Below are 144,179 nucleotides of genomic sequence, written 5' to 3' on the forward strand. Positions count from 1 at the left end.
CATTTCCCTAAATCCAGAAGAGGAAAGAGACTCTATTTGCTGGCGCTGTCACCGGTGTGGTCTCACGGGCTGCACTTCTTCGGTAAATTACCCCAATAATTGTTCCGCCTTTGGGGGAAATTGGTCTTTTATAACATCTTCCTTTTATGAGTCTTCCTAACAGTAAAATTTCTTTCACACCCAGAGCTTGATTTTAAAAATGGTGCGTTTAAAAGCCTGGCTGAGGATGTATGTGGGGATACATACATAAGTTTACAATACCCAGGGGAAAAAAAGGATACAATCTGAGAATGTGATTTTTAAAGTGAATGCAGACCAGCTAGGAATCAGGATTTTTTTTTTAGCATCTTTAAAGAAAAGATGGTAATCAGTATTTAGAGTTACACTGTTGAAAAATAAGCACCAAATGGTGGCTTACTAGACAGTAGTCATATCAGAAGATGTGTTCATCTAAAACTTATTTGATATGATTTAATTTCTCTTGTAACAACTTTGTTACAGTGATAATATTAAATCATAAAAAGAGCATAATTGTACATCTGGCCTGAAGGATAAGAAATGGGGTACGTGCTAGCCTGCATTTCATGAAAACCAGCCACAAATCAGAGGAATACAAACAGAATTATTTTGAAACGACTTATAAATATTATATACATTACTGCTTTAGGGAAATAGCTTTCTTGTAAAAATGGCCAACAAGATTCCCTGATTGATTTATCCAGTGAGCATGACTGTCACACCTACCACTACCCAAGGATGAATAAACCGAAGCTGCTGACACCAAGCATTCACAGTCTGCCTGAGTAAACAGGTAATTACCGTCCAACCTGGGAAGTTCTTTAGCAGAGGCACACAATCAGAACTAGGGAGCAACAGGGCAGAAGCAAAAGTCTGAAACAGGCCAGCATCTTGCTCTGCCCAATTTAGCTGGGCGGGTGAAACCTGACTTTTAAGTTGACGGTTGAAGGGAGAGGAAGAGTTCAGAAGGGCAGATAAAGGGCATTCTAGGCTGAGAGGCAGTCTATGCAAAGGAAAGAACACAGAGAGCAGAGTGCCCCCTGGTATGAGGGGTTGGAGAGAAGGGAAGGACTAAAGGCAGTGCGGCAAAGGGAGGCAGGGCTTAGCTCACCAGGGTCTTATCCAGCTTGCTAAGGAGGTACGTGGTTACTCCATGGACTCCACCCCTCAGACTTTAATGTTCACAAGACTTACTGGGGAGCTCGTTAAAACAGATGCTGACTGGACGGGTTTGAGTGTCAGCTTTTCCAACAAGCACCAGGTGATGCTGCCGCTGCAGTATTTTTCAGGCCTCACTTGGGTAGCAAATAATCACCAATTCCAGTAGCTGGAATGGATCCCCTGTGTGCTAAGATATGCTACTGTTAATCCTTTGAGAAGGGTCTAGGGTAGGACCTGGGCCAACAGCCTGGTGGGTTACAGTCTACGGGATTGAAAAGAGTCGCACACGACTGAGCAACCAACACTGGGCAACAGAGCCTCTAGGATGTTGGATGCCCCCCAAAAGCTGCCTCCTGGGCTGACTGAGTGGCTTACAAACAAAATCTCTTATGTGTTCTATGATGTGAGGAAGGTGGAGAAATGGAGCCGGCACAAACAAGCAGGTCTCGCTGTAAGAACCGCAATCTGGTTTTCTACTGAGAAACCACAGTGTTGCAACAAATAACCCCAGTTACCCTCAGCGGCTGATACTGGTTGTTGGCATGGCCCCAGGGCCTTCTCTCCTCAAGCGTTAAGTGTCAGGAGATTGAAATTTGCTTCCAGTCCACCTCTGCAGCAGACAGGTCATCCAGCCTGTGGTGGTGTCTGCAACAGTCCCACTTTACCGAGCTCAAAGTTGCCACTACGCAGAGGTGGCAAAGGAGCAGCGGAAATGAGAAATTCAAGATCTTGTTCTATGACCTCCCAGTTACTATTGTTTAATTATTTCTATAAGTGATTTTAAGTCATCCCTTAGTCCTTTCTAAAAATATAACATAGATGATAAAACTGACCATTTTTTCTTATAAAATATCAATATTTCAATATAGTAACAAACATTGAGCCAGCCCCCACTTCCTCAATATTCTCAGGAATGAAATAGAAATATGGAAAATGAATACACCAGACTCTATCAAATAAAAGAAAACTCGGGTTTCTGCTGAGTAGATTGGTCGAGGTCGCCACCGTATATAAGCATGTGGGTATAAACATTCACACGGATGTGGCTGTATCTGCAGGTCCATTTCTAGCAGTTGGACACACGTGTTGCCTCTGCAGACGGCTGCTGCAGGATCGGGGTCAGCGTGTCACTGTGGTCTTGCTTAAAATTTTTCTGATATGATCGCTTGCCTTTAAAAAGAGTAGAGAAGACAGAGGTCACCATGGTCGAACTCATGATGACATTTGCCACACCCTTTAGTCTGCTGGTTTGGGCAGTAACAATCATCTGGTCTTAAAGCTCTTCTTGTTCTATGTGTTTCAGGGGCAAAAAAGAAAGTCGTCAGGTCTCCTGAAGCTAAGTTACCCGGGCCTGAGTAATTTATTAAGGAAATAAATCTTTGAAATAAATTCCCTGTTAAGTCAGAATTTTTTCCAACTGTGTCCTTGGTTGACAGTTTCTGCCTTCTCTTCAGACAACAGTGAAACAAAATCAAAATGAGACGTAAGTTTGCAAAAAAAAAAAAAAAAATGAACTGGAGGGAAAGGCATGTTTTCTTTTTTAAACACAGGCTAACTTTGTCATTGATGCCCTTCCTACCACTTTGTCTCCCCCACATATACTATCACACAACTCTGGGGCAAAGCACTTTCCAGGTAGATGCTACATTGTTAAAATTTAATGGATAATTTCCATTATGGTATTATATATTTATAAGCAGAGAAGAAGCTACTTCCACAGATACTATGAGTATTAAACATTCATAGACACTATGAGTATTAAACATGCAACAGTTATAATAACCCAGTTTGCAATCTCTGACTTAAATGAAATCTCCTTTTAGTGAATTGGAGTGAGCTCTCTGAAGCCATTTAGACACTAAAGTAAAGTTGGTACATGCCTGCTGTAGAAATAAAAGCTGGGATAATTCGGTCTGGAGCACTGTGTTCTGTAATCTGTGTTTCTTCTCCTTATAGGAGGTAGCACAATGTTTGAAAAAAAAAGAAACTTAGCCAGGCAGTACTTCCTAAAACTCATTTGTCTACTTACATATTAATAGGTCCTCCACTTAGAAATTCTTCCTGCATTTTTTGGTTTCATCTGTGAGTGACTGAGCTAAAACATTTCAATATAATAGCTAATATCGAGCCAAACCTCACTTCCTCAGTCTTTTCAATACAAACATCTTCCGTCTCCAGTGTTGGACATGTCTCCTACAGCTAGGTCTGACATAGAAAATCAAGAGCTACGAGTATCCTTTACCTGTATTTTTCCCTCTTCCAAATCTTCAGGCTTCTCAATACTGATGAACTTTCGGGTACGGGTGTGTGGGGCGGGGCAGGAGAGGGACACACGTGCGTTCTGACTGCCTCCTAAAGACCACTGCTTGGAGCTATTATTCAAGATACATACATTTATCAGTCTGAAGTCACCTTAACATCATCTACAATCCAGGTTAAAACGCCCTTTGAATTACTTAGTATAAACTCCTAAACCTGGCTTCTCATCAGAATTACCTGTGGTATTTAAAGATTCCTGTCCACCATAACCTTCTGAATGAAAAAGCTTTGGAGCTGAGCCTCACTCTGGTTCTTTAAAAGGGCAGCTCTGAATTTATCAATCCAAATTCTCAGTGAATCTCTAAAATATGAGAAAAAAATTCTGTATAACATAAACCATTATCACAGTTAACAAAATTAAAAACTTTAGGGTCACTAACACGACTGAGCGACTTCACTTTCACTTTCCACTTTCATGCATTGGAGAAGGAAATGGCAACCCACTCCAGTGTTCGTTTGTTTTTTTTTTTCCTTTGGGCTGCAGAGCTCCGTGCTTCCCCAGAGCAGAAAGCAGAGGAAGAGCCTAGAGCGTGGCCCCATGGTGCCCACGAAGCCACTCCCACCCACTGCAACTCCACTCGTGTTCTTGCCTGGAGAATTCCATGGACGGAGAAGCCTGGTAGGCTGCAGTCTATGGGGTCGCAGAGTCGGACACGACTGAAGCGACTTAGCAGCAGCAGCAGCAGTGTCACTAAATAACCTAGTTCATATCAAATTTTCCTAGTCCTCTCAAAAATGTCTTTTGAAAATTAGTTTGTTCAAATCAGGACCCAAACTCAAATTAGGTGCATGTGTTATCTCTCATTTCTCTTAACGGTCTACCTTATCACGTCCCCTCCATTTCTTCACGCCACTGCCTTCCTGAAGAACCCAGAGTCGTCCTCAGGATGCGGTACCTCTGACGTGGCTGTCTGCTTCCTCATGGTGCCATTTTACTTTCCCCATTTCAGGTCTAGCAGATTGAGTAGATCCAGCCTCGTCTTTGGCAAGGATGCTTTATTGCTAGTACAGAGTACCTCACAGGGCATCAGTCAGGAGGCTCTACTGCCTGGACCTATGTTCAGGGTCATAGCGGCGGCTGCGCGGCGCTGGAGCCACAAGTGGCTGAGAGGAGCTACCTCACATCCAAGGTAGGTGCAGTGGCTGCACTTCGCTGGAGCAGCCGTGAACAGATATCCCATGTCCAAGGTAAGAGAAACCCCAGTAAGGCAGTAGGCGCTGAGAGAGGGCATCAGAGGGCAGACAGACTGAAACCACAATCACAGAAAACTAGCCACTCTGATCACATGGACCACAGCCTTGTCTAATTCAATGAAACTAAGCCATGCCGTGTGGGGCCACCCAAGACGGACGGGTCATGGTGGAGAGGTCCGACAGAATGTGGTCCATTGGAGAAGGGAATGGCAAACCACTTCAGTACTGTTGCCTTGAGAACCCCATGAACAGTATGAAAAGGCAAAAAGATAGGACACTGAAAGATGAACTCCCCAGGTCGGTAGGTGCCCAATATGCTACTGGAGATCAGTGGAGAAATAACTCCACAAAGAATGAAGAGACGGAGCCAAAGCAAAAACAATGTCCAGTTGTGGATGTGACTGGTGATAGAAGCAAGGTCCGATGCTGTAAAGAGCAATATTGCATAGGAAACTGGAATGTTAGGTTCACAAATCAAGGCAAACTGGAAGTGGTCAAAGAGATGACAAGAGTGACCGTCGACATTCTAGGAATCAGCGAACTAAAATGGACTGGAATGGGTGAATTTAACTCAGATGACCATTATATCCACTACTGTGGGCAGGAATCCCTTAGAAGAAATGGAGTAGCCATCATGGTCAACAAGAGAGTCCAAAATGCAGTACTTGGATGCAATCGCAAAAACGACAGAATGATCTCTGTTCATTTCCAAGGCAAACCATTCAATATCACAGTAATCCAAGTCTATGCCCCAACCAGTAACGCTGAAGAAGCTGAAGTTGAACGGTTCTATGAAGACCTACTAAAAAGGAAATGGCAACCCACTCCAGTATTCTTGCCTGGAAAATCCCATGGACGGAGGAGCGTGGTAGGCTACAGTCCATGGGATCGCAAAGACCTTCTAGAACTAACAACCAAAAAAGATTTCCTTTTCATTATAGGGCCTAAGACGCTTCAGTCGTGTCCGACTCTGTGTGACCCCATAGACAGCAGCCCACCAGGCTCCTCTGTCCCTGGGATTCTCCAGACAAGAATACTGGAACGGGTTGCCATTTCCTTCTCCAATTATAGAGGACTGGAATGCAAAAGTAGGAAGTCAAGAAACACCTGGAGTAACAGGCAAATTTGGCCTTGGAGTACAGAAAGCAGCAGGGCAAAGGCTAATAGAGTTTTGCCAAGAGAATGCAAACACCCTCTTCCAACAACACAAGGGAAGACTCTACACATGGACATCACCAGATGGTCAACACCAAAATCAGACTGATTATATTCTTTGCAGCCAAAGATGGAGAAGCTCTATACAGTCAGCAAAAACAAGACTGGGAGCTGACTGTGGCTCAGATCATGAACTCCTTATTGCCAAATTCAGACTTAAATTGAAGAAAGTAGGGAAAATCACCAGACCATTCAGGTATGACCTAAATCTAATTCCTTATGATTATACAGTGGAAGTGAGAAATAGATTTATGGGACTAGATCTGATAGTCAGAGTTCCCGAAGAACTATGGGTTGGAGGTTCGTGACATTTGTACAGGAAACAGGGATCAAGACCATAGCCAAGAAAAAAAAAAAATGCAAAAAAGCAAAATGGCTGTCTGAGGAGGCCTTACAAATAGCTGTGAAAAGAAGAGAAGTGAAAAGCAAAGGAGAAAAGGAAAGATATACCTGTTTGAATGCAGAGTTCAAAAGAATAGCAAGGAGAGATAAGAAAGCCTTCTTCAGCGATCAATGCAAAGAAATAGAGGAAAACAACAGAATGGGAATGACTAGAGATCTCTTCAAGAAAATTAGAGATATCAAGGGAACATTCCATGCAAAGATGGGCTCGGTAAAGGACAGAAATGGTATGGACCTAACAGAAGCAGAAGATATTAAGAGGTGGCAAGAATACACAGAAGAACTGTACAAAAAGGTCTTCACGACCTGGATAATCACGATGGTGTGATCACTGACCTAGAGCCACACATCCTGGAATGTGAAGTCAAGTGGGCCTTAGGAAGCATCACTATGAACAAAGCTAGTGGAGGTGATGGAATTCCAGTTGAGCTCTTTCAAATCCTGAAAGATGATGCTGTAAAAGTGCTGCACTCAATATGCCAGCAAACTTGGAAAACTCAGCAGTGGCCACAGGACTGGAAAAGGTCAGTTTTCATCCCAATCCCAAAGAAAGGCAATGCCAAAGAATGTTCAAACTACCGCACAATTGCACTCATCTCACATGCTAGTAAAGTAATTCTCAAAATTCTCCAAGCCAGGCTTCAGCAATATGTGAACCGTGAACTTCCAGATGTTCAAGCTGGTTTTAGAAAAGGCAGAGGAACCAGATATTAAATTGCCAACACCCACTGAATCATGAAAAAAGTAAGAGTTTCAGAAAAACATCTATTTCTGATTTACTGACTATGCCAAAGCCTTTACTGTGTCCATCACAATAAACTGTGGAAAATTCCGAAAGAGATGGGAATACCAGACCACCTGATCTGCCTCTTGAGAAATTTGTATGAAGGTCAGAAAACAACAGTTAGAAGTAGACATGGAATAACAGACTGGTTCCAAATCAGGAAAGGAGTATGTCAAGGCTGTATATCGTCATCCTGCTTATTTAACTTATATGCAGAGTACATCATGTGAAATGCTGGGCTGGATGAAGCACTAGCTGGAATCAAGATTGCTGAGAGAAATATCAATCACCTCAGATATGCAGATGACACCACCCTTATGGCAGAAAGTGAAGAACTAAAGAGCCTCTTGATGAAAGTGAAAGAGGAGAGAGAAAGTTGGCTTAAAGCTCAATATTCAGAAAATGAAGATCATGGCATCCGGTCCCATCACTTCATGGCAAATAGATGTGGAAACAATGGAAACAGTGTCAGACTTTTATTTTTGGGGGCTCCAAAATCACTGCAGATGGTGACTGCAGACATGAAATTAAGAGACACTTGCTCCTTGGAAGAAAAGTTATGACCAACGTAGACAGCATATTAAAAAGCAGAGACATTACTTTGCCAACAAAGGTCCATCTAGTTAAGGCTATGGTTTTTCCAGTAGTCATGTATGGATGTGAGAGTTGGACTATAAAGAAAGCTGAGCACTGAAGAATTGATGCTTTTGAACTGTGGTGTTGAAGACTCGTGAGAGTCCCTTGGACTGCAAGATCCAACCAGTCCATCCTATAGGAGATCAGTCCTGGGTGTTGATTGGAAGGACTGATGTTGAAGCTGAAACTCCAATATTTGGCCACCTGATACGAAGAGCTGATCATTTGAAAAGACCCTGATGCTGGGAAAGATCAAAGGCAAGAGCAGAAGAGGACGACAGAGGATGAGATGAGTTTGAGTGAACTCCGGGAGTTGGTGATGGACAGGGAGGCCTGGTGTGCTGTGGTTCATGGGGTCGTGAAGAGTTGGATTCGACTGAGCGACTCAACTGAACTGATTACCCTTTTAGAGACGGCAGGACTGACCAGTGGACTCAAGTGCAGGAATTCTGAGCCTTCCATTTTATAGTTTCCATCAATTTTTCTCCTAATGGCTTCAGTATCCACTGATGATTTTTACCTAGAATCCATGAGAATTTTTTAAATAGTTCTTTTCAACCACCCCCCCACCCCCCACCCATCTCCCATCATTCCTTTTAAACTGAGACTTTTTCTGAAAAGAGGAACTTTCCCACATCAATTAGGATTTGTGTACTCTGAACATGCAGTTTGTTCAAGAACAGGCAATAGGAATGCTGACTTTAGAAATGGAGTCATATTCTAAAATCATAGTGTTTGTTTTCCTCTTTGACATTTTGCCGTCCAAACTGACCATAATCTAAAGGCAAGTTTAGCCACGCATGGCCAGCCTGTGGTCCTCTGATCAGTTCCTGCCTTCCAGCTGAGCTCACCTTCTCTGGGGCGGGAAGCTAACTGGTTCCATTCCAGCTTCATGCAGCTCTGACTTTGCAAAGTCCTTTATCTTTCTCATGTAGAGACTCCTTTATCAATCCATTATTCAAAAAATATTTTTGTTTTACATGTTTAAAGATTTGAGTGGTGCCAGTTCCTGGTGGAGCCAGACTGTGACAAACGAGGGGTACACACAAGGATTAACCCCCAATCCTCGCCTGCTCTCTGAAGCCAGCTCAAATAAACACGATAAACAGAGTGTTTGGCGACACGCAAATCAGCTTCAAGGAAGTCCTCTAGGCCTCACCTTCTTCCTGATGGCCACTCCCTAAGCCCACACCAAACACATTCTGGACTTGGCAATGAATCTAAACCTTATTCCACAGAACGGCTCTCAAGTACTTGCATGGGATACATATGGCCCATTTCTCGTCCCCCTGGAAAGCCTCATCTTCCCACTTGTAACCGTTTTGCTGTGTGGTCCTGTGAAACTGACCGAACAGAGCGCGGTGGTGTCAGCACCTCCTTCGTTTCAGCAGCCCTGCTTCTCCTGAAGGGATGCTTCAATAGGCAGGGGCTAACTGAGCAACCTGGTGGTGTTTTTGCCTTTGCGTTTCCTGTCCCACCAGAGGCACTCATTCACCTTGAGAGGTTTAGCATATTACAACGAAGAGAAAGGGAAGCAATCAACAACCTTAGAGTCTGCAGCAAAATAAAAATCATAAAGCCAGCCTCTGTCACTTGAGAAAGAATTTTCTAAATCAAACTCCAGTTAACATATCAAGGCGATGGTAGAGAGAAGTTGGGAAAGAAAGAAGTCCCTGCTACACACACATGAGAAATCGTGTTACTCTCAGCCCTGGGGAAGTGCAGAGGATGAGAGAGATGGAGTGGAGGTGTGTGGACGGTCTCCTAGCAGGGTCTAGGCAGGCGTGCAGGAAGAGAACAGAGGCTGGCACTCTGTCAGTGCTGCCCTTAGATCTGGGAAAGGAGGCCCCAGTGCAGCGCTCCCCGTAGGAGACTGCCGGGCCCCCTTTCTGGAGCATTCCCCCAGGGACCAGGGACAATGGGACTCCAACAGGAGCCCACTTCCAGGGCCTGCACGTGGCTCTCGCTGGACTGTGCTGCTAGTGTGTGCGCACCCTGGGGCCCAAGGTATGACGACGGAGCAGCTGCCTAGGGGAGCTGGAGGCGATATGAATCTTGTCACAAGCATAAGGGAGCCAGCCCTTCAAGGTGTGGGAGGGTGCCTACGTTGGGGAGAGGGCTGGCCATGGGCTGTGATCCCCGAGGAGGCCAAGATTTCTAGATTTCAGCACCTGTTTCAAGATGCTTGATAGGGTGACGTTGGTGGGTAAGGAGTCTGGACAGACGATGTGGGCAAAGATCACCTGGCTCAGACTGTGTGGAGTAACTCTGTGCTGGGATGGAAGAGGCACAGGGGCGCAGAGAAAGATCAAGTCTGGGGGTGGATGTGTCCAAGAGTCACCCCCTACACTCCCTCCAAGAAGAAAAGAAAGTGGATGCGTATTCTGCTGATATTTCTAACCATGGCAGGGAGCCAGGGCTGGCAAGCCAGGGGATGCCTTTTCCCTTTGTCTGCCTGTTCTGCTTCAAACGAGCAACAGTCATTGCCAAGGCATGGCCTGGAGTGGAAAGTGAAATTAATCGTGCTCTTAAGCTATTCACAATCATTCTGCATCACTTGCTGCCCAGCCCCTGATCTGTCATCAGGATGTATTTGTTAGTTTGAAAAATTAAAGTTGCTCAGTTGTGTCCGACTCTTTGTGACCCCATGGACTTCTCCAAGCCAGAATACTGGAGGCGGTAGCCTTTCCCTTCTCCAGAGGATCTTCCCAACCCAAGCATCAAACCCAGGTCTCCCACATTGCAGGCAGATTCTTTACCAGCTGAGCCACAATAGAATGTAATTCCCTCGCATGAATTCCAACTCTTAAAATATGTACACACATAGTTTATGTGCTGGCCCTGTGACCTGAAGTCCCAGGAGAAACAGTTTTCGCTTACCTCTACACCCAGGGTGGCTCAGGAACACTGACGTGGGACGGGATATATATACTAGATATATGAAATGAAGACCATGTTTCTGGAATAAAGACCCAGGAGTTTCTGCATAGGCCAAAGAGATGGCATGGTGTGTGTAGGGGACTTGTGGGTACAGAGAAGAGTCTCACTAAAATCAGGGATACTGGTGGTGGCCTGGGATTAGAGCAAAAAGGCCATAGCCATGGGACTGTGTAATCAGAAGCAAAGGGCAGAAACCCACCCGGAAAGGCCACACTAGACCAGGGGCAGACACCCAGTAGGCACCACATCAGGCCAGCAACCTACAAGAGTCCCCCACTCCCCGCCACAGACTGCCAGGGGGCACATACACACAGACAACAAGGAGCAGAAGGAAAAAACAAAACACAACACTGGTATCAGAAGAGTAGCTGACAAATGTAAATGGTCCTGCTCCTTAACCTCCTCTACCCTTTGACAGCCAAAGACGTGGGCAAATGAAGCCTGGGTCCATTTGAGAAAATTTGCATCTTCTTATCGCCACTGCACCTTCATTACATTTCAACCCTACTACCACAGACTAAGGTCATACTAACCTTTTTAGGGTGGGAGCAAAGATCACATTGTTGAATCACACTCGTCACCTAAAACTTTTTACAATTTAAATTTGCAAATAATTATGGGGTTCTTACTTTTTCCTCCTCCCAAGGTACTTTTTCTAAATCAGTGATTGGTTCTCAAGTTTCTAAGTGCACCAGAGCCACCTGGAGGGCTTTTAAGAGTTCTACAATTTTCTCCATACAGGATTTGGGCATTTTAAGTTTACAGATAGGTGGTTTCTGTTTGTTTTTCTGCAATCATTAAGAGGAATCTTCTCTTTAAGCACACCTTCTAACTAGTTTAGGTTTATATGTAAAGTTTTTTATTCTTTTTAGTAGACATTTTTCTAGAACTAAAATTACACATACAGAAAACTGCACAAGTCTTAAGTGTCCAGCTTGATATTCATAAAGTGAATGCACCGATGTGACCAGCGCCCAGAACACAGAACATCACCAGCACCACAGGCTCTGCCGTGCCGTGTACTCTTCCAGGCCCTGTGGGGCAAAAGAAACCAGATGGAAACTAACGTGTTGGTTATGACTCCACTCAGAGAAAGTTCAAAAACTGACGGTGATTTAAGTCATGACTGCTTACATTTGAGAAGTGAGGCGGTGACTAAACAAGGGCACTGATTTCTGACACCATTCATGATCAATTCTGCCCATCCTGAACTTCATCTAAATGGCATCAGAGCATGCACTCTATGCCTGGTGAAAGCTACTGATATTTACCTATTAGCTGTGTGCAACTGATACTTTACTAAGTTCTCATGGCTTTCCAACAAATTCCTTTAGGTTTTCCAGATACAAAATCAAACTTGCAAATAGTGTGCCTATACCTTTTCAGTTCACATTTATTTCATCTAATTTCATAGACTAAAACCTCCCAACACAAAATGAAGTAGTAGAGGAGGGGTAGGCCTTGTCCCTGACTTTAGTTGGAAAGCCTCTTGTATCAACAGCAACATGCTGGCTTCTATGGAGAAGTACAGTGTGAAATGAATTACTCAACAGGTTCTGCTTATTGAGTATACTTAACATAAATGAATGCTCAATTCTGTCAAATATCTTTTCTGCAAAGATGGAGATAATCATTATTTTCTCCTTAACTCTTTAACATAATGTACTAATATTATTCTTGCATTCCTATAATGAACCCAAATTAGTCATGACTTAATAGTGCTTTTTAATTATTTGCTAATGTTATCAGTGCAATACATGCACTGATATATTCATGTAAGAGCCATCCATAATTTTCTCTTTGGTACAATCTTTGTTAGGTTTTAAAAAACAACGCCATCATGTTCACTTTACAAAATGAATTTAGAAGTCTTTTTTTGTTTCTATTTTCTTACCCCTTTGGGGTTCAAGAGTCTCTTAATAGCCCCTGGAATTGTTTAAACAATATTAGGATTATTTCATGACAGTCTGGTAGAAATACCCTTGAAACAATCTGGGCCTGATACTGTTTTGGTAAAAAGCCCATTTGTTTTCAAATTTCTGTATCAACTAGGGTAATCTTGGCAATTGGCATTTTTCTAAGAAAAGCTATTATTTTCTAATTTATCACATAAAATTACGTTGTAATTTTGAAAAATTTCCTGGTTTATGGTTATTTCTCTTGCTACTGAAACTTATCCTTTTTCTGTTAGAAAGTCTGGCTGTTTGTCTTATCGCATCTTCCCCCTTCCCCATTTCTATTAATCCCTTCCTTCTACTTCCTTTGGGTTTGCTTTTTCCTCCAGCTTTTAAGACTTGATTATGTAATTCTTAGCTTTTCCCATTTTTATTGATCTTGTTCTGAAACTATACATTTCCTGTCGTAATAGTTTTTCATAGTCTCGTGGTCATGTCCTTCTGGAGTGCTTTCGCTGTCTGAGGGACGCTGGGCTCTCCTTCTATTCCTTAAGACAGTTTTAATAGGACTTGACAGTAATCCTTCTCAGGTTGTTTCTGGCAAAATGAGTTTTCCTGTACTCTTACGGGGGAGCGGTGCCCTAGGACGCCTCTTCTTTGTTCTCTGGCCCTATAAGCTCCTGTTTCACTTCCACAAAGTGATCACCCATGTCCACGTATCGTGTCTATGTATGCTGCCCTTTCTTTCTATGTATCTGGCCTCTCTCTTCCCTTGGTCCTGTGGTACCTATCTGGGCCACTTTGGATTCTAACTTGAGCAGGGCTTTGTCTCATTAGGTTTAAGATGCAAACAGGCCAGGGCCCAGGCTGCTCCCGCACAACGATCAGACCACACTATACTGATCTAACACTTAGGTGCACGTGGGGACCTGTGCGACCCCTTCCAGTTCCAGCTTTTGCTCTCAGACTGGCCCGCTGCACTTTCTAGTGAGAAAACTGTGGACGGTGTGATAGCTCTGTTCTCAAGGCCAACAGAAACCAGCTGCCTGCCTTTCACTTCCTCCCACACAGATGCTGAAACTACGCTGGTCAGTGGGTTGTCCAACACTGTATTTTGAAGTTCACAGGGACACCCTGTCACCTGGTTTTGTAGAATGGGGTCTGTGGTGATCCTAGTTACTCTAGGGTCGAATGGGAAGACTCAGAAACTACACTGCTGCCATCATCTTCCTAGAGTTTAAATTCTGTGGGATCTCTATTATAGAAAAGAGAGGTTTTAAAAACAATTTGAAGATGGTTATAACAGAAATTATAATTAGGAGTTCACTGTATTCAGGTAGTATGCTAAGTACTTAATATGTATTATCTCATCTGACCTTCTGGAGAAGGAAGTGGCAACCCACTCCAGTATTCTTGCCTGGAGAATCCCCTGGACAGAGGAGCCTGGCAGGCTACAGTCCAGGAGGGTCACAGAGTTGGACACGACTGAAGCGACTTAGCAATGCATGCATGTGACCTTCAGAAAACCTTGTGAGATCCCCTCACCTCACTTTATCAAAGGGGGAGCTAGGGTCCAGTATGACACTGGTGAACTGGCAGATGTGGGACTTAAACCCCAGTCATCTGACTCCAGAGTACCTCTTTACGATAATGACACTGAAATATTATCAGACCCAACAAACCACAGTTTCAAACGATGTACCCCGTTGGAAAAAATTTCTATTTGAGTTTAAATATTTATAAATGATTATTTAAAGATCTAATTAAAATGTACACATAGGTCAAGTCTAAAAGCACTTGTAGATGATAAATAGGTTGAATCGTGTTGTAACGACCTGATCAACCTTGTTTTCATGCAGATGTCCAAAACAAGGATTCTCCTACCACAGTTTAAAAAAATACCATACTGGAGGTGGGGAAAGAGCATAGGGAACAGATTGAGACTTCATAATCCACCTTCTCGTTCTATTACCACTGCTAAAGATCAAGTATACATATGAAACAGTGCTTATAATTTATTTTATTCATACTTTCCTGTAAGTAACTATTTAGAAAAAGTTCGGAATAGCTTCTCCACAATTCACAATGGCCTGGTGGTTTTTTTGGTCAATATGCTGTTGTGGAATTGAACATTCACTGGCCAACAGTTTCTTAAGAATGCCTCTCAAGAGCATGCTAATTAGAATCGCACTGACATATGTAATCTTATGCAATTAAATTACACAAGGAGTTAGAAAATATTTAGCAGTTTTATGAAATAATTTGACCTTGGAATTCTACATCTTACGAATACAGATACTAACTTTTTTACACTTTCAACCACTAATGGCAATTCAGAATAAAAAAAATCGGGGGCTTTTCATATAGTTCTGAAGCTATTACATATATGTCATTTTAACTCCTGATGTCTAAGAAATGTCTTAGTTTGAGATGCAGGTATCTTAATTTGTCAGGATTTAAACCAGTGCAAACTGGAAAAATTCATGGAAGGATGACACCTGTTGTCAGGTTTATTTTTTCCCCACCATCAGTTCTCTGATTTTATTTCTATTAAAAAAAAAAGAGTTGACTTTGGCAAATTGAGGTTTAAACTAAGCATGCGAATAATAAATGAATCATTTTGTCATGTATATACTAGGTTTTCCCTGGGATCATTATTTAAGGGTACTTTTTTTCACCACTAAAAAATAAAAATTTAGATATTACAATACCTAAACAGTGATACCAGTAATTTAGTTTTTATCCTGATACTTGTAAACCTAAAAATCCAACATTTATTTTCACCAAGATTTAAACTTAAACCTAGTCCCTCTGGTGAAATGATTTCCTTCTCCGTTTCAGAACTATTCTCGTAACTTTGTCACTGAGCAAATGGTGATGGGTGTGATTCATTGATAAACTGACTACTAATAAAGGGAAGTTTTTACACCACTCCTTATACAATTCAGGTAGGTCACAAAATGAAGAAAACAGACCAATGAAAAGCAAACCCCAGTCCTTAACCTCTAAGGGATACATTACCTTCCCACTTACCTGAAAATATTACAAAAATATGAATGACTGTGTATGGAGCTATACCATTAAGTTTAATTGAGAGGTGTTATTTTTTTTCACTTAAATGTTTACTTATTTAACTTCAAAAAATTAGAAAATCATCACTTTGAAATCAGAAAAGCTAAAACACTGGGAGCAAGAACAACAAAAAACCAAATGGCTAAAAATAACTCAGTTATAAAAATACAGTTTAAAATTTATCTCAGAAAAAGAAACAAAACCACTAAATGTTTTTCCCTCTAGGTAAGACGGCTTTCCCTGGAGAAAGGAGAAAAAAAAAAATGACTAATGATTCGAGATTAAAAGCAAACGTAACTGTTATTTACCCCAACAACATCTAAAATAGATGACCCACACAGCACGAAACTTTCCCATTCACAATCGCACACAGTTAAATTACTTTCTCCTCAGCTACATAAGAGTCTTTGTATAACAATCTCCCTTTAGGAAATTACTGTATTAGTTAAGCCTATTCATTCTTGCTATGAAGTTAATTTCATTTATATAGGCCACAAAAGTTTAATTGGCACATTTTACTTAAAAACAACACAAAATAAGTCATTCTTTTTTAAAAAATTATGGGATCATCTGTTTTCAAAGAATAACCCCAGATACTTAATTCATTAAAGCAATGTTCCACCATAAGCAGTCAAGCTTTTTAAATGATCACTAAGTGCTCACCCGAAGATTACCACTGCTATGTGAACTTCTTTTGAAGATTCGTGTCCATTTTATAATATGATACAATTCTGTACTCAAGTTTTTTTTTTTTTTAAGATAACCTACATACATACAGTTAATTTGCCTCAAAGAACTTAGAAATACAGTATAAACATTTAAGAACCACGACGAAGTCCACTGTGGTTCAAACTTCAACAAAGATTTTCTTGAAACCTAGTACAAAGGTTACTAGCTCAAGACCATATCCCAAAGTGACATCGGCACAAGATTCGATTGTAAGACTACCTCTTAAAAAAAGAGCACATGTGGTTATCCATGGCTTTTAACCTTGAGCTACAGTTAGGCTACAAACCCTCCCCGCCGCCCCCGGCTAAAGTTAGTCATGTGGAGATGTGCACATTCTCTGAGCACTGTTTAGAGTCCTTGGTTTTCCAGCTCTGATGGAGATCTCGAAGGCGCTCAGAAGTCCGTGTGCTTACGTTCAGGGCAGGATGAACCTTACAAATGCCGCTTTCCTCCATTAGTGACAGGCCACAAATTCCAAAGTATGCATGCAAAGCATCTGAAAATAAGACATTTTTTCATCACAACAGGCATTATTATTTGTACAAAATATTTAGCTACTTATCAGCCCATCACTACATTAAAAATAAATTTAGAAAAATACTAGTGTTGAAATATTTGCTTTCTCAGAGTCTCAAACCTCAAATTTTTAAAAACTAGATGATCAAAATCAGATGATATTCAAGAAAATATCACTAACAAGGAAAACAGTTCCTAGCTTAAGAAGTGAGTCCACCAACATCTTCTGTGACTGAAGAATAAACAGGAAGAGTACTAGCAAAGACTCCTCACTTTAATGGGTTTTCTCTTTTGCTGACAACAGAATATGGAAACAAAGATGTTTCTATTATAAAAGGAACTTTTCTTCTTAAAAATGAAAATAAATAAACCTCGGAATCTAAGTAGCACTGCATTCCCTGCTAAGTTTTAACTCTGACAACTCCTAAACCACACAATGCCAACTCTGTGTTAAATGAAAGAAGGCTGAGCAAAATAACTCACTCTGGAATCCTGTACTATATTTAATTTTCCTATTTGAAGTAATGTCAGTCACTCTAAAAATATCCAACCTGAAAGTAAAAACAAACTCAGACATTCTGTTTGGTTGTAATAATGTGACTGTTCACACCAGAACGATTCTGCACTGACCTCACTATAGTTTCCCATCTTTCGGGGGCAGTAACTTTCTTCCATTAAATGACCACTGAAATCACATGGCTGTTGCCTGCATGGCAGCCTTATATGGAGTCGTAAAAGTGCTCAGAGTTCTGCCGTTATGGGAACACTTACAAAAAATAGATTTTGTACTAGTCAAAATATTTTTCTATTTTTGAGTTGGTTATTATTTATAGCTTCATGGGCTATTAAGGTTCAAAACATCTTACCAAGTCAAAGTGTATCAAAAGAATGAAAGAGAAAGGTTGACTTAAATAAAGATCATTTAGTTTTCACAACAGGAATGACAGACAGTTGTACTTATTCAGTGTTATTTGTGAAAAAGTTATTTCACCAGTTAGGCCCATGTTAATCCCCTTTTATGTTTTTTTCAGAGAATGCTTATGACTTCTTCTAGCTCACTTTCCTCTAATTTTCACACCAAAAAAAAAAAAATTTGATTTTTCCTATTTTATTTTTCTTGCAGTTATGTTAAATTACAAAAGGCACAAAGCAACATTAAATTTTATTGTCTAGAAATGAGAAAACTTTTCTAGGAAAAAAATGCAACAGAAAATACACTCATAATAATGTAAAATAGGATCTTACACGTTCCAGGTAATGTAAAATTTTTATTCCTCAAAAGGATTTTTTATAAAAGCTAATGAAATAGAAGTTAAACATTTCAAACCTTAAAAATAAATAATAATCTCATCTGTAGGTGGTGATGTATTCGAGCACTTTAGATGTAGAAATATACATTTTCTTCATAGTAAAACTTAATTCCTTTAATCAATTTTTCCTGTTAATGTATATAAAATCTCTTTGTGTCAAAAGATTGATTTATTAGAACCAAGCATAAGCTAATTTTAAAAAATCCTATTAAAATAATTTTTATAACAGCTCTGGAAACAAATCTTTTCCACATAAATTCAATTTATCATACAACGATTTCTATGCTCTGTAATGTATAGAATCGGAAGACACTGCAACATTTCTATAAAGAATATCACAACCAAGCATTTACACAAATATTAAACTTAGCAATTGACCTCTCTACAAAAAAGCTCCAAGAATTTTCTTTTAAAAAAGCTATTGTAAAAAACCAAAATGTATCTCAATATGTTTACATAAGAAATGCTTTTCAAGAATGTCATTTCCCTATTCTCATTATTTGTTAAAAATAGTACCATGTACTGGTTGAAAACAATGGAATTGATACCAAAACAATTGTTTTCTTGAGGGACTTTTAAAACATATTTACAGCTATGGGTTACAGATGCCAAAATTTCTAAATATTCCCAGATGGTGCTAGTAGTAAAGAATCCACCTGCCAACGCAGGAGATGCAAGAGACATGGGTTTGATCCCTGGCTTGAGACGATCCCCTGGAGTAGGAAATGGCAACCCACTCCAGTATTCTTGCCTGGAAAATCCCATGGACAGAGAAGCCTGATGGGCTACACAGTCCATGGGGTCACAAAAAGTTGGATGTGACTGAGCAACTAACACTTTCTAACACGTAGAAATAAAAAGCATTGCACTTTTTTTTTTTTTAAAGAAGCATATTTTGCATGAAAAAAACAAGTAAATATGGATATAAGGTTCCTGCTTTCTTCAGGTACAAAAATATGATTTCATGAGCCCTTTATTTGTATTTCAATTCAGGTACATATTCTGACTGTAACAGTTCTATGACAAGAGATGAGGTAAAGAGGTTCTAGGCTAACAATAAAAACCATGATATTATTGCAATGCTGCAAAAGCAATCATTTCTTGAATCTAGTTTCATGTATTTATAGCTAATACTTTGTCATTCTGCTTATCAAAAGTGTCAGAGTTCTGACTTATTTTTAACAAACTCTTGAATTGAGATTATGGAGGCTGTAAATATATCATTTACTGGAGGTGAAACCTAAGAGGGAGGAGGAAGTAGCTTGGAGAATGACTTCTGAAAAGAGTAAGAATTAGTTCTCTTTTGGATTTAAGAGTAATTTATTCTACACATAGCTCAAGTGACAGCTAATACTCCTAAAGATTTTGGATGAACCAAATTATTCTATAAAAACCTGGGACCATTTGAACCAAATTATTCTATAAAAACCTGGGACCATTTGAACTGGGACCATTCAGACCACCTGTCTTATTGTCTGCAATAACATAATACATTGCTAAGTGAAATATTTGGGAAAAAAGGCAAACTATACCAGTATCTTGATAATCAAACCCTTCCTTTATACCCTGAATATCCTAAATCTACTGTAAACTGAAACAATTTACCTTCTTAAAAACCTTACTTAAAGTTAAGTTTATAACTGTGGCTATATTTTCTATCACATACCCTTTCTGACAAACGCTTAAAGATTATTCAATAAATAAAACAAAGGTTGCTCTGGATTTACACAAAAAATAAACTACCTGGATGACTATCCGGCCACTTGGCAAATCCCCCAACGAGGCGATCTTGAGTTGATAAGATGTAATTTCTATTTTTCTCAAAGTTAGTATACTGGAAAATTTTCAGAAGCTGAAACGACAGTAACAAATATAAATTTATTGACATAAAACTTTCATATCAACCTGTGGCTCAATTTTCAGATATATATAATTTTAAAATGCTTTTCTCTAGTTAAGGCTCTCAAAGCAAGCCTAAGGGATTTGAACATTTAAAATTATCAACCACATTAACTTTTTAAAAATCATCTACTCTCATTTTCGTGACCCATTCACTATTTCTTTCTTTTGAAACAGATCCAAATGACTTCTCTGCAACATATTCAAAACACAACTTGCCAATGTGTTCAACTTCACCAGTTATTTTTACAAGGGCAATTTTATTTACCCATATTCTAACTCTTATAATAGATTTCTGAACTGTTATGAACTATAGTAATGATAAGTAAAAATACTTCAAAAAAAAGGACAATAAAAATTATTAACCACACGCTAAAGACAATTTTGAGAATAGTAAAAAATTAAAGCTCTTTAATTAAGAAAGATAAAAGGTGAGACAAATACAATTTTAGCATAAAAGATTAAGTAACTTAAAGATTCAGGACATGTATTGTTCTTTTCCCCAAGATCCTATTAAATAGAAAAAACAAAGGATAAATCAAATTGTGAAGAGAACAGGGTCAGGGGATGGTGGAAAGCTCAAGTGTCACAAAGCAGCTGAAGGTGTGCTAATAATATGAATCAGAGAGCCACAGAAAGTATTAAAGACTAACAAAGCAGCATCATGTCTCAAAAAGCAAAATAAAACCAATTAGAAAGTTACGGTACTAATAAGAAGCAAACTTATTCATTCATTTTTATTTAACTAATAGAATATAAGCAGAGACTCTTTAGACTCCTGATACTAGAAATGCTTTCTAGTATCAAGTGGCACATGGGTCATTACATAGAGAAGAAACTATAATCGTACTTGGTTAAGCAATAAAGAATATTTACACAATTCTAGTAAGTGATTATTAGTTTTCAAATTTTAAAATCAACCTATAGGCAAAGCATAAAATATTTGACCATTGTTACTGAGCAAAATATGAATGTTACCTAACTTGACGTTATACAAAAAAGGCAAACTGACAGATTTAGAAGGAAGAGGAAGAGAAAAGGTTCAGAACTTAAGGAAAAAAAAAAAAAAAAAAAAACCCAGTAACAATTTGCTGGAAAAAAGGGAGACCAAATTTTCATTTTTCACAACTGGGAATCAAAGATAATGTCTAAATGAGTCAACTCAAGCAATCAGCATGTTTAAAGTTATTTAAAGTTATCTATAAGAATTAAAAATTTTAAAAGTTGCCTCTAGAAAGTTGTCAAAGGCCACCAAAATCATACAAAGAGACTCAAGAACGAACTTGAAGGGGCTTGTACTGGTCAGAGATGGGACAATCTGAGCATTAACAAGAACAATGTAATGGACTAAAACAGATAAAACATTAAAATCTATGGGTTCACAATGGCACTCAAAGGGTAAAAAAGAAAAAAAACCCTAAAATCCAATTATTTTATTGGAAAACTGTAGAGGATGCTAGAGAACCAACTCAATGGATGGAATGAACATTATTAAAGTTAAAATAAATAATCATCTGTCTTTCTCTGTATAACCACATCTTAAGTTAAAGTGAACTTCTTTACAAAAGGATACTAGTTAGTAAATTTACAGGGAATGGTAGAATATCACCATTTAACAACCCCCAATGACATAATGGATTTAAGAAATGATCGTCAATAGCTGCTAAAACCATTCTGTAAGAAGATGATAAAGCTTTTACACACCAGCAACAAACAATCCAAAAGGAAACTAAGAAAGCAATTCTACTTATAATGGCTTCTAAAAGAAGCCACTAAATACTTGAGAATACATTTATCCAAGGAGGTAAAAGCTTTGTACGCAAAATACTATAAAACACTGGTGAACGAGATTAAAGATCTAAATAAATGGAAAAGCATCCCATCATCATGGATAGGAAAACACTGTTAAGATGTCAACACTACCCAAGCAATCTGTAAATTCAATGCAATCTCCATACAAATGTGAACAGCCTTTTTCCTAAGAAATGGGAAAGCCAATCCTAAAATTCGTGTGAAATTGCAAAAACAATCTTTAAAAAGGAAAATGTTGAGGACTCATACTGCTTGATAACGATACTTAAAATGCTACAATAATTAAAATAGTAAGGACCAATGCTTACTATGGAGAGCACAGAAATAAACTCTCACATACAACATCAGATGACTTTCAACAAAGGTGCCAAGACCACTTAATGGGTAAAGAACTGTCTTTACAATAAATAGTACTAGGAAAGCTGGATATCCACATGTAAAAAGATGAAGCTGAAGTCCTTGATTTACACCATTATAAAAATTAACTCAAAGTGGATCAAAGACCTAAACTTAAGAGTTAAAACTAAAAACTGCTGTAATAAAACACTGGGGAAAATCTTCATAATATTGGATTTGGCAATGATTTCATGGAACAACAACCAAAAGCCCCAGCAACAAAAGAAAAAACAGATAAATCAGACATTTCTCCAAAGAAGATATACAGATGGTCAATAAGCACATCAAAAGATGCTTGATATCGCTCATTGTTCAGTTCAGTTCAGTTGCTCAGTCGTGTCCGACTCTTTGCGACCCCATGGACTGCAGCATGCCAGGCTTCCCTGCCCTTCACCATCTCCCAGAACTTGCTCAAATTCATGTCCATACCCATCAGGATGGCTATTATAAAAAAATGGAAGAAACAAGCATTGGTGAAGATGTGGAGAAACTGGAGCCCTTATACATCACCAGGGGGGATGTAAAATGGTGCAGCCTTTGTGAAAAACAGTTTGTTGGTGCCTCAAAAGGTTGAACACATAACTACCATATAATCCAGCAATTCCACTCCTAGTTAATTACCTGGAAAAAATGAAAGCAGGGACTTGAACAGATATTTTATACCAATGCTCATAACCACCTTATTCATAATAGCCAAAAGGTGGAACCAATCCAAGTGTCCACCAGCAGATGAACAGATAAACATAATGTGGTATATACCTACAGTAGAGTATTACTCAATCATAAAAAGGAATAAAATTGTGATATATATGACAATATTGATGGATCTTGAGAAATATAAGCCAGACACAGGACACATATTACATAATTCTACCTATATGATGGACCTAGAATAAGCAAATTCAGAGAGACAGGAAGCAGGAAAGAGGTTACCAGGGGCTGGAGGAATGGGAGAAAGGGTGCTATTGTTTAATGAGCAGAGTTTATGTTTAGGGTGATGGAAATGTTTGGGGTATAGATAATGGTAATGATTATACAACACTGATCCATACACTTACAAACAGTTAAACTGATAAATATTACATTACATATATTTTACCACCATAAAAAAAGGTGAAGAAAAACAGGTTGATGGGGAATTTTATAATGGATAAATCAGCTTTGACAACTCTGGAGCCCTGAGATCAAAAAGCAGAGACAACCAGAGACTGATTATATTATATTCCTCTTGATGTGATGCAATAGGAAATATACATCATCCTGATTTAATATTTAATGATAATAAGGAGTTATGGCTGAATTTTTAGAAGACAGAATATTACATCTCCATTCTTTAAAAAGCTATCTTTGTTTAATGACTGTACTGAAGAATTTCCAGATAAAGTAAAAAGGGGTTATCTAGGAATTGCTTTAAAATAATACAGTGAGGAGGAAAGTGAGCAGCTGTATGAATGAATGAAGGCTGGCTTTGAGATGAGAACTGTTGAAATTGGCTACTGAACATATTAAGTGTTCATTATACAGCATTTTCTCTTTTCACTATGTTTGAAATTTTCCATAATTAAAAAAATTAAAATGGTGCACCAGATAAATGGTACTAGAAGTGAGGAGAATAGAAAAAACATTCTATTTTCTTTATTTACTTCAACCACATGTATAAATTTTAAGAGAAAAAAATTAACATGTTATATAGATGATGAATATACTTTTGTTAGATTCCAGAATATCAGGCCTAGGTGATACTTGCAATTTTAGGATATAGAAAACTTGTGGGTACTCAATGGCTAATAATCTTATGGATTTACACAAATCAAAAGGTAGCAGAGATGGGGAAAATGTATGATCATATAAATGAATACATTTCAGAAGGCTTACACAAATAAATGAATAAAAAACAGAAAACTTTAAATGGTTTTTAAAGGAATTACCCCGTGGTTTATCTTTTAAGGTATTTTCCCATAAATCCTTTACTGGTATGTTCAGACATGTTCCATCTAGGTGGACTACTGGTAAGTTTCAGTTACGAGCTTTTTATAGCACTACACCTAGTTTCTTATATAGGTTCTGGACACTAGAGTCCTATAAGAATAAAAATTTTTAAGTAGTAGAACAGGTAACTGAATTCTGTGGAAAAACCATACAGAAACTGCCAGGAGCCGGCAAGAGACATTCCACTCGTGACAAAGGTCATGAGGAAGGAGGCTCGGCATACGCAAAGGCGGGATCGAGCCTCAGGAGTCCCCCTGGATAAATAAATCACCTAAACCATTTGTATACGATAAATTTGCAGGAAAGAAACCCTGGTTTTTGATAAGGATCAAAGACTGCTGACTTTGCATCCCCTATTATCCTCTATGTGTAACTTAGGGTATAAAAGCCCCTGTTGAAAATAAAGCTACGGGCCTTGCTCACCAACGCTTGGTCTCCCCATGTCATTTTTCCCCTCAATTTCCAGCTGAGTCTCCATCTGGAGCGCGGATATCCTCTGCAACCATTTATTTGCCTGGGCTTCTAAGACCCACTCGAGAACGTGTCTAAGGTGGGGCACCTTCCGCTATTCAAGAGGGCGCCTGCGGCCTCCGTGGTCAGAACTAACCTGGTGTCATGGGTTATATTGATTTTCTGTGTAAACCAAGCTACTCAGCTTCTTTTCTCCACTGAATTTTCCTACTGAGCTATCCTCATTCTATTACTCTTTATATCTTTGATAAATATGTAAATAGTCGCCGACACCGTCTCCCCTTCGAATACCCTGGATCAGCCGGGGCTGGACCTCCGCAAGAAACCAGCTTTGCCAGAGCAACAGGAAAACCTTTTTGGCTTTAACCTAACAATATTTAATGAACACTAAAAGACCAAACCCTTTAAGCACAGTTTTTTATTAACAAAGAGTAAAAGTTTCTCATTTTTATTATTTCTCTTACCTTTAGAGTTGCTCCCACCCAAAAAGAGTAACAGGTGTCAACAGGCTTATTAGGCCTTCCATGATAACCGTTCTGTTGTCTCATTATGCACCACCTTTTTATCCGGTTCAGTTCTTTTTCTGAAAAAACTTCTTCTAGTTTACCCATCAGGCACAGTGATGCAATGCCACAAAAAGTTGATCCTCCTGTTAATTAAAACCACACAGTACTTTAAACTTATTACATGTCTAGGGAAGTAATATGAAATGATTGAAGAAAAAAAAATGGTTAAGTAATTCTAGAAAGCAGTGAAAGAAAGGTAAAATTAAAAGAAATATAATTTTACTTTTATATTACTATTTTATTTACTTAAATCTCACTATTTAAAATAACCACTAGGCACTGAGGTCTTCAATATGCACTTAAGAAACAGAAAAAAGTTTAAAATAATTTAAAAGTATAAGAATCATTTTTTTAAATGAAAAACATAAGATTTATAAAGTAGTTCAAAATTTTATGGCTAATGGGAGGGCTGAAACTAAAGTCTAGGACTACTGTTTCCTGTATACCACTCTTAAACACCTGAGTCTGATTTTAATTCCCTTAAAAATGACAGTGTACTGTTTATAACTAAGGTCCCATCTGCCTAAGCTACAGGCTAATTTTTACATATAACATAAACTAGAGGCTTATATGCACTCAGCTTCAGAAATTTAAGGAAGAAAAAGTGAAAGTGAAAGTCGCTCAGTCCTGTTCGACTCTGCAACCCCATGGACTATATATAGCTCATGAAATTCTCTAGGCCAGAATACCAGAGTGGGTAGCCTTTCCCTTCTCCAGGGGATCTTCCCAACCCAGGGATCAAACCCAGGTCTCCCACATTGCAGGTGTGTTTTCTTTAGCAAAAGTTATCTTAAGGAAGAAAAGTTCCTTAAACAAAGGAATAGGAAAGGGAAAGAGTATATGTGTGTTGGGGGTGGAGAAGAAAACTATCTGGAAGTAGATGCACAATACGTATCGATGCTCACTATGCTAGATTGAAAAATGCCCCACCCCACCCCACCTTCCACCACTGCCCAGTGATACCCAGGTCCTAATCCCTGGAACATGGGCATGTTTTCTTATATGGCAAAATGGACTATGAAAACGTGATGGAAGTTAAGGATTTGAGATGGGGAGATTATCCTGGGTGGGAGACACCCTAAATGCAACCTCAAGTGTCCCTGTAAGAGAGGGACAGAGAGAGACTAAACTACAATCAAAAAGGAGGCAATGGAAGCAGAGACTCAAGTGATGTGACGGCAAACCAAAGAACGTCAGCAGTCCCCAGAAGCTGAAAGAGGCAAAGGGACAGACCTCCTGGAACCTCCAGAAAGAACCCACCCTGCTGACATCTTGATCTGAAGCCCTGTAAGATGCAGTTTGGACTTCTGGCCTCTGGAGCTATGAGAACAAATTTGCATTGTCTTACACCCCTAAGTTTATTAAAATGTTATAGCATCAAAGGAACCAATACAGTCACAAAGGTAACTACTTTCCTCAGGAAATGAAAAGTCAGTATTTTTCCACATAGGAAAAAACAAACAAAAAAATTCCACCACTTTCCATTGGCACTATCTGTTGTCAACTCCAAACAATCTGAAAATACTCCATATTTCCAATTTATTACAACTTCAATTACAGATTTTTATTAGTTCTAGCTCTTTAAATAGATTGTTCCTAATATGCCTCATTTTGCAATTCTCCTTTTGGTGTTACAAATCTTGGTTATATTCTCTGGCAAAGGAAAAGTGAGCATTCGCTCTAGGAAATGTAAGGCAGCTATCACACTAAAATGGTCACTGTCAAAAAATAAAAACAAACAAATAAATAAAGAGTCACTGTAAGAACTATTTAGTCTTCAGATTTTTTTTCCCAATGGAAAAAAAAAAGAGGAAGATCTATGTTAGCAATAAGTATATTAAAACAAAAGTAAAACAAATATATCATAACCTTTTAGATTAATTTCTATTCAGCAACTATCAATCTTATTCCTCCTTCAATGACCTACTAGTTTCAATTTCTCTTTTATGAAGCTGCCCATGACTTCAAGTATTATAGATCATTAAATATAAAGCCTCTAACAAAAAGTACATAATTTTTAAAACTAACTGCACCAAGAAATAAAGAGGTATTTAATTGCTACTCTCCAAAATAATTGTTGGAATTTTTTAAAGCAAGCCAGAACAATTCAAAATAAAAATACTCTTTACTTTGCCCAAACAACCAGATTTTGAAAATAACAACTTCTGAAGTAAGCTTGGACTCTGAAGAGCCAAACAGTTATTACAAAGTCTATGCTTTAAGCTAAAACTCACTTATCAACATTTATTCCTAAGAGGTTCCTATCTAAACAATTCTAAAAAACCAGTTCTTAAAATTGGATTAAAAGTAGCATGGTAGAAGAGTGTAAGAGGCAGACATAAAAACAGCAAAAGACAGGTAACATTCTGACAGCGTAGTACATTAAAAAACATTACTAACAGAGCAGGCACGAGAACTCAACTACAATATGCTTTTAAGGCTAAATATTAATAGGATTAGGTCAATGATTTCTACAAGCATCAAAAAATTTCGAGAACATCCCATCATTATATTAAATTACAATTTAAGAACTGCTTCTCATAATAATGATCCAAATTCTAATCTTTGTTCATTATGCCTCAGTTGAAGAAGGTTATGTAAATAAATGACCTTCTTTATCGAAGGCAGTAAGAGAATATTAAGGCACATACAAGTAAGAGGAAGGTTTCCAGATAGAGAATGGGATATGTATATATGGTTGGTTTCCAATTCTAAAAATGAGCTGTGTTTGTCGTTAGTTTGCAATTTTAAATAGGGGGCTTATCCAAAAATATCATTTGAGCCAATACCTGGAGGATGTGAAGATTGGGTGGCAATAGCAACTGTGTCACTGGTCATCAGCACTTAGTAAGTGGAATACACTTACAGCTGCACAAAGAGGAAATCTGGCACCTGTAAGAATGTCTGAGAAGATGGGGTCTGAGCTCACTATTGTAAAGAATGTTAGCGGGCACCCTGGGTGAGGAGATACTGAGCAGTGCAGGAGACTTGTGGAACAGACACCAGAAAATGAGACTATGTTCTCTGGGATGTGAAGGAGAGCTGCTGCTAAGTCGCTTTAGTCGTGTCCGACTCTGTGCGACCCCATAGATGGCAGCCCACCAGGCTCCCCCGTCTCTGGGATTCTCCAGGCAAGAACACTGGAGTGGGTTGCCATTTCCCAGGGCCGCTCAAATCTGATCCTTGCTGATGGAAAGAAAGGAGAACAAACACGACGACTTCACAGACTGCCCGAACTGCAGTGCTCGTGTTTAGAAAGAGGTCTCTCTTGCCAGTGCAGACAGGGGTAAGACAAAGAAGGGAGCCTATACCAAAGCCTTCCAGAACAGTACTTCTCAGCCTGTCTAACCTCACAGCACACAAGAACATTAACACATCTGACATTTGTAGGACACTCAGTGGTGCCAAGGAGCTCTAGACACCCAGGTCTTGGCTGCCCCAAAAGCTGAGTGAGCAAGGAGCAAGTGAGCAATAGCTTGGCAGGCCTATAACCCTTCTGCAGCGTATCCTGTACCTTGGCACCCTGAGAAGGAAGCCCTCCCCTCTACAGCTTTAGTCCTGAAACCTACCAACCCAAAAAGAGAGGTAAAAAGAATATGTAAGCTTTTCGGCATGAACCACAGTCCATCAATGATGGTCTTGTTGGGTAAGAGCCTACTTGAGTCAAATGGACTCAAAATCACTACTTGTGTGACTCAGCAAGACTTTTTTTTTTTTCCCATCAAAGAGTATCAGCTTTGAGCAGCCCTCTCTGCTTCACATCCTAGAGAACGTAATACCATTTTCTGCTGTCTGTTCCACAAGTCTCCTGCACTGCTAAGTATCTCTCAGCCAGGGTGCTACTAACATCCTTTAGTAGAGAGCTCAGACCCCGTCTCCTCAGACATTTTTACAGATGCCAGATTTCCTCTCTGTGCAACTGTGAGCATATTCCTCCTTACCAAGGGGTGATGACCAGTGACATGATCGCTATTGCCACCCCAGTCTCATAGAGACTCAGGCACACACAAGAATTAAGATGTCCTCATTACAGGATGGCTTCAGAGGAAAATCCCAGACAGTGTTCTCTATGCCCCTCAGTGGCACACGCTCTACGAACACCACTGAAGGAGGGCGTGAGAGCATGAGAGAGGAGGAGTGACTGAAGAGGCCGGGCCCTAGGGGAAGCACAAGCATTACGTTCAAAAAACTTTCATACCTGTCCTGCGGTTTACAAACCAGTTTCCCTCATATCTCTAACAAAGAAAGAAGAACGCCTCTGAGCGACTCAGTGAGGAGCCTAAGCTGCACAGCGAGTGTTAGGGCTGAGACCTGAATACGAATGTGTTCCGTCCACTCCCTCGTGCTAGCAGGGGGATGGACACGCCAAGGGAGCACAAAAACACGGCTGTCAGAAAGAGGAAATACGGGGTTCATTCAGAAAGCCTCCCTGATCTCTTTTTTTTTTTTAAGGAGCATGGAAGTATATTTTCTTCTACATGAAAATTTTCCACGTGAAGAGTTCAGGCTATTGATACGCTGACAGACTGACTATTGCTCACTCTTCTGGTTCTCCCAAAATTGAGGGAAAATGTGAGAGAGACTTGTATTAGTGTGTGTAGTGAACATATGCCATACACAAAAATGTTTTATCACTATGACTTAGTACAATTACATTAAAGAAGGTAAAAAAAATTTTTTTCTTCACAAATTCATTGATTCATGTTCATTATTCTGTATCTAGCTTTTTAGTATTACACCAAAAAACAAAACTTGCTCTTTTCTAACAATTTCTTAAATCCTCCCAAGATGCTTTCATGCAGCTAACAGCTGAAAAGATTACTAGAAAATACTGTTTGAACATTCTGGTCTGAATAATCTCTGAATGATTACTGACCTAGAAGAGGCTCAAGTTGGCACAACAGTGTCAACAGGGAGAAGTAGGAAAGAAGATAATCAGGCTGCATCAAGAGTTGAGACAAACTTCTGAGGTCCTACATGTTGAAGATACCATGATGTTATTTAAAGACAAAAGAAACCACACATCCACTTATTTAAGATGCCTTACCATGAGATTCAAGTCCTGCTCCCTGTGCCAACCCATTGTCATAGGACTGAAAAAGAAAAACATATTCAGTTAATACTGAAATAATAATAAATAAATATGGTGTCATGATGCAATTTTTCTTCTTGATATAATTTTATCTCTCCCTTTTATCTTTCAAAATATGTATTTTTTCCCACAATAAAATACATCTAGGCATTTTCAAATACCTGATCTTGTCTTATTCACCAAGCTGAATCAGTAAATGTATACACTAGGCACATTCTGAGAATAGATTGTTCAAAGATGGCACTTTACATATTTAATCTTCACCCAATAAAAAGCCTCAACCTTTATTCCTCTCCCACTTGCAAGAGGTATGATTTTAAGGAAAACGTAAGGATTTCATACTCATATATAACACATTATAAATATAAAACAAATCTGTTTTGAGGCTTGTGGTTAGCTGAGGATAATGGTGTCCTACCTAAAATTTGAATTTCCCCACATATCCCACAAAATCAAAACAGGATAAGAATAATACAACTAAGCAATTATCCTTCAATTAAAAATAAATAAGTATTTTTAAAAAAGAATAATACAACTACATAGAACTTAAACTCTATCAAAGCTAGAAGACATGCTGAAGCTTCAAATTATCTGTCTACAGAAAAAGAAACATCAAATCTCACACTCCTGATACACTTTTGCAGAGAGTAAGGGCAATTCATGAAAAATCGTGAGGAAGAGAGAGGAGGGGGGCTGTCTAAGATTACCTAAAATTACTGTCTCAAAAGGAAAGGCCTCCTTAAGTGTGAAATTATAGGAAATCCTTGTTTTGCACTCTTCCAATATACACTAATTCCAATAACACAGTATGCCTCACATTTCAGTAATAACAGTATAGTAACCATGAGCAACTGCAAGAAGTGCAAACTTGCTGCTAGTTCCTCAGTCCACAAACGACTACATAAATAACAGATGTGTATCATGAGCTATGAACATTCACATCACCTTTTTCATAGTCTGTCTGTAACTGGTCACTGCACGTTATTCAGCACAGCAACGTATGTGGTTGTGCTATTTCTTTGTATTTTAATGAATAACCAACGTGATGTTTGCAAAAAGCCAAAACCAAGGAAGAGACTGGCCACCAAAGATAAAAGTGCAGTAAAGAAATGAAAAGCAGTAGCACTGAAAGTGAAACTGAGATCAAACAGAGTAATAGAAGAGATAGTTATCATGATAGTGATGGCTGTTTGAGACTAGATATGAAGTCAGAAAAATTAAGGGAAGGTGAAATATCTACATGAATGAAGAAAGTGGCTATCATGAAAAGGAAGAAGATGTTCTAGAGAAGTGATGTTGGCAAAAACTTCACATAAAAGGAATTCTCAGGTATTTCACAACAATGACAATGCAAAGGACAAAATGATGGAAGTTGATACAAACTTAGAAAAGAGTATAATCATTTACCAAGACAGAAAAGATGCCTGTTCCATACCGTAAGTTATATAATGAGAAGACAAAGAATGCTGTTCAAACTACTCCTTATGAATTTTCTAAACTTTTTCAATATTGCTAATGTTTTAAATTACAGTGTACTAACAAATATTGGTTTACCATTAAAATTTCTCTATACATTTATAACTGACAGTAACATTAATAGTTTTAAATGTTCTGGCAAAAAATTTATAAAAGTCACAGAACAAGTGTCATTTTTCCCACTGGTGATTAAGATCATTTTGTATGGTTTCAGCCAGCACAACCATCATTATAGTCTGGGGCTACCAGTTAAAGCAAGGATGCCTATAGTGAGCACTGACCACAGGAAAGGGACTGAGGAGGGCATGCAAGTCAAGGTGGCAGCGTTCAAAGGGCATAACTCTGGTGAAGACAGAAGAAGAAGAAAAAGGAAGAAAGAAGCGCCCTTTGAAGATCAGATAATAAAGGAAAACTCCAAGGAGCAAACTTTAAAAACCCAGGAAACAAAAAAGAACTCTCTCCTAGCAGAAAATCATAGAACTCACTACCCTTCCCCAATCACTAACTACACAAACAAAAACACAATCTAAATTTAAAAAATCATACTTTGTTTCTCTGTACTGAAAAGATGGCACTCTTACTAAACTAGGAATTCTTGTAAGAAAAAACAAATCCACTAATGACTAAACATAAAAAGACAGATCTACAAAAGGAACTCTGAGTCTCTGAGATGGAAACACGGCGATCAGGATGAAAATATCTCCATATAGGAAAATCTGCCTTCACCTCCAAAGTATGGTGAAAGCAAAAGAAAACTGCAGTAAAGCACCCCAAACTCAATTGTATACCCTCAAATAGCACTTGGGAAGTGAAAAGAGATTTAAAGTTAAAAAATGAAAAGGATAAACAGTAGGAAGAAATAAAGAAAATTAAATGATTTCAGGAAAAGACACTAAGGAGCATGTAAGAAAGGCTGAAAACAACCAACAGAATAAAAATGAGATAAAGAAGTAAGTAAAAGGAGTTGAAGAGAAAGTGGTTGAAATGAAAGATGAGCAAAGAAAGAAAATTACACAAAATTGCAATATCTAAAGGAAAAGGAAAAACAATGGACTACAAGTAGGGGTCAGCAATCTGGAGCCTGCAGGCTAAATCTGGCCTGAGGCTGGTTTTCTGTAGCCCTGAAGTTAAGAAAACAGTCGATCTCAATCCTAATAAAATAAATGCAAATTTGGAAACACACCAAGGTATCATTTTTCACCCACCAGATTGGTAAAAATAAAAATACTGCAACAACATTCTATTGGTGAGTCTGTGTAGACAGAGGCACGCTCACACACTGGTGGGAATACACACTGGTTCCTATTTTTGGAGTGAAAATGAAAATTTATGTCTGCATTTACTATTTGATCAAGCAATTCCACGTCTAGGAATTTATTTTGAAAATATATTCCCAACAATACATAAGCATACATGCAGAAAGGATTAGTTTCAACACTGTTCGCCTTAGGAAAATACATACCCTATATACAGAATAGTTGGAAAAAACCATGATGTGCACATAATGGAGTACTACAAAACTGCAAAAAAAGAAAATCAAAGAATGAGGAAAATTTTTTGACCTGTATACAGGGTGGTTTTCAAGCTATACTGTTAAGTGAAAAAAGCAAAATGCAAAAAAGTCCCCTCGAGTGAGAGAGGTGGGTGAACCAGAAACTAAAGAGAACATTTACCTACAGAGTGAATGGGAACATGGCGGCAAACACGGGAGTTAGGCAGAGGAAGGAGACCGAAGATAAGGGAGGCCCTTGTGAGTTACACAGTTTTGAACCTAAAATTCTGACTTTCAGAAGCAAGTTAATATATAACATATTAAGGAAATAAAATCAACAAAGTTGGGGGGGGGCGGTGATCCTAAAGTAGAATCCAAACAAACAACTCTATTTCAAATAAATGACATAAACACACTAAAGGTTGGGGGTAAGGTGGTGGTGGAGGGAATAAAAAAAAAAACCCAAGTGTTTTTTAAATATAACATTCTGACACTATACCTGTGGGCTCTAAGCAACAAGAACCAATGCATTCTGGATAATAGGAGTCAGGTTTGTCACCGTCCAAGAAGGAAGTTACAAATGAAAAGAGGAAGATTAAAATGAACTGAATGGAGTTAAAACAACAAAGATCATGGCATCCGGTCCATTACTTCATGGCAAATAGAAGGGGGAAAAGTGAAAGCTGTGACAGATTTTCTTTTTTGGGGGCCCACAAGAATCACTGAGGATGGTTACTGCAGCCACAAAATTAAAACACGCTTCCTCCTTGGAAGAAAAGCTAATGACAAACCTAGATAAGTATGTAAAAAAGCAGAGACATCACTTTGCCTACAAAGGTCTGTATCATCAAAGCTATGCTTTTTCCAGGAGTCATGTAAGGATGTGAGAGCTGGACCATAAACAAGGCCGAGTGCCAAGGAATTGATGCTTTTGAACTGTGGTGCTGGAGAAGACTGTTGAGAGTCCCTCAGAATGCAAGGAGATCAAACCAGTCAATCCCAAAGGAAATCAACCCTGAATATTTGTTGGACTCATGCTGAAGCTGAAGCTCCATTATTTTGGCCACCTGATGAGAAAAGCAGACTCACTGGAAAAGATTCTGATGCTGGGAAAGACTGAAGGCAAAAGAAGAGGGCAGCAGAGAATGAGATGGTTAGACAGCATCAGTGGCTCAATGGATATGAATTTGAGCAAACTCTGGGTGATACCGGAGGACAGAGGAACCTGGCACGTACAGTCCATGGGTTGCAAAGAGTCAGCGACTGAACCAATGGTGTTGGATTAAAATTAGTATGAACTCGGGCTTCCTTGGTGGCTCAGATGGTCAAGAATCTGCCTGCAATGCAGGGGACCCGGGTTCAAGTCCTGGGTGGGGAAGATCTCCTGGAGAAGGGAATGGGTACCTACTCCTGTATTCTTGCCTGGAGAATTCCATGGACAGAGGAGCCTGGCAGGCTACAGCCCATGGGATCAGAAAGAGTCAGACATGACTAAGCGCTTTCATCGTTCCATTAGCATGAATTCATGGTTTTTGGTAAATAGATATAAACGTGTGGATGTGTATAAGGGAATGTCTGTGTATACATATATACATTTCCTACCTCTAAGAGAGGGGCTAGAAGCAATGACATCCTAGTACCAATGAGCACATTTTGTGCCCAAATCCTGGTTTCTAAACACCAGCCTTCAAAAAGAAGAACCAGAACTTCTTGAAGAAATGACCAATTTTAGAACTGAGGCTGGGAAATTAAACTATGAACCCAGAATATTTTGTGCCAGAGAGCAAGGACGTGCTCAAAAATGAACGGGACACGTCAAAAGGGCATAAGAGCCTGCATGAAGGGGTTTTTGCTGGCTCAATCTGGGACAGTATCAAAATAAATGATCAGTTCAGTTCAGTTCAGTCGCTCAGTCGTGTCCGACTCTTTGCGACCCCATGAACCGAAGCACGCCCGGCCTCCCTGTCCATCACCAACTCCCGGAGTCCGTCCAAACCCAAGTCCATTGAGTCAGTGATGCAATCCAACCATCTCATCCTCTGTCGTCCCCTTCTCCTCCTGCCCTCAGTCTTTCCCAGCATCAGGGTCTTTTTAAATGAGTGATAGTTACAGATAATAACCCATTGAATCAAACAAGAATCTAGAGTTCCTGTTGAAATTAAATAAATAAATATATAAAGGTAAAAGGAAAGCTTTTTGTAGCAGCAGAATTTTAACTGATAATTATAGAATGAATGGTAGAGCTGGAAAATCATCAATGCATGCTAACACTAGAAGATAAAAGTTTGATGAGGGACAGGAAATTTACATAGTCTCCAAGTATCTCACCATGAGATAATAAATATAATCACAAAGGGAAAAAATGCTAACTTTACAGAGAAACATCTGGCATACACCACCTTAACCAAGTGATCGAAGTTAACATCACCAATAATAAGGCGTATCAACAAGTTGTACCTCCAAATACAATGCACTAAGAAGAACATGATATTATTTCTGCAATAATCATGCCTATCACAATACTTATCACTGTTAGGGAAATAGGGGAAAGTCTTGTTCAGGCTTCAGAAGCAGGAGAGCAGCCCTCTGACCTGCTCTGACCTGCGTGGACACTGCCTGGATTCCACGCCTGCTGGCGAGCACAGCAAGTCAGGCAGCACTTCAGATTAGAAAGGGAGTTCATCTTGAAATTCTTGAGCCCCTGATGGTCTGGGCAACCCCTGCCCCATCTCCGGAGGGTTTAACGAAACTCATAAGGTGAAACAAATCTTTCCATGTTGTAGAAAGATTAAAGTAAAACCATACCCGCATTTTTGCACACAAACTGATAATGATATCAGCTTGTGGCCTAGGATTATGAGCAGGAGCCCCTGAAACTGCGATTCGAAGTCTTACTGGTGGGTGGACGCACCTCCCCTGGACCCTTCTCAATTGAGCCTCCAGACTGCTGTTAATAAGGGACTTCCTAGCGCTGTGAAAGTCTGGATGTAGCTCAGCCCAATTTGGTGACGTATACACTGTTACTTCTATTTTTTATATATTTATATTTCTTTTCAAATTATATTTCTTCTATAAAAAATTGAAATTGTTTATGTGTGTAACAATGGTTTCTTTGGCTAACGAATCCTTTGAATGGAAAACAAAAGTAAAACTTTTGGCAAAACAATCACCCATCTTTGTCTATAACATCAAACTCCTTTTGTCTTAAAACTTCTTTAAAGGTTTGTTCTTTCTGCCTCCCGAGGCTTTTAAAAATTTGTACTATTGTACAAAATCACTACAGATGGTGACTGCAGCCATGAAATTAAAAGACGCTTACCCCTTGGAAGGAAAGTTATGACCAACCTAGATAGCATATTCAATAGCAGAGACATTACTTTGCCAACAGAGGTCCGTCTAGTCAAGGCCATGGTTTTTCCTGTGGTCATGTATGGATGTGAGAGTTGGACTGTGAAGAAGGCTAAATGCCGAAGAATTGATGCTTTTGAAGTGTGGTGTTGGAGAAGACTCTTGAGATTCCCTCGGACTGCAAGGAGATCCAACCAGTCCATTCTGAAGGAGATCAGCCCTGGGTTTTCTTTGGAAGGAATGATGCTAAAGCTGAAACTCCAGTACTTTGGCCACCTCATGCGAAGAGCTGACTCATTGGAAAAGACTCTGATGCTGGGAGGGATTGGGGGCAGGAGGAGAAGGGGACGACAGAGGATGAGGTGGCTGGATGGCATCACTGACTCGATGGACGTGAGTCTGAGTGAACTCCGGGAGTTGGTGATGGACAGGGAGGCCTGGAGTGCTGTGATTCATGCGGTTGCAAAGAGTCGGACAGCGACTGATCTGATCTGATCTGATCTGATATTCTGTAAATTCTGATTTATATATTTAATTAAAAATAACTCTATTCCTCTAGGAACTTACATTTCTGCTCTGAAATATGGACTAGTAAAAGCTGAACTAACAGCCTAAAATATTTTAATCTATAAAATAAAAATTTCATATTTAGTAAGTAAAATAAACCTGGGAAGCAGCACTTCTATTACTCTGATTTTATACAAAAGACTAAAAAGTAGAGCAAATGATATTTCCGGCTAAGACTAAAATTTCCTTACTATTGTTGATAAAAAAAAAAAAGACTATATTGTGTGAAAGAATAACATTTCTACTTGATACTCTCCTTAAACCTTAGATTAAAAAAAAAAAAGAAAAAACAACCCACACATAAAACTATTTAGAAACCAAAAATGATCCAAAAATCTATTGTCAGCCCAATCTTGCTACTTAAAACGGCTTAAGGAACATCTCACACCCAATATATAGGAATAACCTCACCAAGGGCACCACAATTCTCCTTTAAGTTTGGCTGTGACTTCTCAAGGAGCCTTACTACGATAGGCTATCAACATTTACTTTGAGATTTTACTGTTTTTTGCTTCCAAGGCTGACCAATTTCTTTCCACTAAAGACACTGTCTCTTTGGATACAATCCGATTATATTTAAAATTTAATGGCTAAAGAGTCAATCTGTCCTTGAAGACTATTTTTACATGGCTATTCTGATATCTGATGTACCTAGAAAGCAATCTTATTACCCTATTTCCAAATTACTGCTATTAATAGAAGAGATGAGGCATGCCCCAGCTCTCATCAGTCGTGTCCGACTCTTTGCGACCCCATGGACTGCAGCATGCCAGGCTTCCCTGTCCATCACCAACTCCTGATGCATGTTCAAACTCATGTCCATCGAGTCAGTGATGCCATCCAACCACCTCATCCTCTGTTGGCCCATTCTCCTCCCAGCTCTCCTATTTCAGCAATAATAACTAAAGGAGAGAGTCACTATCAACATAACTCACCATACTTCTTCTAATATAGTTGATAGCCTTTTTCATATCCATGCCAGACCAGTTGTTGAGCATATAGCAGATACAGGAAGCACAGTATACAAATCGCATGTCATTTTCACTGCCTTCAGGTACTGCACAAAAACTGGAAGTAAGAACAATATGATTTACTGTACTGTAATTCACTTGTACAGGGGGTTGTTTAGAGACAGCCACTTCATGTTTTCACTCACAGAAGAACCTAGCACTAATAATGGGTTTAAAAATCATATACTACTTGTATTATTCAGTAGAGAATAGGACTATTAACTTGAATGATATAAAACTACCCCTAAATCATCACTCTGCTCCAAAGTTCTGGTGTCTGGGTAGCTTAACCCACGATTGCAGCTACTCCTCTCAAGACGCCAACACTCCCGAGTAAGTTCGTCTACTCTCAGCCATGGAAAGCTGTGGCACAGTGGTCTGAGAATTCATGAGAGAAACAGGACCAGGTGAAACCTGGGAACTGTTGGTTTTGCCTATGTAAAATTTCTTCTCAATGTATATATAGATAACCAATATGATAACTGATCACATTGTTTTAATTTTTACCCATAATTAGTTTTAGAGTCAGAGAAGGCAATGGCAACCCACTCCAGTACTCTTGCCTGGAAAATCCCATGGACAGAGGAGCCTGGTAGGCTGCTGTCTATGGGGTCAGATAGAGTCAGACACAACTGAGCGACTTCACTTTCACTTTTCATTTTTCATGCATTGGAGAAGGAAATGGCAACCCACTCCAGTGTTCTTGCCTGGAGAATCCCAGGAAGGGCAGAGCCTGTTGGCTGCCATCTATGGGGTCGCACAGAGTCGGACACGACTGAAGCGACTTAGCAACAGTTTTAGAGAAGTATATAATAGTGTTTCATTTCTTTTATTTATAAACAAGGGTAAGATAGCAGTAACCAAAGACTATAGTGAAATACTGAGAAATTAGTGACATGTACTTGCTGCGTTAAGTATTTAGTTTTATAGTATTTCTGCTGCTGCTGCTGCTAAGTCGCTTCAGTTGTGTCCAACTCTGTGCAACCCCATAGACAGCAGCCCACCAGGCTCTGCTGTCCCTGGGATTCTCCAGGCAACAACAATGGAGTGGGTTGCCATTTCCTTTTCCATTGCGTGAAAGTGAAAAGTGAAAGTGAAGTCGCTCAGTCGCGACTGACTCGTGGCGACCCCGTGGACTGTAGCCCACCAGGCTCCTCCATCCATGGGATTTTCCAGGCAAGAGTACTGGAGTGGGGTGCCATCACCTTCTCCATTATAGTATTTCTAATCAATGTCAATTTATCTCGCATGTTTCCATTAATTTTCCCCTCATCAAGAGCAGTGTTTTTAAAATAATGATAGGAAAACACAGACAAGAGTAGACGGAACACAGATATAACATGGCAGGATTTGTCTGCCAAGTTTCCTCTTGAGACAGAATCATTACTGCTTTATTACTTCCAAGACTTAAAAAAATGCTTCACCTTAAAACTCTTTTTTGTTAGACCCATGAGTCAGATCATCAAATATTAATGAACTAACTTCTTTTTCTAGCCTTTAAAAATATCACAGAAACTACCTAAACTAGAATATTCAACATTCATCCCTTTTTCCTCCTATAACTATCTTAAGGCATAAAAGTTTAGATCAAATAAACTTCTAAAACATTGAGACTAAATGTATGTCTACTTCAAAATGTTAATCTTTTACCCAGAAGGTAAATTAAAGTAGATTCTAATCCTGAAACTATTAAACCACTTATTTATGGATCACTTACTGTCCTCTTAAAAAAAAATGAAATAAAAATGGAGTTCTATTATTGTGATTACTTTCATTTTCATTCACATAAGAAATATTTCATTGATTAGGCATTTCAACCATATTATACAGTGAACTTTTAGGTGGTTGGAATAAGAATTTATGACAAATTCTATAGGTCTACTATATTCATTTTTAGTTTCAAAAGATTTTTCTTTAAAAAAAAAAAAAAAAACAACAACAACAGAAGAGAGAGAGACAAGTAACAGAAAATGACCTGTACCTTCCATCTTCTAGCTGAAGGGCTCTCAAGCCTGCTAAGCAAGCTTCTTTATTTACCCGACTTAGGTCATCTCCAAGAATAACTAGGCATGAAAGGCCAGTGTAGGTCATTGCTATGTGGCCACTGTCGTAAGGATGAGCAGTTCCGGGATTCTAGATTCAAAAGTAATATAACGTTAATTAGAAAACTGAATGAAATCTTACTCCATTATACAATTTGACAAGAAGTTTCAGTAAACAGTAAAATCAAATGTTGTTTTTACTGACTTGTATAGACATCTGGTAGAGAAAAATAAAACTCAGTTTCATGTATGTCTCAACATAAGTATTACTGCATACTATCCAGGCACGTAATTTTAAAATTTATCCTCAAGTTTTATGGAAGTAGATCTGATATTCAAATAAACCAAATTATTTAAACTTTCTATTTGATCAACCACATCAATTATTTAGAAAAGCATGTAGAAATAATTATTTTATGCCATACAAATTCAAATTAAGTACCACAGTAGTAATTACCATTTAAAAATAATACAAAACAATATAGTTGAAAAATCTTTTCCTATTCTCATACAGTTGAATTATCTGACTTTCTAATAACATTAACACTTAGAATAGCAAATAACAAAAAAATGCAAAGGCTTAAGATACTAACATTGAAAAATTCTTTGGAATAAAATAATCTAACTTTTAAAGTTTAGATCCCAAATGAGTACTGACTGTAAAGTATTTTGTGAAGACTGTTAGACTAGTAATTGACCAGGCAGAGCTGGGGAGTCAAACTACGAAACTCATATTACCAAAATACTTACTGAATTAGTTTCACTGATTTGACGGTTCCAACAAAACTACAAAAAGTTATCAAAAATCTCTTAAGGTTTATAAAATATGTGACTCCTTGTAGGAAACCCTGTAGACTCCAGTTGGCACAGACACAGATAAAATTAACTTAAAAACTTTTTAAAATAAAAGTAAAAATGTAACACCAAGTAACTTAAGACTGCACAATACACAAAGCACTTAAAATTTTATAATTATTTTCAAATAGCCAATCCTATTAACTAGTTATTTTAAAAAGCTAATTTCACTTAAAAAAATTTTACATTGTACTAATTTATCTGTTAAGAAAGTTTTGATTTTGACAGACTAAGAGCACATTTTAAATTCATCTTTCTCACAGGCTTTCCTTCTGTTTTAGTTGGGCTCATCAATAACTACTTCAATACCTGAATAACTGCTCAAAATATTACAAAGTTAAAATGAATCTTATACAAAGATTTTGGTTAAAATAGACTCCATTGCTTTCTACAATAAATGTTAACCTCTACACTACTAAAAGGCATCAAATCCTGGCTCTATTACACATTGGCTTGCTCATTCTGAAAAATGGAGATATTAGTGTCCACTTCACAGGCTTACTGTGAAGATTAAATAAAGTTACTGTCTATACAGATGCTAGTTATCTTACTGATGATAATGCAAGTGCAAGGCAAGTATCCAAAGGGCCACTACTTCTTTGGAGTCATGACCCAAGGGTCTTAGAACCACCAGTGACTTAATCAGAATACTTATCTGCTCACTGACCTTCCGTAGTTCTTTACAAAATGTGTTTGTAAGGTGTTCAAATTTCCTCTAAATATGAACTCGCCCCACCTATCCAGTTTTACATATACAACTCCTTATATGGTCTCACAAATATGACAAGCAACTCTTCATTGTGGTATCTCTTTCATTCTGAGTTTCTCCTTAGAACTTAAGCTCTGATATGCCTGGATACTCTACTCCACATTTATAACTGACTTCTTAGAATTCTTTTTTGGTTGTTGTTGTTGTTCAGCTGCCAAGTCATGTCTGACTCTCTGAGACCCCACGAACTGCAGAATGCCAGGCTTCCCTGTCCTTCACCATCTCCTGGAGTTTGCTCAAACTCATGCCCACAAGTCAGTGATGCCATCTCATCCCGTCGCCCCCTTCTCCTCTTGCTCTCAATCTTTCCCAGCATCAGGGTCTTTTCCAATGAACCAGCTCTTCACATCAGTTGGCCAAAGTATTGTAGCTTACTTAAACTAAGTACCTGCTACGTTAAAAGCACTGTGGCATATCCAAACATAAATCAAACGTGTACCTTAATCGTGAAGGTAGAAGAGAAGTCTATTTAAGTACAGTACAAATCAGGATGCAGTAAGTGTCATGATGGAAATACAATAATGCATGGATAAAGATTTTTTTCTGAAGGATGAGAGAAGCTTGGTTAGGTACAGATGAAAAGGGGGCTTTAGGTAGGAGGAAAAGTAAAAGTAAAGCAGAGAAGGAAAAATCCTGGCTATGCAGTATGTGTTAAGGATAGCACATAGTTTCAAAGAGAATACGGGATTTGTTGGAAGAAAAACAGTGAGAAAAGGGGGTTGAGAGGATCCATCAGTGTTTCTCAAAACGTGTTCTATGGCCACTAGCGGCCCTGAGCATTTTTCAGTTAAGTCAATGGCCTACAGGTGGTTTTAGAAGAAAAACTGACGATGTTATTTTATTTACATACTATATTAGACAGTCTTATTGCTCCCTCAGGTTCTCGTGGTTTCACCCCTCTCCTGGATTCTCAGCCACCACCCTAACAGACAACTCCTCGTGGGCCCGTATGATTCCACCAGAGCCTCTAGCTCCTTCTATCATTCAACATTCAGATTAATGCAACACAGAATGGAGTGGGACCCAGCTTCCCCAGTAAATGCCTAGGTCTCGATGAATTAGGGCCACAAATGGGTTTTAGGAGACTCTGTGAACCAAAGGCAAAAAAGGTTTCTTCCTAAACTTTATTCTTGTTATTTCAAATATGCTTTGGGAGAGGGGTGAGGGGAAAAAGGAAGCTGTTTCCATAAAGTGATGTTATCAAAGAACTGTTTTACTCCAACAAGTGTAGGTATACATCTGTACAGGGTATAGTCTGTATAACGGTCATTATTATCAGGGTCATGACTTACAGATATCCTGTCCATTATGACTAAATGCAGAGCTATCTCTAATTAGCACTGGCTTAAGTTGCAAAGTATTTTATGCATCAGATAAAAAGAACAATTTTTACGGATTTTTCTAGATTCTCTAATAAAAGCAATGGGCATACGTGATTGGAGATACTTTAGCAAAGTCATATGACTCACACAGGCACGCTTGTCTACAGCTTAAGGCAAAGGAAGAAAGCTGAAGTGGTGCCTCTGTCAAATCATGTCACTTCCTCCAAAATCACTGCTATTTATTCAAAAATTTTGAAGCAGAGTATGGAAAAACTGGTAGCATGCCATTTACCTTCAGTTTGGAACCAGATACAAATCTTGATGTACTCAGTGTAGCCAGATATTGGCTTGTAACCATTATATACGCAGGCCGATCCCATCTAGGAAAAAGTTTCTATTTTGTGAGGTCTTCTTCCACAAAATGATGACACTTTTCTCTGCTTTCTATTGTAGAAAAATACTTTGTACGCAGAAGAAACACCTACAAAAGGTTGTTTGGGGCCTCTTTGAAGAGGACAAAGCTCCTGTCAGGACCTACGGCTTTTCGGCACCTGCACGCACTAGCGCCACAGTCCTGCCTGAGCCTTGGTGACAACCTGCCTTTGCATGAAGGTCGTCACAATCCATCACTACTTGGCCTCGCACCAGTGCCTTGGCAAGAACGTTTTCTTTCATTCCTAAGAAATGTGAACCACATATAAAGTCCTACTGGAACACATGGAAGGTTTCTTAGGGAACAAACGTACTCGAGTACTTTATTCCCATTTTCTCCAGGAAATCACCTATAATTTGTACACACACACACACACACACACACACACACACCCAGGTGCAATAGCAACAAAAACATAATTTTTGTAACAATAGGAATTCCTGTGGGCTTATATATTGTGCATTATTTCAGGAAGTAAGGTGGGTACAGCTTTCCTTTAAAAAGTTACAGTTCATAAAACACCTTTATTTAGCTACACTAAAACTTGGAAACCTGGTTCTTTCTATATACTTTCTTGGTTTTCTTTCTTACTAAAAAGCTCTACACTCCCCCTCCTCTTTCCTCCTAATCCAAACAGAACTAACCTTTGATGGATTGAATGGAATACCCAGGTAGGAAGAGCCTCGGAAACCACAGCGATTTAGATTTGATCCTGGAAAATAAAAACATGTACTTTTAAAGTGTACCTTATTTTCACACAGATTCTAATGCAGTTCAATTATACAATCTCTCAGAAAAAGTGTATTTTAGTACCAAAGCTTTGTCACTATCTCCATTTTCATGCTACCTAATGCTGAATGTCTGCTCTAGGAGCTTTACGCGGATTCTTCATTTAATTTCCAAACCAGTCCAAACCAAAATATGACTTCCTACCAGATACTTTTAATTTCAGCCTATGTCACTGAGTCAAAAATGTTTTCCTACCTTTTCTAAATGACGATTTTTCATGTGATCAACATATTCAACCTCTCTTGCTATAGAACCGAAAGCAGATGCGCTGATAATAAGTGACATGTTCAAAGTAATAGCTGGTTAGCAACACAAATAGTCCCATCCAGTGTCTTTTAACTTTAACTCACAGCTTCTTTACAGAGGAGAAATGTTTAGGTATAAATTGTTCTACAGTTGCAGAAAATAAATGTACTTTATATTTTAGTATTAGATAGTCCTTCTTTCTAAGTACAATGCTTTGTACAAAAGAACACTTTAGTTAGAACCTGGTATCTGCTTATTCATAGCATGTTTAATCACAAGATTTTTTCCTACCTAAAATTTTTCATTTTTCAAGATATCAATGGAATATAACTGGGAACCTAAGAAAGGAAATAGCTACACCCATGAAAAGGAATTCTTGAGCACTACTGATGGGAATGTAAACTGTTGTAGCCACTCAAAAGAATTAAGACTAGAACCACCATGTGACCCAGCAATTTCACTTTTGGGTATATATATTAAAAAAAAAAATGGCATCATTATATCAAACATTATCTGTAGTCCCATGTTTACTGCACTATTCACAATACCCCAGACATGGAAACCACATAAGTGTCCAACTATGGAGGAAAGGATAGAAAACATGTGAAGTATCTATAAACATATATGTCTCACACACACACACACACACACACACACACACAAAGATATTATGACTCAGCCATCAAAACATGGAAATTATGCTTCTTGCAACAATATGGATGAACCTAAAGGGCATTCAGTTCAGTTCAGTTCAGTTGCTGAGTCATGTCTGGCTCTTTGCGACCCTGTGGACTGCAGCACGCCATGCCTCCCTGTCCATCACCAACTCCCAGAGTTTACTCAAACTCACGCCCATTGAGCCGGTGATGCCATCCAACCATCTCATGCTCTGTCGTCCCCTTCTCCTCCCGCCTTGAATCTTTCCCAGCATCGGAGTCTTTTCAAAGGAGTCAGCTCTTCACATCAGGTGGCCAAAGTATTGGAGTTTCAGCTTCAGCATCAGTCCTTTCAATGAATATTCAGGACTGATTTCCTTTAGGATGGACTGGTTGGATCTCCTTGCAGTCCAACGGACTCTCAAGAGTTTCTCCAACACCACACTTCAAAAGCATTCAATGCTCAGCTTTTTTTTTTTTTTTTAAACTTTACAAATTGTATTAGTTTTGCCAAATATCAAAATGGATCCGCCACAGGTATACAAGTGTTCTTTATAGTCCAACTCTCACATCCACACATGACCACTGGAAAAACCATAGCCTTGACTAGACGGACCCTGTTGGCAAAGTAATGCCTTGAGAACCCCATGGACAGTATGAAAAGGGCATCACACTAAGTGAAATAAACCAGACAGAGAAAGACACACAGTGCATGTTACTTACATGTCATAATCCAAACAAGCTGAACTCAGAGAGAGGAGAATATGAGTTGTCAGGGCAGGCAGGGAAGATGCTGGCCAAAGGGTACAAACTTTGAACTGTAAGGTGAATAGGATCTGGGGATCTAATGCATGTACAGCATGGTGACTGTACTGAACAATACTATACTGTATCCTTGCAAGTTAATAAGACCTTAAATAGCAGAACTTAAATTTTATCACCACACACACAAAAATGTAATTCTGTGAGGGGAATGGAGCTTTTAACTAACCTTATTGTGGTAATCATTTCACAGTATATATGTACATCAAATAATCATGCTGTATACCTTAAACTTACATACACGTCAGTAATATCTCCAGAATGTTGGAAAGAAATTCAAAAATATAAATGAAAAAAGTGGTCATACCCACATTAAAAAGATAAGTGTGGTTTTAAGAACTATTAGAAAATCAGCATGATAGAAATAGAAGGTAGGAATGTAGTACTAACAGACTGTATGTGTATTGTTATTTAAAAAAAAATCAAGCCAACACACTAGTACAACAGCTGGAACATGGAAGCAACCTAGATATCCATCATCAGATGAATGGATAAAGAAGCTGTGGTACGTATACAAAATGGAATAATACTCAGCCATAAAAAGGAACACATTTGAGTCAGTTCTAATGAGGTGGCTGAATCTGGAGTCTATTATAGAGAAAAACAAATATCGTGTATTAATGTATATGTATGGAGTCTAGAAAGATGGCACTGATGAACCTATTTACCGGGCAACAATGGAGATGCAGACACAGAGAAGAGACTCATGGACATGGGCTGGGGGGAGGAGGAGAGGGAGAAACGAATGGAGAGAATAACGTGGAAACACATACAGTACCACGTGTAAAGTAGATAACCAACGGGAATGTGCTGTATGACTCAGGGAACTCAAACCGGGGCTCTGTGACACTGGTGGGAAAGGGTGGGGAGGTGGGAGGAAGGTTCCAGAGGGAGGGGACACATGCATACCTATGGCTGATTCATGCTGATGTATGGCAGAAACCAACACAATATTGTGAAGCAATTTTCCTTCAATTAAAAATAAGTTAGTTTAAAAAAAAATAAGTTTCGGGAAAAAAATCAAGCTGACTTAAAAACTGGTTCTGAGGTGAGGACCTAGTTTCACACCCCTTCTGACTGGTGCACGAGTAATCATAATTGGTTTCAGGCACTAGACACTGTAACAGGGCTTCCCTTGTGGCTCAGCTGGTAAAGGATCCACCTACAGTGTAGGAGACCCCGGTCCCATTCCTGGGTTGGGAAGATCTGCTGGAGAAGGGATAGGCTGCCCACTTCAGTATTCTTGGGCTTCCCTTGTGGCTCAGAGGGTGAAGAATCCACCTGCAATGTGGGAGACCTGGGTTTGAAACCCTGGAGAAGGGAAAGGCTACCCACTCCAGTATTCTGGCCTGGAGAATTCCATGGACTATACAGTCCATGGGATCAAAAAGAGTCAAACACGACTGAGCGACTCTACCTTTCACACTATTCAGTTTTGTATCTCCTGAAATACTTAGAATAGTAGCTTATACATTAATTCTCTGAGTAATCTAGGAAACTTCTTCCCTAAACTTAAAACTCTGCATGAAGAATCTTCCCCCATTAACAACAAAAAAAATTACTTAAAAATGAATACTATCTAATGGTGATAATGATTTTGATGACCATGGTTCTCTTACTTTTGCTAAAGACTTTTAAATTGGTAAGGCTTCCCTTGTGGCTCAGCTGGTAAAGAATCCGCCTGCAATGAGGGAGACCTGGGTTTGATCACTGGGTTGGGAAGACCCCCTGGAGAATGGAAAGGCTACCCACCCCAGTATTCGGCCTTGGAGAATTCTATGGACAGTCCATGTGGACATGACTGAGCGATTTTCATTTTCACTTTAAATTGGTAAGCCATTTAAGACTTGCTAATACATTGTGACTGAAATTGAAGAAAGTAGGGAAAACTGCTAGACCATTCAGGTACGACCTAAATCAAATCCCTTATGATTATACAGTGGAAGTGAGAAATAGATTTAAGGGCCTAGATCTGATAGATAGAGTGCCTGATGAACTATGGAATGAAGTTCGTGACGCTGTACAGGAAACAGGGATCAAGACCATCCCCATGGAAGAGAAATGCAAAAAAGCAAAATGGCTGTCTGGGGAGGCCTTACAAATAGCTGTGAAAAGAAGAGAAGCGAAAAGCAAAGGAGAAAAGGAAAGACATAGGCATCTGAATGCAGAGTTCCAAAGAATAGCAAGAAGTGATAAGAAAGCCTTCCTCAGTGGTCAGTGCAAAGAAATAGAGGAAAAGAACAGGATGGGAAAGACTAGAGATCTCTTCAAGAAAATTAGAGATACCAACGGAACATTTCATGCAAAGATGGGTTGATAAAGGACAGAAATGGTAGGGACCTAACAGAACCAGAAGATATTAAGAAGAGATGGCAAGAATAAACAGCAGAACTGTACAAAAAAGATCTTCACAACCCAGATAATCACGATAGTGTAATCACTGACCTAGAGCCAGACATCCTGGAATGTGAAGTCAAGTGGGCCTTAGAAAGCATCACTATGAACAAAGCTAGTGGAGGTGATGGAATTCCAGTTGAGCGATTTCAAGTCCTGAAAGATGATGCTGTGAAAGTGCAGCCCTCAATACGCCAGCAAATTTGGAAAACTCTGCAGTGGCCAGAGGACTGGAAAAGGTCAGTTTTCATTCCAATCCCAAAGAAAGACAATGCCAAAGAATGCTCAAACTACTGCACAATTGCACTCATCTCACACGCTAGTAAAGTAATGCTCAAAATTCTCCAAGCCAGGCTTCAGCAATATGTGAACCATGAACTTCCTGATGTTCAAGCTGGTTTTAGAAAAGGCAGAGGAACCAGAGACCAAATTGCCAACATCTGCTAGATCATGGAAAAATCAACAGAGTTCCAGAAAAACATCTATTTCTGCTTTATTGACTATGCCAAAGTCTTTGACTGTGTGGATCACAATAAACTGTGGAAAATCCTGAAAGAGATGGGAATACCAGACCACCTGAACTGCCTCTTGAGAAATTTGTATGCAGGTCAGGAATCAACAGTTAGAACTGGACATGGAACAACAGACTGATTCCAAATAGGAAAAGGAGTACATCAAGGCTGTATATTGTCACCCTGCTTATTTAACTTATATGCAGAGTACATCATGAGAAACGCTGGGCTGGAAGAAGCACAAGCTGGAATCAAGATTGCCGGGAGAAATATCAATAACCTCAGTTATGCAGATGACACCACCCTTATGGCACAAAGTGAAGAGGAACTCAAAAGCCTCTTGATGAAGGTGAAAGAGGAGAGTGAAAAAGTTGGCTTAAAACTCAACATTCATAAAACAAAGATCACGGCATCTGGTCCCATCACTTCATGGCAAATAGATGGGGAAACAGTGTCAGACTTTATTTTTGGGGGCTCCAAAATCACTGCAGATGGTGACTGCAGCCATGAAATTAAAAGACGCTTACCCCTTGGAAGGAAAGTTATGACCAACGTAGATAGCATATTCAAAAGCAAAGACATTACTTTGCCAACAAAGGTCCATCTACTCAAGGCCATGGTTTTTCCTGTGGTCATGTATGGATGTGAGAGTTGGACTGTGAAGAAGGTTGAGCATCGAAGAACTGATGCTTTTGAACTGTGATGTTGGAGAAGACTCTTCAGAGTCCCTGGGACTGCAAGGAGATCCAACCAGTCCATTTCGAAAGAGATCAGCCCTGGGATTTCTTTGGAAGGAATGATGCTAAAGCTGAAACTCCAGTACTTTGGCCACCTCATGCGAAGAGCTGACTCATTGGAAAAGACTCTGATGCTGGGAGGGATTGGGGGCAGGAGGACAAGGGGACGACAGAGGATGAGATCGCTGGATGGCATCACTGACTCGATGGACGTGAGTCTGAGTGAACTCCGGGAGTTGGTGACGGACAGGGAGGCCTGGCGTGCTGCGATTAATGGGGTCGCAAAGAGTCGGACGCGACTGAGCGACTGAACTGAACTGAACTGAATACATCGTGAGTCATAAAAAGGCTCATACCCTTTGACTTGGGAATGATGGACATGAATATCCACTCCAGTAACTTCGAAAATGAGATGATTATATGCGCAGAAACACTCAAGATAGTATTTTGATGATAAAAATTTTGAAGTGACACAGAAGTCCAATGCGTTAAATGTGTAACGTATTTTATCTACTCAAAGAAAAGCAATGTATCTACTCTACTCTACTCTATTAAAAGCATCTACTACTCTATTAAAAGCAATTATTTGGGAAAACTTAATAGTAACACAGAGAAACATATATGATCAAGTTAAGAGAAAAGCAGGATACAAAAATATATGTGTATTATGTTTATAATTAGGTGAAGTGTACTTATGATCAAAGCTTCAAAGGCAATAAACATTTTGTGGGACATGAATAAAGTTGAATTTTGTCTTTGTCACAAATTACCACAAACTTAGTAACTTAAAACAACACTCATTTATTGTCCCACAGTTCTGTAAGGTCAGAAGTCCAAGATAGGTTTCACCAGGCTAAAATACTTGTTTTATGTTGTAGGGCTACATTCCTTATTGGAGGTTCTGGGGAACAATCTGCCTCTGAGTTCATTTAAGGTTGTTTGGCAGAACCAAGTTCCTTGCAGTTGTAAGACTAAGGTCTCTACTCCCTTGCCAGATGTCAGCTAGGGCGTGCCCTTACCTCCCAGAGGGCACTCCTGCCATTTCCCGCATCTGGGCCCCTGTATCTCAGAATACAGCAATGGGGCCCAAATCCTTCTCATGCTTAGACTCTCTCTAGTTTCCCCTTCTGCAGCATCTCGCTCTTGTCCTCCTTTCCTGCATTTTTCTCTTTTGTCTTCTGTAATAAAGGTTTATGTGATTATACTGTGACTGTATGTATAACAACCATAGACAATCTCCATATTTTAAGATTAGCTAATTAGTAACCTTAACTTCCGGAGAAGGCAATGGCACCCCACTCCAGTACTCTTGCCTGGAAAATCCTATGGACGGAGGAGCCTGGTGGGCTGCAGTCCATGGGGTCGCTACAAGTCAGACACGACTTCATTTTCACTTTCACTTTTCACTTTCATGCATTGGAGGAGGAAATGGCAACCCACTCCAGAAATCTTGCCTGGAGAATCCCAGGGATGGGGGAGCCTGGTGGGCTGCCGTCTGTGGGGTCGCACAGAGTCGGACACGACTGAAGCAACTTAGCAGCAGCGGCAGCAGCAACCTTAACTTCATCTGCAGCATCTGTAGTACCTAGGTTAGTGCTTGACTGAATAACCAGGGAACAGGAATTATGGGGGGAGAGGAGGTGACATCTTCAGAATTCTGCCTAACACTCTTTCCATACTCCAAACTGGATATAACATTGTATTTTTTAAATTAAAAATAAATTATCCCTTCCTTACCAAGCTACGAGTGCCTTTATCCTTTTAGGGTCATTTGTTTTAATCCATCTTGAATTGGGTGAGGGGTAATGTCAAACGATATATTTTCCTAGGTCCTATATTTTATCTGAACCCTAAAATGTTTTACTATTATTATTTAAACTTTTTCAATCAGCTTTTCCTTTTTTCCCTTTGGACTGCCTTTTTAAAAGTTATCTTTTCAAGCTACTGATCCACTGACAGTTCTCTATGAAAATCAAATCCTATTTCTACTTTTGATGAAAGAAAGCTGATTCCATGTTTCAGGTCAGAGTTCATACTTCCCTTAAGAAACCTTCTGGAGCCCCCACTAAGTCAGTTTCATATCAAGGCTGATGTATAGTAGGGGCTTAATAAAGCAACGTTTCTTTAAAATAAAAATATCTTTTCTTCCATTTTCAAAAGAGAGTACACATCATCATCTTAAAAAATTCATCAGGCCATTCTGTCTGGCTCCTGTCAAGATTTGTCTGCTACTGTGAATTCTTTTATAATACTAGTAAGCTTACTTATTTATGATAACTATTCAAGTACAAACATGCAATTTATTCCGAATTTACAACTGAGTGCATATTCAGGATAAAGTTTAAACTTCTTCGGAGGGTTTTAGATAGCGCCCTCCAGTGTTCCTATTCAGTACTAGCAAGTAAAATGTGGTCTGGCGGATGAACATTATCAAGTCTAGTTCGGAAAAATGTAGATGCTTTTGGGTCATAACCTCGGCCCACATCAAAACCCTCAGAGTAGGACCTGAACATTATAATACATATAAGAAAGAAAAATAATCCCTGCCTTATTACACAGTCAGAATTGAGAACCACTGATTTGGTGAATACATCCATAAAGTCAGACTAGTTTACCATGTTATATGGAAGTAGCTTAGACAGCTATGCATCATAAAAACCCAGATTACTTAACAAATGAAACTGGGTCAACAGAAAGAAAAAGGAGCAGCAGCAAAAATGGGCATATGAATGGGTGTAATATACACATGGGTATTTATGTGTGAGTATGTAGTTGTTGTCTAGTCACTAAGTCATGTCCACCTCTTTTGCAACCCCATGGATTGTAGCCCACCAGGCTCCTCCGTCCCTGGGATTCTCCAGGTGAGAATATTGGAGTGGGTTGCCATTTCTTCCTTCAGGGAATCTTCCTGAGCCAGGGATCAAACCCATGTCTCCTGCATTGGCAGGTAGGTTCTTTACCACTTGGTCACCAAGGAAGGCCAAGTATGTAGAGAGATGTATTAAAGAATAAAACATGTTTAGCTATCAACCATAAAGAAAAACAATCCCTTTATCTGCATGCTTGCACATTAAAGATAAGTATTAAGCTACAAAGCTGACTTCTGCTTGATGACTGGGTCATATCTGACTTACAACTTAGGATTTGACTACTAAACTCAAAGAAACACCAGCCATGCCAAGCATCATAAAGACAATGTATTTAGATATTCTCTAAAAAGCAAAGAAACTCATAGAATGTAAAACTTTAATGAGAGTTTAAAAAGATTTTAGTCAGGAGAGTTACTTTGCTTTTCATAAGAAAGTGCATTTGCCCTCTTTTAAAGAGAAAATTTTATTGAGACAAAATAAAAATACATAAAATATTATATTTAAATGCTTCCAATAAAAGATAACTCAAGCTAAAATATCACCAAATTACTAGTGGTGTTACGCTGCTTATATAATCCAAAACTTGTTTTGGTTATGTTCGTAACTTTCTAATTTTCATTTTCAAAGTTATGTTATTGCACTATGCAAAAAGAATTCAAGTGAATGTGGTGATTTTTTTTAACGTAAAAGTAGACATTTACATTGTATGGCTATAGAAATAATTTCTCACAGGTCTCAAGAAACACAAGATTTCCTAGTAAAAGAACATATCTTATATGACTCCTGTTTCAGGATGTCAAGAAAGATCCACACAAGGTAAATAAAATATTATATAGCTTAAAAAATGTTTTTTGTATCTATTTCCTAAATTCCACAGATTAGTTTTAGAATAGGACCTAGACCAGTTAAAGAGAAGGCAGGTGGGGGATTTTCTTTCATAGAGATTTGAAACTTAATAGCATTTCATCCAACAAAACAGTAAGCTGAGAATTTGGAACTGCAGGTGGGCTGTGAAAAGACCTGTGACATAGCATACCAGATAGCGACTAAGGGCCGCTGCGGACATAAACCAACCCATGACTGGGACACTACCTTTACATAAAATTCTTGATCTACAATGCCTCCCAAACAACTGTTCTATAATTTCTAAAATTTCTAACGCTCAGTTTAGCCACATGAAACTATACTTATATTTCCAGCATGTTGTTTAAAATAAAAAAAGGAAGCAAACTCACTGAAAGTCTACTAAAAAATTGAAATCATTGAACATTTTACATTTTAATATTAAACCACTTTATCTACATTTCCAAATACTTAATTCTAATTTTTATGAGCTCTATTAAGGAAGAGGTATCAGATTTATTTTCCTTTAAACACATAAGACAGCCTCAGAGTTCTCATGAAAAAATTCTTATCTCACAGAAAAATACACATGATAAAAAGAGCACTCGACGCATGGGATCAGTATAGGGAAAACTGAAAATGAGAAACAGAAAGCTGTATTCTAACTTTGTTTCTAACATTAACTAGTTATATTACCGTGGACAGATGACTACTCTCTCTGGATACTCTCTCTGGATCTTAACATCTACTTGTAAACTGATGGACTATAATATTCCTTGTTTTGTTCTAGCTCCAAAATTGTCTGGTTGTGCCCCTGGTCAGAGAGGGTAACGAAGTCGCCAGGCTGATCCCTGGTGTTTCCTAAATACTTCCTGACATTGATGAGAAGGGCCCCAACCCTCCAATGGTCTGACCGCACACTTATTACTAGGATACCACTGGGATCTTTACACTCCTAGGATTAAATGGAAGGCCAGGGGTAATTGTGATTAAATATTTACAAGGTACTTAATTGCCACACAGGACAGTTTCCACAAGGGACTATATATTTTCCCAGTATAGCAGCATGGGGACCTGGAGTCAGAAGCCAGGGATTCCAGTCTGACTCTGTCACTGACATCTGTGTGTGACCTCGGGCAGGCCTCTCACTCACTTTTCCTTTCAATGTCTGCCCGACTTCTGGGAAAGGCAGACTGAGGGAAGAACAATGTGATGGTGTATTTGAAAACTACAAAGTATTAAATAATGCACTGAATTGTTCCTGCCAGTAGCAAAATGTCAATATTTGTGTACAGTCATATAAATTGGCTTAGTTTTTATTTGTGTTGTGTTTTAAAGAGGCTGAGATAAAGATTTCTTAACTCAAATTTTTAAAATACAGAATTTTTATTGTCAGCATTCAAACAATGCAGAAATATAGAATCAAACAAAAGTACCTTATCCAGCCATCCCCTACCTCTGTTCTCATCTCCTTCCCCCTCCACAAAGGCTGTCTATGCATGCTTTTGGAGCTTTTCCTATACACTGATGTTAATAGATTATTAAAACAAAACACCCCTGTACATGCCGGTATTTATCATTTAACTGCATCTGATGAACAGTGTCATGTAAGAACATACACAGATCTACCTCAGTCACCGTACTGCGGGGGAGTACTCTTTACTGGCCTACAGCTGATTTAACTGTTTCATTTTCGGTGGATACTTACTGTTTCTGACGTATTACTATAACAAACAATGCCAACACATCCGTCTACACAGAGTTCTGTGCACATGTACTAGGTTCCTGAGGTTAGCAACAACTTACCACTAACCTGGAGGCTTTAAACAACAGAAATGTATTAACAACAGAAATGTATTCTCTCGTATAGCCCAGGAGTTCAAAATCAAGTTGTCAGCAGGTTGGCTCCTTCCGAAGGCTCTGAGGCAAAGCCCGGTGTATACCCGCTCTGAGTTTCTGGTGGACCCACCCTGAGCTCTGCGTCTGTCTTCACATGGCCTGTCGTCCTCCGTGAGTAGCTCCCTTCCGTTCTCTCTGAAGGACACCAGTCACTCTTCTTGAGCTCCTTACCCTAATTATGCTTCCCAATTATGCTTCCAAATGCAGTCACCCTCTGAGGTTCTGGGTGCATATGCCTTTGGGGGACCATTATTTAATTAGATACAACACACACAAGGACAGGTGAGGGCAAAGAGTCACACTCCTAAAATGCCCTTCCAAAGGTTACAATTTTTACTTCCACCAACAGAGTATTAAAGTGCTCCTTTCCCCACATTCTTACCAACTTTTAAAACCTTTTCAGTAAATTGATGTGTTAGGTAAAAAATAATGTTAATATTCTTGTTTCTACTGCATCTCCCTAATTTCTAGTATCAGTCGATCCTCTTTTCATGTATTTAATGACTATATGTACTTCTTTTGTGAAGCACCTATTCACAAATTTTGTCATTTTCTAAGTGGCAGTGTGTCATCTTTTCCTCAATCTTTTAACAACTTCTTACAGTTTTGGTATGAATATTTTGTCTAGTATATACAGTGGCACAATTTCCTCCAAGTCTGTTATTTATCCAACTTTATCTTTCCCTATGTCACATTTAAAAATATTTATTTAATCAAATCTGCCAAAATTTTCCTTTATGGTCTCTGGGTTCTGTTTAACACTTTTAAGATTTTTGAGTCCCCTAGGATTTTATGTGATATCACAAAGTAGAACCAATAGAGAGTTATGAGTTATAGAAAGCATTCTATTCAGCTTGCAAATGCCCTATAAATGTGAAAATATTTGAGGAGCTACAGGATGCTGTAGGCTAAATGTGAAAATACAGAAAAGAAAAAAAATAGGAAAAGGTATAAGTCATTTACAGTCCAACAATTGCTGATATGCAGTGATGCACTACACATGAGAAGAGAAAAAAAAATCTAAGACAGGTTCATTCATTGCCCTCCAGAAGTCTACAATTCAGACATAAGCAAAAATATTTTAAGCAACAGTTAAGCAGCAATGATTGAAAAAGTAAAAAATTAGCAATGGGCTTCAATTTATGAAGTACATGGAGTTGAAAGTACAATGGGAAAGAGAATTCTGACAGATGTCAAAAGAGATGGTAAATACACCCAAATTCAAAAAATTTTTAAACTTTCATCAAAGTATAATAAACAGTTTAATGAACTTCTTCAAAGTAAACTTACCTGTATAACCAGCTCTCTGCTCAGGAAAAAGTACATGACCAGCACCCAAGAAGCCCATCCTGCTTCCTTCTTGGCACTCCCCAAAGGCTCAGGTTGGCTTTACTGACATTTTTACTTTGTATTAATAGAATAATATACTATATATTTCTTTATCACAAAATATGTTTGCGACATTCATCCAAATTTTTGTATGTAGGTCTAAACTGTCCTTTCCCATGACTGTACAGTGATCCAGCGTGTGAATTCCGATACATCACTGATCTGCAACACCAATGACGGGTAGTTTGCATATTCCTACTCTGGGCTCCTGTGAAAAATACTGCTATGAATGACCATTCTAGTACATATCTTTTGGAGAACACATTTTTTCATTTCTGGTTGGGTACATACTGCTGCTATTGCTGCTAAGTCACTTCAGTCGTGTCCAACTCTGTGTGACCCCACAGACGGCAGCCCACCAGGCTCCCCCGTCCCTGGGATTCTCCAGGCAAGAACACTGGAGTGGGTTGCCATTTCCTTCTCCAATGCATGAAAGTGAAAAGTGAAAGTGAAGTCACTCAGTCGTGTCCGACTCTTAGCGACCCCATGGACTGCAGCCCACCAGGCTCCTCCGTCCATGGGATTTTCCAGGCAAGAGTACTGGAGTGGGGTGCCGTTGCCTTCTCTGGGGTACATACTAGGGAGCAGAACTGCTGTCACAGAATGCACATTTGTTGCGTATTAGTAAATTTGTAAATTTAGTAACTTTGTTGTGTTTTAGTAAATACTGCCAAACAGTAACTATAAAATAGTTACAGTTGTGCAACATTCTCATCAACATTTGTTATTTTCCACCTCTCTCATTTTGGTCATTCTAGTGAGTGCACAGCTAACATAATTATCAGAGATAACGTGACAGTTTCAGATGACAGTTGGCAAGGCTCTTGCAATAGAAGATCAAATAATGAGAAAAGTAAGAAGCCTTCAAAAAGAATATAGTATTAATTAGCTCAATCATGAAGCCAGCAAACAGTCTTTAAAGGCAGATAAAAATATAAAAGAAAGTAGGAAGCACAATGAAAAAAATGATTACTGTTCTGATGATTGTAACCTATAGCATGGGTTTCCTACACTTCTAGAGGAACCATAGCTATTTTACTCCAAGAAAATTAAGTATCATAAGTAATGTCTAAAAGTAATATATTTTAGCAAAAACTTCTTATAGAATAGCTTTGCTATATACCAGTGTATAATTTCCTATCTGTATTATATGAAATATATTTAGGAAACACCAATTTATAATTAGGACATGCACTGTTAATAAACAAACAAAAATTACACATAATCTGTAACAAAACTACCTTACATCTGTTTAATATTAATATCTAACTCTTTAAAAAATTTCAGACTTTCACTCAGACTAGTGAAAAAAAAATTCTGATTAAAAAGGAAAATACAAATTACTTCCATTTTGCAGGTGACTAGAAATTAACCTCACCTTAGCCACAAGCTCCTAGAGAACAAGAACCATATCTCATAGTTTACAACAGTCCCTCTGTACAAGTTTAGCAGAGTATTCTTAGCAGAACATTCAATAAATACTACTCAGCAAGATGTTAGAATCTATACTCTTCAGGATATCACATATGCTGCTTTATGTCATTGGTGGAAAATGATTAGATATTTATATCAGAATTCTGAAAGATCTAAAACTGCCTAATCATTTTTTAACAAGAATTCATTAATAGGCAAATACTTTTTAAAATTATAAACAAATACTACAAACTTCAAGAATAATAAAGTAGAAAGCTCAAACTATGTCCAATGGCATCTGCTAATAGATCAAAGCTCTTTCTTTCTAAATAAAGCTTTGGTTTATTATTTCCCCAAAGCTTACCTGGGTGAGATTATTCCAACCAATGAACCACATCATTAAATTATAAATGCTGACTTATAAAAGAAAGGTAAGCAGTGATCATACATAAGAAGTACATGACTTTCTGGGAGTTTATTTGGGCTTGATCTAATCCAGCTCAATGTTAGCATTTCTAACATTTGTAAGTTAAATCAATATTCGATACTTTAAACTTAACGGAGTGAACAACAGAATTTATAAAACTTGTGTGTATTTAGCTGATCAGTAATTTATGAATTCTGATAACTAATTGATCAAATACATAAAGTTTTAAGAACCATAAAAATGACTGAAGTATAACCAAGAGTTCTAAGAAACCATTAAAGAAACACTAATGGAACATTAGCAGGGAAAATGGTTAAGAGGCTGGAATGAAACTTTTTGATGGCAAGTTTTTTTTCAGTGAAGAGACAAAAAGAATGGCTGAGAATGAAAAACAGAGTGAATGCTACAAAACTAACCAAACATAAATGTGGAATACAAGTCGTCGAGCAGCAGCTGTCAGGGTGGACGTGCACAGCAGGATGGTGCACAACTGCGAATCCCCATTCAACCTCTGAGCAGTCTTCGCAAGGCACGATGCCTACCTTGGTCAGCACCTTGCTCAAACAGAAAGGGAGTGTCGTATTACAAGGAAAACGCAGATGAATAAAATACTGGGTTGGCCGAAAAGTTTGTTCGTGTTTTTCTGCAGGATGTCACGAAAAACCCGAACGAACTTTTCAGCCAACCCAATATGATAATGGTTTGTGAATACACGAAGATTTCCGAGTCCAACACACGTGTTACGCTAGGTACAGCTAGTCACACTAAAAATAAAATGCTAAAAACTCACTCACTGTCTTCTGTGGGAAGGACCTGCAGGGAGTAAATCCACTCTATTATATCATCCTTGTTCACCACATCTAAGGAGTCCAACATATCCAGCCCAGAGAGTGCGAAAAATGCAATAGTCAACCTAAAAAGAAAAAAATATAAAATTCCATCTTATCAAACCAATGAAGTCTTTCTGTTTCAGAAAAATAATAAACTCATTCTAACTTTACAATAATTTAAATGACAGCCCCAACTTGTGAAAACAGAAAAACCCAATTTAGTTTTATAATTTAATAATATCAATCAAATCTTTGTTTTAATTTCTAATAAAGGGATGTTTAAGGCTTAAGAACTCAGTGCTACTCATCTGAAGTATACATGAATTCACTGAAGCCAGGTTATGAGCAACCTAAAGGCTAGAAGTAGAATTGAGAAAGAATTCCATGCACCTAGTCAGTATATATAAGGCCAAAAGGATGGAAAATATATACAAATCTCAATTTTCACTGATTCGCTAACAGCAATTTATCAGTTCAGTTGCTCAGTCATGTCTGACTCTTCGCCACCCCATGGGCTGCAGCATGCCAGGCTTCCCTGTCCATCACTCCCGGAGCTTACTCAATTCATGTCCATTGAGTTGATGATGCCATCCAACCATTTCATCCTCTGTCATCCCCTTCTCCTCCTGCCTTCAATCTTTCCCAGCATCAGGGTCTTTGCCAAGGAGTCAGTTTTTCACATAAGGTGGCCAAAGTATTGGAGTTTCAGCTTCAGCATCAGTCCTTCCAATGAATATTCAGGACTGATTTCCTTTAGGATTGACTGGTTTGATCTCCTTGAAGTCCAAGGGACTCTCAAGAGTTTTCTCCAACACCACAGTTCAAAAGCATCAATTCTTCAGTGCTCAGCTTTCTTTATAGTCCTGCTCTCATATCCATACATGACTACTGGAAAAACCATAGCTTTGACCAGATGGACCTTTGTTGGCAAAGTAATGTCTCTGCTTTTCAACATGCTGTCTAGGTTGGTCATAACTTTCCTTCCAAGGAGCAAGCGTCTTTTAATTTCATGGCTGCAGTCACCATCTGCAGTTATGCTTATACCTGGTGCTTAATTTTTAAGGATGCTAGAATAAATCTATCATTATTCAAATTTGTTTATAAATAATGTGACCCCTTGCGAAAAAAGGGGGAACAAGGAACACTAAAAATGCAAATGCACTGTAACTCCCATTTCCTAGAAATGAACAGTCTTTGAGAAATGCAACACTCTAAAGCAAAATCCTTCCCCTCCAAGATTGTGCACTAACTCAGAAAGCTAAGCCCGTACTCTCACATAAAAACTGGTCCCCGCAGTGGCTGCTTTTTACATGAATAGTTTGTTACATATATAGTTCCTTTCCTGTTGAGATGCATTCTATGGTATTGTCTGATTGAACATGGTTATCTCATTTCCAAATTCTAATAATTCCTATGACTAACACTGACAAACTAGGACTTCAAATTATCTGGTCTAAAGTCTTCTCGCAGAGCCACTCCATGCATTCTATAACCTTTTATAGAGATTCCAAGGGAAAATTAAGCCTTAACGCACTAAGGCAATCACTATATATAATTAACTTCTCTCCTCTGCATTTAGAATGGTATTACTAATTTTAGGAGAAATGGAAAAACAGTCACTCATTTTTTTAAAGGGTATAATTCTCTCTCTAATCCCTGGTTGAAAAGGCTGGCATCCATTAGATAACAGGAGGAGAAATCAGAGAGCAATTTAATTCCAACCAAAGCTTTAATTCCAACCAAAAAATTAAAACTAGTGAGATACTGGTATACTCAAGAAGACACTCTGGGAGACTTACATTATCTAGAGATTGGAAAGTGGAAAGTAAAAGCCACTCAGTTGCATCTGACTCTTTGCGAACCCATGGACTATATAGTCCATGGACTTCTCCAGGCCAGACTACTGGAGTGGGTAGTTTATCCCTTCTCCAGGGGATCTTCCCAACCCAGACTTGAACCCAGGTCTCCCACATTGCAGGTGGATTCTTTACCAGCTGAGCCACAAGGGAAGCCCATTGAGAGATTATTATTATTATGTATTAGGCACTGACCTGGAGAAGGAAATGGCAACCCACTCCAGTATTCTTGCCTGGAGAATCCCAGGGACCGAGGAGTCTGGTGGGCTGCCGTCTATGGGGTCGCACAGAGTCAGACACGAATAAAGCGACTTAGCAGCAGCAGCAGGCACTGACCTAGAAAATTTCTCATTATTATCTCAGTTTAATTCCAACAAGTCACTGAGATCCACTTGAATTAGAGAGGTGATTTATCTGAGTAAGATCAGGAATACATGAAGGGGAGTAGAACCCCTTTATGTGGGAAGCAGTAGTTGAGAGCTCAGATCTGCAGTCAAATGAGCTAGCTTCAAATCCTCGGTTGGCCAATTTCCATCCATCTGTAATGTGGTTAAGTTACCTAACCCTTTCTAAGTCTTTTCTAAGTCAGCTTCCTTACCTGTAAATCATTGTACTTCACACAGTTATTGTGCTTACCTGCTCACAAGCAAGCACTAAATAAATGGAAGCTACTGCTATTGGTATTTCCTGATCTGAAGGGACAGCGCTAACATTCACGGTCTTAACACTACAGGCCTTTTCACTGGTTGGCAATCTCCACCACCCCCACCCCCAACCACTCTTCTCTAAAACCAAATGCTTTAAACGTGGGGAAAATTTCTACCTAACAGTACCCACATTTGAAAGTCACTTCACTTGATGAAAGTTATATTTCATGAGATAAGGTCTGCCTTGTGCATGATATGCAGTCAAATAATTTACAGAATTAACTAACAAATAAAGGACCTGCAATATTACATCTAACCCTCCTGGAGAGCTATCATTGGGTTCAGTTTTGCTGAAATCTATAAAGTGAATGACTACAGTCAGGTAAAATAAGGCATCTAATAATTTAGTTTATTAAATCATTACTATGTGCTCAGTCACTTCAGTCGTGTCCAACTCTTTGTGACCCCATGGACTATCTAGCCCGCCAGGCTCCTGGAGTGGGCTGCCGTACTCTCCTCCAGGGGATCTTCCTGACCCAGGAACTGATCCTGCCTAGCCCGCATTGCTGGCGGAGTCTTTAAGCAAAATGAAGAGAGATGTAAGTGAGAGACAACGTGAAGACGTTGAGAGAACAATGATCTTCCCGTTACTAAAATATGTTACAGAAAAATGTAAACAAGGGGCTGTAAAAATAAGTAGGTATTATTTTTTAAATTAAAAGCAGAAGTCATCCAGTCCATCTCTTTCGTTTTCTAGCTCAAGATAATAAAATCCAAAGAACTCAAGTAACTTACTTCAGATTTCAGTGCTGGATCACCAACAGAAACTGCTGAGGGGCTCTGAGTCAAAGGCGTGTTTCTCAAGTATGGCGCAACTGGAATCCGCGTAAAGACAAACACCACACCAGCAGCAAAACCTGGAGGCCGAGACCTCACTACACAGCAAAGAAATCAGAAATCCTAGACGGAAGGCAGGGTCTGGCACCTGGGGCTTGGGTGAGTGGGGATGGGAAGCAGTGAGCTTCTCAGGTGACTCTAGTGGGCAGCAAGGCTTACAGAAGCACAGTGATGTGCACTGGGCCAACACTGCTCCCCAGCGGCCATTCTGAAGACAGTTTGGTTCTCATCACTAGAGAAGGGTGCTCCTGCTACCCAGTTGGTACAGTGGGGTACGCTGCTATGATGCACAAGACAGGACCATTCAGAAAAGAACTATCTGGACCAAAATGTCAAAAGTGCTGAGGTCTAGAAACTCTGCCCTCAAGTCTTACGGTTATCTGCATGCAAGTGTTAACTGAGTCTTTTTTAAAATTATACTGGTACTATGATATGGAAATCAGTCATCTGATGGTAAACTATTTTAAAACCTTGTATACTTATTAAAGGCTTCTTAAAGTCCAGCATTTTCAACCCATAGCACTTTAGACTAAGGTTTATAGGATTAACAGCACTATAGTGAAAAGACTGTTTATCAAATTTAGCATCCAGCAGTGGCTGGCAGAATAGAACCAAGAAGCCTTTGGAGCAAACATCCAGCCTTCCTCTAAGATAAGATAATAAGAAAATATTCTTTTGGGGACCATACTAAAGTTCTCAAGTAGTCCTAAAACTCTGAGAGCGAGATAATTAAATAATTCCTAGGGAATAAAAAGGAATTCTGGGCTGGGGGCCTCTGGGAGAAATAATGTGAGGTCTTATGGTGCCTGGGGTAGAGACCATCAGGCAACCTGTCTTGGTGCAGGCATCTAGAGGGGTGACTGTGCCAGTACATGTTCCTAAGATGAGGCCAGCAAAGTGCTTTTTACTTTATTACTTCTTCAGAGTGCATCTGTCTGTTTTCTTCCTTTCTTCTTTCCCCCAGAATTGAACTCTGAGACTGTAGCCTGAAAAACCAAAGTAAGCCATGTCTTCCTGCCCGTTCTCCTACTCTGAACATTACATATAAAAAGTTTAATCTTACATGGATGAAGAAGTAACATCTCCACCCCACTCCCCCTGAGCCTGATCAAGTTCCTTCACCAGCAGATCAATTTGCAGGTAAGAGACATGAACTAAATGATGCTTCCAAAAGGCCTCACATTTTTTAGACTTAAGAACAACTGTTTTCAGGCTTAGAAAACAGCACAAAAGAAGTAAGAATTAAATAAAACCAAAAGAAAAAAGGAAAAACATTCTGTGCAGTGGGGGGAAAAAAATTCTAGCCATACTATAATTTGACTCTTGAATACAAGCTTGAACTGCACGGGTCCACTTATATGCTGATTTTTTTCCCAGTAAATACGTACTACAGTGTAGTACACACAATCTGAAGTTGTGGAACCTCTGGTAAGGAGAGCCTGACCTCTGATATTCCACTGCACACCCTGGGCCCCAAGCCCAAAGTTGCTCAAGGATCAGCTGTGATATGATTTTCTTATGCTACTATCTGAGTATTGTACCATCAGGTCAGAGCAAGTGAACGATCATTTGGGGTATACCAGGAACACTCACTTATGGGAGTTATGGATCAGGGCTTCCCTAATAACTCAGTTGGTAAAGAATCCGCCTGCAATGCAGGAGACCCTGGTTCTATTCCTGGGTCAGGAAGATCTGCTGGACAAGGGATCGACTACCCACTCCAGTATTCTTGGGCTTTCCTTGTGGCTCAGCTGGTAAAGAATCCACCTGCAATGCTGGAAGATCTGGATTGGATCCCTGGGTTGGGAAAGATCTCCTGGAGGAGGGAAAGGCTACCTACTCCATTATTCTGGCCTGGAGAATCTCATGGACTATATAGTCCACAGGTTCGCAAAGAGTTGGACACGACCGAGCGACTTTCACTTTCTTTTCACGGGAGTTGACTAGATTCTCAAATTTTGGGTCACTTGCTCTGCTACTTTATAGTACAAATTTCTTTACTGACATCTACCAGCATCTTCAACAATAGACTGCATTCCTGGCTAGATCTAAGGTGGGGCTATGGCCAAACCAGGGCTTTCCTGGTGGCTCAGTGGTAAAGAACCTGCCTGCCAATGCAGGAGACTCAGGTTCGATCCCTGAGTCGGGGAAGATCCCTCGGAGAAGGAAATGGCAACCCCTTCCAGTGCTCTTGCTGGGAAACCCCATGGACAGAGGCACCTGGCAGGCAGGAGTCCATGGGGTCACAAAAGAGTCAGACACAAATTAGTGAGGACAACAACATGGCCAAAATCATGCTGCCGAAGAGCTCTTAATTATAAATGAACAGTTACATTAAGAAACAGAAGCACCACTGCTGATAAAATTAACAGTGGAAATGGAGAGTCTGGTAGTATACATTAGAAAGAATCATGAAGTTAAAATACATAGTACATAGAAGCACCAATAAATAATTATGAATGAATGGTAGAAAGATTTGTGATTTCCAGAATTTTAAGCTGATTCTTCATTCATAATATCTTGAAACAGTAATTTTCAAGATATTGAAAATATCTTGAAATATTTTCAAGGTATTAAAATATTTCAGCCTATATTTTACGCTGAAATATAGGCCTATAAATTGACTATTTATAGTCAATATTGGTCAATTTATAACTACAAATTATAATAGTTAGCTATTATAACTATAATAGCTCAGCCTATAAATATAATAGCTATAAATATATAGCCTATAGATATATAGCCTATAACTATAATAGCTCAGCCTATAAATATTTTCAAGAACAGTCACACATTTTTGGAATTAACATGCAAAATAAAATTTCTCCTGCAAACTAATTTTTAATAAGAAATGTTTACTGAATATCCACTACAGACTAGAAGTGAAATTCATGTCTGACTCTGCGACTCCATGGACTATATATACAGTCCATGAAATTCTCCAGGCCAGAATACTGGAATGGGTAGCTATTCCCTTCTCCAGGGGGATATTCCTAACCCAGGGATTGAACCCAGGTCTCCCGCATTGCAGTCAGATTCTTTGCCACTACAGACTAGATGTCATGACAAAAATAAATAAGACAAACATCCTAAACTTAAGCAGGTTAAATTTGTGGGGAAAATTACAAAGTACCTATATCCTTCTGCCTCTTGTTCTCTAGTTGGCAGTTTCAACCCTAGAATTCTGGGATTCCTCCTTCCTTCTTCATCCTCTCCTTTCTATTCCTATTTCTGCTATCCCAGGACCTGGCTCCTGGATGACTGCAACAGCTTCAGTCACTATTGATGACTCTGGTTCTGGTCTTGTCCCACTTAACATAATAACCTATCTAAAGTCTAGCGATCACTCTGAAATGCTTATCTAACCAGAAGACCCACTGCTTGGCAACTTCCCATTACTCACATGATATTTAGTTCCCAGTTTCTTGACATGGCAAAGTCCATACCTACCCCTCCATACTCGATTCTGACCATACCTGCCTAACATTTTGAACCACTATTAAGAGAACTGACTGATGACACTCTGGTCAACACTCGCCTATCTATCTTTATTGTCTTTATTGTCCTTTTGCCTATTATCCACCCACCTACATGAAAACTCAACACATTTAATATTTAGCCCCAGGGTTACCTTTTTCCAAGAAGCCTCAGACTAGACTCTTCTCTGAGTCTCTCTTTGGGTGGAATTACACAGGTGCTTCCAGAATGCCCTGTGACGATCACAACCTTTGTGTGAACAAACTCACAGAGGGGCAGCAGGGGTCGGCAGCCTCAGCCTCACCTGGGAGCCTGTTGCAACCGCAGCATCTTAGACCCCGCCCAGACCTACACCCTGAGAATCTGCATTTTGACAAGACCCCCAGGTGAGTCACATGCACGTTAGAGCTGGGGCGCACTGCTGTAACCACCTGTTTGTACTTTTCTTTCTTCTATTAGGCAAACTGTCTCAAATTTTAGTGGGCATGAGAGCCACCTGGGATGCTTACTATGCTGCTAGACTCCCAAGCCCATAAGAAAGTCCGACGAAGCAGATCTGGGGAGGGGCCTCAGGTATATGTCTTTTTATAAGCACCCCATTATCACTGATTGAGAGACACACTGTCAGACTGTGATGTACTTCAGATAAGGGAGGGAACCAAAGGACAAAGAAGTTTGTAGGTGGCTAAGTGGTGACATCACAGGATACACAGGGGATATGGAGGACACCAGGATAGAAAGACTTTGTAAATGTCTTAGAAACAAAACGAATTGTCTAAACCCTTCTAGAAGAGCTGGATCTGTAAAAATAACAGACTATGGTCAATATTTTGCTTCTCAATTTAAAAAGACCTATTTTAATGCCCACTGCCCAAATACAAATGACAACAATATCACATAACCAAAAAGCTCTCTAAACCATTCATGAAAAGAAACCTGCTCACTGATAAAGCTCACAATCCAAGGCCTATATTCACCTGAGTTAACTAGTAACTACCACTTTTCAGAAGATAAAAGAAAAACCTGAGTGAACCTTTTAATTTTCATAAAGCCACTATTAGAAAAATAAAATAAAAATAAAAGTATTCTATTGGTCAGGCTAAAAGAGAGAGAGAAATGATTTTATTAAAATGATGTGTCAGAAAATGAGAGTCTAAATGTCTAGTTCAATAGTAGCCTTCCCAGGAGTCAGCTGCTTCCTATCTATCAGTAAAAAGAAGTGTACACAGGAATACCTGAATCGTAGGTTCCAGGGGTCCCCAACCTCTAGGATCTAACGCCTGATGATGTGAGTTGAAGCTGATATCATAATGGGAATAAACTGCACAATAAATGTAATGTGCTCGAATCCTGCACCGCCCTCCCCACTTCTCTCCGTCCACGGAAAATCGTCTTCCACGAACCTGGTCCCTGGTGCCAAATAGCTCGGGTACTGCTGCTTTACACCATATCCTCATACCCAGCCATATGGCAGCCCCTCAATAAATGCTTGTGAAATTTAACTACAATACCAGCTAACAGTTATGACTTAGTTAACACGCTGTTTTATCTTAAGTAAAAATTTTGTGACTGGGTACCTTTGCTTAAAAAGTTGAAGCTTCTTTCACAAGCATCTTAAAGTCAATTATGAATCACATACACCACAAAAGGATTTAATGCTGAACTAAGGAGAGTAAAAAGTTTGAATCAAGAAATACTGAAAAACTGCTAAAAAATCACTACAAAAACCAGTATGTGCAGGGTATCTTAAATGTGGTTATTAACTGAGCCATTAAAAAAATCCAAAGTGATTAGGTAACAAACATGAAGCATAAAAAGAATATAATTAATATTTCTTTACTAGCACAGTATATTACATATCTGTTATCTAATACACAATGCCTGGTGTAAATTCTAAGATTATATGGTTATTAAATCAATTGAAGTTAATTGTTTAATAAGATAATTTTTGCTGCTTTACTTATGCTACGAGCAAGATTAGAGTTTACTGCCAATATACATTAGTCTATATGGTTTTGTCCTTGCTGAATTTTAGAGAGATCAAACACAGTGGCATTTTGAAAAAGCAACACAGACCTGTGGTAGCTACAAGCAAAGTTCAACTGTTCAACAGTCAAAACAGGATGACATTTTTAATTCAAATGCCTTAAATTCACATAAAATTAATCATCATAAACTGTGATTTACCAGTATATTTCTAAACATCCCAATCAATTGACTGAGTTTTGGAAATGCTAATTTAATTTAGGTCAAAACATAGGCTCTACTAGTCAGTCAAGGCACACGGATGGAGAAAGGAATATAAATGATGCTTCACTCCTTCTTTAGCAAAAATCTGCTCATCTTTCAGGGCTAAGCTCAGAATGACTACTGAACAAAATTATGTACTTATTGCCTGCCTTTAGGCCAGATTAGTCAAGGATCTAGTGCAATGCTGTCTAGTAGGACTTTTTGAGATGACGGAAATGTTGAAACACAAAAACCACATGCCAATGTGGTGACTGAGCACTTGAAGTGTGGTAGCTACTGCAAACAGAGGAAGTGATTTTTAAGTTTTATTTAACTTTAATTCAAATTTAAATATCCAAATGTGGCTACCAAATTGGATGAAGCAGTCCAGGTGTTATAGAAGTAAACAAGAAAGACAAAAACTGTGCCTTCCTGAAGTCTACAATCCTGTGTGAAAGATATTAAACAAATCAATCAATCAATATATAATTTCAGGTGGTGACTGGAAGTAGTCGCTTTTGGAAAGGGTGATTAGGGAAAGTCTAAGGAAATCTGGTTTAGGAACCTATTGAAAGCCCTATTGAAACTGCCTGCGTGTCTTGTTCAGCTGTCCTCCAGCACCTATACAATATTTCTTGACCGTGTATGCAGAAGTAATCTATAAAACTTCCCAAACTGACCCAGTCATGAAAGGGTCAAACCGTTTAACCCCAGGCTCAGTTAAGAAAACACGGAAAGACATCAGAGCAAAACCAATCTGCCTTCTCTTCCAAGCCAGTGCAAGGCATCTTTGGAATCTCACTTTGAAATACAGCAATGCAGAGCAAAGATCGCCTCCTCCTCTCGTTCTTCTCATCCCGACTTCTACTCTGAATGGCTAATTCAGTTTCTTAGCCTCTGCCAGATCCCAGTCCTCAGACAACCCTAACTCACAATACTACTGCAAATCAAACTTTAACAGGCTGCTCCAACCAACACTGCACCTTTTACGCCAATCCTTAGACTTATAATCCTGGAAAGTTCTTATCTACGGAAACCTTAGAGGCTCTCTGCCGCTCCTATACATTAAATGCCTTACAGACATTCAATGAAGAGTTAATGACCTTACGGAGGCAAGGGAAGCACTGGAGATTATTAGTTAAAATACGATAACAAATACTCTTTTTATACTCCGAAGTGAGGCCAAGTGACTCACAGGCTCGGGGAAGCAGCTCAGAGTTGATACGAAAAAATGTTTGGGAAGTGAAAAAGGGCGGAACCTGAAGATTCCAAAAGCCCGCGACTTCCAGCTCGTTCCAGCCCTCTCGCCTTAGCTCGCGGGAGCAATGGGGACCGCACCACGGCCCGGGAGGCGAGGCAGTACCCAGTGGGCGGCGGCGCAGCCCCCTGCGGGCGCCCACTAAGCCGCCAAGCTCCGCAGCGTCTTTCGGGGGGCCGAGCCCCGTGTCGGCCCCGCTGACTGTGAGCTACCAATTACCTGCTGGTCTCGAGCGAAGAGTAGCGCTCAGGCAAAACCTGGAGGCAGCGCTGGAAGAACCGCACGTGCCGGTCTCGCAGGAAATCCAACCGCTCTCCCTCTCCGCTCCCCGTCGGCCGCTCATCCTCCGTGGCCGCCATACTGCTACGGAAACGACGTCTGCGGCGACCCGGAAGCAGTTGGCGCGCGGCTCTAAGGGAACCGAGGGGCGACACCTGGGTGGCGTGCGTGGGGAGGGGGCGTGCGTGGGGAGGGGGCGTGCGTGGGGAGGGGGCGTGCGTGGGGAGGGGGCGTGCGTGGGGAGGGGGCGTGCGTGGGGAGGGGGCGTGCGTCCGCCCCCACCCCAGCTGGCGATTGAAACCACACGCTGTCAACCGAAGGCCTTACGCGGCAATTTCTCCCTCAGATTTCCCCTTTGGTGGGGCACGATCTTTCCTTTTTGTACTCTAAGCCCAAGGCTTTGGAAACACCTTTTAAACCCTGTAAGATTCAGCCAACAAATCCTTCCAGAACTTTTATCTTCGTTCGATTTTTGGGAAGAAGTGCAAGGTCAATAGCTTCAAAGTCGTTTTGAAAAAATTAGGGCCCTAAACAACATGAAGATGGTATATACGAAAACCGAAATAGGTCAGTATAGAGTTGCCAACAGATTCATTTTTGAAGGGCCACAGTTTTAAGCTGAATGGGGAAAATCTACAAAACTAATACAGAGATAACTAAATGCTCATTAAATCATTATCGACGCTACACAAGAGATGTTTCTACTCCTCTAGAATACCAGGAATTGCATGTGCATGCGCCCGCGCGCGCACACACACACACCACTGTTGATTCGCATACTAGGGTTTGTATCGCATACTAGGGTTTGTATCACACACACACCACTGCTGATTTGCATATGAGGGTTTGTATCATTTTCTTTTAGGAGACTAGAGATTGTACTCTTTAAGTCAGTGTGTCATCCAGCATCAATAATGCATCAATATGCAACAGCAAATAAATGCTAGGTGTTCTACAAATAGGCATATGCTAGAAAATGAAACAGCATAAACTTCTTTTTAATTTTCTTCAAAAAGAGGGATTTCAGTTGCTTCAGCCATACATTCTTCCCTTTAAAAGTTTATGAGGTAGTCTTAGGGGAAAATATCCACGCAAGGATCCGGTCTGAACTCGGGTTTTTACAGTCAGCTAATACAAGTTTACTAAAAAGCCTCTTGATGAAAGTGAAAGTGGAGAGTGAAAAAGTTGGCGTAAAGCTCAACATTCAGAAAACGAAGATCATGGCATCCGGTCCCATCACTTCATGGGAAATAGATGGGGAAACAGTGGAAACAGTGTCAGACTTTATTTTTCTGGGCTCCAAAATCACTGCAGATGGTGACTGCAGCCATGAAATTAAAAGACGCTTACTCCTTGGAAGGAAAGTTATGACCAACCTAGATAGCATATTCAAAAGCAGAGACATTACTTTGCCAACAAAGGTCCGTCTAGTCAAGGCTATGGTTTTTCCTGTGGTCATGTATGGATGTGAAATTTGGACTGTGAAGAAGGCTGAGCGCCGAAGAATTGATGCCTTTGAACTGTGGTGTTGGAGAGAGAGTCCCTTGGACTACAAGGGGATCCAACCAGTCCATTCTGAAGGAGATCAGCCCTGGGATTTCTTTGGAAGGAATGATGCTAAAGCTGAAACTCCAGTACTTTGGCCACCTCATGCGAAGAGTTGACTCACTGGAAAAGACTCTGATGCTGGGAGGGATTGGGGGCAGGAGGAGAAGGGGACGACAGAGGATGAGATGGCTGGATGGCATCACTGACTCGATGGATGTGAGTCTGAGTGAACTCCGGGAGTTGGTGATGGACAGGGAGGCCTGGAGTGCTGCGATTCATGGGGTCGCAAAGAGTCGGACACGACTGAGTGACTGATCTGATCTGAATACAAGTTTGAGCATAATTTTGTTAGCCTTCTTAGAAAATGTATTTCTTAAAAAGCATACCATGTGGGCTGGAGTTTTCACCAATCCAAAGCACCCTGAATAATGTTAGGTACTAGTAACTAATTATTCAGGTATTCCTACATGTCTTTAACAAATACTACATTAACAAACTGCCAGGTATGGGCAGAGGGCTGTCCTTGGTGCTTCTGTACAAATATGGAGGCCAAGAGTCATTGTCCATAGGTATGTCCAGTCTAAAGGAGTTTTCATTCCATGATTACAATGAAGATTTTTCTCACTTGCACAGATACACCACCAAATGGCTGAAGCTATTCAAAGCTCAGACAGAAAGACAATCTATTCAACCTGGCTCTTAGCGGGAAGCCAAATATTTCATCTGATTCTCAGCTCAAGAACCACTAATATGATCCAAATGGAGAAAATATTTCTATGGTGGATTCACTGAGAGAGAATATACTTCCTAGGTAAGTAATCACCCACTTTTTCATGGGTGATTCTGACCATACAAGAATTCTGACATACATATGACAGAATCTAGCCCTTCACATAGAATGTCACTGCACATTATTAGCTAAAAAATGTAGACCACAAATCTTCAAAGTATAGGAATGACAGAGTATGTATAAAATTGAATATTATTTAGCTATTAAATGATAATGTTTGAATTATATAGAAACATAGAAAAATTGTACATGCTGTAATGCTAAGTGATAATAGTATAATATCTAAAATGTACTCTAAGAATAGCTATTTAAAATATGTAGGTATATTTTCAGAAGAAGTTACCTTCAGAGTAGTAGAACTGTGGGTGCTTTATAACATTTTTCCTTTAGTGTTTTTTCCTCAATTTCTTAATCCAGTGTAAGACCTGTTTATCTGACCTCTTTTCCACGAGCCTGTAACTGAAGACATTATATTTACTCTGCATCCTTTATACAAAGGATCCATATGATAAATTCCTTATTTGTTTCAGATACAACTAGAAGGACAAGTTTCTTCAAAATACTATAAACAAAATTAAGCAAAAACTGTAAGAATCATCTCACCCAATACAATAGGCTTACCTTAAATGCGGGAAACAGAAAGCTGTATTTGTGTACAACAAAAAAGCAACATGTCAGAAAGCAATGCATAAGAAACCTTTACTTTGCTCTATCCTGTTGTTATTCAGTTCTGTTTTTAAATTCTCTTGTCCTGTTGTTTGTATTTTATTTCTAAGCCACCTCAAATAATTTTAAAAAGTTAAGGAGAACAAGTGCAACAAATAAAATGGGCATTCCTGAGTAACAGTGTTTTATATTAATTCTCTCTTTTTGCACCAAGAATTGTATAAATAGAATTCAGTTTCCAAAATCTGGAAGCCATCTACTTTGAATATTAACTGTGAAATAAGAAAAGGTTTTAAACACTACTCCTAGTAAATTTGTATCTAAATCATTTGACCTAAATGATCAAATTATAATTAACATACACTGAGATAAAAGTTATAAGAAATGAAGTTTCTTGACATATTTGTCATGTATGTGATGCCCTTCCTGTAAGGTGGGAACTACTTAAAGTTAGGAACTAAGATTTAAAATTTTTTTTTTCATAAAATTGAGTCGAATGAAGTTAAATTGTGTTTTCATTTATAAAAGTTTGGAAATTTTAAAACTGACTCTTTTGACCAAACGTATTGGTCTAGCAATTTAAAAAATTTTAAATACTACTAAGAAATATCATAGTCCTTTAAAGTCAGCTTACTTTTCCGATGCTGTTAAAAACAAAACTTTCACATCTTGAGGCAAACAAAGCACCAAAGAAAACTGCATCAGCTGAGAAGATGTGAAGGACCCAGGTTTATAAACGTGTGGGGCTCAGGAAGAAGATGTGAAGGACCCAGGTTTATAAATGTGTGGGCCCAGGAAGAAGATGTGAAGGACACAGGTTTATAAATGTGTGGGCCCAGGAAGAAGATGTGAAGGACACAGGTTTATAAACATGTGGGCCCAGGAAGAAGATGTGAAGGACACAGGTTTATAAATGTGTGGGGCCCAGGAAGAAGATGTGAAAGACCCAGGTTTATAAATGTGTGGGCCCAGGAAGAAGATGTGAAGGACACAGGTTTATAAATGTGTGGGCCCAGGAAGAAGATGTGAAAGACCCAGGTTTATAAACGTGTGGGGCCCAGGAAGAAGATGTGAAGGACACAGGTTTATAAATGTGTGGGCCCAGGAAGAAGATGTGAAAGACCCAGGTTTATAAACGTGTGGGGCCCAGGAAGAAGATGTGAAAGACCCAGGTTTATAAATGTGTGGGGCCCAGGAAGAAGATGTGAAAGACCCAGGTTTATAAATGTGTGGGCCCAGGAAGAAGATGTGAAGGACACAGGTTTATAAATGTGTGGGCCCAGGAAGGCTGAACGGAGACGTGGAACAGCTGAAGGAGACCAGTAAGATTGTATATCAATAATGCAAATAACAGGATATATAGGAGGTGAGAGGTGTATTTTTAAAATAAATATTTTCCTTATAAAACAAAGCATGCGTCAAACAAATACAAAATATTTGTTACACAAAAATGTAGTAACTGACAAATTACCAATTTGTTAAACTTAGAAAAAGTTCTAACTTATTTCATAACTCAAAAGAAAAAACTTAAAATTTTTGTTACTCAAGTTAATTTAGTTCCAAGTTATAAATGGTACAAAATCTTGGTTTAAAAATGTCACTCTATGATTGTCTCAATTTATTTTGCCATGCCATGACAAAAAAAAAAATCTTTCAAATGTTTTAAGTATTTAAATAAAATACTGTTTCTAACATAAACTTATTCAAAGAACTTTTACATCAGTAGGCCAACATGTATTAATTACCCTCTTAGTATAAACAAGAAACACTAATGACAATGCGTTGTAGAACTTAATACCTGCCAATTCACATGCAACACAATAATCAATCTGAAGAGGCTAATAAAATTTTAAGGACATGGTCATTCTCTCCTCCTGTAACTCCATATGCTAACATTCTCATCAACTGAATGACAATTTCATGATCCCATATTTTCTAAACTCCTTGTCTCCAGGTTGGAATAGCCCTAAGGAGAAGAAGAAAAGAGAGTATAAATATATAGGGTATTTTTTTAAAGTCTTGATTAAATGTTAACTTTTAAAAAGTATATAGATTTGTTTTATCTATACACTCTTTAAAAAGTTTATAATAAACTATTATAAAATATAATATATATAAATTACATAAAATATATACAGTTCATATACAGTTTATTAGGTTATTATAGAGTGCACACCATTCTAACCCCTCCTTTACCTATGTGGGATATGTAGAAGTGGCCCAGAGCCTGCTGGTCCTATCTTTTTGGTCCGTTCTTCCCAACCTTTGGTAGGTTTGTAAAGTCTAGAGGGATCTCTACTAACATTGTTTTCAACCTGTAATCGGAAGTAAAATGAGTGCCAGTTAATTTAAATGAACTATTCAGTTTGTACTTGTAAGATCTTTAGTAACAGAAAGCAGGTTTAAGAAAAATATTTGATATTCCCTAGACAGAAATAAAACTGTTAATAACCTCTTCAGTAAACTTCTAATTGTGCTCATACAGCTAAAATAAAATTTGGATTACATCAATCTACTAATAAAATGTTAATTTATTTTTTCTAGTTACTTTATTCTACTTCGCTGTTGTATTTTTTTGTATTTCTCTCATGAGGGAAATTGGAGAAGGCCCTGGCACCCCACTCCAGTACTCTTGCCTGGAAAATCCCATGGATGGAGGAATCTGGTAGGCTGCAGTCCATGGGGTTGCTACGGACACGACTGAGCAACTTCACTTTCACTTTTCACTTTCATGCATTGAAGAAGGAAATGGCAACCCACTCCAGTGTTCTTGCCTGGAGAATCCCAGGGACAGGTGAGCCTGGTGGGCTGCCGTCTATGGGGTCACACAGAGTCGGACACGACTGAAGCGACTTAGCAGCAGCAGCAGCAGCATGAGGAAAATGTAACACAGCAAACTATGACGGACAATAAATTTAAGATAAATAACCACCAGTAAGTAGTCCTTTGTTTCATCTGTGAGAGTCACTAGTATCTTTATCACCAATGAAATTCAACAATGCTCATAGCTGCTATAGATCTAAAGTATAGGCTCATATAGGAAGAATGGGGGCTTCTCTGGTGGCTCTGACAATAAAGTATCCGCCTGCAATGCAGAAAACCTGGGTTCAATCTCTGGGTTGGGAAGATCCCCTGGAGAAAGGAAAGGCTATCTACTCCAGTATTCTTGCCTGGAGAATTCCATGAACAAAGGGGCCTTGTGGGCCACAGCCCATGAGGTTGCAAACAGTTATACATAAATGAGCAATTAACACTTTCACTTTTTTTCACATAGGAAGAATAAAGAAAAGAATGAAGAGCAGGAAGAAAGAAGGAATTTAGGATAAAAGAAAACGAGGTGCTTATAATGTGAAATGGTAGAATTAAACAGTTGCTTTGTAATTTGTAAATAAGTATGAAATAAAGGAGATGGAGATAAAAGAGAACTGGATTTTATGTTTGGAGCCTTACAAATAAAAGAATTATGATAATAACAATAAAAATAATTAATCTCAGTGTAGAGTACCTTTTCTTTTAATTTTGCCAGTTTTCTTTGTTTTTCTGCCTTCTCATCTTCCTTTAATTGTCTATTCAGAATTTTCAATTCAAGTTTATGTAAATCCTAAAAGACATATACCAACAAAAAAGATAACATTAAGAAGTAAAATTAACTAGAATTTATTTCAAAGTTTAGTTGCTTGCATGTAAAATTAAATTACCTTAAATAGCAATATACCTTTAATATCAACTTTTTCCAAAAAAAGAAAATCTAAGAGCTTTATTTTCTCTGAATATCAACGTAACACATGCACATCCTTTCTGAATCACTTTCTTTCAACTGTTTCTTGTTTTATTTTATGGGTCAATCTAAAACTTCCTTTCTTTTAATGGGTAAAATTTTCAGTTATCAATACAGAGATGTCTGGTTTTAGATCTCTTGCATTACACTTTCTGTGCAATACAAGGTTTTCTTTTTTTCTAAGTCTTTTATTATGTGACTTGCTTGCTTTTTTGGGGAATGGATCTTTGGTTAGGGAGATTTTTATTTTTTATATGAGCCAAAAGAAATACCATTAGTAATGTGTTATTTTTTATTATTTTCTTTGTACTTCCCTTATGTTTTGCTTTATAAATATTGCCTATATTTGCACGTATATTTTGATGCAATTCATAAGTTATCTCTCATTTGTACTCTTTTTCATTTTAAAGTACCCTTCCTTGTCTTTTTTAATATAATTGGACTGAATTCTGCCCTATCTGATGAGACTGCAACTTCTTTCTTTGATTAGGATTTTTCTCGTATACATTTGTTTAAAATCACTATAGCCCTACCTCTCAGCAATAACCTTGATTCCTTTAAGTATATACTGAGTATAATGTGCTAGACCCTGGGGTAAAGCATGAACAAAAAGGACAAAACCTCTGCCTTCATAGAGCTTACACTATGGTAGGAAGCTGGACAGTGACCAAGTAAGCAAATCGCCTACGGGGAAAACCCAGCCAGTGTGGCAGAGCAGACATGACCTCCATGGCCTGGACTGTGGCTGCCTTTCCAGTCTCGTCTCCTGCTGGCTTCCGTATCCCCCTCGATACTGGCTTCCATCTCCCCCTAAGAATATTGAAGTGTTTACAGTTTCCCCCATAAGCTACTGTTACGCTCCTCCAAGCCGCCCATTCACGCTGTTTCTTCTGCTAGGAAGGAGCTCTTTCCTTCCCTTTCAAGACTCAAGTATCGCCTTCTGCCTCACGCAGCTGTGTGAGCTTCCCTCCGTGCACTCCACCTCCTCAAGCTGTCTGTCCGCACCTCAAGCACCACACTGTTTACCGTATCACAGCGAAGTCCCCTATCTGCACACCACTCATCCCCACTAGACTATAACCTACTAGAAAGCAGGGAGCACAGCCTACTTATTTTGGTGTACTAATGCTAGGTCCAGGCCAGATACGTAAGAAGCATTCAATTAATTTTTGCCGAATTGAGCCTGGAAGTAATACCTCCATGTGTATCACTGAAAAATTATTCAGGAAATGTATTTACTTACTCTTTCTTGAAACCTGGAAATTTCATCAGCAGCAGTTTTCCTTTTTTCTGCCTTTTCTGTCTTTTCCCGTATCTCCTTTTCAAGTCTCAAAAATTCTTCCTGTTCTTTCTTCTGTTGGGTGTACGTTTCCAGCAGCAATTTCAGTTTACACTGGCGCTGACGCTCTCTCTGCTGCTTTTTCTCTTTCTCTTCTTCCTCTTTTAACTGGGAAGCGTTTTTCATTGACATTTCTATACTTCTCTGTTTTTTCCAAGCTTCAATGGCCAATTTTTGCTTCTTTCTTTGTTCTTCTTTTTGTTTTTGATTATCTTCCTGTTTACTATGAGAAAGTACTTGTATGCTGTCTTTTTCCTTTAATTTGAAAATTTCCTCCTTTTTTTGTTGCTTTTTGGTTTTCCAATGCTGAATAGACTATGTGGTTAAAAAACAACAATAGCAAGAAAAAAAATTTTTTAATAACCAAAAGCATTTTATTTTTTATTTTAATTTGGCTGCACCGTGAAGCATGTGGCATCTTAGTTCCCCAACCAGTGACCGAACCTGGGCCTCGACAGTGAAAGCACCAAATCTTCACCACTGGATTGCCAGGGAATTCCCGCCAAAACCATTTTAAAATACAACCTCAAATCCGTATCTCTTTCTACATAGTGACTGCAGTATGCTTGTTGCTTAGATTTGAAAAGTGGTTTTTTAAACCAATGCAACTTTTTTCTACTTCTCTTTGTAAAAAATTTAATGTATCTTTTAAAACACTAAATAATGGCTATTCCATTGGCCTTTCTCTTCCTCTTTGAATCACCAGGTACACAAGGACTGCACCTCATGAAGTCTCCTCCTCCCCTTTACCTCCTTCCTTGATGTTCACGGGAAACAGTCCTTTCCTCTGATCATTTCACTTCTGCTTCCAAATTCTCTTTCTAGGCTTATAATCCCTTCTGAGTGACCCATCTCTGGTCAAATTCAGAAAAGGAGTTAAAAGTGAGGTAGGTGAGGATATGTGCTCTGAAGCCAGGTATCTGGGACCAAATCCTGGCTTTTCCAATTACTAGATGTAACCTTGGGTGAGTCGTTACATGTCTTTGTCCTTATTTTGCTCATCTGTAAGTCGTAGGTAGCATTTCTCAAATAGGGTTGTTCTGAAGTTTAAATGAGTCAGTGCTTGGCACATAGTGCTTCAAAAGTATTAAAAAAAAAAAGGAAAATAGCTTCATATCTTTATAAGTGGGTATGTAAAGATTATTTAAAATTCTAGCGGGCTTTTCTATGCCATAAAGGAAACTGAATTACTTTTCCCTGAAGTTCCTCATGGTATATCATCCATTTTCATGAAATACATCCTTCTGCTGTGTGTACTATACGCAAGACAATGTGAATAGGACCCACAGCTGATTAAACAATACCAGATGCCATATAGTACAGTGCTACTCAAAGTACCAGTCCACAACAATATCAGGAATTCATGCCGGAAGGTAAATCAATGTACTGCTTCTTTCAACGAGGAAGTTTTCTATGAAAAAACAGTCACTTGAACTAAATAGCATGCTTACTGGGTAGCTGATTCTTGTATAATCACAATAACTCATTGAAGACCAGAAACAGTTTGCAAACTAACATCCAACCCATGGACCAAGTTTGACCAGCACTGCTCTAGGTGAGATAAGACGTGTGCATAAATACTAGAACATATTTTAGAACATGCCATCGCATAGCACACAAGACATATAAACAAGTGTTAGTGAAATTCTGAGGGGTGAGTAGGCAAAAGGAAGCAGCATATGATCTGGGCAGATGCAGGTTAAGTTAGCAGTGGATGGTGGAAGAAAGAAGGAGGTTCCAGAAAGTGAGAACAAGATAAGCAAGAGGACATGGACCACAAAGTTCATGGAACGTCTGAAAAGAAGTATGTTCATTTAGGCAAAACATACGATATATTAAAGGAAGTGGGAGATAAGAATGGTAAATTTTCTACTCAACCTTCTCAGCTCAACAGATTTAAAATGCATTTCTGGACTTGCCTGGCCACCCAGTGGTTAAGACTCTATGCTTTCACCGCAGGGGGCATGGGTTTGGTCCCTGCTCAGGGAACTTATAATATCCTGCATGCCGCAGGGTGCAGCCAAAAAAACCCCAAAATACAGAACTGCATTCCTGATGCTATACTCCCAAACTTCCCACTTCTCCTCGAACATGTCCTGCTTCTGTAAATGACATCTCCTCTTTCACACTCTTTCCTGTATCACCCTGACATTCAATCAGTCATCAGGGATCAGGAAACACGGTGGCTGGGAACGAGAAGAGAAAGCCAGAATCTAGGTGGTTTCCCTTTATTACAAGAAGCATAGTTAAGGAACACTGTCTGTTCCTTTACCCTAGGCAGGTGGTTCTGGAACTTGAGTTTGTTAACAGAATAACCTAGAGGCTTTATTTAAACTCAGATTTCGGGGCCCCCCCTCTGAGTTCAGACCAGGTCTGGGGTTGGACCCTGTAAATTCTAACAGGTTCCCAGGTGACGCTGACTTTGCTGCTCCTCAGACCACTTTCCTGGCCCCTGGAAAAAACCTCAAATAATTCTTGTGCGTGAAGTCACTCAGTCGTGTCCGACTCTTTGTGACCCCATGGACTATAGCCTACCAGGTTCCTCCGTCCATGGGATTTTCCAGGCAAGAATACTGGACTGGGTAGCCACTTCCTTCTCCAGGAGATCTTCCCAACCCAGGGATTGAACCCGGGTCTCCCGCATTGTAGGCAGACGCTTTACCGTCTGAGCCGCCAGGGAAGTCCAAATAATTCTTATTAGATTGTTATTTTGAGTTTTAAAAAATGACTTATGTTTCAAAATGTTTTCTTAAAGTTTTAAGTGTCGACCTTATGAACATTCAACTTATTTTGGAGAGAAACAATAGCAACAACAAACCACCAGTTATTTCCTCTAATACTTTACATGTAAAATCAAGTATTTCTTTAATGCTCCTTTTTGGGTATGTTGCCAGCTGAATCGTCATACCTTTCTTGTCAAACCAAACTGAATTAAAGTTTATTGCGCTCAAGTCTAAAAAAAAAAAAAACTTAGGACTATCTAAGCCTATGGTTCTTGACCAGGGGCCATTTCTACCCTCCAGAGGACGTCTGGTAATGTCTGGAGATATTTTGATCATCACATTTAAGGTGGTGCTACCAGCATCTACTGGGTGGAGGTCAAGGATGCTGCTAACTGCCCTACAGCGCACAGGACAGCCCTCACAGTCCAAACAGTCACCAATGCCAGCGAGGAATCCTAATCTAAACCAGAGCCACAATAATATTTTTGTGAAAATGGGACCTTTTAGGTATTTGCTACAATTAAGAGTTACTCTACTCTGGGGTTGCCAAAACTTTGAGTCTTTTAAAATAAGTAGTGCAACTAAAGTTCCAAAACTATTTAGAAACTTTTGAGTCAAAGAATTTTTTTTTCCTACTGCCCTCTTTATTTTCTGTTGCAAATAATGTGGACTTCACTAGTAAGATGACTTATCAAAAGCCTGGTTAAATCTGAATTTCCCATTTCCAGTGGACATAGGATGTTACCATTGTCAGATGTTTTCTGACTCATTGTATTATTTCTTAGAGTAGATTATGCTGGATGTTGAGTATGTCAACTATAGTTCCACTAAAATGACTTAACTTCTCAATGCCTCAGTTTCACCTGCTATGAGACGGGAGAAAACCGTAAACATATCTCATAGGCTTGCACTAAAGTTAATAATATATGTTAAAGAGTGTAGCACAGTCCTAGTCCTAGAACACAGACATATACAGTAAATAATAGCTATTACAATTCTTATTACCTCTTTTTTTCTTTCTTCCAGGGCCAGAAATTTTTGATACCATTTCTCATGCTGTTGAACTTCATCCTGCGTTCTTCCGGGAAGATGCTCCAGAACTTCTCCCATGAACACTGGCTTCCCTTTATGCTTGCTTCTCATCTTCACAAAGTTCTGGTGGTCATAATCATCCCAGCCCCCCTGGCGCCCTCCCGTCTGCTGAAGGAACGTTTCAAACTCTACCACTTCTTCTGGAAGAGCACTTGGTGTGACTTTGTCCACAGGAACTTTGCTCAATGCTGCTCTGAAAGCCTTCTCTGTTTCTGAATTACCCAAAGCCCATGTGTCAATTTTTCTTGATATGGCATTCAACTCATTATTAGTTGTTTTCTCTTCTTTAATAAGCTCTTCATATCTAAAATTTTAAAAATAAAAGTTTGAAAAATAAGATACAAACCAATCCAAATTAGCCCTTTGTTTTCCTTCAAATTTTATTATTCCCAACTCTTGATATCTTCTCCACTTCACATTATTAACATTTATAAATCTAAGTCTTCAAAGAGTTTCCTCAGAGGAAAAAACAATCTTTCAAACTCTTATTTGAGAGTTTACAGACTCCAAATATAAATGAAAATTCACTTAAAACATTAAAAGCAGGCTAAAACCTCAAGCAAAAGAGAAGTATTATACTGCTTTTGTGTAAGACTAATATTAAATTTGTAACAATAAAATAGTTTACATACAACTACCTAAAAAGTTATTGAAAAATAAAGGTAAATAATTTTAAATTAAAATGTGTTTAAAACATACATCAACCTCTGCTCTTCCTTAAAAGTGTTAATTGCATTTTCAATTTCCTCCATCATTTCTCTGAGCTTTTCAACAACTGTAAAAAAAAAAAGGAAAAATTATGTCATATTTTATTATGACTAAGAATTAAAAATTAGGAAGAAAATTAGAATGTTCTCTTAATTAAAAAACATTTCTCAGCCTAAAGGATAAGAAAAAAATGTATTTTTAAAAAGTAAATTTTTATGATTGCGATTTTTTTTATCACAGATTTTTTCCTAAGCATACATACCTTAAATATTATTTTTTTTCCAAAAAAACTTCTATATCACATATGTTTTCTGTGACTTGCACTTTTTCTTTAACAATATGTTGTAATTAACTTTCCATATCAACATACATATGGTACTTCATTCTTTGTATGGCTACATGGCATTTCGTTGTCTAATGCTACCCTAAATCATTAATTCTCCAACTGATGAATCTTGAAAGACATGCAATGCTGTAGTAACTATCTTTGCATGCTCAAGTAAGTATTTTGATTTTATTTTTTAATTTTCATTTTATATTAGACTATCATCGATTAACACTGTGGTGCTGGTTTCAGGTGTACAACAAAGTGATTCAGTTACGAATATACACGTATCTGTTCTTTTTCAAATTCTTCTCATATTCAGGTTGCTATATAATATCAAGCAGAGTCCCCTGTGCTATACAGTAAGTCCCTGTTGCCTATTTATTTTGCAGTACGTACATGTCAATGCCCAACTCCCAATCTATCCCTCCCCCCTCAAATAAGTATTTTTAGAGGATAACTGATTGCTATAAAAAGTATGCCCACTTTACAATATGTAAAATACTGTCACATTGTCCTTCAAAGAGGCTCGAGCTATTTACAGCTCCTGGGAGTGCTCCTGCTCATGTAATTCCAGCCATTTCCAAATTTGATTATTTTTCCAAATAATCAAAAATTTATTATCATTGATTTAACTGACATTTTTATAATAATTAATAAGCCTGAGCACTTTTCCATGTTTTTTGTGTTTCTTTGGCTTAATATGCAACTTACAATCTTTGCCCATTCTCTTCATCTGTTACCTTTGTTGCTCGGATTTGTAGACACTCTACACATTATGGATATTAGCTTTTAAAGTTACATATATATTGCTAATATTACCCTCATTTGTATTTCAACTTTTCTGATAGGTTTGTGGTATTTTTGAATAGTCAATTATGTCCACTCTTTTCTTTATGATTTCTGACTTTTGTCATTCTTATAAATTATATAATCATAAAAATAGTAATCCGTGTTATTTTCTCATATTTTTAGTGGTTTTGGATATTTACTATTTTTAGTGATTATGCTATAAGCAGTGCATCAGTGCTCTACGTGCAGTCTCACTTCATTCCCACAACTCTGAGTCAGGCTGTATGATTATCTCCATTTCAGAGCTCAGTAAGTGAAAGTTCAAACACTGAGTTACTTGCCTAAAACCACGTACCTGACAATTCAAGGATTTGACCCAGCATGTGTCTGATTCTTAAGTCCATACATCTTGAGCACTTTACTGTACTGCTTTGATCCCTCAGGAATGAATGTTGGCATAAGGAAAGAGGTAAGGACCCTATTTCATCTTTCACAAATGACTAAAATTTGCCCTAATACTACTTAGCCATTCCCTCAGGTATTTGAAATGCCTCTGAAAGGCAATAACTTCAATTAGCAAATGATGGGAACAGTAGGCAAAGAATCAAGAATCTTTTCCTCTTTATCAGCTGAACCTGAATCTTTGTATACCACAGATTCTTCATCTGAAGCTGCTACTGCTGCTAAGTCCCTCAGTCGTGTCTGACTCTGTGCAACCCCAGGAACTCTAGTCCACCAGGCTCCTCTGTCCATGGGATACTCCAGGCAAGAATACTGGAGTGGGTTGCCATACCCTCCCCCAAGGGATCTTCTCGATTCAGCGATCAAACCTGTATCTCTTGTGTCTCCTGTATTGGCAGGCAGGTTCTTTACCACTAGTGCCACCTGGGAAGCCCTATTCATCCTATATATGACATTAATATCTGTTCTACTTCATAATTTATAAGCGTTTGATAGCATTTTAAAGACTAAAAAAAATACATAAACAGCAGATATTACATTTTTCCAATGTTTCCTTATTAATCTCTAACAAAAAGTAAAGTTTAGCTCCTTCATTAATGCCAAATAGAAAAATTTATTTTAAAAGTATATATTTTTCTAATGAACAACAGAAAAAACTAATACATAAGAAAAAAATAGAAAATGTAAATTTACTTACAATCAGGTGTGGGCTTGGCATCTTTTAACTGATGCTGAAGTTTCTTTACATTGTTGTATATTTTGGCCAATTGTTGCTGGATTTTTGCTCCTGTAAGGAAGAAGGACATCACCAGATGGTCAACACAGAAATCAGATTGATTATATCCTTTGCAGCCAAAGATGGAAAAGCTCTATACAGTCAGCAAAAACAAGACCGGGAGCTGACTGCGGCTCAGATCATGAACTCCTTATTGCCAAATTCAGACTTAAATTGAAGAAAGTAGGGAAAACCACTAGACCATTCAGGTATGACCTAAATCAAATCCCTGATGATTATACAGTGGAAGTGAGAAATAGATTTAAGGGACTAGATCTGATAGACAGAGTGCCTGAAGAACTATGGACGGAGGTTTGTGACAATATACAGGAGACAGGGATCAAGGCCATTCCCATGGAAAAGAAATGCCAAAATGCAAAATGGCTGTCAGAGGAGGCCTTACAACTAGCTGTGAAAAGAAGAAAAGTGAAAAGCAAAGGAGAAAAGGAAAGATATAAGCACCTGAATTCAGAGTTCTAAAGAATAGCAAGGAGAGATAAAAAAGCCTTCCTCAGAGATCAATGCAAAGAAATAGAGGAAAAGAACAGGATGGGAAAGACTAGAGATTTCTTTAAGAAAATTAGAGATACCAAGGGAATATTTCATGCAAAGATGGGTTCGCTAAAGGACAGAAATGGTATGGACCTAACAGAAGCAGAAGATATTAAGAAGAGGTGGCAAGAAAACACAGAAGAACTGTACAAAAAAGATCTTCATGACCAAGATAATCACGATGATGTGATCACTCACCTAGAGCCACACATCCTGGAATGTGAAGTCAAATGGGCCTTAGGAAGCATCACTATGAACAAAGCTAGTGGAGGTGATGGAATTCCAGTTGAGCTATTTCAAATCCAAGATGATGCTGTGAAAGTGCTGCACTCAATATGCCAGCAAATTTGGAAAACTCAGTAGTGGCCACAGGACTGGAAAAGATCAGTTTTCACTTCAATCCCAAAGATAGGCAATGCCAAAGAATGCTCAAACTACTGCACAATTGCGCTCATCTCACACGCTAGTAAAGTAATGCTCAAAATTCTCCAAGCCAGGCTTCAGCAATACGTGAACTGTGAACTTCCAGATGTTCAAGCTGGGTTTAGAAAAGGCAGAGGAACCAGAGATCAAATTGCCAACATCTGCTGGATCATTGAAAAAGCAAGAGAGTTCCAGAAAAACATCTATTTCTGCTTTATTGACTATGCTAAAGCCTTTGACTGTGTGGATCACAATAAACTGTGGAAAATTCTGAAAGAGATGGGAATACCAGACCACCTGACCTGCCTCTTGAGAAACCTATATGCAGGTCAGGAAGCAACAGTTAGAACTGGACATGGAACAACAGACTGGGTCCAAATAGGAAAGGGAGTACGTCAAGGCTGTATATTGTCACCCTGCTTATTTAACTTATATGCAGAGTACATCATGAGAAACGCTGGGCTGGAGGAAGCACAAGCTGGAATCAAGATTGCTGGGAGAAATATCAATAACCTCAGATATGCAGATGACACCACCTTTATGGCAGAAAGTGAAGAGGAACTAAAAAGCCTCTTGATGAAGGTGAAAGAGGAGAGTGAAAAAGTTGGCGTAAAGCTCAACATTCAGAAAACGAAGATCATGGCATCTGGTCCCATCGCTTCATGGCAAATAGATGGGGAAACAGTGGAAACAGTGTCAGACTTTATTTTTTGGGGCTCCAAAATCACTGCAGATGGTGATTGCAGCCATGAAATTAAAAGACGCTTACTCCTTGGAAGGAAAGTTATGACCAACCTAGATAGCATATTCAAAAGCAGAGACATTACTTTGCCAACAAAGGTCTGTCTAGTCAAGGCTATGGTTTTTCCAGTGGTCATGTATGGATGTGAGAGTTGGACTGTGAAGAAAGCTGAGCGCTGAAGAATTGATGCTTCTGAACGGATGTGTTGGAGAAGACTCTTGAGAGTCCCTTGGACTGCAAGGAAATCCAACCAGTCCATCCTAAAGGAGATCAGTCCTGGGTATTCATTGGAAGGACTGATGCTGAGGCTGAAACTCCAATACTCTGGCCACCTCATGCGAAGAGTTGATTCATTGGAAAAGACCCTGATGCTGGGAGGGATATCGGCAGGAGGAGAAGGGGACGACAGAGGATGAGATGGCCGGATGGCATCACCGACTCAATGGACGTGAGTTTGGTAGACTCCAGGAGTTGGTGATGGACAAAGGAGGCCTGGCGTGCTGCGATTCATGGGGTCGCAAAGAGTCGGACATGACTGAGTGACTAAACTGAACTGAACTACTGAAGGAAGGATGTACTTTAAAATAAGTCTATGACAAATGTGGTTACCAATTCAGGATTCTTCACACAAGACTGATCACCCTCACCTAGTAAGTTACTGAAGAACAATTAAAGAACAAAAGATGGTTTCTGAGTGTTAGTATAGCCCGAACCAACTCTTGCTATAAACAAAGCATCTAATTTTGTCTAATCTTTTAAGGCACAACAGGTTAAGTCTTATTATAACCTGTGCCAGGGAATTGTCCTTAGAAATATTTTTTTAACTCTGGAGACTGAGTTATTGGACACTCCAAAACATGGATCAGTAGCATAATTTTAATCATGTTTTATTTTTTAACAGTTTTTTCCTTTTTGCTATAATTTGCGGACATAGAGTTGATCTCAATTATTGTTAGAATATTAAAACTGTATTGCCAACATTAATGCTGTGAATACTGACAAACTGCCCAGTGAGAATTAACTTTACCTAACCACACCAACTAAGGCGGGCTGGTGACACCCACTGGTGTCATAGTCATGGTCTTGAAGAGATGTCTCAGGTGCCATTTACTGGGGTCTATGCTATAGGTTTCCCTGTAGCTCAGATGGTTAAGAGTCTGACTGCAATGCAGGAGACCTGGGTTCAATCCCTGGGTCAGGAACATCCTCTGGAGAAGGGAATGGCAATCCACTCTAGTATTCTTGCCTGGAAAATCCCATAGACAGAGGAGCCTAGTGGGCTATAGTTTGTGGGGTCGCAAAGAGACGGACATGTCTAAGAGACTAACGCTGCTACTGCTACACTACAGGTTGTCAAGCGCAGCCAAAGGACCAGTCTAAAGTAAGGTGCTAGGCCCACAATAGAAGCCTGAAGAACAAAGGGTCTCAAAGCCATTTTCAGATGTTCTGTATCATCAGCAGGAAGACTGGATTCTTCTTTAATATTTCCCTTCTGAAGTAGTAACCTTACTGTAATCACTTAAATTATTAGCATAAAGTCAAATACTCATATTTATATACATATTCATATAGTAATATTTGATCATCATCTTTGGGTAGTTTACTTATCCACCTCCCCCTTATTTTTTTTTGCAACTCTTCCACAAATGAACATGAAACACCAAACGGCTCTGTTCAAAAGTCCTTAAAAACAATTATTTTTTTAAAAAGTTTATCTTTAGGCTGGAAGCCAGTGCTAATATTCAAAACAAACCCAAATATGCATATATGACTTTGGCTTTTTCCATTTTTTATTAAAATTCCAGAGTTCTATAAAAGTAGAAACTTTACCCAATGTATTTTACAGGGTCTAACTCATTTTTAGGAATTTTAAGTCAAGAAACTTCCCTAGTCATCAGGAAAGTGTTTTCTGTTGTTTTACATCTGCAATAGTTTGAACAGCTACAATGATACCACTATAGAGAAAATGATCTTTTAGTAATTCATTTGGAACTGACATTCTGCACTAGAGGCACAGCATTCAAGTACAAGGTTACACAAATGCAGCTAAAATGTGACATAGTATTTGAGGTAAAGTATAGCTATTTAATGCTTCTGAACCGAAACATGTGAAAGGGAAATTTCTATATCCTTATATTAATGCAGTGCATTCCTTCTTCTCCAAGATAAGATAAACACAAGGTATGAATAAAGAGAAGCAAAACTGTAGACAAAGGGAAATTAGAAAATAAAAATAAAGTGCCTTAAAAGGGAGAAAATCAAGTGACTTAAAATGCACAGAATGGAGATACTCTACTTAATGGCATGATAGAGAGACAGAAAAATCACCCTTTTTGTCTGTAAAAGAACTGAGGGATATTAAGAAACATTAATATTAAACAAGGGATGCTCAGATTCTTCTATGAATCAAAGAGGAGAACTAGAAATCTGGCATTTATGTTAGGTCTCATCATTCCAACAGAAGAGAGAGAATGATTCTTGCCACCGTCTGACAAAAGATGACTTTTTAAAATAGTGCAATCTTATATTCTGAAAGGAAAAACTTATGAAAAATTTCTTTTAATTAACTATAAAGGTGTCTCATGAGCAGTATAGTCTCTATGTAATAAGTCTCAATATTGTATAAAGCTCAACGATAACCACTGCTGTGCTGTGCTGTGCTAAGTCCATTCAGCTGTGTCTGACTCTTTGCGACCCTATGGACCATAACCTGCCAGGCTCCTCTACCCATGGGATTCTCCAGGCAAGAATACTGGAGTGGGTTGTCATACCCTCCTCCAGGGAAATCTTTCTGACCCAGGGATCAAACCCACAGCTCTTACGTCTCCTGTGTTGGCAGGTAGGTGCTTTACCACTAGCACCACCTGGGAAGCCCCTGAAAACCATTACTTTTCCTTTAACCAAAGTTTGGAAGTGTTTTTACTATAAAATAAGGACTTGCAGTTTAAAAAATCTACTCTACAAGGAAACAAGGTATTCTTGTAAAATTCTTTTTTAAGGCCAACATTTAGTACAGTTAGTAATTATTAATATTCATAACAAGCAGTAGAACATATTCACTGTACAATCTCTAACACTTTCTTATATATTAGGTTGACCAAAAGGTTCATTTGGGTTTTTCCATAACATCTTACAGAAAAACCTGAACGAAGCTTTGAGCCTACCCAATACTATTTCATCAGATGCACAGACAGCTCTCCTATGGCAGAAATGGCAGGTTTTATTAATATATCACAGACAAGTAAACTCAGGTTTAAGCAACTATGTGACTTGAGCACTTTAACGGTCATACAAGTTCTGAATCTGTTGATGCTTACTGAGTCTGGGATTCAGTTGATAGGATCCTGGTGATGAGCTAAGATCAGATACCCAGTAATCAGTTTTCCTTTATTTTTCAAATTTATTGCCCATAATCAAAGCTTTATTTAAAAACTGACACCAAAATATGAGACTGTTGTTGCAAACCTTGCAAAAAATTAAACATAATTACATTATCTTGGTAGATTAACTGGAATCACTGAACTGAAAAGGCTTTCTGCGACAGGACACAGATTCAGGAAACTGTGTGGATCATTAGTATTGCTTTCTTCTAAATGAACATCCTTCTGAGTCTGGCCTTTCCTCCTATTGGCTGGCACAACAGTTGAACAACCTACACCAAATGCCACTGTGTAAGCCTGGCTGTAAGTAATCTTGTAGCCACCTGGACATTTTACAAACATAAAGTAAGAATTTGGACTTTGAACCAGCTGTTCTTTTTATGTTTTTTCTGTTCCTCTTCCAAGGAAGGCTACAGTATACCTCCAGCTAAAGGCATGCTGATCCTTTTGCAAGCCCAGCCTGTGCAGATCTTTAAGGCACCCTTCCTTTATTAAAATAATGTAGTATCATTAACTGATTTGACAACCAGAAAACAAAACCCTCTTTTTTCCTATTAAGACGAAATTTACACAGCAAACAATGCAGTTATAACAATACAGTTATAAATATCCAGACTAAATAGTGACCCCCAAAAATAAATACATATCCTTAAAAGATAAACATTACACCAACTAGAATGTATCTTGATAGAGACTGTAACAGTCACGCACAAGGACAACGCACAGGGCAAAACTATGACTTTATATCTCTCAATGAGTTTTGTTCATCATGAACTCAACTTACTTTCTGTTTTCCTGCTGTTAATCAGTTTATTTTCCAATTCTTCCAGCATACTATGTTCAATTCTGAAGTCACTTTTTTGGTTGTAGAAATGACTGTGTTTGTCTTTTTCTAGATTAATAACCCTTTAGGGAAAGAAACAAATAGTATAAATATGATTTAAGTACATTTTTAATTGTTTAAAATATGGATATACTTACAATCCGTACTTTGTATTAATTCATCAAAGGATTCAAAATAAAATTACTTGGATCAATAAGGCTATGGAATGAAAACAGTAGTTAGGAAAGTGCTGTGTGTGTGTATACTAGTCGTTCAGTCGTGTCCAACTCTGTGACCCCACGGACTGTAGCCTACCAGGCTCCCATCTGTTCATGGAATTCTCCAGGCAAGAATACTGGAGTGGGTTGCCATTCCCTTCTCCAGGGAATCTTCCCAAACCAGGGATCAAACCTGGGTCTCTAGCATTGCAGGCAGATTCATCTGAGCCACAAGGGAAGAAAAATGCACTATAGAAATGCAAGTTACTAATGCTAATAAAACTAAAACTTCAAAAGGCAAACATCTGTGAAGGCAGGGATTTAATGTTTTTATGGGATATGGTCTACATTTAAGTCAAAGCTTCTTCATCTCATCCTTGCTCCTTGGCTTTAATCCATCTACCAGTAAGGACTTCTAATGTTAGCTTGAACCCTGGGGTAAAACAAAACAATTTACCATCAAGAAACTTTTTCGGTTGGACAAAGAAATTTATTTTCTCAACATCTATTTTCTTTCTCCCACAAGGTGGAAATTAATATAAATACTTCTCCACTAATCCTGAATTTAATGAGTGGTGGAGTATCTCTGGTCACTGATTTCCTTTCCTCTATTCTGAGGGGCAACTGTATAAGGCAGAGTTTCCCAATCTTTTTCACTTGCCAACCAAGAAGAGAATTTAATATAAAAGGCACACTGAGGTAAATAGATGAGAATGCCACAGGCCCTACCTGGCTGCCCCGAGGCTGAGGGAGTCATAACTTCAATCTATGTTGGGAGGAAGGAAGGGGAAGAACAGAGACATCAATAAAGCTTTTAGTCTGCAGGTCAGTCTAACAGGCTGCGGGCAGCTGCTGGAGCCCTGCACTGAGCACCAGCCTGCCTCGACTCTGGCTGGGGTGGGGAAAGGCACCGAAATCAAACAGAAATGCCCATCATGGACACAGGCTATGCTGCGACAGTAAGTCATGCTTTGTTACTCCTGGATTCGATATTGACCCATAAAGATATTCAAAATGTAATAATGGAGACAAACTGCCAAACAAAAAGAGATGCTCAACCTCTCTCGTAACATGAGAAAAGACTGAAACTATACCATGGTAACATGGTGTATCTATCAGACTGGTGGGAAAAAAACACACAAGTTTAACATATTCTGATGATAAAACTGTGGGGAAATGGGTCCTCTCATATATTGTTGGTGAAATCATAAATGGCCTATCAAGGATAATTTAGAAATTATTCATTATTCATCATAATCATGAATAATCAGAAATTATTCATTACAATCGCAAATTCATATACCTTTGATCCAGCACTTCTACTTGAAGGAATTTTTCATAAAGACACACTTATAGATGTGCAAAATGATATGAACCTCCATGGATGCTCAATTAATTAAGCGTTTATTTACTATAACTTAACGTTTTCTGTAATCTAATGTCTATCACTAAGGGGCAGATTAAATAAGTGCTGGTACGCGCACACACTGGAATGCAACGCGGTACCGTGTTCTACGTACTGATAAGGAAAGACCTCCAAGATACACTCCTTTTTAACAAAAGTTTTACATGAAAATGTTAAGACATACTAGAGAATGGAAAACTGATTCCCCTCACATCGTTCCACATGATATACCTCATATCACTCTAACTCAACAATTTTACCTGTCTTTTTCCTCTCTTTCATCTATCTTTTATCTTTCCTCTTCCTTTTTTGCTTAATTACTCTAAAGGAAATCCACTACATTATGTACTTCCACCCCAACATACTTCAGTGTGCATTTCTAGAGATTATGAGTATCTGATTTGTATAATTATAATACCATTATCATGCCTGAACAAAACCAGTAACTTCTTGGTATCTAGGATACACTCTTAAGTTAAAAATACAAAACAAGATGCACAAGAATATATATATAGTATACTACCATTTATAAAAAAAAAGGGAACTATTTGCATATGCATTTTTATGTCCTTAAAAAAGCATATAAAATACCTGTGAAGGATATACAAGAAACTAAAAATGGTTGTTTGGGGAGAAGGGAAATGGGTGATATGGGTCACAGGTGAAACAAAGACCTTCCACTGTGGATCCTTTGATATGAATTAATTTTTGAATTATGTGAATATATAACCTATTCTGAAAATAAAAATATTACAAATGGTGTTCTTCCCTTTATATTCAATGAGAATTGTTGGATTCAATTTCAATGGATTTTTCTAATACTATTTCAATGAGTTTTTCCAAAACCTTATAACAGATGAAGAAAGCCTAATCAGAGTTATAAAACCTATACACAGATAAGGTACCTATCTATACTGGCATAATCTAACTGGCTTGCTATATTTATGTACATTAATCATCTGGCAGATTATCTTATCTAGAAAGAAACATAAACCAGAAATCTTAACCTAGAGTCCAATTCTATCTAAGATAATGCATTTTATAAATTAAAAAAAAATTGTAGTTTATAAAATTCTGAGTATTAAAAATGAAAGAATTAAACTGATACAGTCAGAATTCAGTCTCACGAGGCTGCACTATGGTATAACTTGTTAAAATTCAAACAGTATACTATTTATTGGTAGAATTTCTAAACAGACAACTGCCACTAATTCTGGTCTAGAGATCATTTCTTACAAAAGCCTCCTTTTCTCTTGGTTCTTCAGCAAATTGATACTGCATAAATTCAGAGCAGTGTATTATAAAGCCTCCAACTATAGGAGAGGGCTAGCTGCTCTGAGCTCCAGTTCTTTTACCTTTACTCATTGTATTTATTAAATCATATGGTGCTACTAACAATGGTGAACATTCAGTAAATATCACTAGTTATTTAAAAATACATAAACACTAAAACTTAAATGCCATCTTCTCAATTTTTCTAGTCATAATGTACAGGGTAGATCTGAAAGAGGTAGAGACCAAGGAAAGGAGACCAAGTAAAAGGCCAATTAAAAAAAAAAACAAAAAAAACCTCAAGAGTACAGTAGGACTCTTCATTAAAATTATTCACTCAAAAATATTTACCAAGTGCTTACTTTGCTAAGTCAAAATGTATCCAATCTGTTACTTGACATATGTGATCTAAAGAAATCTTTTATTCTCCTTGATATACACTGATTCAAAATAGTGAAATTAAGATTTAAAGAACTCTACTTAAAATTAACTTTAAATAGTTTACTATCATTTGTATATTTCACACTTCTCACGGGCCCCTTGTTTTACATTTGAAAGATTAGTGACTAGTCTTTGGTAGGGGATTAGAGTGGAGGAGAATTAACTTTATATCGTTTGTAATAAAATGATGAGTAATGTTCCTTGAAGATAATGTTCTTATACTTACTGATTTTTATATTTTTCAGCTGTACGTATGAATTCTGCTTTCTTAGTTCGACTAACTTTCTGCTTCCAGTTTTGAAGGTGAAAAGGACGAATTCCACCTGAAGTACCGAGACAGCCATCATTCTGAAGAGAAAACAAAGATAAATTTATCCTCAAAAATAAAAATGGTGGGAGATGAACGTGGAATTTTTCCAGAGTGTGTGCTGTCCTTAGTTGCTCAGTGGTGTCCGACTCTCTGCGACCCCATGGACTGTAGCCCACCAGGCTCCTCTGTTTACAAGGATTCTCCAGGCAAGAATGCTGCAGTGGGTGCCATGCCTCCTCCAGGGCATCTTCCCAACCGAGGGATCAAACCCAGGGCTCCTGTATTGCAGGTGGATTCTTTACTGTCTGAGCCACCAGGGAAGCCCTTTTTTCAGAGATAAAACATCAATAATGGAGTTTCTCACGGGATAATTTTGGGGCCAATCTTATTTAATTTTAAAAAATACAGCTCGTGGAAGAAGGAATATGTGTTTTAAAATGCTAAATTAGTGAGAAATGTAAAGTCTTCAGGGAGTTTTATAAAAATCTCTAATTCTTTCATTCATTCACTCATTTACCAACATGCATTGAACACTTACGATGTGACAGGTGCTGGCCTAGACACTAGGGAAACAAAGATGGGCCATGATAACATGTGTGCACTGTTGCTAAACTGCTTCAGTTGTGTCCAACTCTGTGACCCTAGGGACCACAGCCTGCCAGGCTCCTCTGTGCATGGGATTCTCCAGGTAAGAATACTGGAGTGGGTTGCCATGCCCTCCTCCAGGGGATCTTCTAGACCCCGAAGATTGAGGAATCGAGTCCACATTTCTTATGTCTCCTGCATTGGTAGGCGAGTTCTTTACCATTAGTGCCACTGGAAGCCCATGATAATAGGGCCTCTGCCTTAAAATCTAGAGAGGGAAACAGACTTAAGAAGAAGAGAGTAAATAAGTGAGACATTAAAAAAAAAAAATCAACACTGTAAGGCCTATTAAGGAAATAAACAGTGCTGAGATGAAGATAATGGGGCCAAGGGATTGTTTTGTTTTTTTTCTTTTCAGTTAGAATGGCCACAGAAGTCTATTTGAGGGGATGATGTTTAAGGAAGAACGGAGCCAGCCAGGACAAAAGCTGCAGGGAAAGGTGTGCCAGGCAGAGGGACCAGCATGTCCAAATGCCCTCCAGGAGGAAAAAAGCTTGGCTGGTTCAAGCAGAGCAAAGGCAATTGTGACATAAGATGAGTGAAATGCAGAGCTTTGTAGGAGTTGAGGGTATAGAACCAGGCAAGTGGCATATCACACCAGCATTTTAAGGCACTACAGGAGTCTGAATTTTACTGAAGGGTTTAGAGTAGGAGAATGCCATGATACATTTAATTTTTAAAGAAAATCTTTCTATTTTTTAAAGAACAAATTCAGGGAGGTGGAGGAAGAGAGGAGGCAAGGCTGGAAGCAGGAGAATCAATAGACAGGTGATGCAGCAACAAAGACAAGGAATGATGGTATTCAGGTCTACCAGGGTGATGGTGGAGACTAAAAGTAAGAAGCCTAAATGTATCTTGGAGGTATAACCAAGAGGAATTGCTGACAGCCTGAGAGATTAAAAAGAAAATAAAGGAACCAAGCCTTCAAATTTCGAGGAACAAGCAAACAAGAATAAAGTAATGATTTTAGGTTAATACTTCTAAAATTGAGATTTACTTCACATACCATAGAATGTGCACATAAAGTTTACAATTCAGTGTTTTTTACTATATTCACAAAGTCGTGCAATCATCAACACTATCTGTTGTTGCTGCTGCTGCTAAGTCACATCAGTCGTGTCTGACTCTGTGTGACCCCATAGACAGCAGCCCACCAGGCTCTTCCGTCCCTGGGATTCTCCAGGCAAGAACACTAGAGTGGGTTGCCATTTCCTTCTCCAATGCGTGAAAGTGAAAAGTGAAAGGGAAGTCGCTCAGTCGTGTCCGACTCTTAGCGACCCCATGGACTGCAGCCTACCAGGCTCCTCCGTCCATGGGATTTTCCAGGCAAGAGTACTGGAGTGGGGTGCCATTGCCCTCTCCACAACACTATCTAGTGCCCAAATATTTCTATTATACCCAAAAGAAAGCTCGCACTCATTAAGCAGCCAGTTCCCATACCTTTTTCCCGCCCAATTCCTGGTAATCATTAATCTCCATTCTGATTCTATGGATTTGCCTATTCTGGACAATTAGCATAAACAGGATCATACAATGTACAACCTTCTGTGTCTGGCTTCTTTCACTGAGTATAATATTTTAAAGATTCATTCATGTTGTACCATGAATCTGTACTTCATTCCTTTTCATGGTTAAGTAATATTCCACACGACTCTAACATATTTTGTTTACTCATCACCTGACAGACAATTGGGTTACTTTCACTATTTGGTCACCATGAATAATGTTACTAAGAACATTTATGTACAAGTTTTAGTATGAATTCAATTTTCTTGGGTATTTCTAGCAGTGGAATTTCTGAATCACAGTTAAGTCTTTAATTTTCCATTTGTGTTATTTTTTATTGTTACAGTGGAAGCATTCCCGTAAGTCCTTTATCAGATAAATGACCTGCAAATATTTTCCCCAATTCTGAGTTCTTTTCACTTTCCTGATAATATCCTTTGAAGCACAGAAGTTTTGAACTTTTGAAGAACTATCCAATTGTTTTCCACAGTGGCTGCATCATTATATAATTTTACATTGCCATTAGCAGTGTAAAGGAGTAGTGTAAAAATGTAAAAAATGTAAGGGAGTTCCAGTTTCTTCACATCCTCACCAACATTTGTTATTGTCTGTCTCTTTTACTATAATCATCCTACTGGATGTGAAGTAGTATCTCACAGTGGTTTTGATTAGCCCATAATGACTAATGATGCCAAGCATCCTTTCATGTACTTATTGGCTATTTCTTTGAAGTAATACCTACTTATATCTTTTCCAATTTTAAAAACTGGGGTGTCTTTTTGAGTTTTAAGAGTTTTATATTTTTAGATATGTCCTTATCAAAATATGATTTGCAAATGTTTCTCTCCCATTCAGTAGGTCATCTTTTCATTTTGCTGATATACCCTTTACTGTGCAGAATCATTTCAGTTTGATGTAGCCTCCTTCATTTTTAGATAATTATTTTGCTGAACAGAGTTCTTGGTCAACAGTCCTTTTCTTTCAGCATTTCTAACAGCATAACTACGTCTGTTATCCCATGGGGCTTCCCAGGAGGGGCTAGTGGTAAAGAATCCACGTGCCAATGCAGGAGACATAGACATGCATTCGCTTCCTGGGTCCAGAAGATCCCCTGGAAGAGGGCACAACAACCCACTCCGGTATTCCTGCCTGGAGAATCCCATGGACAAAGGAGCCTGGTAGGCTACAGTCCATAGCACTGCAAAAAGTCGGGCACAACTGAAGCAATTTAGCATGCATACGTATTATCCCATACTTTTGAAGTCCAAGGTTTCTGTTGAGAAATCAGTTGTTAATCTTATTGAGAATGCCTAATATGTTTTGAATTGATTTCTCTGTTGGTGCTTTCAGAATTTTCTTTTTGTCTCTTTTTACAGTTTGATTATGACATGTCTAGGTATGGATCTTGAAGTTCACTAAGTTCCAATAATGTGTAGATCAAATACTACAGCCATCATTTCTTCAAAAATTCTTTCCCACTTTTCCCTCTCTCCTTCTGGGACTCTCATTAGCTGTGACATCTGATGGTGTCTCACAGGTCTTTAACACTCTGTTCACTTTTCTTCATTCTTTTCTTCTTTAGATTCCTCATTCTGGATAATCTAAATTGACCTACCTTGTTCTGCCAGCCCAAACATAGTGCTGAGTCTCTCTAATGAATTTTTCATTTGCATTTTTGTACTTTTTAACTCCAAAATTTCTATTCCATTCTTTTGCTAGAACTTCTCTCTTTATCAGTTTGGTTCAGTTCAGTCGTTCAGTCGTGTATGGCTCTTTGCCATCCCATGGACTGCAGCACGCCAGGCTTCCCTGTCCATCACCAACTCCCAGAGTTTACTCAAAATCATGTCCATTGAGTTGATGATGTCATCTAACCATCTCATCCTCTGTTGTCCCCTTTTCCTCCCACCTTCAATCTTTCCCAGCATCAGAGTCTTTTCAAATGAGTCAGTTCTTTGCATCAGGTAGCCAAAGTATTGGAGTTTCTGCTTCAGCATCAGTCCTTCTAATGAATATTCAGGACTGATTTCCTTTGGGATAGGCTGGTTGGATCCTTGCTGTCCAAGGGACTCTCAAGAGTCTTCTCCAATACCACAGTTCAAAAGCATCAATTCTTCGGCGCTCAGCTTTCTTTAAGTCCAACTTTCACATCCATACATGACTACTAGAAAAACAATAGCTTTGACTAGATGAACCTTTGTTGGCAAAGTAATGCCTCTGCTTTTTAATATGCTGTCTAGGTTGGTCATAGCTTTTCTTCCAAGGAGCAAGCGTCTTTTAATTTCATGGCTGCAGTCACCATTTGCAGTGATTTTGGAGCCCTCCAAAAAAAAGTCTTTCACTCTTTCCGCACCTATTTGCCATGAAGTGATGGGACCAAATGCCATAATCTTTGTTTTCTCAATGCTGAGTTTTACGCCAACTTTTCACTCTCCTCTTTCACTTTCTTCAAGAGGCTCTTTAGTTCTTCTTCACTTTCTGCCATAACGGTGGTGTCACCTGCGTATCTGAGGTTATTGATATTTCTCCTGGCAATCTTGATTCCAACTTGTGCTTCATTCAGCCCAGCATTTCTCATGATGTATTTTGTATATAAGTTAAATAAGCAGGGTGACTATATACAGCCTTGATGTACTCCTTTCCCGATTTGGAATCAGTCTGTTGTTCCATGTCCAGTTCTAAGTACTGCTTCTTGACCTGCATACAAATTTCTCAGGAGGCAGGTCAGGAGTCTGGTATTCTCATCTCTTTAAGAACTTTACACAATGTGTTGTGATTCACATAGTCAAAGGCTTTGGCATAGTCAATAAAGCAGAAGTAGATGTTTTTCTGGAACTCTCTTGCTTTTTCGATGATCTAGCCGATGCTGGCAATTTGATCTCTGGTTCCTCTGCCTTTTCTAAAACCAGCCTGATGCATCTGGAAATTCATGGTTCACATACTGTTGAAGCCTGGCTTGGAGAATTTTGAGGATTACTTTGCTAGCATGTGAGATGAGTACAATTGTGCAGTAGTTTGAGCATTCTTTGGCATTGCCTTTCTTTGGGATTGGATTAAAAACTCACCTTTTCCAGTCTCTTTATAGATGTTTTCTATTTGGTGAGACACCATTCTTATACTTTATTTCTTTAGAAATGGTTTTCTTTAGCTTTTTGAACATGTTTAAATCAATAATTTAAAATCTTTATCTGTTATGTCCAACATTTGGTCATCTTAAGGGACAGTTTCTTTTTACTATTCTTTTTTTTTTAATTCTTCTGTGTGTGGACCATATTTTCTTATTTCTTTGCATATCTCATAATTTGTCAGCAACTCAACACTTTAAATAATACATAATGTGGCAACACTAAAAATGAGATTTTTTTCCCTGTCTCCAAGGTCTGCTGTTGTTGCTGGGTTTTTTTCAGTCATTTCTCTGAACTAATTCGGTAAAGTCTGGATTGTTTGTGTGGCACTGAAATCTCTGCTTTGTTAGCTGTCACTGAATGATTGGTTGGTCAAAGATTTTCTTAGATGTCTTGAACCTGTAAGTCCCCACACTTTGAGGGGGTCTGTGTGCAAGCTGGAACATGGCATCAGTACTGGGGCAAGCAGTTTACAACTTCACTTTAGCCTTCACTTCCTGTTGCACAGTTTCAAGGTCAGCCAAAGATGAGAGCTCAGGCCTTCTTAGGCTTTCTCTGGTTGCATTCATTTCCTATCACTACTGTAACAAACTTACCAAAAAAAATGAGTTTACCACAAATTTAAGAGACTTAAACACCACAAATCTATTCTTTTACTGTTTTGGAGGTCAAGTCTAAAATTAAGGTGTTGAAAAGACTGCATTCTTTCTGGAGATCCAGAGTATTTACTCCCTTACCTTTTTTCAGCTTTTAGTGGCCACCTTCATTCCATGGCTCATGGCCGCTTCCTCACATCGCATCGCCCTCTTGCTTTCACTGTTACATATCCTCTTGGTTCTAATCCTCCAGCTTCCATCTTACAAGGACTCCTGTGAATACACTGGCCCACCCAGATAATCCCACATAAACTCCCCACCTCAAGAGCCTCAACTTAATCACATTTGCACAGTTCCTTTTATCACATGAGGTCACACGTTCACAGGTGCTGGGGGTTAGGATGTGACTATCCTTGAGGGAACCTAGTGATACCGTGAGGATGCACAATGACTTACAATCCACTGTGTCTGAGGCAGACGGAAATAAATGGCTGACATGGGGCAGAGAAGGATTGTCCAAGCAGCCGTCTGGGACAGGCTTGCTTGTAAAAGTATATTAATAACAAAGGATTCCCCCTCCCCTATTTGTGTTTATTGTGTATTATTTGTGTTCGTTGTATAACAACATTAAAGGAAATGTCAAAAGAAGACCAAAAAAAGGTGTGTGTGGGGGAATTCTTCACTCTGCCACACCTGGATATATACACAGCCCTATTCATTTGTGTGATCTTCTAGAGGAAATCCGTTTTGAGTAATTATGTAAAGTCAGAAAAGTAATGTGGTTATTACTGAAGGCCCACTCCAGTCAGCCGAATGCCATTAAATACAGGTCATCACAGAGAGGGCACTAGAGACAAAGAGAGGACACAGCCCTACTCTGGAGCAAAACCGGGACATACACTCGTGTGATACAGCCAGAGATACTACAAAAGTCATAATTCAACGTGCTAAAAAGATCAAGAGGGAGATGGCATCTAAGAGGAGAATCAAGAAATTTGTAGTCTTTGGTCTTGAAAAGCAATGGCTGAGAGGAATAATGGCTGAACAAATTATATACAAACATTAAAATACATAGATAGGGTACATTACTACTTTTCCTAATGATGAATCAGAAGATTTCACACTCTGTGGAGGCTGTGAAATAAAATAAAATGCAATATAAAATAGTTCTAAAACTTCAAAGATAATTGTTCCAAAATAATTTAAGGGAACTGGTATAGACTGAATTACCACTCCCCTAATTCACATGTGGAGGCCCTAGATTTGGAGGTGGTGCCTTTAAGGAAGTAATCAAGGTTAAATAAGCTCATAAGGATAGGGTCCTAATCCATCAGGACTGGTGTCCTTATAAGAAGAGGAACACCAGAGAACTCTCTCTCTGCATGTGCACAGACAAAGGGCCACGTGAGGACACAGCAAGAAGGCAACTGTCTACAAGCCAAAAACCAACCCCAACGGCTCCTTCATCTTGGACAAGATCTCGGCTGGATCTTTTCAGCCTCCCAAAGTGTAAAAAAAAATATATATATATATATATTTCTGTAATCTAAATCACTCAGTCTGTGGTATTTTATTATGGAAGCCCGGGCAGGCTAGGCTAATCTAGGAACCTTAGTGTTTTGGCAGATACCTCTAATATCATGAGGCTGTCACGAGGAAAATGATCTCCTCTCAGAAAAATGTTAGCTGTTTCACTGTCAGAGTCATAGATTCATGAAATCCTATGACAAGTATTCAAGTCCAGAGCTGGGCTACAGAATCTGAGTCTATAACGTGCATGTGTTTGTATATATATGTGTGTGTGTGTGTGTGTGTGTGTATGTGTATATATATATATGTGGTATGTTGTTGGGTACAAAGAAGGATAACACATAAACTCCTCAAAAGTCACAATATGCTAGAGATTCTAATTCTTTTTTAAAACCCAAACACCCTTGAGAAATTCTACCTCGCTACTGCCACAATAGCCAACCAAGAGGCTCTGCCTTCTCTAAATTGGTGAGAGCGTATAAAATCGGGTGTCTCAACTTCAGCCCTACTGATATTTTGGACCAGGGAACTTTTTGTTGTGGGGGCTGCCCCTCAGCCTGTACCGGCTAGATGTCAGTAGCACACACAACCTTCTCCACAGTCCACCTGCAGCTGTGACAACCCAAACTGTCTCCAGACATTGCTAATGTGAGGGGCTGATGGAACAGTTGAAACAGCTCCATAGGTGATTCTGATCCAACACTGAGGAAGGCAAACCTCTGAGAACCACTCTAGTGGGCAGGAGTGTGCGTCAGTAACAATACTAAGCAACTTGTGAGATATGCAAACCAGGATGAAGTGGAATTTCTGGAAATATGTAAAGACACTGTATCTCCTTAGAGGAAGAAAATGATGGAATCTGTCCTCAGCTCTTAACAGCCTTCCTTCAGGTTTGGATTAATCCACAAACATTTAGGGAGTGTCTACTACGTTTCTGGACTAAAGCAGCACAGTTTTTGGTGCTGGGGATGTAACAGTGAATAAAATTTCCAAAAGTTTCTTCCCTCATAGAGGGCAGGGTTTACATTCCTAGATGGAGTGGAGAAAGACAACACACAAAAAATGAATATAAAATATGTAGTATATTATAGGATAAGTGCTATAGAAAAAACCTAAAAAGAGAACAGTGTGCTAGGTAAGGGGATTCAGTTTGGGGAGGTCAAAGAAAGGATCACTGAGCTGATTGCATTTGAACAAAGATATCTGAAGGTGGAGATGGTGCTGGCCATGAGACCAGGAAGGAAGAGCATTCCAAGCACAGGGAACAGCAATTGCAAAGCTCCTGAGGTAGAAGTGTGCTCGCCTGTCTGAAGGACCACAGGAAGCCAGTATGGCTGGAGTAGACCCAGGGCAGGGGACTGGAGATGAGGTGACAGGGAGATCTTGGGGGCAGCTCAGAGGCCCTGTAGAGTCTAAGGTGTGGAACATGGTGAAAACGTTTGCTTTCACTCTGAGGGATCTGGGCAGACAAGTGTCATTCCTGAATGGTCTGGTTGTTGTGAATATGTCAGGAAGGCAAGAGTGGGTGAATAGAAACCAACTAGGAAAGTGTTTCTGCTAAGGGAGAAATGATGGTGTGGACATGGGTAGTGGTGCTTGAAGTGGGATTCTTGACTTATTCTGAAGATAGGACAGACAGGAATTGCCTGTGCTTTGGGTGTGGGCTGTGGGAGAATGCGGAGGAGTCGAGATCTTTGACAAGAGCTGCTGGCTCCAACGATTCTCCTCCGGGAATCCCCTAGTCTTTACTGCAGAGAAAGGGGTCCCAAGGAGATCTTTGGAAACACATCTGCCTCAGAGATCATCCCAGTTTGATTCCTCCTTGTGTTCCCAGCGCTGACACAATAATAGAGCAGCCATCAGTCACTGGGCACTGACTCTCTCTCTAACCAAGCACTGTACCAGGGGCTTCCCAGACAAGGTGCACGGCTCAGGAAGGTGCGTATGATCAGATCCAACGCTTAGAGAAGAAATGGAGTCACGAGAGGTTAAGTGTGTTCCTGTCACAGAGGCAGAGCCAGGGTTTCCACCCAGACTTTCTTGCACTCCCAAACCACCAGAGAGGGGGCTCCGTAACAGCAGTTAAAAATGCACGAGCGAACAAAGCACAAGGCTAGCAAGCGCCAGGCCCCGAGCGAAGGGAGGCTAACGGCCGCGGCTCTCGCCTCCCGGCCGCGCTGCAGAGGACACCTGTTCAGCCGGGGACCCGTCCCGCGCCTCCGGCGCCCGCAGCCCCCTCAGACCCACCTCTGCCTCCTCCATTTATTTACCTGTTGCGGCACCGCGGCTCCCACGCCGGTTCCCGGGGCCGCGCCCGCCCCCGCCACAGCCCCGGCTACGGCGGTGGCCGCGGCCGCCACCACGACCGTCGTCAGGGCGGCCATCTTTTCACGCCGCGCCGCGCGCTCCAGCGGCGGCCACCCGGGTCTGGGGTGGAGGGCTTCGGTTGTGCGGAGATCCGGGCTCTGCCGGGGCGGCGGGGCTCCTCCACCGGGATGCCAAGCGCGACGGAGATACGGGGCGGAGCCGGGCCGCGGGGCGAGGCGAGGCGGGGTCGGAACCAGGGCGGGGTCGGAACCAGGGCGGGGCCGGGGCGCGGGGCGGGGCCGGAGCGCGGGACGGAGGCTGGGGCGGGGCGAGGCTGGGGTGGGGCGGGGCCGGAGCGCGGGGCAGGGGAGGGACCGGAGCAAGGGCCGGGGCGGCTCAGAGCGCGGTGCGGGGCGGGGGCTGGGGCGGTGCGGGGCGGGGCGCGGAGGCCGGTGGCCGGGGGCGGGGGGTGGGAACCCGGTCGCGGGGTGGGCTGCGGCGTGCTGTGTGGCGCGGCAGTATTGATATATCGCCGTCCATGTATCTACTCTTACTTGGCAAAAATATTTCTCCCTGCCCCCGGTTCCCTAACTGCCAGGAAAATTCACTGTCTTTCACTGTCATACTTAAGTTTATTCATGTCATATATATATTATATCGGAGAAGGCAATGGCACCCCACTCCAGTACTCTTGCCTGAAAAATCCATGGACGGAGGAGCCTGGTAGGCTGCAGTCCATGGGGTCGCTAAGAGTCGGACACGACGGAGACACTTCACTTTCACTTTTTACTTTCATGCATTGGAGAAGGAAAGGGCAACCCACTTCAGTATTCTTGCCTGGAGAATCCCAGGGACAGAAGAGCCTAATGGGCTGCCGTCTATGGGGTCGCACAGGGTCGGACACGACTGAAGCGACTTAGCAGCAGCAGCAGCATATATATTATATAGATAGGTATCTATATATTCATAGATATAGGTACTTTGGGCTTCCCTGGTGTCTCAGACGGTAAAGCGTCTGCCTGCAACGTGGGAGACCTGGGTTGGAGACCTGGGTTGGAGACCTGGGTTCGATCCCTGGGTTAGGAAGATTCCCCTGGAGAAGGAAATGGCAACCCACTCCAGTACTCTTGTCTGGAAAATTCCATGGACAGAGGAGCCTGGTCGGCTACAGTCCACGGGATCGCAGAGTCGGATACGACTGAGCAACTTCACCAAAAAAAAAAAGATAGATTACTTTAAATAATAGAACTTTTTTCTAGGTTTCTACTAAGTTCTGGTGAAACTGAGTATAAAATGAAAAAACATGATTGATGAGCCTGAACAATAAACGATATTTCACATTTTCAAACCAACAAAACAGAGCATGCCCCACACCATCAGATATCAGAAGCAGGAATGGCCCACTCCAAGGACTTGGCCAAAGAGAAGAGAAATTCCAAAGATACAGTGTTGGGAAGGTGGGGAAAAAGGCAGAGATGACTTCTCCAGTCAAGGCATAGGCAACCAGTCACAATTCAGCTAGTTTGTGAATACCTTGCATTTTCTTCCTTTAAAGGAATGGATTCATCCATTCATCAAATCATTCATTCAATCAATATCCAGCTGCCAGCCCTGGAAAATTAACTATTGAATCAGGTGAACACACAAGGGTCCTTCCAAACTTCTAGCAGTGACTTCAAACAAGTAAACAGCGTATTTACTGAACATTTACTTTGAGCCAGCACTGTTCTAAATAATCTAGAGAAGTAGTACTATTATCATTTTCATTTCACGGATATAGTTAAGTAACACAAGATCATACAGGTGGGAACTAGAATACAAGCTTGGGTGGCCTGACTCCAGAGAGCATCCGGGTAGAAATGTTAAATAGGCAGATGGATAAATGCTTCTGGAGCCCTGGACAAAGACTGGAGCTAAAGATATGAATTTGGTCTTCATCTCCATAAGATATTTTAAGAAAATATCTTAAAAGACCTAACGAGACCACTCAGGAAGAGTACAAACTGGAGTCTGGAAAGTGAGGCCTAGAACTCTCCAACATAGATGACACAGACGGTGGGAGAGGTCCGTAAGAAGCGGGGAGGTCCACAATCCTATGGCAGGAAGTGTTTCAAGAAGGAGAGGATGATCAATTGTGCTCTGCTGCCCAGAGGCTGAGTGACATGAAAACAGAACTGATGGTTAGATTTGACAATGTAGAGGCCACTGGATACTCTTAAGGGAATGTGGTAACAATATGCAAAATATCTGCTTTAAGATTTTTCCTGTTTTGTTAGGATGAAAAATTTCCCAAAACAAAATGATTAAGAATCTCATAACCTTCATTATCTCCTCCACCATCTCAGCCAGGCTTTGATCCTGGTTCCTCAGTTCCTCCCTACTCAGAGTGGGTTAATCTGTTCCATGCCTCTCTCCTAGGATCTCTGGAGAGAAGTATTATTCCTTGGCTTGTGGAAACATTACTCCAGTCATCACCTGTATGGTTTCATGGCCTTCTCTCCCCTGTGTCTGTGTCTCTGTGTCCAAATTTCCCTCTTCTTATAAGGGCACCAGTCATTGGATTAGGGTTCTTTATAATCCCATATGACCTGATGTTAACTTTATTACATCTGCAAAGACCTGGTTTCTAAATAAGGTCACATTCAGAGATACTGGGATCAGGACTTCAGCATCTCTCTTTAGAGGACACAATTCAATTCATAGCACATATATAATACTCTATACCTTACACTTTTTAACTTAATATATTCTGTGACTCTATAAAGAAAGCTGAGCGCCAAAGAATTGATGCATTTGAACTGTGGTATTGGAGAAGACTCTTGAGAGTCTCTTGGACTAGAAAAGACCCTGATGCTGGGAAAGATTGAAGGTGGGAGGAGAAGGGGACGACAGAGGATGAGATGGTTGGATGGCATCACCGACTCGATGGACATGAGTTTGAGTAAGCTCCAGGACTTGGTGATGGACAGGGAGGCCTGGCGTGCTGCAGTCCATGGGGTCACAAAGAGTCGGACACGAGTGAGCGACTGAACTGACTGAACTGATTCTGTAACTCCTTGAAGTAAGTTCACAGAAATATTCCTTATTTTTAAAAAATGAATTCATAATACTCTTATTCTAAAAAAGATTGAAGGCAAAAGGAGAAGGGGGTGGCAGAGGAAGAGATGGCTAGATAGCATCACCAACTCAATGGACATGAATTTGAGCATGGGGACACAAAGAGTCAGACATGACTTAGTGAATAAACAACAACCACAATGCCCGTATTTCATTCAGCTAGTCATCTATCTGGCTTCCCTGGTGGCTCAGAGAGTAAAGAATCTGTCTTCAATGCAGGAGACCTGGCTTTGATCCCTGGGTTGGGAAGATCCCCTGGAGAAGCAAATGGCAATTCACTTCAGTATTCTTGCCTGGAGAATCCCATGGACAGAGGAGCCTGACAGGGTACAGTCCATGGGGTTGCAAATAGTTGGACACAACTGAGGAACTGGCATCTGGTCCCATCACTTCATGGGAAACAAATGGGGAAACAGTGGAAACAGTGTCAGACTTTATTTTTGGGGGCTCCAGAATCACTGCAGATGGTGATTGCAGCCATGAAATTAAAAGACGCTTACTCCTTGGAAGGAAAGTTATGACCAACCTAGATAGCATATTGAAAAGCAGAGACATTACTTTGCCAACAAAGGTCCGTCTAGTCAAGGCTATGGTTTTTCCAGTGGTTATGTATGAATGTGAGAGTTGGACTATGAAGAAAGCTAAGCACCTGATGCTTTTGAACTGTGGTGTTGGAGAAGACTCTTGAGAGTCCCTTGGACTGTAAGGAGATCCAACCAGTCCATTCTGAAGGAGATCAGCCCTGGGATTTCTTTGGAAGGAATGATGCTGAAGCTGAAACTCCAGTACTTTGGCCACCTCATGCGAAGAGTTGACTCATTAGAAAAGACTCTGATGCTGGGGGGGATTGGGGGCAGGAGGAGAAGGGGACGATAGAGGATGAGATGGCTGGATGGCATCACCGACTCGATGGACGTGAGTCTGAGTGAACTCCGGGAGTTGGTGATGGACAGGGAGGCCTGGCGTGCTGCGATTCATGGGGTCGCAAAGAGTCGGACACAACTTATCGACTGAACTGAACTGAACTGAGGGACTACACTTTCATTTTCAGTCATCTGTTGACAAACTGAGGATAGGTTACTTCCAATCTTTTTCAGGTACAGTGTTGGGGAAGAAATTTTTTTCCTCTGCCTTTCTAGGTTCTTCTTGTAGTCTAATAATTAAATTGACATGAGACAGATTAACAGAAAATGGTCAAATTTTAACTCCACACATATGGGAGTTCACGGAAATATGAGACTCATAGAAATGACTAAAGCAGGCAGCTTTTATATTGTTTAGACAAAGAAACAATAGATTTCTTTGTGAAGAACTGACAAAGACACTTAGGCTTGGGTATTAATGAGTGAAGAAACCAAGCAGAGTCGTCTCTGTCTTGAATTTTCTATCCCTGGACATAAAGATGTCCCATGCCCTGGTGCTCAGAGGCTGCCTTTTAGATGGGAGATTTATTTCCTGATTTCAGGGGAAAGAGGGCAGGGTCAGAATGTCCTTCTTGCACTGGCTGGTTCTCAACTTGAATTCAAAACAATCAATATGTCAAAGTAGCATACTTTGGATTGGTCTGCCCTGAACTCCATCACAAGTAATGATCATTACTTGAGCCACCAGGGAAGCCTGGTAATGATCATTAGTATTTCATATTTGGGGAAGTGTACCTTCAGTGGAATTGCTGAGTCAAATGATAAATGCAAAGAAAATGTAGTTAGATATTGCTAAATTCCCTTCCATAGAAAGTTGTACCATTTTGCACTCCCACTAGCATTGCCTAAGGGTGCCTGTTTCCTTATTATTTGCCATCACAGTTCTTCAAATTTTTATATTTTAGACAATCTCAATAGGTGAGAAATAGTATGTGTAAGTAATTTTAATATGCCTTTCTCTTGGTATGAATGAAGCTCTTTTTTGTAAGTTGAAGGACATTGGCTTTTTCTTTAAATTCTGTTCATATCTTTCCTTAATGGTATTTGGTCTTTCTCTTTCCAGTTTTTAAGAGCTCTTTATCACTTAAGTGATTGTGATTTTTTTGATATAAATTGCAAATATTTTCTTCTGGATTTTAATTTGATTAGTTGACTTTTGCTTCTTTCCCCCTTTGCTTTGAAAAAGTTTATTTTTATGGAGTCAAGTCTGTCAGTGTTTTAGTATTTTCTTTGGTGCTTCTGGATTGATAATCATAGTTGGAAAGGTTTTTCTCACTTCCAGCTTATAAAGAAATGAATCTGTTTTCTTTTGCAGTTTTATTTTTTTTTCTCACTCCCAGTTTATAAAGAAATGAATCTGTTTTCTTTTGCAGTTTTATTTTTTACATTTATATATCTGGATTATTTGGATTTCATTCTGGTATCCAGGATGAAATATGGATTCAATTTTACTTTTCCAAAACGGCTATCTAGTTATGCCAAAACATTTATTAAAAACAGTATATTTTCACCAGTGACTTGAGGTATCACTTTTCCCATATAATTGTTCTATGTTAAATTATTTATTCTAATCTGTCATTCTGTATATCTAGTTATGTATCAATGAAGATGCTTTTTTAAATTTATAGGGCAATGATAAAATGTTTTAGTATCATACAGGGCTAGTTCCTCTCATTGTTCTTCTTTATGGGATTTTTCTGCCTTTTCGTAATCCCCAAAGAACTTTAGAATCAAGAGTCTACTTTAAGAGAAGAATCACAATATTCTTAATGGAATTACATTAAATTTTTTCTTAACTTGGGAAGAATTTACATAAGTATGATGTAGAGTTGCCCTACCCGTGAACAAAGGTATGCCTTTCATTTGTTCAAGTCTACTTTTGCACCTTTGAAGAATGAATATTTTAAGCTTATTCCTAGGTTTTAATAATTTTCTATTGCAACTACAGGTGTGATTTACCCTACCTTGATATCCTCTAGTGTTATTCTTTGGATATATAAACACTATTGATTTTTCTTTGTTAGTTTTTTATATTGCTACTTTAATCAATTCTGTTACTTTTGGTTGTACAGTTAAGAATGATTTCTTAATTTTACATTTTTACATTAAGGGTTTCCCTTTATACAATTACATTATCTGCAAATAGAGATAATTTTATCTGTTTCTTTCTAGTTCTCACACTTACTCCAGACAGGAAGACAGAAGAAGGCTGTCAATTTGGGTTCCCCTTCCCAGGTGGGGCTAGTGGTAAAGAACCTGCCTGCCAAAGCAGGAGACATAAGAGACCTGGGTTCGATCCCTGGGTCAGGAAGATCCCCTGGAGGAGGGCATGGCTACCTACTCCAGTATTGTTGCCTGGAGAATCCCATGGAGAGAGGAGCCAGGTGGGCTACAGTCCATGGGATTGCACAGAGTCGGACACAAATGAAGCAACCAGCATGAAGTCAGATCACAAAACAAGGACTTAGAAGAGGCAAATTTTTTGTCTTAATAATTATGCAGAGATCACTATTGCATGATGCAACAGTTATGATCCATCCCAAAGTCACAGAATAACATGCTTAAAATGTGTGGAACTGCTCCAGATAGTTAAGCAAAATCACATATACTCTTATGCCTGGGCACCAGATTTATTCTTTCATATAAGGCTTAATTAATAACAAAATATTTGTATTATCTTCTTAAACACTAACAAATGGATAACTGTATGGTGAGCTATAGAATTCATCAATATAAACTGACAGAGCTAGAATAAGGTTGTCTCATATTGACTTCAGAAATTAGAATACAAACTAACCAATATTACCTATGTAGTGTTAGTCGCTCAGTTGTGTCTGACTCTGTGACCCAATGGACTGTAGCCCACCAGGCTCCTCTGTCCATCGGATTTCTCAGGCAAGAATACTGGTGTGGGTTGCCATTTCCTTCTCCAGGGGATCTTCCCAACCCAGGGATTGAACCCGGGTCTTCTGCACTGCGGGCAGATTCTTTACCACTGAGGCACCAGGCAAGCCCTATTACCTATGTAAGAGATGATAACTTCTCCACAATTTTCATTTCATTCTCAAATAAAAACACCTGAACTCCTTCCACTAACTTTTAAATGACTATCCCCATGCAAAATGTTCAATTGTTTAAACAGCTATATTTCTAGAAAATGAAAAGAGAAAGTGATTTAAAGAGTTCCCAGTCTTTCAGCTCTTTTTTTATAGGTCCTTGGTAATGTTAGAATTCCTTAACCATATACTCTTCAACAGGCTGTCAGTTCCCTAGGGATGGGCCGAAATATTTACTGTTGAACAATAACAGCAGCAGCAGCCAAAGCAACAACAGTGGATTTTTACATCAAATGAAGCTGTTAAGACAATTCGAAAGTAGGTCTACATAAAAGGGGAAAATGTGAACAATTACTTTAAAAACAACAATCTTCACTTTTGATGACCTATTGGTGCCAAACACTCTTATCAACACACATAACTACTCTTTGCTATAAATAAATGAAGTTTGAGAATCTTGGTCAATAAACTTTCTAAGATAATATAGCTAGAATATGGCAGAGCCAAGCATCAAGCCTGGATCTGACTTGGATCTAACTTAATAGTTAAAACTTATTTTCCTAAAGCAAAAACAAAAACAAACAAAAAAGCCTCTAAGTCTCTTTTCTTCTTTTGAAAAATATTTTTTTTCCTGGGAGACAAGTGAAAATAAAGAAGACAATCACTTGTGTTTGAATGGATGTTGATTATTCTTTTTCGGGTGGTCCTAGCTTTACATCTTTTAAATCAGCCATAGGAAATGAAAAATCTTTAGTATGGTTGACAGTTTTATGACTACACCCCTTAATCCCAATAGAGCACTTTTCCCTGAAAATTCAAACCCATCTGATGAACATGAACCTACCATTAAAAATTAATTTCAGAAGTCATTCTTCTGCAGGATCATTCTTCTACAGTTGGATAGAAAATTAAACTCATGTATCATACATACATATTCCCTTGGATTTATACAAAAAAATGTCAGGAACTCCTAGCTCATAGGAACACAATAAATTTTCAATGACGTATTTACTCTTACTTGAGAATTTTAAATCATTTCTTTATATAAATGTGGAAGTTAAAGAATTGTACATCATGAAAATGATACAGAAAATATTACTGAATGGTTGGGACTTCTGTAATATTTGAGGTTTATTTACAATTACATACATTAATTTGAGCAGCTATATACTGGCTACCTCTGGGCTTCTTTTTATGTGAGAAAAAGAACTATTTTTTAAACCAGTGTTTTTTGAATTTTTGTTACATATAAACTGAGATAATCTTAACATTTTAATACTAGCTGGTGCTTATGTCGCTTCAGTTATGTCTGACTCTTTGCAACTCCATGGACCATAGCCCACCAGGCTTCTCTGGCTATGGAATTTTCCTGGCAAGAATACTGGAGTGAGTTGCCATGCCCTCCTCCAGGGGATCTTCTTGACCCAGGGACTGAACCCGTGTCTTCTGTGTCCCCTGCACTGCAGGTGAATTCTTTACTGCTGAGCCGCAGGGGAAGCCCCAGATGGTGCTTATGCATGCATGCGTGGTCAGTGGTGTTGGACTCTTTGTGACCCCATGGACTGTTAGGCTCCTCTGTCCACGGGAGTCCTCAGGCAAGAATACTGGAGTGGGTTGGCATTTCCTTCTATAGTGCTTGTAACATATAACAGGAAATGTCTAGTGATAGGCATAATTTGGAGCACAAAGACCCTATATGACTTGCTCACATTGGAAGGAAAATCAATAAGTGTTAGGGCCATTATCAGTGAAAGACTATAGATACCAAACCAGGTTTCCAAAGACAGGAAAGTACAAGGAAGTGGACAGCCCACCCTGACTTGGGCAGCACTGAAAGATTGCTCAGAGGGTGATACAGATCTGTCTGCAGGAAGTACTTGGTGGAAACCTTAGTGGAATCAAATGAGAAAGAAAGAAAGAAAAAAAGGAAAGGTTTTGGTGTGCTTGACTTGGCTATTGGTCAGTGTAAATGAATAAGATTTGCTTCCTCTGTCTGTCAATATTTCTGCAAAGGCTAATCCTTAGCTTGGGAGGCAGGGGTGCTCACTTACTTGGCAGAGCTTGGGATTGTAGCTATCAGACATCTATTGCAGAATTGTTTTCCTTCTTTAAGGCTGTCAGGCCACAGGGAGACTATATGAAGAAGGGCACAGACAGGAGCTTTCAATATGGAGTAGATTAGATGATAGATTGATAAGATAATTCCAATTGACATATCCTGAAATGTATTCATTGAAAACATAGATTATACTTTTTTTTTTTTTTAACACTCATGAAGTGGGTCATTTTTGTCACAAAAACGACCATATATTTTGGCCACCAAAACTTCAATAAATGTCAAAAAGCAGAAACAATGCAGATATAATCCTCTGATCACACACCCGCATACACAAAACTGAAAAGACATAAAGACTCTATTACATAAATATTTAAGACTCCCAAGTCAAAGAAAATATGAAAACTAAAACTGCAATCTAATTAAAATACATTGGTAACACTACAAACCAACATCCATGGAATACAGCTAAATCCATCCTCAGAAGAAAATAAGCAATTTCAGTAGTTATATTAGTAAATAAGGAAGGATAAAAATAAATGAACTAACCACTCAACTCAAGAAGATGGGGAAAAAATCAATAATCAAAACAGTAAAAAAGGAGAAATGAATTAAGAAATATAAAAGAAAAAATAAAATAAAAAACAGGGAATGACAATTCTAATGGATAAATTTAACCAGTTAAGACAGATAAATCACTGGCTAACTTGATCAAGAATTAAAATCAAGAAAGCCCCACTAAACATACATAAGAAAACTGAAAAAAAAAAAAAAAGAATCACAGGAGGCAACTTTGCTCACAATTGTCTGCAGATAAATTTGAAAATCCAGATGAAATGGATCATTTCTCTAAGAAAATACAATTTACTAAAGTTAGAAAATTAAAAACCTAAATTAAATATTAAAAACCTAAGAAAAAGGAAAAAATATTAAAATGGTAGGCTCCCAAAGAGCACCAGGCCCAGAGGACTTCATAGGCTAATATTATGAAACTTAACAGAACAAACAGCCTCTGATGCATTTTAAATTGTTCCAGAGCAGAGATAAAGAGTGGAAAACTTCCAAATTCTAATAGCAGCATATGTTTGTTACCAAAAACTGACAGCAATAGCACAAAAAAGAAAATGAATATTGATGCAGAAAATGTTTACCAAGTTTCAGCAAACAGAATCCAGTAACATATTGGAAGAATTAAAAGAAAACTACTTTGCCCCCACCCAGTATCATAAGAGCGTTTCAGTATCATTTCCCACGTTACACCGTGGGTGGGTACCACCCGCTGGCTCACTCAGCATCTACTTCAGCTTCTCTTTGGTGTGCCATCTATACTGCATAGACAGAAAAGCTCAGAATCCTCACTTCCCAGGCTCCCTTGTAGTTAGGGTTCACAATGTAAAAATCTATTTTGCTAATCAGATGCATTTGTGTGAAATTCCATTTCAGAACTCAACTGAGTAGGGGAAGACACAGTGGTGAGGCACGTTTTTCCAGGACACGTCATGGCAGATGCAGTAAAACTCTGCAGCTGCCAATTCTAGCATCAGTCTCCTTACTCAGAGGTATGAGAGAGAAACTATGCTCCTACAGGTAAGAATTCTGGTAGCAGCTTCTTGTTCCCAGACCACATGAAGACAGCGTGCTCTTGGAGCTAAGAGTGCAGGCGTGACTTCCCACTGTGGCAGGGGGAGCGGGTCTCCTGACGGGCCAGGTCTACACTGTGGATTTGGGCGATATTCCCAGAGGAGCTTGCATTTCTAGCTCTCCACTGATTCATAAGCAGTTTATTCCCTGTACTAAATCCCTTTCACTTTTCTGCAAGTGAACTCTGGCTGATAAAATAGGTTAAAAGGGAGAAAAAAGTATACAATTTTCTTCAAATATGCTGGAAACGCATTTGATGAATTTCAACATCCATAATTAATTTTTTAAATCTTCACAACATAGGAAAGATCCATATTTCTTAAAAGCCAGTATTTATGTTTAGTGAGGAAACACTAGAAGTATTCCCATTAAAATCAACAACAAGACAATTATGTCCACAGTCACCACTATTATTTAGCATAACTCTAGAGGCTTAACCAATGCAATTAGACAAGAGAAATACATAAGAGGTAAAAACACTGGAAGAGTGGTACATTATTATTATTCATAGATAACTGTATACCTGCAAAACCCAATAAACTCAGTTAAAAATCTGTTGTAAACAATATGAGAACTTATGAGATGGATGGATACCAGATTAGTGTGTAAAAATGAATTGCCTTAATTTATACAAACAACCAGTCAGAAGACATCATGGATATGCCAATTTAAAAAAAGCAAAAAAAAGAAAAGAAAAGACATAAACACCAAAATTGCAATAGCAAAAAAGGAAAAAATGAATACATACTTATATGTATGTACACCTATATGTACACCTTATATGTATACATATATGTGCACCTACACCTAACTTATATGTATACATATATACTTATATGTATGTGTGTATGCATACATGTATATGTATGCTTATTTAACTTATATGCAGAGTACATCATGAGAAACGCTGGACTGGAAGAAACACAAGCTGGAATCAAGATTGCCGGGAGAAATATCAATCACCTCAGATATGCAGATGACACCACCCTTATGGCAGACAGTGAAGAGGAACTAAAAAGCCTCTTGATGAAAGTGAAAGTGGAGAGTGAAAAAGTTGGCTTAAAGCTCAACATTCAGAAAACGAAGATCATGGCATCTGGTCCCATCACTTCATGGGAAATAGATGGGGAAACAGTGGAAACAGTGTCAGACTTTATTTTTCTGGGCTCCAAAGTCACTGCAGATGGTGACTGCAGCCATGAAATTAAAAGACGCTTACTCCTTGGAAGGAAAGTTATGACCAACCTGGTGGGCTGCTGTCTGTGGGTCACACAGAGTCGGACACGACTGGAGCGACTTGACAGCAGCAGCAGCAGATAGCATATTCAAAAGCAGAGATATTACTTTGCCAACAAAGGTCCGTCTGGTCAAGGCTATGGCTTTTCCTGTGGTCATGTATGGATGTGAGAGTTGGACTGTGAGGAAGCCTGAGCGCCGAAGAATTGATGCTTTTGAACTGTGGTGTTGGAGAAGACTCTTGAGAGTCCCTTGGACTGCAAGAAGATCCAACCAGTCCATTCTAAAGGAGATCAGTCCTGGGTGTTCATTGGAAGGAATGATGCTAAAGCTGAAACTCCAGTACTTTGGCCACCTCATGCGAAGAGTTGACTCATTGGAAAAGACTCTGATGCTGGGAGGGATTGGGGGCAGGAGGAGAAAGGGACGATAGAGGATGAGATGGCTGGATGGCATCACTGACTCGATGGATGTGAGTCTGAGTGAACTCCGGGAGTTGGTGATGGACAGGGAGGCCTGGCGTGCTGCGATTCATGGGGTCGCAAATAGTCGGACACGACTGAGGGACTGAACTGAATTGATACATATAAATATGCGCAAAAAAGTTAAACTGAAACACAGGGCCTAACGAAGATGACATTGACGTTAGTAACTCTTTTAGAGAGAACTTATACGAAAGGATAACTTTCTTACCCACGTATGTCTGAAAGTGCTTTTACTTTGCTCGTACCTGAAGGAGAGAGCCTGGCTCAGTAGAGTACTCTAGAGAAAGAAAGAAATTTTCCCTCAGAAACACTGAAGATATCGTTCTCTTTTCTATTCTACCCAGTATTGCCACTAAGAAGTCCAGGAACAATCTGATTCTTTTCCACCTATAACTAATCTCTTGGAAGCTCTTTAAAAAAGCAAAAACAAAAGCAAATCATCTGTCAGAAATCTGAGCAGAACTCAACACCTACCAAATCCAGGAGAGCATGTTCTCTCCTGGATTTGTTCTCTAGCGTGTTCTCTCCATTACATCTGACCCCAGAATGCCTATTTAATGTAGAAAATCGAACACCAAAAGTGTAAGCAAAATTAATCTTCAACCAGTTCAGTTCATATTCTTTAATGATTTCCCCGCAGTGAAATTTGAAAACCTCATCTTTGCTTCTCATTCTCAAACAGAAAACTGCATTTTAGTTTTTATCCACCAGATGGCACCTGAGAAACAATAAACAACAGTAGAGAGACTGAATGATTCTTAACAAAAGGAAAATTTTTTCATCTTTTATGCATGAAAATTAGAATGTTCTTCTTAGGATATATCAGCATTTAAGGAAATGGCAACCCACTCCAGTGTTCTTGCCTGGAGAATCCCAGGGACGGGGGAGCCTGGTGGGCTGCTGGCTATAGGGTCGCACAGAGTCGGACACGACTGAAGTGACTCAGCAGCAGCAGCAGGGTATGAAGGCACATACCAGTTAAAACCCAGGCAGGAAAATAAAAACATTTACTGTCATATTCAGTTTCTCAAATACAGTCAACTGACATTCAGTCTCTCAAATAGATTTCACTTTCCCAAATTTTATACTAAATCTAAGAAGCCTTTTTAGTGAAAATTGTTAGAATAGTTTTTAATACTACTAATTTCTATATGATATAAACAGTTAAAAAACTCATTTCAGAATATAAACCAAAAGATTAGAGACTTGTAACTTTGACGTTCACAAGTTAATGTTTACCAATAATCTCGTTCATCTTTGATAATCTATTATTCCCTATTGTGTGTGACCAGACTCCCTAAATGACCTACAAACCCTGCATTTTGCGGCCCTGTCCATCTTCCTGTTTCCCTCTTCTTCTAAACAGAAAATTAGAACATATTTGGACACATATACTAAATGAGGACTAACTTTAGACAGAGTTACCAAATACGAGAGCAAATAAATGTCTTTTTTTTTTAACAACTATTTTTGTCCACTGGCCAAGTGGTATGTGGATAACAAAACCACTGGTCATTTATGAAGCAAATCTTAGGTGAAATTACACTTATATTTTTTTCAGTAGGAATTTTTTTATCACCCTCATTCACTCACTCAGGAATCAAACACAGATACAACACTAAATCCTTTCATAGAGTTTTCTTCTTTCCTGGGGAAATTACTGGGGTTTCTCAAGTAGGACACTGCAGTGCAATTACCACCTCTTACCTGGGTGCAAGGGTGGAACAACTCTTCCAGTCAGGAAAGAGCTTGGATGGGGGACTTTCCCAAGTACTGCCACAGCACACCACAGGGATCATGAATGGAATCATTCCATGAGTCATCCCATAAGTATTAATCACATATTCAGCAGCTGTTTTATTGAATAATCATTAAGTGCCAGTTACACGAGAAGGCAATGGCACCCCACTCTAGTACTCTTGCCTGGAAAATCCCATGGATGGAGGAGCCTGGTGGGCTGCAGTCCATGGGGTCGCTAAGAGTCGGACACGACTGAGCGACTTCCCTTTCACTTTTCATTTTCATGCATTGGAGAAGGAAATGGCAACCCACTCCAGTGTTCTTGCCTGGAGAATCCCAGGGACAGGGGAGCCTGGTGGCTGCAGTCCATGGGGTCGCAAAGAGTCGGACATGACTGAAGCGACTTAGCAGCAGCAGCTGCACACTGATTTAAGCTGGAACTACAATGCCAAATGAGACATGTCCTTGCCCCTAAAATGCTTACAATCCTTTAGGGAAGACAGATGTTCAAGGAAAACCAACAAGCGAAGTCCAGCGTGGCCCACATAAATACAATGTACAGTATTTTATGGGAATACCCAACCCAGTGTAAATTAGATTTGGGATCAGAGGTCCTCAAGACAGTTGTCTTAAAGAGGAGACACCCAAGCTTAGTTTTCAAGGACAAAGAAAGGGCAAACAACTTTTTAAGAAGAGAAAATAATCTGAGAGAGGGCACAGAGAAATGAGACCCAATGGCTTATTTATGGAACTGGAAGACAGTTAACTAGAAGCTAGTTAATCCCTCCACTGCCACTCTCACAACCCACCCCACCCAGTGAATAATTCCCTTTTTTTTTTTTTTTTGCACGAGAAAAAAAAAAGAGATAATAGAAAAGTTTCAAAATGAGTGACAGTTACAGGAAACACAGGTTTACAAATCAGCACAAGCTGCTATTACCAGTTTTCTAGAGAAAATAATTGACTCTAGTGAGAATATACTGCATCTGCAAGAGATGCTCTTGTAGTCTGGGTTGCAAGAAGCCTACAGGAAAAGCTGAGGAGCTGCCACTTTCTAAGGAGATGCCATGTCATGAAAGCGACAGTGAGGGGAAGTGTAGTGAGGGAGGCTGAAGTGCTCCTGTGGTTGGTAACATGTAGAGTTAAGCTCCATCTCATGGGGTGTGTTCAGTAAGACCAGATAAGCTACTGCATCGCAAGGCAGCCAATCAGGGGAAGGGAAAGGGAAGGAATTTATCTGTTAGCTCTTTCCCACTCCTCATTTTCCCACTGGTCATGAGTCTGCCCTGTGGAGCATTAACTACCCTGGCAAGGCAGATTCAGTCTCCCCAGGCATGGAGGGGAAGCTGAGGTCAGACTGCTTCACTGAAGTGGGCATTTGTCATGTTATTTGGCTACTCATTACCTTTGGGCTCATTTCGTATTTGGAGAATGTACTAATTTAAGAGTCTGCTCTCCAGAGAAATCATTAACTCTTTTGGCACCTTAGATTTGAGGATGTAGGGTCCAGATTCTGCCAGTCAGACCCACCTGACTGAGAACTCCATGGGGAGGTGAGCACAGTACCTTACAGACCCCATCATGACAGGCAGACGGAGAAGCAGCACCTTCTAGAGGCCATGGCCAGACGTCCTAGCAGGAGCCTTTAGTTTCTAGCACTGGGGGTAGGAGACGGGCTGTCTGGACCCTGGGAGACAGGGACAGCGGGGTATCCTCTAGAGCCATCCTCCTATGTAACCTGCATGTGGCTCCTGGTCTCAGAGCATCCATGGTTGATTCTCTTGTCCTCACTAAGATTCTGAGAGCTACTTAAAACCTTTAATAATTTTTTTTTTTTTTTGCTTAAACTAACTAAAGTATGTGTTTTTTTTTAACTCAGGAACCTTGAAAGATTCATGTAGCCTAAAAACAAATTTGGAGTTGTCTTTAAATCATGACACACTTCTAATCTTAGATCTGCTCATTTATGTGAAACATGTCTCATTAATTTCAATTCCATATCCTATAATCGAAGAGTCTTAGGCATAGAAGGATCCTTTCAGAGGCATTTTATCACTTACCGTTGGCTTTGAGCAGATCTTCATATCATACCACACTCATTTGAGGGAACCAAGTTTCTCCCGAAACAAACAAACTAAAGGTAATTTTTACTAGTTCAAATGTTTTTGTGTCAGCCATCCAATGAGCAGGGCTGAGAGGCCACTCTTGGGAAGTTTTATTTATCTGAGAGACAGGTGAAGGGCCTACAGGCTGTAACCTAATTTAGTCAAACACTTCTGGTAGGAAAAAAACCAGTGACCTATAAATCAGTAATTTTACTGTAATATCTAGAGAAACCAGGTCACTATTTCCAGCCCTAAGTTTGTCCCCTGGTCTCTTAGCATTTAACTATGTCATGAATTTCCTTTTGATAAGGTTTATTAACAAACTTAAAAGAAGAATCAAAAATTTAAGGCAAAACCCACAGCGAAGATCCATAGTGAAAAACAAAAGCACTGGGACAAAATATCTTTGACCAGCATCGTTAAAACAAGCCTGTCAAATGCCAGGAGTGTATCCAGGGGACTTGAGCAGTTCACTTTAGGGAAATAGTCAACTGGCCCATAACGCTGTCTTGATTCAAATTCAAGTTCACCAGATATCTCTCAACTGAGAGAGGTCCCAGTGAAGTAGTTGAGGGTTTATGGACTCTTGCTTACATGCGTGCATGCCAAGTCGCTTCAGTCATGGCCAACTCTGTGGGACCCTATGGACCGTAGCCCACCAGGCTCCTCTATCCATGGGATTTTCCAGGCAAGAACACTGGAGTGGGTTGCCGTGCCCTCCTCCAGGATGGACTCTTGAGTCAGACCTAAGTTCAAACCTAGATTCTCCCATTGACCCACTAGCTGTGCAAACCTTGAGCAAATTACTTAACTGTTTCCGGTCATTTTCTTTGCATGGGTTGTTTGTGAGGTCTAAATAAGGTGATGGTTTAAATAAGGTTGTAGAGCCGTCTGCACCCTGGCAGAGCCCAGCAAGAGCCCAGAGCCCCAGGCCCTGTTTTCCTACACACATGTGCTTCCCTTTAAACCGCTCTCAGGGGAGCACTCTGTGGAGAAAGCCAAATGTGTGGTTCCAGGAAAGACTGGCCTTTCTAAGCCACCAAAGAGATGAAAAGCTTTTTGTATTTTATAAACTCCATTTAGAAAATGCATTTTGTTACATGATTAAAGCAAATGCCCAATATTTAATTTGCTTCAGTAAAATCAGGGGCCAATCCTCTTTCAGTTCATTAAAAATAAAATCCTACTGGAAGACACACTTCTCATCTGTCCCACTTTGAAATTCTCACTCAAACCTGTGTCTATGAGAAATTCAGAATCCTTGCTAGAATCTTTCTTAAGTCTGTTCAGACCAACATTCAATAATTTACATGAAGAATATTAAAGCTTAGTCAAGACCATAACATTTTCAGATCATTTGCTTGACATTTAAAACTTCCAGATTTAAATATGGAATTGAATTTTTTTTTTATAATTGTCCAGTATGTAAGTTCTGGTTTTTTTTTGTTTTTTGTTTTTTTTTGATATTTGTCTGTCTCTCTTCACTAGTATATAAGTTCTATTCTAAAATCTCACCTGGTACATAATAGGAACTTAATAAGTTATTCACTGTTGAGTGAATGAATGAATGGTGAATGAACCAGTAAGCTTTTGCCACACAAATGAATAAATAGTATCTGGGCTAGAAAATAAGATCTGTACTAGGCTAAACTTCTTTCATCTACATACACAGAATATTACATGTAGTTTTTCATTAAATTATTTGAAACTCTTTCCTGTTTTTGATTTCTAAAGTTTATCTAGAACTTTTCACATGTATGAACTGTGTACATTTTACCTTGTATGCAGATTTAAGTGCATTTTCAATGACAATATCCATGTACTGTTGACAAATGAATTAGACATGTTTGGTCCTAAGAGACATTCCTGAAGAACAGATGCCTGCTTTCATGGTAGTCTTGGTTTGCCAGTATAGATAATTTAAGGGGCTGTCTAGATCTCACATTCTGTGTGGGATATTTGTCTAATTTTGGTACTAATGCAAAAGAACTTATGGTTGAGGTCTTTCCAAGAGTTAATGACATCATTTCTTCCATTTGACAAATCCAGTTTTAGTTTTTGTGAAAATATAAGAAAACTACTCTCGCATACGTAGCTTCCTAGGTGGCATAGTGGTAAAGAATCTGCCTGTCAACGTAGGAGATGTAAGAGACGTGGGTTTGATACCTGGGTCAGGTCGATCCTCTGGAGTAGGAAATGGCAACGCACTCCGGTATTCTTGTCAGGAAAATTCCATGGACACAGGGGCCTACAGTCCACGGGGTCACAAAGAGTCAGACATGACTGAGCGAATGAGCAGGCACTCTCACATACAACATGATTTTCCTTAATGGGCTTTTATATGTTAATAACTTTTTCTGTTTTTTTTTTTTTTTTTAAACTGGAAATGGAACCATTAACCAAAAGTTCAAAAGTGTTTATAAGTGATTTTTGTTCTCTTCTGAAAGAGGGACTTGATTGACCTTTTGACCACGCTGCTAGAGGAAAAACTACCTGAAAGGAAAAAATTACCTGCAGACATTTTGGTGAACTCAGCGCTCTGAGAAATTTCATTTGTCTGCTTGCCTTAATGGCATTTTGATGAAGATTAACAAGGAGGAATGGAATTGCTAGTTAAAACACACGTCCATAGACCTTTCAAGTAGGAAAGCCCAGCCTAAGGGGCAGGAGACAGGATGTGCCTATCCGAACATCATCTTTTGGAAGCACATCCCGGAGACCTCTGCCTGACACAGTCTCTGCCACCTTTTACTAACAACACTCCAACTACACCTTGCTCTTTGACCCAAATTAATTTTCCCTAGAAAGTTCTTATTTTTTATTTATTTATTTATTTATTTATTTATTACTGTTCTTTACCTCAAGACTTTTGGTAAATTGTGAAGTAAAAACCTTGCCGACTCATTCATTCTTCATCAAACAACTACTTATTAAGGACCAATCATGTACCAGGGAAATTCTAGGTTCTCACAGAGTTCATGTACTCATGGAGGAAGATGGTTATCAAATAAGCAAATAAGATAATTTCAGTTAGTAGTGAGGGCTCTGCACAGAATGGAACAGGAAGATGTACTGGAGAACGTGAGTGGGAGATCTTGAGAGCAAACGGGTTGGGGGTGTGCCATCTGAGCTGAGATGCGCACACGAGCAGGACGCGGCAGCCCCGTGGAGATGCAGGGACACGGTGTGCCAGGCAGGCAGAAGGGCGAGGGGAGCAGGCACACAGCTCGGGCGGGAGAGCCTGACACATGCCAGCACGGAACGCAGGCGTACGTGATGGATCCCCGTGAGCAGGCGGGAGGCGGGTGGCAAATTGAGGTCAGAGAAGTAGCAGAGCGGGATCGCAGAATTCTGATGTTAGGTTAAAATGAGAAGTTGGTGAAAGATTTTAGTCAAAGGAGGGACATAATCTGGTCTGTGTCTTCACAGATGGAGCGGCATGCTGTGTGACAAATGGATTTACGTTAGCCTTGTGATTTGGACTGATATCAACTCATCTAGGAGTTCTCCTGGGGTCAGTGAAAGGGCTATTATTTTCATTTTCTGTTTTTGGCAAATCCGGAGTAGTTTCTCTTTCTCCTTACCTTTAGACGTGACCTCCAGAAATAGCAGGGCCTTCTAGGTGATAACCTTTCCCATCCCCAGAGGACATGACCATCACGATCTAGTAGAGGAGAGAAGCAGTCCGCTACCTCATGCTTTCCGAGCAAACACATCTGTTTGTCTGACCTGGGAAAGCCATGCTGCAGCTCTGCCGAGACCCGGGGATTTTTGACAGGTCAGCTATATTCAATTAATCAGTGACTGCAGTTTCCTCTGAAAGTAGGAAGCAGTTCTATCAGGTTACTGCCCTCATGACAGAGGCCTGTAACAGAGGCCTAAGACACGGCCAACTGTACGGGTTTCCGTAGCGTGAGGCTTCAGAATGACGACTGAAGGATAAACTACTTGAAGTCTGAACTGCACTAGGCCCTCAATGAATGGGGTGAGACTGTGCCCCAAGACTTCTGTGTCAACTTTAACAACAGTGACAACAGTCACCACTTCCCGAACACTGAGTTTTCACCAAGCATTCATCCAACTCAGGTGTTGGCAAACTGTTGTAAAGGACCAGACAGAAAATGTTTTCAGTCTGTGGGCCAGATGGTCTTGTTGCAAGCAGAGCTCAGTTCTGCTGTTGCAGTGAGAAGGCAGCCAGAGGTAACGGGGAAGGAACGGGTACGGCTGTGTTCCAGAGACACCGAATTTTCCCCAACAGGGGTGGGGATGGGTGAGGGCCACAGGACGCAGCTTGAGGGCCCCTGATCTAAATGACTTACTTGTATTAACTTACTTGATCTTCAAAGCACTCCGATCACACCCTTTAGTTTACAGAGGGACTGTGGCACAGAGAGGTCATATGGATGGGGTGGCACAGCCCATACCCTAGAGTGGAAGTGCACACCCACACAGCGTGACCCACACAGCACAGAGTCACCTCAAGTGCGGCACGGCCAGGACTTGCCCTGGGCTGAGCCATCTCCAGACTCCATCAACAAGGTTTACAGGTTCTCTGGATTCTTTATAAGATGCCTACCTCACAGGACTGTCAGAGAACAAAGTGTTGGGGAATGGAATGAGGCAAACAGCACGATGCTTGCATCAGCACAGTGCTTTAGAGGACCTGCAAAGTCACTGCACACTGTGTCCTTTATGTGATATTTGAGGGGTACTTGCGGTCTCCGGGCTACTGGGGCCACTTGTGCCTGGGTATGTGTGAACATCTGGGCAGTTCACGGAAGAACTATAATATTAGCAGCCACATGGAACAATGGACTGGTTCAAAATTGGGAAAGGAGTATGCCAAGGCTGTATCTTGTCACCCTGCTTATTTAGCTTATAGGCAGAGTACATCCTGCAAAATGCTGGGCTGGCTGGCTGAAGCACAAGCTAGAATCAAGACTGCCAGGAGAATTACCAATAATCTCAGATATGCAGATGACACCACCCTTATGGCAGAAAGCAGAGAGGAACTAAAGAGCCTCTTGATGAAGGTGAAAGAGGAGAGTGAAAAGGCTGGCTTAAAACTCAACATTCAAAAAACTAAGATCATGGCATCTGGTCCCAGCCGATAGATGGGGAAACAATGGAAATAGTAACAGGCTTTATTTTCTTGGGCTCAAAAATCACTACAGACGGTGACTGCAGCCACGAAATTAAAAGATGTTTGCTCCTTGGAAGGAAAACTATGACCAACCTAGGCAGCATATTAAAAAGCAGAGACATTACTTTGCCCACAAAGGTCCACCTAGTCAAAGCCATGATTTTTCCAGTAGTCATGTATGGATGTGAGAGTTGGACCATAAAGAAGGCTGAATGCCAAAGAATTGATGCTTTTGAGCTGTGGTATTGGAGAAGACTCTTGAGAGTCCCTTGGACTGCAAGGAGATCCAACCAGTCCATCCTAAAGGAGATCAGTCCTGAACATTCATTAGAAGGACTGATGCTGAAGCTCCAATACTTTGGCCACCTGATGTGAAGAGCTGATTCATTAGACAAAACCCTGATGCTGGGAAAGATTGAAGGCAGGAGGAGAAGGGGACGATAGAGGATGAGTTATTTGGCATCACTGACTCAATGGACATGAATTTGAGCAAGTTCTGAGAGATGGTGAAGGACAGGGATGCCTGTCATGCTGCAGTCCATGAGGTCATGAAGAGTTGGACTTGACTGAGCGATTGAATAACAACAACAAAGAGTTCTCCGGGCTTCCCAGGTGGCTCAGTGGTAAAGAACCTGCCTGCCAATGCAGGAGACACAAGTTTGATCCCTGGGTCAGGAAGATCCCCCAGAGGAGGAAATGGCAACCCCTTCCAGTGTTCTTGCTTGAAAAACTCCATGAACAGAGGAGTCTGGTGGGCTACAGTCCATGGGTTCACAAAGAGTCAAACGCAACTGAGCATGCACACAAGATTTTTATACTTCTGTTTTTTCCCCCTACATATCCCATGTGATTATTGTGAGGATCAAATAAATGGGAAAGAAACACAGAGAATAGTGGAGAATAAAGAATTTCTGGGATAACAGAAATTCGGTAGCCTAAACTATACATAGAGTGAGACATTTTATGCTTTATTTCTCTAAATATATGGATAAGTATGCTGGGGAACTCTCCTGGATTTTTAAGAGATTAATAAACATACCTGGGTTAAATACATGGGGAGGTTTCAAACACCCATTATCCAGTTTATTCTAACTGTATCATCTGCATAGCTAGTTCAATATCAACACCTGGAGTTTGACGCTGGTAGAACACACAGAGCGTATTCAGTTGCACCAGCATCACATGCCCTGATGCGTGTGTGTATGTTTGTGTTCAGCTCTATGAAATTTTATCACACGTGTAGCTTAATGTAACCACCACCACAATCAAGACACAGAACTGTATCATCAACACCAGGCTGCCTCCTGCTCCTCTTTTACAGCTATGCCTGCCCTGCTTAAACCGTGGCAACCACTAATCTGTTCTCCACAGTGCTAATTTTGCTACTTCAAGAATGCTACACAAATGGAGTCATACAGTATGCAATACCATACATTTTGAGATTGGCTTTTTAACTCAGCATAATTCCTGTTGTGTATATTGATAGTTCATCTTTTTATTGCTGAGAATGGATGGACCACAGTTTGTTTGACCTCTTAGGCACTGAAGGACAGTTGGGTTGCTTCCAGTTTGAGGTTATAATGAATACAGCTGCAGTGAATATTTGTGACTTTCATTTCTCTGGGATAAATCCCCCAAAGGGCAATTGCTGGGTCATATGATAAGCACAAGTTTAGTAGTAAAGAAACTACCCAACTGTATTCTGGAATAACTCTACCACTTTATTCCTATTTGTTTATAAAGCATACGTTAACTAAGAAAACTCCTTTGTAATCTAATATTAACTATAATATTTACTCTGTAATTCTTAAAATTACAGGGAAGCCTGACATGCTGCAGTCCATGGGGTCACAAAGTGTCTGATACGACTTAGTGACTGAACAACAACAAATTTTAAAAAACTTAATAAAGTCATTATTTTGCCACCTCATAAATTACAAACCTAATCTTATATCGGTGAAGGCAATGGCAATCCACTCCAGTACTCTTGCCTGGGAAATCCCATAGACAGAGGAGCTTGGTAGGCTGCAGTCCATGAGGTCGCTAAAAGTCAGACATGACTGAGCGACTTCACTTTCACTTTTCACTCTTCACTTTCATGCATTGGAGAAGGAAATGGCAACCCACTCCAGTGTTCTTGCCTGGAGAATCCCAGGGACGGGGGAGCCTGGTGGGCTGCCATCTATGGGGTTGCACAGAGTCGGACACGACTGAGGCGACTTAGCAGCAACCTTATATCAGATCTGTTTTTAACTTAAAATCCACCCAATGATGGAAGAGAATGTAATCCTCTTCTCTTCATGTCCCTACTATTGAACACATTTTATGCAGTTGATCTTTCTTGATGTTTATCTCTCTAATCTTATAAAAACAAGACAGTCTCTGTAAGATTCAGGAACATATTTTTCTCTTCTTTTTGTAAGATGAGACTATAAAGCAAAATGAAAACAAAAGATTCTTCCAACATGCTATAGTTTAAGAGCAGAAAATATAAGCTCTTACTGAGTTGACTCAAAAGTACATTCAAAAAAAACACAGAGGAAGTTGATTTTTATCCCTTCTTTTCCTTTACATTTTCATGTAGGTAGACCAAAAGATCAAATAGGAGAAACTTTTCTTTCTGAAAAAAAATCAAAAAGTGCTTAGAAGGAAAGGTAGTGTTCTATATATAAAGAACAAACAGCAATGAGGTCAGCTGAGGTGACACAATTTCATTGATTTCAGAAGAAAAGAGTTCATGATCTCAGGTGCAATATTTATGACTCAACCAACAAGTTTTGTTGAGAATCCATGATATGCCAGACACCATGCTAGGTGCAGTAGGGAAATAGGAGTTTAAAAACATAAGATATTTTCCAACCACTTTCTGTCCAGCTGGGAGACACATTGTCCCACAAAAAGAGATGGGAGAATGAAACAGAACCGCATACACTTAATGATAATAGCTGCACTTACACTGGTTGTGGGCCAAACAGTGGGCAGACTGCTTTGCATGTTCCTCGTTACTCAATCCTCACAACAACCCCATGAGGTCACTGCCATCATTCCCATTTTACGGATGAGGAAACTGAGGCTTGGAGAGTAAGTTAAAATGTCACATGTCTCTTACAACAGTCTGCTTTTTCATGTTTACTAAAAACCAAACGGTTTTTGGTTATGTACTCATGTACATTATCTTTCCTGCCCCAAGGAGGAGTGAAGAAGTGCTCTCTCTACAAATGTGTGGCCTGAGCTGGGCAGCAGCTGTAAGGCACAGGTATGGCACAGAGACTCACTCATATCAGTTCAGTTTAGTCAGTCATGTCTGACTATTTGCAACCCCATGGACTGCAGCATGCCAGGATTCCCTGTCCATCAACAACTCCTGGAGCCTGCTCAAACTCATGTCCATCAAGTCGGGGATGCCATCCAACCATCTCATCCTCTGATGTCCCTTTCTCTTCCTGCCTTCAATCTTTCCCAGGATCAGGGTCTTTTCAAATGAGTCAGTTCTTCACATCAGGTGGCCAAAGTAATGGAGTTTCAGCTTCAGCATCAGTCCTTCCAATGAATAATCAGGACTGAGTTCCTTTAGGATGGACTGGTTGGATCTCCTTGCAGTCCAAGAGACTCTCAAGAACCTTCTGCAACATCACAGTTCAAAAGCATCAATTCTTTGGTGCTCAGCTTTCATTATAGTCCAATTCTCACATCTATACATGACTACTGGAAAAACCACAGCTTTGACTAGATGGACCTTTGTGGGCAAAGTAATGTCTCTGCTTTTTAATATGCTGTCTAGGTTGGTCATAGCTTTTCTTCCAAGGAGCAAGTGTATTTTAATTTCATGGCTGCAGTCACCATCTGCAGTGATTTTGGAGCCCAAAAAAATAAAGTCTCTCACTGTTTTCCCATCTATTTGTCATGAAGTTATGGGACCAGATGCCATGATCTTCGTTTTCTGAATGTTGAGTTTTAAGCCAACTTTTTCACTCTCCTCTTTCACTTTCATCAAGAGGTTCTTTAGTTCTTCACTTTCTGCCATAAGGGTGGTGTCATCTGCATATCTGAGGTTATTGATATTTCTCCCAGCAATCTTGATCCCAGCTTGTGCTTCATCCAGCCCGGCATTTCGCAAGACATACTCTGCATATAAGTAAATAAGCAGGATGACAAGATACAGCCTTGACGTACTCCTTTCCCTATTTGGAACTAGTCTGTTGTTCCATGTCTGGTTGTAACTGTTACTTCCTGACCTGCATACAGATTTCTCAGGAGACAGGAAAGGTGGCCTGGTATTCCCATCTCTTGAAGAATTTTCCAGTTTGTTGTGATCCACACAGGCAAAGGCTTTGGCATAGTCAACAAAGCAGAAGTAGATGTTTTTCTGGAACTCTCTTGCTTTTTTGATGATCCAGTAGATGTTGGCAATTTGATCTCTGGTTTCTCTGCCCTTTCTAAATTCACCTTGAACATCTGGAAGTTCACGGTTCATGTATTGCTGAAGCCTGGCTTGGAGAATTTTGAGCATCACTTTACTAGTGTGTGAGAAGAATGCAATTGTGTGGCAGTATGAACATTCTTTGGCATTGCCTCTCTTTGGGATTGGAATGAAAACTGATCTTTTCCAGTCCCATGGCCACTGCTGAGTTTTCCAAATTTGCTGGTATATTGAGTACAGCACTTTCACAGCATCATCTTTTAGGATTTGAAATAGCTCAATGGGAATTCCATCACCTCTACTAGCTTTGTTCGTAATGATGCTTCCTAAGGCCCACTTGACTTCACACTCCAGGATGTCTGGCTCTAGGTGAGTGATCACACCATCGTGATTATCTGGGTCATGAAGATCTTTTTTGTACAGTTCTTCTGTGTATTCTTGCCATCTCTTCTTAATATCTTCTGCTTCTGTTAGGTCCATACCATTTCTGTCCTTTATCAAGCCCATCTTTGCATGAAATGTCCCCTTGGTATCTCTCCTTTTCTTGAAGAGATCTCTAGTCTTTCCCATCATATTGTTTTCCTTTATTTCTTTGCATTGATCACTGAGGAAGGCTTTCTTATCTCTCCTATCTCTCTTATCTCTGCTATTCTTTGGAACTCTGCATTCAAACAGGTATATCTTTCCTTTTCTCCTTTGCCTTTCGCTTCTCTTTTCAGCTATTTGTAAGGCTTCCTCAGACAACCATTTTAACTTTTTGCATTTCTTTATCTTGGGGATGGTCTTGATCACTGCCTCCTGTACAATGTCACAAACCTCTGTCCATAGTTCTTCAGGCACTCTATCGGATCTAATCCCTTCAATCTGTTTGTCACTTCCACTGTATAATCATAAGGGATTTGATTTAGGTCATGCCTGAATGGTCTAGTGGTTTTCCCTTCTTTCTTCAATTTAATTCTGAATTTTGCAATAAGGAGTTCATGATCCGAGCCACAGTCAATTCCTGTTCTTGTTTTTGCTGACTTATAGAGCTTCTCCATCTTTGACTGCAATATGATTTCGGTATTGACTATCTGGGGGCGTCCACGTGTAGAGTCTTCTATTGTGTTGTCGGAAGTTGGTGTTTGCTATGACCAGTGTGTTCTCTTGGCAAAGCTCTGTTAGCCTTTGCCCTGCTTCATTTTGCACTCTAAAACCAAATTTGCCTGTTACTCCAGGTATCTCTTGACTTCCTACTTTTGTATTCCATTCCCCTATAATGAAAAGGACATCTTTTTGGGGTGCTAGTTCTAAAAGGTCTTATAGGTCTTCATAGAACCATTCAACCTCAGCCTCTTCAGCATTACTGCTTGGGGCATAGACTTGGATTACTATGATATTGAATTGTTTGCCTTGGAAACGAACAGAGATCATTCTGTCATTTTTGAGATTGTACCTATGTACTGCATTTTGGACTCTTTTGTTGACTCTGATGGCTACCCCTTTTCTTCTAAGGGATTCTTGCCCACAGTAGTAGATATAGTGGTCATCTGAGTTAAATTTGCCCATTCACACATGTATATTCTGACATGTATATTCATCAATATACAACTGTATACTGAACTCACCTGAGCTCCAGGAAGATGGAGTTAGAGCCCAGATCTTTCCCTTTCCAGACAACTTTTTTTCCTTTTTTTAATTTTTCCTTTGGCCACAGAACACCCTTTTGAAACATTTTACACTGAAGAAAAGGAAAAAATAAGAATTGCTTTGGTTGAAGTACGGGTTTAGGGAGGGACTGGAGTCCCACCTGCCCTCACCAACTTCCTCCCCTGGAGGCCTCTGAGGGGCTCACACTGAAGCAGTGACCATACGAAGCCCTGCTGACTCTAGACTCTGAACAGAAGAGGCACAGGAACTGGTTGGCCACAAGGAGGTGAGAGTCCTGAGGAGAAGAGAAGCAGATGAAGGTGCTGGTGCCCACAGAGGCCTGTGTCACCAGCCCCTCACCTGCTTGCTGACAGCAAGGTGTCACAGTTACAACATCGATGATCAGAGGCAGGTACTTTTAAAGGGGTAAAAGTTTAAGCTACTCACAGTTATCTGCATCTAAACCCTAGCAAAGAACCAAAGGTTTATAATAGCCAGGAGACAGAAGAAAATGCAGAGGAAGAAGAAAAAGGCTGTTCAAACTAGCAAGCCAGGGGTTAAAAAGAAAATCTGTGGACTTCACAGCATTGCAGAGATCTAGCCCTGAGTGTGGAGTTTGTGGCCGGAAACCTTCCTGCCACCTAAAGCGGGTGAAATCCTGTACAAGAGCAGAGACAGCTCAAGGCACAACGCAGCTGGAGAAAGCAGTGCCTGGATGCTGGAATGGGACTTTTACAGAGAACAGAATACGATCGTCCAGACTTCAGAAACCTGATACAAAACGTGAGGTCATTGAGCTGCTCTTCAAAATGAGCAAATCTTTTAAAGTAGATTTTATTGCTTCCAAAATTATTTTGTGTTCTTTGGAGGCTTGCTTTCTTACTTTGGTACCATGTGGTTTTCTTTTGACTTCTTAGATGAAAAGAAAATGATAAATATATTCAACATTTACAACAAGTCCCAAATTATACATTTTCAAGAGACGGAACTTTCACTCTTGTGTTTCTGGTGTAAGTCTTTGATATTCTGCCAGGATATGGTTTCGAGCCATTAATCCATTAGGATGATACAAAAATCTAATGTCCTCTGCCCCCATGACCCACAGTGAGAGACATTCAACAACGACAAAAAGCTGGCAGGACAGATGATGTTTCATAGAGCCCACTGGCAGATTTCAAGGTCAGAGATGTCCAAAAGAGGAAAATTTCCCAGAGAGTTTCTATGTAAAGGTTCTTAGTGTCTTTTTCTTGTGACGGTTCTGAATCACTCATCTTCCCTTTGTGCAGAGCTAAAAGATCAGAACGAGATGTCAGAGCCCACATGTCTACCTCTCCAAATCCTTTCAATTAACAAGATCCATATTTTTAAAGTAAATAAAGGAATGCTAGAAAACAAGGACTGCCATAACAGATATTTTGAAAATTCCCTGAAAGACAGCAAGAAGAAGTAGGCTGAGAGAGGACACTGCTGGAGAGCTGCTGTGGGCGAGGGTCTGTTCTGGCAAGCACCCCCAGGTCAGAGACGCTGCATTCCAGATACAGAGGCATGAGGCTCCCTCACTGTTGGGAGGACATACCGGTACACGCTTTACTGATGACAATGCGGTGGGATGGGTCAACATTTTAAACATGCCACGATCTTCAAACCAGAATTTTCATTTCTAGAGAGTTTTCTTAGAAAAATACATATATATGTGCCCAAAGAATACAAAGATATTCATTACGGTAGTGATGGCATTATGATATATGCATTAATAGATACACAGCAGTGGAGGAAAAACTGTGCCGTGTCATGTAAATATCATGTACTAGTATGTACTATCATATAAAGGGTTCCATGATATTGTGCTAAGTTTTTTTTTAATTTATAAGTTTTTAAAAAGTAAAACAACACATAAGCCTAATTCCACTTATGTTAAAGTTTTCAATGACTATTTTTCTATCCATAGATCTATAAATTTATATGTATATATTTATATAAATGGATATAACATTTTCTGGAAGGGTATATATCAAACTGCTAGCTGTGACTGTTTTCTTCTATATACTTTTATAGACTTTAGACTCTTAAATTAGAATATATTCACATATTATATAAAATTTTTTAGGAAACCAGGTATTTCAAACATCCAAGGCACGTGTTTAATGAATTGCTAATTAGTAGTTCATTGGTCAAGATACAACTCTGCTTATTCTGAGTCTCACAGCTTTTAAAAATTGGTGATAGATGTTACAGTGGGGGTGAGGGGCTGTGGTGGCACCCACGAGGCCTCTGTGGGTACCTCCCCGGCTGGGAGGAGCTGGAAGTCCCTTGTTACTGCCCCATGGACACTGCCTGGGGAGGGAGGGCATCTCCTTGCCATTGGATGGTGGCGACTGCCCTGATGCTACCTGGTGGGAAGCGGGGGGTGCCTGTCACTGACCCTGCAGGGTGGAAAGCCAGGTCCCGCACACTCCCACCTGACATCACAAAGGTGTGGGGCTGTTACTGTCTGGCAAGCACAGTGGCTTTGACCTGGTCTTTTCTGACACCCTCTTCTGACAGTCTGCGGGAAGTAGAAGTCTAGGCTCCCCACTCGTTCTTATCTAAATGCTTTCTGTCTTACTAGACTGCCCTTTCCCGGGTCCTTTGGTTACAAACAGCAGGCTTTTGCTGGGCTTTATTTGTGTCTGTATCCATTGGCTTTTCTGAGGGGCTAGCTTCTTTAGGTCAAAGTCAGGAATAAAGAAGGCAGAAGGGAAAACCCAGAGAATTAAATACCAAGTTGTTCCGTGGAGTCCTCTGGCCGATGCTGGCCTGCCTTCTCTCTCTACCTTTCAGAGTATTTTTATTTTTGTTTTATATAAAATGTCTAAGGTTATTAGTTGCACTTGGTGGGAGCAGTAGAGAAAAGTGTTGTCTACTCTACTCCATCCTTTTAGAAGTGCAAGTCTACATTTTCCTTTGAAAATGTTCTCTTAGTCTACAAAAAAAAATGCTTATTCTGACAAGTAAAACAATAAAAAACATATAAAGAAAACCTTAATAATATAAACTGCCTCCATTACCCCCATTACTATCCCCCTTTCCAAGATAACCAAGATTCCTGACCCAGGGTGTATTCTTTCATCTTTTTCCCATGTTAGTGCAAACATACATAAACAGAAGTATGCACTTCTGTTTCTGTAAAAATGGTTTTCTACTTGTCAAAGACAAGCAAGCTTCACATTGCACTGAAGTTTAGAAATTACTGCACTATTATTAAAACAATGAAGGGAACATTAGCAAAGAGAACTGCTGTTCAAAACTGCAGAAAATACTCTGTGCTTTGTGTGGGAGAAAAACAAAGAAGAAAAGAAAAAGAGAAAGGAAGACAACATCTAGAGATTTTTCTGAGTTTGTGTGTGTGTATATATATATATATATATATATATACACACATACACACACACACACACACGCATATCTGAAGTGATTAAAACCGGTGTAATTTACATACTCTTTTGCACTTGGAACCTGATCCTGGGCCACATGAAAGGGGCTGCCCCGTGAGTGGACTACAGGAAAGATGCCCGTGAGTGTCGCTGTGTGAGTGCCCAGGGCCACGCTGGACCAGGCCCTAACAGGAAATGGGTCTTCCTTCTCTCAGGCGTGCACCTCCCATTGCCACACCTGGGGCCTTGAGGGTCCTGTTTGCTCACAGAGAAAACCCCTCCATCAGCACCACATCCTTACAGCTCAGGACTTCGCCCACCCAGAGGGGCAGTGGGGGGAGCTCTGGCACCTCCGTGTCAGGGAGTGAAGCTGAGAAGGCTCAAGAGAGCAGAGCCATGAGACTGGTAGTCCAGTGGCTAAGACTCCAACGCAGGGGGCCCAGGTTCTATCGGTAGCTGGGAAACTGGATCCTACAGGCAGCAACCAAGAGTTCGCACACCCAAATCAAGAGTTTGCAGGCCACAGGATCTTGAATGCGACCAAGACCTGGTGCAACCAAATAAAGAAATAATTAATAATGATAAAACACAGAGTCAGGACAAAAGTCAGTGGCCTCCCTCCCACCAGCACATGCAATGGACGTCTTGACACCGAAAGGAGACATGAAACTTCTCCCTTTCCTTAGAGACCATCTGCTCAGCAAAATGTCAACTGATCTTTAGAGTCCTGCGGCTTCAGGAAGTGAAGTGAAAGTCACTCAGTTGTGTCCGGTTCTTTGCAACCCCATGGAAAGTACAATCCATGGAATTCTCCAGGCCAGAATACTAGATTGAGTAATCTTTCCCTTCTCCGGGGGTCTTCCCAACCCAGTGATCGGACCCAGGTCTCCTACATTGCAGGTGGATTCTTTACCAGCTGAGCTAGCAGCTTCAGGAAAGGAGGCCTATTTTCCAGAGCCCAGGTCTGAGGGGCTCATGTAACATTGCCGGCAGTTTCCTCCGAAGATTCTCAGCTGCGGACAGGCTGCTCCTCTCCACTCTGAGTGACAGCAGCAGCACCGGCTCTTCCCCCTTTTTTCCGCAAGTCACACAGTCCACTTAACGTCTGGCCAGGAGAACAGGGCTTGAGTGCACACTGTTGGTTAATCTTCCTGTTTACACAGTGGCTAAAGGCATGCCTTCTACAGCCCGTGTTCCAGTCCTGGCTCCAAGCCTTGTGAACTGTGACCTTGAGCAAGTCACTGACCCTTCCTCCTCCTTGATTCACTTCTTTGTAAAATGGATATAATAAATGCATGGCCTTATGTGGGGATTAAGTAAATCAGAACAAGGCCAAAGGCACATGATAAGCACCCCTAAAGTATCAGCTGGTTATTTTTGTCTGGTTTTCCCAAACTCAGTGCTTTTCTCAAATGCACACAGAAACTGTGGTGCTTCGTGAAGATGCAGTAATTCACAGCCTTCTGAGTTTCATCCCTCTCCTTTGATAGTTTTTGAACAGAGGGAATAAGAAGTTAGACAAGTCAGTGACCACAGTGGAAAGTGTTGGGGAAATGATCTTCTCTGAACAATGAATCTGAGAGTGGGAGGGAAGAGATGGATGGATGGCTAGACAGCTCGATCTAAGTAAGGGCCAGGAAAACAAGGTATGCACAGCAAATCACAATTGTCCTATTGATTAAAAATTATCGGCAAACGGTGTTCTGTTTCATTTAAAGATACTATAGGAAAGTTTCTGAATCAGTATCTTTCATAGCATCCATCATATCCTCTGTGACAGAATTCGGGAGGGTGGTGGAAGAAGACTTTCTCTCTTAGGAATTTATGGAGGTGTGATATTGTCTATGTGAGAGGTGGAGAAGAAAGGTTCTTCTCCCCTCACTGGGCTGTGGGTCAGTGTACTCCTCTTGGTGAAGAAGTCAATCATTCCATTTCACTGTGTCCATGTTCACTTCACGCCTCCAGGTCATTTAGTACAGTTGACTTCAGTCACTCAGTTGTGCCCGACTCTTTGTAACCCCATGGACTGCAGCATGCCAGGCTTCCCTGTCCATCAACAACTCCCAGAGCTTGTTCAAATTCATGTCCATTGAGTTGGTGATGCCATCCAACCATCTCATCCTCTGTTGTCCCCTTCTCCTGCTTTAAGTATTTCCTGACATCACGTTCTTCTCCAGTGAGTCAGTTCTTCATGTCAGGTGGCTAAAGTATGGGAGTTTCAGCTTCAGCATCATTCCTTCTAATGAATATTCAGGGTTGATTTCCTTTAGGATGGACTGGTTTGTTCTTGCTGTCCAAGGGACTCTCAAGAGTCTTCTCCAAAACCCAGTTCAAAAACATCAATTCTTCTGTGCTCAGCTTTCTTTTTGGTCCAACTCTCACATCCATGAAGTGATGGGACCAGGGAAATAGATGGGGAAACAGTGGAAACAGTGTCAGACTTTATTTTGGGGGGCTCCAAAATCACTGCAGATGGTGATTGCAGCCATGAAATTAAAAGATGCTTACTCCTTGGAAGGAAAGTTATGACCAACCTAGACAGCATTTGAAAAGCAGAGACATTACTTTGCCAACAAAGGTCCGTCTAGTCAAGGCTATAGTTTTTCCAGTAGTCATGTATGGTGTGAGAGTTGGACTGTGAAGAAAGCTGAGCGTCAAAGAATTGATGCTTTCAACTGTGATGTTGGAGAAGACTCTTGAGAGTCCCTTGGACTGCAAGGAGATCCAACCAGTCCATTCTGAAGGAGATCAGTCCTGGGTGTTCTTTGGAAGGAATGATGCTAAAGCTGAAACTCCAGTACTTTGACTACCTCATGCGAAGAGCTGATTCATTGGAAAAGACTCTGATGATGGGAGGGATTGGGAGCAGGAGGAGAAGGGGATGACAGAGGATGAGATAGCTAGATGGCATCACTGACTCGATGGACATGAATTTGAGTGAACTCCGGGAGTTGGTGATGGAAAGGGAGGACTGGCATGCTGCAATTCATGGGGTTGCAAAGAGTCGGACACGACTGTGCAACTGAACTGAACTCACATCCATACAAGACTGCTGGAAAAACCATAGCTTTGACTAGACGCACCTTTGTTGGTAAAGTAATGTCTCTGTCTTTGTCTTTTAATATGTTAAGTTTGTCATAACTTTTTCCCAAGGAGCAAGTGTTTTTTTAATTTCATGGCTGCAGTCACCATCTGCAGTGATTTTGAAGCCCAAGAAAATAAAGTCTCTCACTGTTTCCATTGTCTCCCCATCTATTTGCCATAGGGTGATGGGACTGGATGCCATGATCTTAGTTTTTTGAATATTGAGTTTTAAGCCAACGTTTTCACTCTCTTCTTTCACCTCCATCAAGAGTCTCTTTAGTTCCTTTTCGCTTTCTGCCATCAGAGTGGCGTCATCTGCATATCTGAGGTTATTGACATTTCTCCTGGCAATCTTGACTCCAGCTTGTGGTTCATCCAGCCCAGCATTTCACATGATGTATTCTGCATATAAGTTAAATAAGTAGGGTGACAATATACAGCCTGACATACTCCTTTCCCAATTTGGAGTCAGCCCATTCTTCCACGTCCAGTTCTAACTGTTGCTTCTTGACCTGCATACAGATTTCTCAGGAGGCAGGTAAGGTGGTCCAGTATTCCCATCTCTTTAAGAATTTTCCAGTTTGTTGTGATCCACACAGCCAAAGGCTTTAGCATAGTCAATGAAGCAGAAGTAGATGTTTCTCTGGAATTCTCTTGCTTTTTCTATGATCCAATGGATGTTGGCAATTTGATCTCTGGTTCCTCTGCCTTTTCTAAACCCAGCTTGAACATCTGCAAGTTCTCAGTTCATGTACTATTGAAGTCTAGCTTGAAGAATTTTGAGTATTACTTTGCTAGCATGTAAGAGGTCACTAGACTCTTCTCAAAAAATGACTCAATGAAGAGTAACACTGTTTTCAGTTTTGTATCTCTGGGTGTTGCATTTTTATTTGATGATATTTCCTCCTCCTTTAAATATAGCCAGGTTAATTGGGTGTACTGTTTGAAGCCAGGCTCAAAATAGGAGCAATTAAATTAATTAGACCTTTGAGGGATAAATTAAAGAAGTACACTTCTTTTTTTCCCCCAAGAAATGGTACAACAGCTTGAAACCTGATTCACAGCTATATGCCAATGTTCTCAACATTATAAGATGATCTAGACACTCATCTTACAAAACTATTTATACCTTGCCATTCTGAAGCAAAGGAACTTTTGCTGCTGAAGCAGGTATTTGTATGGATTTGAATAATGAACAGGAAAGCACCTGTAGAAACACAGAGTCTCTGTAACAGAAATACTTCATTCTTTAGAAACAGCCAGCTGGGAACAGACCATAATAACCAAGTTGCCCCCAGTCCTATGCTATGGGCAAGAACTGACAGCCACTCTCTATCATGTATTTTCCATCTGCAACATGATAACATGGAAGAGGACACAGTATTTATCATCACTTTTATCCTCAGATGACTTTTCTCAAGTACGGGAGATATCAATTAACAGAATTATAACCTGAGGGTCCATTTTTGTCACTGAAAACATATAAACATCGCTTCTGAATTTATCTGTAATAATAACCTGAATCCTCACTGACCAACCACATTAATGGATAGTGTTCCTTTTATTTAATAAACACTGTTTGCTTTATTCTTTGATAACCTTTTCTTTCATGTATTTCTGTGCCCTTAAAGTCAGAAATTCCTCCATTTCTCTTCTCTCAAACCAAGACACAGTCTCTCAATCACTGGAAAATTCATTTTTTATTTGTAGTGTCAAGTCCAGGCCCTGATACCCACATAAGGATTCTGGGGTGGAAACAGAAGAGCTGCCTGCCTCACCCTGGCTGATCTTCTCCACCATGCTCTACATCTCATGCTGAAAAGCAGATTTTTATGATGGAATATGGTAAAAGAGAAACAGAAATAAGTAATATCAGATGGATTAATAAGCCCCAACCAGCTTGGTACATTTGAGGCACTATTGCTCAAAGGGTGGTCCATGCATCACCAACACCAGAAGAATCCCCAGGGAGTTTACTAAAAATGCTTATTACTGGGCACCACCTGATTTATTCATTCAAAAATGTTGTGGGTAGAGCCTGGGAATTTTGCACTTTTGACATGCTCCTTGAGTGATTCTGATGCTCACTAAAATTAAGGACTTTCAGAGACACGTGTACCCCAATGTTCATCGCAGCACTGTTTATAACAGCCAGGACATGGAAGCAACCTAGATGTCCATCAGCAGACGAGTGGACAAGAAAGCTGTGGTACATATACACAATGGAGTATTACTCAGCCATTAAAAAGAATACATTTGAATCAATTCTAATGAGGTGGATGAAACTGGAGCCTATTATACAGAGTGAAGTAAGCCAGAAAGAAAAACACCAATACAGTATACTAACGCATACATATGGAATTTAGAAAGATGGTAACAATAACCCTGTATACTAGAGCAAAAGAGACACAAATGTATAGAATAGTCTTTTGGACTCTGTGGGAGAGGGAGAGGGTGGGATGATTTGGGAGAATAGCATTGAAACATGTATAATATCATATGTGAAACAAATCACCAGTCCAGGTGTGATGCATGACACAGGATGCTCGTGGCTGGTGCACTGGGATGACCCAGAGAGATGGTATGGGGAGGGGGGTGGGAGGGGGTTTCAGGATGGGGAACACGTGTACACCCGTGGTGAATTCATGTTGATGTATGGCAAAACCAATACAGTATTGTAACTAGCCTCCAATTAAAATAAATAAATTTGTATTAAAAAAATAAATAAAATGAGTAAGACAAAAAAAATAATTAAGGACTTTCAGATTTGCTGCAAGAGGTGCTTCTTCTAGACCCCAGATGATTGGGAAGTATTATTCTGTTTCATTTAAAAACATTATATATACACACACATATACATACACAATGGAATATTACTCAGATATAGAAAAAGAATGAAAACTTGCTCTTTGCAACAATATGGTGAAATAAGTGAAATAAATAACTTAGTGAAATAAGTCAGATAAAGACAAATACTGTGTGATATCACTTATATGTGGAATTAAAAAAATAAAACAAACTAGAGAATATAAGAAAAGAGAAAAAGTCTCACGAATCAAAGAAGAGACTAGTAGAGAGGGGGAGTAGAGAGGGGGAGGGGGAGGAGGGGAAGGATAGGGGTAGGTGATTAAGAGCTACAAACTACCATGCATAAAATAAACGAGCTACAAGGATATATTTATGCAGCACAAGAAATATAGCCAATATTTTATAATAACTATAGCCTTTGAAAATTATGAGTCACTATGCTGTACACCTGAAACTTACAGAACATTGTATATCAACTATGTGTAAGTGTGAAACTGTTACTTGCTCAGTCATGTCCACCTCTTTGTGACCCCATGGACTGTAGCCCGCCAGCCTCTTCTGTCCATGGGATTCTCCAGGCAAGAATACTGGAGTGGGTTGCCATGACCTTCTCCAGGGGATCTTTCCAACCCAGGAATTGAACCCGAGTCTCCTGCATTGCAGGCAGATTCTTTACCATCCGAGCCACCAGGGATAACTCAATATGAAAAAGAAGTGAACTCAATATAAAATGAAGTGGAACCAGAATACATTTTGAACATTCTGTAAACTTAACTACCATACCCTGCAGCCCACTCCTGGATCTGGGAGCTCTATGGCTGCACAGAGTCCAGGAAATGGACAGATGATCATTAACCAGAGAAACCTCATGGTGGCCCGGAGGTGCACTGAGTCTCAGAGATGCCTCATCACTCTGATGGCGAGTCTACACTCACCATTGGTGATTTACAGAATGGCTTTTGTCTCACATATGCGAGGAACATGGATAGAGGACAAGATATGATTTTTCTCCCATATATCATTAAGACCATCATCACTAATGTCTTTTCAACAACTATATGAGCTACCATTTACTGACAATGTATACTAGACTCTATACAAGCACTTTTCAGAATTTACTCTTCATAATGGCCCTATGAGGTAAGTGCTATTATTATATCTACTTCCCAGTTAAGGAGCAAAAACGTGAAACTTGTGCACAACTCTCAAAGCTAGTCAGCTGCAGAGGCTGGAATATCTGACTCCAAAGTCGGCTGGTGCCCCCCACACTGGAACTGATGAAGTGAAGTCCAACTTATGTCACGATACCTGAGGGGAGGTCAGAGCTGCTATGCATGCAGAGAAAAGTTTCTCTTTATGTATGGTTAAATAATGGAATCAGGTAGCTCTTCCTGTTGCACATTCTTAGCCTTTCTCTCCTTTCCCAGACAACCCCAAACCCCTTTTTCTTTTTTTAAAATATAAATTTATTTAATTGGAGGCTCATTGCTTTACAATATTGTATTGGTTTTGCCATATATCAACATGAATCTGCCACGGGTGTACACGTGTTCCCCATCCTGAACCCCCCTCCCACCTCCCTCCCTGTACCATCCCTCTGGGTCATCCCAGTGCACCAGCCCCGAGCACCCTGTATCATGCATCAAACCTGGACTGGCGATTCATTTCATATATGATACCAAACCCCTTTTTCTATATTCTTCCAAGACATTAAATGTCCATTTAATTTAAGACGAGACATTATCTTGTTGTAGATGAGACTTGTGCTGGGTTTTACATGGATACGTCAGAATTTATACTAACTGGTGTTATTTTTAAGGCACTCCAGTTAGAGCTGCCCGAGTTATCAGTGAACACTTAACTGAGAGTGGACATGGATAATGATACAGAATAAGTTTCATTTCATCTATTAAGACTTCCCGGGGGCACAGTTCTTGAGGCACTAGCCTACTGTGTTCCCCCTTTGCCTGAAAAAGTAATAAAGCCACTCTTTCTTTCTTCTCCAAAAAAAAGAAAAAGGGCCCAGGAGCATTTGGTCCTCCACCAATGTATTATACATATTGCAAATCTCACATTGAAAAAAATTAGTCAAATGCTTTAAGCTAGAAAAATTAAACTTGCCTGCGAAGGAAAAATATTTAAACTTTTTTTACCCATACACCACCAAACAACTGTTGGGAGATAATTTTCCACAGGGTCTCTTGAATTTCTGCAAGTTTTGTGTATAGAGGCACAGGCTGCTTCTGTTCTGAGACACCTTTTTAAGGATGTTTATACAAAGAACAGCTTTGGAATATAGAGATCTTCTGCTTTTTTCTATCAATTACTATGAGATATTAAATTTCTATGCTGATACATTAATTCACTTCTCTTTTTAGTTATGTCCATTTTTGTTTTGTGTAATTTGAAGTTGTATTATTAGCTGAATTCAAATTTAGAATTTGCTCTGTTTCTTTGGTGAAATGGCCCTTTATCATTTTGACATAGTCTTTTGTGTTAATCTAAGTCCAATCAGGGGCTTAAACAGTAGAAGCTTAATAATGTTAATAGACAATAAAGAATTACTACACCCTGATAAGAGTGACTGTAAAGTATAAGGAAATTCTAGATGGCATCCTTATTTGAGAATTTAAGAGATTTGGAGAGATTATTTGAGAATTTGAGAGAATTCTCACAAAAGGATAAACACAGGAGTTCAGACCTTGTGGGAGGTATAACTCAGACCACTGGATGGTAGAGAGGTTCACTGGTTTTCCCAGCCTGGAGCCGGTCTGTAGTCGCTGGGTAAGCGGGAAGCAACGTTATGGAGTACAGGTGAGGGCAGAGGAGCAGCAACTGGGGATGAGAGCG

The 144,179-nt window shown here is 39.7% G+C and overlaps 2 protein-coding genes and 1 pseudogene across 5 annotated transcripts; all 3 read right to left on the bottom strand.

Annotated features, from left to right (window-relative positions):
• Positions 1-15,917: 15,917 nt before the first annotated feature.
• Positions 15,918-70,307, bottom strand: PGGT1B (protein geranylgeranyltransferase type I subunit beta). Of its 4 annotated transcripts, XM_070796823.1 has the most exons (10): positions 70,141-70,305; positions 61,609-61,749; positions 59,522-59,640; positions 44,375-44,442; positions 40,291-40,442; positions 38,235-38,367; positions 30,372-30,417; positions 25,223-25,407; positions 19,935-20,043; positions 15,918-16,861 (listed from the first exon to the last, which is right to left on the bottom strand). In XM_070796823.1, the coding sequence occupies exons 1-10, from the start codon at positions 70,278-70,280 to the stop codon at positions 16,680-16,682; spliced, it is 1,275 nt and encodes a 424-aa protein (XP_070652924.1). In that variant the 5' UTR covers positions 70,281-70,305; the 3' UTR covers positions 15,918-16,679. The 4 variants fall into 4 exon arrangements, with proteins under 4 accessions (XP_070652924.1, XP_070652925.1, XP_070652928.1 ...); XM_070796824.1 differs by lacking the exon at positions 61,609-61,749 and having other exon boundaries at positions 70,141-70,303; XM_070796826.1 differs by lacking the exons at positions 15,918-16,861; positions 19,935-20,043 and adding an exon at positions 20,053-22,739 and having other exon boundaries at positions 70,141-70,307.
• Positions 70,308-71,177: 870 nt separating this feature from the next.
• On the bottom strand, positions 71,178-104,732 carry CCDC112 (coiled-coil domain containing 112). Its single transcript, XM_019968025.2, has 10 exons — positions 104,437-104,732; positions 94,681-94,802; positions 91,080-91,201; positions 85,121-85,210; positions 82,836-82,911; positions 82,050-82,440; positions 78,226-78,636; positions 76,710-76,805; positions 75,401-75,519; positions 71,178-75,170 (listed from the first exon to the last, which is right to left on the bottom strand). The coding sequence occupies exons 1-10, from the start codon at positions 104,548-104,550 to the stop codon at positions 75,140-75,142; spliced, it is 1,572 nt and encodes a 523-aa protein (XP_019823584.2). The 5' UTR covers positions 104,551-104,732; the 3' UTR covers positions 71,178-75,139.
• LOC139185183 (small ribosomal subunit protein eS27-like pseudogene) lies at positions 85,221-91,073 on the bottom strand (annotated as a pseudogene).
• Positions 104,733-144,179: the final 39,447 nt, after the last annotated feature.

Source organism: Bos indicus, chromosome 10 (assembly GCF_029378745.1).
Source record: "Bos indicus isolate NIAB-ARS_2022 breed Sahiwal x Tharparkar chromosome 10, NIAB-ARS_B.indTharparkar_mat_pri_1.0, whole genome shotgun sequence".
NCBI classification, from domain to species: domain Eukaryota; kingdom Metazoa; phylum Chordata; class Mammalia; order Artiodactyla; family Bovidae; genus Bos; species Bos indicus.

What these genes read in the sequence shown, in the direction of transcription:
- PGGT1B (XM_070796823.1), bottom strand. Translation starts at nt 70,280, where the DNA reads ATGGCGGCCACGGAGGATGAGCGGCCGACGGGGAGCGGAGAGGGAGAG. An exon ending in TCTTCGCTCGAGACCAGCAG is followed by an intron (nt 61,750 to 70,140) that starts GTAATTGGTAGC and finishes GAAATTTTCTAG; the next exon opens with GTCAGTGCCTGCTGCTGCTG. An exon ending in CTTCAGCTAGAAGATGGAAG is followed by an intron (nt 38,368 to 40,290) that starts GTACAGGTCATT and finishes TCTTACTTCCAG; the next exon opens with TTTTTGTGCAGTACCTGAAG.
- CCDC112 (XM_019968025.2), bottom strand. Translation starts at nt 104,550, where the DNA reads ATGGCCGCCCTGACGACGGTCGTGGTGGCGGCCGCGGCCACCGCCGTA. An exon ending in TGCCAAGCCCACACCTGATT is followed by an intron (nt 82,912 to 85,120) that starts GTAAGTAAATTT and finishes TTTTTTTTACAG; the next exon opens with TTGTTGAAAAGCTCAGAGAA. An exon ending in TGGCAAAATTAAAAGAAAAG is followed by an intron (nt 75,520 to 76,709) that starts GTACTCTACACT and finishes TTCCGATTACAG; the next exon opens with GTTGAAAACAATGTTAGTAG.